General features: G+C 41.9%; 1 protein-coding gene, 1 non-coding gene and 1 pseudogene across 2 annotated transcripts; all 3 read right to left on the bottom strand.

Annotated features, from left to right (window-relative positions):
• LOC102169604 lies at positions 17,178–17,394 on the bottom strand (annotated as a pseudogene).
• Positions 25,240–64,981, bottom strand: DCT (dopachrome tautomerase). Its single transcript, XM_005687700.3, has 8 exons — positions 64,560–64,981; positions 55,058–55,357; positions 52,952–53,052; positions 52,657–52,823; positions 49,935–50,114; positions 48,206–48,341; positions 29,859–30,060; positions 25,240–25,741 (listed from the first exon to the last, which is right to left on the bottom strand). The coding sequence occupies exons 1-8, from the start codon at positions 64,852–64,854 to the stop codon at positions 25,569–25,571; spliced, it is 1,554 nt and encodes a 517-aa protein (XP_005687757.2). The 5' UTR covers positions 64,855–64,981; the 3' UTR covers positions 25,240–25,568.
• On the bottom strand, positions 118,703–118,775 carry TRNAF-GAA. Its single transcript has one exon. It is a non-coding gene; the product is annotated as a tRNA-Phe (tRNA).

The raw sequence follows: 118,786 nt of genomic DNA, 5'->3' as shown, positions 1-118,786 counted from the left end.
TGCCAACAAGCATATGAAAAGATGTTCAACATCATTAATCATCAAGGAAACGCAAGTCAAAATGACCATGAGCTAAAACCTCACAACAGGTAAGGTGAAGGTGAAAGTGAAATTGTTACTCGTTTAGTCGTGTCTGACTCTTTGCAAACCCATGGACGGTAGCCCACCAGGCTCCTTTGTCCGTAGGATTCTCCAGGCAAGACTACTAGAGTGGATTGTCATTTCCTCCTCCAGGGGATCTTCCAGACCCAGGGATCCAACCCAGGTCTCCTGCATTGCAGGCAGATTCCTTACCATCTGAGCCCCCAGGGACTCATTTCAAGAGGACCACTATCAAAAAAAAAAAAAAAAGAAAAGAAAAATAGAAATCATAAGTGTTAGCGAGGATGCAGAGAAATTGGAACCCTTGTGCACTGTTGGTGGGAATGTAAAATGGTGCAACTATTGTGGAAAAGAGTATAAAGATGCCTTTAAAACCTAAATACAGAATTACCGCATGATTCAGCATTAGCACACTTTCAGGTACATACCCAAGAAAATTAAAAATGGGACCTTGAAGAGAGATTAGCACTTGCACTTTCACTGCAGTATTAAGAGTCAGAAGCAACCTACACACTCATCAATGAATGAATGGATAAGAAAATGTGGTATACATTTACAATGGAATACTAGTCAGCCTTAAAAAAAAAAAAGAAGAAGAAGAAAACACTTTCATATGCTACCAAGTGGATGAAACTGGAGGAACGTATGCTGAGAGAAACAAAGCAGCCACAAAAAGACATATGGATGGTGATTTCCAGGGACTGTGGGGTCTAGTGGGAAGGGCAGTCGCTGTTCAAAGAGTTCAGCTTGGCAAGACGAAAAATCTCCAAAGACCTGTTGCACAAGAAGGCACATGTATTGTACTATATACACTTACAACTTGTTAAGATGGTAAATTTTATGTTATGTAGTCTTCACCACAGTATAAATAAGTAAGTAGAGAGATGGATGAAAATGCATGTGCCCTGTTTCCAGGAAGTGCAGGGTCTAATGTAAGTGTGGGAATACAGAGCAAACTCATAAACAGCTCAATGTATAACTGCTGTGATAAATGTGATCAAGGCTTTCACCATGCACCATGGAGTAGAGAGGCAATGGGGTTTGTGGAAAGAGAACTGGTTTAAAAAAAAGACAAGACAAGAAACCTCAGAGGGACTGTGTACATTGAATGATTGAATACTCTTCTCCACTCACAAGGTATAAATAAGAAGTCTCAAAATCCCAAATTGTTTGAGACAGTCCCAGTTATACCTGTTGTTCCAATGTAATTATTAATAGCACCCCTTTCACTCTCTGGAGAGTGTCCCTGGTCTGAATGATAAATTACATGGTCACCCTGGGTATGAATAATGGTTATTCACAAGACCAATTTGCACTCAAAGGTACATGACACCTTACAATTTTTCAAAATATCCACCCAACTAAAGATGTACTAGGTAATATTACTGACAACTAAGCTTCCCATTTAAATTCACCCTGCCTACTTCTATTGAAAAACATCTGGAATCAGAATCAAGAATCCAAAAATAACTCTGACATCATCAATTACACTATATAATCCCAGCTTTACCAATGCCCACCTCTAATCACCCCAGAATGGACCATATTTGGAACTTGATCCCAGGTGAATTACTGTTTTTCAGTTATTTTGCTGGATATGCCAGTGAACAAAACCACTGACAACTGGAGCGGCCCTAGAAGTTGCATTCTGAGTCCATTTGCTGCTCCTGGAAGGATATAGACGAAGGCATGTTTTCTCTGTTTGCAATCTTAGCAGTCCCAAAACAAGCACAATCATTTCCTTCTGTTTCTTCATTCACATGCATGGTCAATTTCTTGATGAATCACTCTCAACCCACAGCTCTCAATCTTTCTCCTGCCCTAGCACACAGGACACATGATGTTCTCTCAAGTGGTGTCGATAATTTCCTGTGCATCAGATTTACCCCTCACTTTTCTCTCCTGCTCAAAAGAGCATATAAGAATGCAAGGAAGCAATGGGCTTCCTAGGTGGCTCAGATGGTAAAAAAAAATCTGCCTGTAATGCGGGAGACCCAGGTTCAATCCCTGGATCAGGGAAGATCCCCTGGAGAAGGGAATGGCTACCCACGCCATAATTCTTGCCTGGAGAAGTCCATGGACAGAGGGGCCTGGTGGGCTACAGTCCATGGGATGGCAAAGAGTCAGACACGACTGAGTGACTAACACACACAATGACTATAAAGTTATCACAAAGATAATGAGGAATTCACTTCAAGTCATAGTCATTCACACATGTTATTCATTTAATTATTATTTCTAACAAACTACTTGCAACACTGTCTAGTAGACTGCTACCTTGGACTTATGAAACCGTGTGCTGTTTCCTTGACATCTGGGAGGATGTGTTCCAGAGAGAACAAAGTGTGATATAAAAAGTGCCGCCTGCTGATACCCAACATATAAAAAGATACCTCTTCTACTGAAGGCCTCTGTCGGAAAGGAACTTACTTTGATTAAATCAGTCAGCCCTTCAAAGTCTTCTTTAGGCTCTGTTTTGTAGGCCCAAGTGTTCCTAAAGATATTCTTCAAAAATCAGCTGGACATAAATGTGTAGGTTTGCATTGTCTATAAAATAAAGATGAAAGTTTCTACTAAAATTAAAAATATAATACAAAAAATGATGCAAAACTCGCAAGATAAAGCCAATGAGTTAAATTCAATTAATATGTTTATACTGTGATATATAGTTGGGAAGGCTTATAATGGATTAAGATATATTCCTCTCCTCAAGGAGAAAATAATAATACCTACTTAAAAAAGAATAATGAAAGCAATGTCAATAGTAACAATAGGAAATTACTCAAATCCTTTCCCATATATTAATTCATTCTATTCTAAAACTAAGATATCTTTAGGTACTATTATTTTCCTAATTAGACAAATGAGGAAACTTAGCACAGACTTCCAAGGTCACGTACATGTAGAATTGAGAAGATACAGAAATATGCTGAAGTCATTACTGTAATTAATGTTTGGAAACATCCTAAGTATTCAGCAATGGATGAATGGATAAAACATGGTATATGCATGTAACAGAATATTACTCATGAGAAGTAAGAGAAAGCTCACCATGAGAAAAAAGGCGAGCCTGCCATTCGCAATAACATGGATGGGTGTCCTCATGACCTTGAGGACATTATGCTAAGTGAAGTAAGTCAGACAGAAAAAGAAAAACACTGTATCATATCACATACATGGAATTTTAAAAAGCTGAACTCATAAAATCAAAAAATAGAATGGGGTTAGCAAAGGCTGAGGATGGGGCAAATGGGGAGATGTAGGTCAAAGATATTGATCAAACTTCTAGTTATAAAGATGAATAATTTCCGGACATCTAGTATATGGCATGGTGATTATAGTTCATAATACTGTATTTAAACTAGAAATTTGCAAAGACAGGTCTTAAATATTCTCGTTGTACAAAAAAAATGGTCATTATGTGACAACGGAGGTGTTAGCCAAGGCTATAGTAGTAATCCTGGTGGTAGCAAAGAATCTGCCTGCAATGCAGGAGACAGGGTTTCGATCCCTGGGTCAGGAAGATTCCCTGAAGAGGGAAATGGCAAACCACTTCAGTATTCTTGCCTGGGAAATCCAATGGACGGAGGAACCTGGTGGTGGGCTACAGTCTACAGGGTCAGAAGAGTCAGACGTGAGTTAGCGACTAAACCTCCACCACCAGCGTAGTAATCACTTTGCAAGGTGGGTCAGGTCAACACCTTGTACTCCTTAAACATACGCAGTGTTATATGTCAATTATACGTCAATGAAAGCAGGAAAGAAAAAAGAAAAAGGTTGAAATCTCAGAGCTGGAAACCCAGTGTGGTTACTTGAGGAGGCACACAGCTCTGATTGAACAGAGGCCAGGTTCTGCCTGCCATGCAGTGGTGTGAAGGGGGTGGGGGCCTACCTTTAGAAATAATGACCTAGCATGGACTTCACTGTGGGCACAGTCCATGAAAAATAGTCAGTGATCATCTCATTTCCATGTATGCTTTTACTCGGCCAAGATTTTTCAGATGATATTTCCTGTACATACCCTGGGTTATGGAGAGAATGCATAGCTCTGGGAGGTTATACATTAAGCCATATGTATACGCACATATATAATCAAATAAGGTGGCACAGCAGTAAAAAAAAAAATCCACAGCAGGAGATGCAAGAGAACGGGCTTCGATCCCTGAGTCAGGAAGATCCCCTGTAATAGGAAATGCAACACACCCCAGTATTCTTGCCTGGAGAACCCCTAGGACAGAGGAGCCTGGCAGGCTCCATAGGGTCGCAAACAGACACAACTGAGTGACTGAGCACAGCACACATACTCACATACATACAGGCTAGGATAATTGAGCAAAAGGAGATCTGAGGTTTTTTTTCTCCCCCCAACTCCATGTACTCTAAAGAAATGAATGAGGCAAGATATTGACTCCAAAGTTTGCGTTCAAGCTCCTGGGGGTCTTGATGACATCGAGATAAAGCACATTGGCTTTCCCCACTTAAAAGATCATCTAACCTCTTGACGGAATTACAGCTTATCATCAAATTTTTCCATTTATTACTGTGTGTGCAGCACCCCATCGTCTAGAGGCTATCAGAAAATCCCATCCCAGCTGCTGAATTAGCCTAATCACAGTACTTTTCTACCCCAGCCCTGCTCTGGCTGTGGGGATGGGGAGGGGCTGGGAGAGGGGCTGGGAGAGGAGAGTTCTGACGTTTGGCTACAACTAGAAGAAGGTGCTTGACATTTCCTCCACGCTCCCTGTCAGCATGACTGCCCTTCACTCTCCACTTCGCCCTAAGCCTTTATTAACCCAGTGTGGAATGTGGCAATTTCCTAAGTCGCGGCCATTACAGTAAATATCATTTCCCCCCATAAGGCCCCCCTTAGCTGCTGTGTGCCCCGCGCTTGTTTAGCTCATGATATTTCCTGCCAAGTATTTGAGAGACAGTGCTCAGAAATCGCCAGGCAGCTCGACTGAAATACCGAGTCCCCATCCATCGGGGAAAGAAGTAGGCTGCAGGGACGCTGTGTTTTGTATTTGCTCTCCATCCATTATGTGTTTCTCGCTGAGTCTGACTTTTCCACAAATATTGACGCTAGAGCTGACTAATAACTCTCTACGAACACCAAACTCATGGTGGTGATTACGCATCTTTAGAAAGTGCTTAATAAATACTATTAAAAGATTCTGTTTTACAGTGATCACGATTATGCCAGATGTGATATTGTGCTTCTAGACAAAGGCAATCTTGAAAAGCTTTCCCGGTAACATTTAAAAACTAATCCTGTAGTTGGTTGCCTAGCAAGATGCCTCATAAGCGTTTAAAACACATAAGAGGTTTGAGTTCAGATAAAGAATGTGTTACCAGATGGTGACAGTAATTACCCTGTCCCCAAACTCAAATTGTATTTACCTTGTCTTCTGCCTACCGAGTTGCCAATGTGATATCCAAGCTTTCCAACTGGAGCACACCTTTTCGTATTTCCTGCCAGTACACATCTATTAATGAACGTGTGCTTTTATTACAATGTAAGACAAGAATATTTCATCATGTTGTTACACCTCCTGCCCGAGATAGATCATAAAGGACAAGGATAAAATTTAATTTGCAATAAATCTTTGGAGCCAGAGTAATAGTTGCCCAGGAGTTCTTTGTCAGAGCATTCTTGGCTTTTTCATTAAGTAGTCAGCCACTAAATTCTTTTCAACTCTGGCAGAAGCAGCCAGGGAACACTTTGGAAGCTCTATAAAAGGCATTCTCCTAATCTTCAAATCGTTGGAAAGACTCTTTAGCATCTGTTAAAAATTTTTTTTCCTTCTAATCTGCCTGAAACGAATAAGGAGAAAATTCTGAGATGTTTCTTAATTAAGCAATAAGAAATGGTGGAGGGTGGTCTGTGCTGAGTTAATCACTGTTGTAAAGCACAAAAAAAGGAAAAGAGTTAAGTACCTCTAGATCCCTAGTTGCCTAATTTCCCACCGAATGTGCCTTATTCTTATTATTAAGAAGTCTTTTATTATTTCAAAATGGGAAGATCCAAATATGGAAAAGCTTGTGTGCAAGGGAAAGGGTCAAGGCTATGAGTGAGGCAGGAAAAAAAAAAAAGCAAATTTCTCCCTTAGCCCTGGAGAGGGATGAGAAGAGGGATGCAGAGAATTGTGAAGGGCAAGGGGGCTCTTGTTCCTGGACTGTTATCATTCAGCCCAGTGGTTTGGGGAGTGGCCTTTAGAACTGCCTCCTTAACTGGAAGGGAATACAGTTCTAAGAACTGCTAAATGTAAGGCAATGAATGGGGCGGTAGTGGCCCTAATTCCTCGTAGCTCAGTTGGTAAAGAATCTGCCTGCAACACAGGAGACCCAGGTATGATTCCTGGGTTGGGAAGCTCCCCTGGAGAAGGGAATGGCAACCCACTCCAGTATCATTGCCTGCAGAATTCCATGGACAGAGGAGCCTGGCAGGTCCATGGCATTGCAAGAGTTAGACACAACTTAGCGACTAAACCACCCCAAGAAGCACAAGCCCTCTTAACCTAAAGAAATTCCTAGTGTGATTCTGAGGTATGTATTCATTCAGTGGGGCTTCCCTGGTGGCTCAGACAGTAAAGAATCTGTCTGCAATGTGGGAGAACTGGGTTCGATCCCTGGGTCAGGAAGGTCCCTGGAGAAGGGAATGGCTACCCACTTCAGTATTCTTGCCTAGAGAATTCCATGGACAGAGGAGCCTGGCGGGCCACAGTCCATGGGGTCACAAAGAGTCAGACATGACTGAGAGACTAACACACCATTCATTCAGTATACAGCTGGTAAAGACAGATCTGGGAGCAGAAATCTTTCTCCTCCAAATCAGCTTGCAATCTCCCTCCTTATAATCTACCAAAATGATGATCACCTAAATCCTTAAACTTACTTTCTAGTCCCTATTTTTGAAACAAGAGAGAAATGGGTCAGGGCACACCATTTAAAGGAATGACATAGCCATAGGACATGACAAAAACCGGTCAGAACCAACTTAGGTCCAAGATGGTGGAAGAGTTGACTTCCAATAGACCTTGAACCTCATTATATGCTTATGGTAATGCATTATTATATGCTGACTGTAATACATTAGCATGCTAAATGATATACCCAGCAGACAGCTCTGAGCCTGAACATAAGGCCCAAAAAGTGGGTGTTGGCTCAATTTCTGGAAATCTCTACTCCTTTCCAAAAATAATTAAAATATTCTCCCACTCATCAGCCTATGAAATTACCTAGCCCATAAAAACGAACCAGTCATATTTCAAAGTTCTCTCTCTCTCTCCTGAGATGGTCCACACTTCGTGTGGAATATGTGTGCGTGTGTGTTCAATGGCTCAGTTGTGTTCGACTCTTTGTGACCCCTTGGACCTGCCAGGCCCCTCTGCAGTTTTCTCTCTAAACAAATCCACTTTTTACCCATCACCTCATCTCTGAATTCTTTGTCATGAAGCAAGAACCTCAAATTCACAAGCAACATTTTCAAACTAGGACTCAGCGCCCCTGATACTCTCCTTTCCAGAGAATCTAGCACTCTCCAGAAAAGCATTGCAACTCAGATTTACTATCTCTTCCAGCCAATGACCCAGGAGTTATTCCTGCTATGCTTATTCAACTAGGAGTTTAACACTAGGAATTCACTCTGAAACAGTCTTTGACACTGTTGCACACACTTCTCACCTCTGTGAAAAATTGACTTATACTTAGATGACCTAATTTTATGGAATGTCTTGTTAACGACAGCTACAATAGCAACACAAACAACAGATACCTCTGTGGGCTCTGCCAATATAACTGTGATTTTCATTCTCATATGAACTGGCTGCAACATGCCACGCACTCACTTTGTATTGTGTATCTTTTCACTTTCATTTGCTGTTTTATTCCCCAAATAGACCAAACTCTGATGTTTGCAAAACCTACGTTAAATACTAGAATTAAGTACCTAGCCAATGCTTTTGTACTTTCTCCTCAGCATGGTCAATCTTCATGATTTGCAGGTTCCAAATCTGCAGATTTGTATACTTGCTAAAAGTTGTTAGTCTCAAACCAATACTCAGGCACTTTTACAGTTGCCCACAGACACGCATACGCATGGAGCAGTGAAAAATGAGAGTCCCTTGAGCACACATCCCAGCTGAGGGTGAACAAGATGATGCCCTGCTCTCTCATTTCAGTTCCCCGATTATAAATGCGATCATATTTGCAGGGGTTCACTGGTGGCTCAGTGTAATCTGCCTGCAATGCAGAAGACGCGGGTTCAATCCCTGAGTCGGGAAGATCCCCTGGAGAAGGGAGTGGCAACCCACTCCAGTATTCTTGCCGGGGAAACCCCACAGACAAAGGAGTCTGGCGGGCTACAGTCCATGGGGTCATAAAAGAATTGGACACGACTTAGCAACTAAACAACAACAACAAGAGCAATCCTTTTTGCAGTCTATTTAGTGTCATGCTGTTCACATTTTTGTTGGTGATTTTGCTGTTTAATGGTCCCTAAGCATAGAGCTGAAACATTGTCTAGCATTCCTAAACTCAACGAGTCTATGACGTGTCTTACAAACAAAATGCATGTGCTAGATAAGCTTTCTATTGCACACTGACAGTTCTAAATGGAAATATAAATGTATTTGACTCTTGCGGAAGTCATTCACATTACACAATCTGTATCCATTCTTTTCTCTTTATTTTTAACACCAGTGTCGGTTTATTATCATTTTATTTTGAGGCCAATCTTATTTTCCTCAAAACAAAACAAATGAATGAAAATCTTTACTCCATCTTTGAGTTTTTCAGTTCACAATAAATTATCAAACTACAGATGAAGACACTGCCTGAGGTTATCAGTGTTTCCTCTGTAATGATGTAAGGACTGGCATCATCAATTTTATGATACAAACCAAATTCTACACGAGTTGCATGTTTTCTTACAGGTTCAATGGCTAATTGTAAATGCTGACGTATTATTCCTACGTTTTATTTAGCTATCAAGAAACTCCAAGCTAGATTTGATGTCCTGCTCTATAATTAAATTATGTTCAGAAAAAAAGATGTTATCAATTCCTCTCTCCTTTTGTTTCATTTTAACCTTTTGATGGTTTATCCTGTTTTACATTTTATTTGCCTTGGTCAGCCAAAGTTTCTGAAGGTAAGGAAGGCAAAAATCCCATGGAAATGAAACAGTCCTCCAGTCCATTTTGTAATCACAACCCTAAATTTCAGATTCACCAGCGAAGATTCAGTGAATGACTGCTGATCAGCTATATGCCAGCACCGCTTTTAGTGTTTCGCACAAGTTACCCAACTCAGTCCTTGCAGCCAACCTATGAATAATGCACTGTCATTGCTTTGTGAAAGAAACTCGAGTGTCAGAGAATATATTTATAGATAGTTTGGCCAACATCTAGAACCAGTAAATGTTAGAAAGAGAATTTAGACCCAACTTTCTGCCTCTTAGTTCAGTGTTCTTTCGATTATATCATGTAGCTTCTCCTCTTTAGTTTAGTGGAGTCTTGAAAATCATTTAACCCCCTCCTCCCATGCCAACCTGGCAGAATGAACCTCGAAGAGGTCAGGATGGTTACCCCAAATCACTCTGCCAGTGAACGGAAGACTTGGGGCTGGATTTCAGTCTCTTGTCTCCCCACCCACAACTGTGGCTCTCTCCCCATGCCCTCTCTCTCTTTTTTTCCAGGATCATGTTGATTCCTAAAAGAAGCACATGTACTTGCTAGAGTCATTTGCAACCAATGATTATTTGTGACAACACTGAACTGTTTTAAAAATGTGGTTCTTTCTTGACATACAACAGAATATCTAAACAGATTATGAAAGTGTTCACATAAATACACATAGTTAGAGCAACTGTTCAAAAACTTACACCCTTAAACTTAAAAAAGGCCTGCCCTCCATAGTATGGGGATTAATAACAACTATGTTTTGCCCACTGATGTGAAGTGCTTCTGATTTGCCTTGTTTCCCTCTTCTCACATACTAATCATTTAAGTTAGAGCAGGAGTGGCAAGGAGGCTCTGTGCTGAGTTTCTGATGAGCTGGGAAGAGGTCTCCCCATGTTCTTTCTTTACTGCCCTCCTGTCCTGACCTCTTGGGTCATGATGCAGAGTTCTAAGGTTTGCAAAGGAAAAGCTGCCAGGTTTGGAGGGGAGATAATCCTTTCCCTTTGCAAAGAAAGGGGACAGTGAGTTCAAAAACAAGACTAGCCGGATGCCAAACCCCATGTTCCTGGGGCAACTGGAACCCGGGAGATGCCTGTGTGTGGCACTGGAAGAACTGGGCCAACCTCAGCATCCTAAGGAGGTTCCGTCTTAAAGGGAAAGGGACAGCAGTGCACAGAGCCTTTAGCTCAGAAGTGACCAGGGCAATCTGTGACCTGTTTACAACCCATTTTCAAAATCCATCTGGGAGCCAGGGAGGGGGAGAGAAGGGGTGGAGGGCGGGGGAATGGGTGGTAGGGAGGTGTCATGAGAAGTAGCAGTAAAAATAACTGATGAATTACCTGTGCCTTTTTCCTCCCAGATAAAGTCAGACTGAAGACTACCTAAGTCCCAGCAGTGCTGAGTCATTCAAGAAGGGGAAGCCTTGATGGGAAGTCCACGTTTCTCACTAGTGGGTCATCAGTCATTTAACCCAAGATGAAAGAGACATGGTGGTAGCTGGACTCCGAGATTGTAATCTCAGCCATGCCTGTTACTTTTAGAAGTGGACTTTTTGATTCTGGGAGGGATTGGGGGCAGGAGGAGAAGGGGACGACAGAGGATGAGATGGCTGGATGGCATCACTGACTCAATGGACATGAGTTTGGGTAAACTCCGGGAGCTGGTGATGGACAGGGAGGCCTGGCGTGCTGTGCGATGCATGGGGTCACAAAGAGTCAACTGAGTGACTGAACTGAACAGAAGGATGCAAATTTCTGTCAGTTGAATTGGGAACAGTGATAAGTGATAAAAAGGCCTAATTATGTTTGCCTTTATTTCCTTAAAATTTGTTCAGTAAACATACAATCTCCAGGGTAGGGGTAGGGGTAGGGGATGTAGCAGTTGTCTTCCTTAGATTTAACAGTTTAGATCAGTTCAGTTCAGTCACTCAGTCGTGTCCAACTCTTTGTGACCCCAAGAACTGCAGCACACCAGGCCTCCCTGTCCATCACCAGTTCCCGGAGTTCACCCAAACCCATGTCCATTGAGTCAGCGATGCTATCCAACAGTCTCATCCTCTGTCATCCCCTTCTCCTTCTGCCTTCATCTTTCCCAGCATCAGGGTCTTTTCAAACGAGTCAGCTCTCTGCATCAGGTGGCCAAAGTATTGGAGTTTCAGCTTCAACACCAGTCCCTCCAATGAACACCAGGACTGATCTCCTTTAGGATGGACTGGTTGGATCTCCTTGCAGTCCAAGGGAGTCTCAAGAGTCTTCTCCAACACCACAGTTTAGATAAATAGATCTTATTTGGACCTGGTTAATGGCTTGATGAAAAAGAATAGTCTGTTTGGGGTTGCAATTAAAATTAGCCTCTTGCCATTACCTGACAGCAGCTGACTCTAATTCCAATGATAATCAATCTCCAAAGACGTTAAAGATCCAACAGCAGATACAGATTTCCAGACAGCGAAACACTCTCAAATTTTTAATGACACCTCACCATTCCCACACAATCTTTGATGATATAATTTCCAGAATTTTTATTATTTTTTCTGTTCTTTTCTTTCACAATTAACCCCAGAGATGAGCCACTTACATTCCATCGAGGCTAATCAACCCTCAACAAATTTCCATCTTTGTCCTCAATGTATTAAATTTGTGAAATTTATCATAGCACTAATCTGCAAGGCTTTTTGCCTTTTTTACTAATTAATTTATTTTTTAATTGAAGGATAATTGCTTTACAGAATTTTGTTGCTTTCTGCCAAACCTCAACATGAATCAGCCATAGGTAGACATATGTACCCTCCTTCTTGAACTGCCCTGCCATTTTTTGCTTCATTTTTTTTACTCATTTTTGTAAAATATTAAGGAGTAAGCATGAGATTAAATACTCAGAAAAGTGCACAAACTCTGCAGGGAGGAAAAACCTAACAACCCTTGAAATTGAACTGTGGCCTGGCAGGCAGTCCCCTGTGAGAGTGGCTCACAGTTTTCATTGGTTTGCTGAGATATGCAACCTCAAAGTGCAATTCCTAAGTCAGACTAAGATTATCAATGCATAATTTTTGGAAGAATATGTCCTACAATGCCCAAATATGGAAAAGACAAGCAAAATATGCAAAGATGAAAGAAATGACCTCTGGATGGTTAAAATGACAAGTAGAAACCTTCAAGTTTCCAGGCATGTGCGAAGCAGCTGGGGTGTGGCGCATGTGGCTGAGCAGGTGCAGAATCTCTTCTTTTCTCCTGTCTGTTCTGTGAGGCAGGGAACAGCTCAAGCTCCAGCCAAAGACGGGGAGTCAGCGCTTCCCCTCCTGACTCTCTGATTCTCTTCCACTTCAAAGCCAAACCAAAGACAGGACAGGATCCAAGGAATAACTGTGGTAAATCCAACCTGAGTCCATTCTTAAAGCTCTTCAGCTCTTAGAAAAACCTGGAAACCAGGAACATTTTCTCTGGCTTCACAGCAGAAAAAAAATGAAATTTGGTAATGAAGCAGAAACGCCATGTCAGTTGCTTAACGTTCACTCACATTTAACATTTCACACCCCATTTACAGTCCCGTTCTCTATCCACCAAGTGAAAAAGGCAGTGGTGTCCTCTGGGGCTGAGCAGGCAGGCCGGCTCTCCTTGAAGTGCTCCTCTCTCTGTGTGCGTCCCCTCTTCCACTTCTTCCTCTCCAGAGCAGAGAGGTCTTCATGCACAAGGAAACCATCTGTGGCTCAGTGACACTCCCACCCCCACCTGACCACCAAGAAATCACACGAGTCCTTCCATCATGAATGGAAGAGCAGCCATCCTCCTGCAGAGCACTGCTTAGTTTTCAGCTATCTGTGCATACTCTGCAGAGCCTACTTTTGAGCTGGGAGCTACAATTTCCTCTCTGATCAATGAAACTAAACCCTGCAGCACTGCTTTCACACTTCCGGGGTTCTGAACAGATTTGACAAATAACATCAACATTTATTCAGTGACTTCTTCGTTCCAGGCTGTTTGAGGTTGAATTATGTCCCTCAGATTCATATGGTGAAGTTTCAGCCCCCCAAAACCTCAGGGATTTCCCTGATGGCTCAGTGGGTAAAGAATCTGCCTGCAATTCAGGAGACACAGGTTAGATCCCTGGGTGAGGAAGATCCCCTGGAGTAGGTAACAGCAACCTACTCCAATATTCTTGCCTGGAAAATTCCAGATATAGATGAACCTGGCAGGCTACAGTCCATGGGATGGCAAAGAGTCAGACATGACTGACCAACTAAGCATGCATGCATGCACGCACCTCCGAATGTGACAGTATTTGGAGATAAGTTCTTTCAAGTGGTAAGTTAAAGTGAGGCTGGTTGGGTGGCCCCCAATCCAATCTGATTGGTGTTCTTATAAGAAGAGGAAATTTAGACACACAAAGAGACACTAGGAATGCATGTACACAGAGGAAAGACTGCATGTACACAGAGGAAAGACTGCATGTACACAGAGGAAAGACTGCATGTACACAGAGGTTAGACTGCATGTACACAGAGGAAAGACTGCATGTACACAGAGGAAAGACTGCATGTACACAGAGGAAAGACTGCATGTACACAGAGGAAAGACTGCATGTACACAGAGGAAAGACTGCATGTACACAGAGGAAAGGCTGCTTGAAGAGGCATCAAGAAAGTGGCCGTCTGCAAGCCAAGGAGAGAGACCTTTTCTCAGAGGAAACCAACTCTGCCACAACCTTGATCTTGGCATTCCAGCCTCCACAACTGAAAAAATAAACTTCTGTTGTTTGACCACCTAGTCTAAGTCACAGGCAGTATTCTGACTAAGTTACATAAAAGAACTCAATTCATTCTTACAGCAAGCTCTGTGTGTACAGAGCAGGAGGGGTATTATTGATGTCCTTTTGCAGAGGAGGAAACTAGAGCCCAGAGCAGTTGAAAAAACAAATGTTAAAAAAGATTAGGTGACAAGTGATTGAGCTGGAATTTAAATGCCATATATAATCTAAATGACTACATTCTACTGTCCCTTTATCCTCAGACGAGCCCTTCTTTATGCATTAATATGTTTCTCTTACAGTCTTAAAAGAACAAAGAAATTCTTTGTACCCAGTTGGAAGCATGGATTATGGTGTGTGAAAATAAATAAATGAACTTCTCTATTTCCTCACTTTATTTTTAAATTCCTTGAAGGTTAGTTTATCAGTTAAGATTTCTCATATTGTAAGAAAACCCAACTCAAAGTGGCCCAGATTAAGGGAAAAATTGGGGTACTCCCTGACTGCTTCAAATTCCCCCTCAAGGAGATAAAATGGCTGCTCAATTCCAGGCCTCACATCTTCACACTAAACCACTTAGGTATGAGACCATAACTTTTGGCTTTATTTCCTAAAATCCTCAGTAAAGATCCCTTTCTGATGTCTCCACTTTCAGTTTGCATTCGTGGCTGAAACACTGAAGCCAAAGGCATGGAACAGAGTAATTGGTTTAAGGTAATTAGGTTTCCAGCCAAATAACAGAGCTGAGGTTCTTAGGAGAGAGATAATGGAGACTTCCCAAAGTCTTGTTAAATTTTCTAGGGGATGGGAAAAGGAAGGTTTAGGGAGTTATTATTTTGTGGGTATGGGTTTCTGTTTGGGATGATGAAAAATTCTGGAAATAGAAGGGGTGATGTTTGTGCAACATTGTGAGTGTATTTATGCCACTGTATTCTGTGTTTGTCACTCTCAGTCAGGTCCAACTCTTTGTGACCCCATGGACTGTAGCCGGCCAAGCACCTCTGTCCATGGGATTCTCCAGGCAAGAATACTGGAGTGGGTTGCCATTTCCTTCTCCGGGGATCAAACCTACGTTTCCTACATCTCCTTACATTGGCAGATGGCTTCTTTACTGCTGAGCCACTCAGGAAGCCCATTGTACCCTTAAAAATGGTTAAATGGCAACTTTTATGTTATATATATATATATATATATATATATATTTCCACAAAAAGTAGTTTTAATAAAAATAAAATAACTTTCTTAATGCATTTCACTTCCATGCCAGCCAAGGCCAGTTTGCATTTCCTCCCCAAAGTGCCCTTTTGCCATTGAAAATAGCCCCTGAGAGCCCTCTCTAACCACAGAGCCAGTGTCAAGGCCAACAGGCATGAAAAGGTACCTGCCAAGGGTCAAGAGACAGAATTATGTTCAGATTGTACTGAATGCTGACTTGTGACCGGGCTCAGGAAACACGGTGCTGCTCATGGGAGCTAAGAACCCTTATCTTCAACTGCCAGAGATTTCATGCGGGGACATAATTAAGGTCAGATCACTTACTGGTGGTTTGAATGGGGGAAAAAATACTGTAGTGGGCTTTTTAAGTAGCATATTTTTGTGTGAAGGGAACAAGTTCTACTGGGGGGAAGATGACAGATAAAACAGGAAATGAGCTGTAGAGTCTGTCTTTTCTCCTTTGACTCTGTGTAGTTAGGTCCATACCCAGAAGTTCCAGACACACAGTGCTTACCCTCTGAGACCTCCAACACAAATGAGTACATGTGATACAAGCCACTAGGCAGCATCCTTTCTCCAGCAAGCAAAAGAGCAGGTGTGTGCGTGCTAAGTCGCTCCAGTCATGTCCGACTCTTTTTGGCCCTATAGATTGTAGCCCACCAGGCTCCTCTGTCCATGTGCTTCTCCAGACAAGAACACGGGAGTGAATTGCCATGCCCTCCTCCAGGAACTCTTAGGCATTGTCTCTTACGTCTGCCTGCATTGGCAGGCGGGTTCTTTACCACTAGCTCAACCTGGAAAGCCCTGAAAAGCAGGTAGTTTCCTGCCATCTAGGTGCAAGGCAGGTTAACAGTAATTTGATGTTCTGAGTAGCTGTTGTTTCAAAAACAATGAATTTCAATCCATTGCAGCCAGCGTCAACCTCAGAATGATTTTATCCCTGCCTGCCTTTGTGCAGCTAAGTTGAGAAATGTGGGCTGTGACAAACTGGAGCAGAGAAGGGACAAGTTTGCATGTCACTGGGTTGGAAGAGCTCTTTGATTGTCAGGGAGGCTCGACAATGCTGTCAGGAGCCAGCAGACAACAGCCCCGGGACGCACCAGATGTCTGCTCTGGGTGGCTGACAGCGAACAATTTCAAGTCAGCCCAGGATCAAAGAGTTGGGACTATCTCAAGAAAGAGTGTTAAAAACACAAAGGAGCCCATGTCTTGATAAGAAGAGATGGCTGAGGAGAGAAAAGCACAGAAAGGAAGGAAACCTTGAACTTATAAAATGTTAATGAGCCTCAGAATCGTAAAATTCCGCCTGAAAGGAAAAGAAGGTGTGAAGCTCAAATCAAAGTTTCAGAGCTGAGAAGGCTGAAAGTGATGTGTTGGCCACAACTGAAGAACAAAAAGTGGTACGAGAAAGAACTGCGTAGTCTGCTATTCAGATTACATTTCTGTTTCCAAGGCTGATCATTGGTTTGAATAAGCAGATCTGAGACAAAGCATCAACACCTGGGGTTTAACTGAGCATTTCTCCTTGGTGTAAACTGCAAGACTTTTTTTTTTTTTTTTTCCATTCGGTAAAGATTTACCATTTCCAAATCACAGTGAAAGGAACTTGAATAATTCACCAATTTTGTTTTCTACTATGTGCCTTAAAGATACCTCACTAGTAAAACTGGAATCTGGCACAACAGAATGACATATGCAGGATGTAATACTGTATTGACAGTAATGATTGCTACAGACTTATTTAAACTCTGAGTATTAAATGTTGCATCCTGATTATATAGAACATTGGTCCAATAACAAAAATAGAGAACAGCAGCCGAAAGTATAGCTCATTCAGTGTTCAGAAATAAAAGGGTTAACCCTTCTTTCCATTATTTTCTGCAGATAAGTCCTTTTTTGTCATATTTAAATGTGATGGCAACTGAATTCTGGCCTTTTTCCAAGCTACTGTATGAAAAGGATGCTGAAGGCCATCGCAATACGGCACAGTGCAACATAAGGACTCTTCCGTTCACCAGTTCTGGCACCCTTCCAAAATATACCCAACAACCCAGCTTTATTTCTGTCCAGGAGGCTGGATGCCAAGGATTGGACATAAACACAGGTACATATAAGCAGCAAGATTACAGTCAACAGACTGAAAATTGAAAATGGCAGACATTGTGAGGCCAGCGAAGCCCCAGCCACATCACCCTTCTGGGCCCAGCACTGAACTGCGAGATTTTTGAAAGACAAATATTTTAAGAAGGAATAAGCACAAGCTGGAATCAAGATTGCCAGGAGAAGTATCAATAACCTCAGACATGCAGATGATATCACCCCAATGGCAGCAAGTGAAGAAGAACTAAAGAGCCTCTTGATGAAAGTGAAAGAGGAGAGTGAAAAAGTTACCTTAAAGCTCAACATTCAGAAAACGAAGATCATAGCATCTGGTCCCATCAATTCATGGCAAATAGATGAGGAAACAGTGGAAACAGTGGCTGACTTTATTTTGGGGGGCTCCAAAGTCACTGCAGATGCTGACTGGAGCCATGAAATTAAAAGACGCTTGCTCCTTGAAAGAAAAGCTATGACCAACCTAGACAGCGTATTAAAAAGCAGAGACATTACTTTGCCAACAAAGGTCCATCTAGTCAAGGCTATGGTTTTTCTAGTAGTCGTATATGGATGTGAGAGTTGGACTATAAAGAAATCTGAGCACCAAAGAATTGATGCTTTTGAACTGTGGTGTTGGAGAAGACTCTTGAGAGTCCCTTCGACTGCAAGGAGATCAAACCAGTCCATCCTAAAGGAAATCAGTCCTGAACATTCATTGAAAGGACTGATGCTGAAGCTGAAACTCCAATACTTTTGCCACCTGATGCAAAGAACTGATTCATTAGAAAAGACCCTGATGCTGGGAAAGATTGAAGGCAGAAGGAAAAGGGGACCACAGAGGATGAAATGGTTGGATGGCATCACTGACTCAATGGACATGAGTTTGAGTAGGCTCTAGGAGTTGGTGATGGACAGGGAGGACTGGCGTGATACAGTCCATGGGGTTGCAAAGAGTTGGACACAACTGAGTGACTGAACTGAACTGAAGCTGATTAATGGCAACAGTCAAGACAAAGAAGCAAATAAAAATATTGGAAATGAGACTTTAAGTAGAAATGTTAATAATAAATTTGCTGCATTGGAAATTAAGTTTTAGGAAAAGTGTGCCACATAAAATATATTTAATAGTAGGGAATAAATGAATGATTTTCCTCTGGGGAAGACTGTGGCAATCTAAGTGTCTTGAATCTGATCCCATTTTTGCTTTGAGGTGTGTGGGTTTTTGTTTTGTTTTTTTTTCCTTTTCCCTACTGTCTCTAAAAACAGCCCCTGTCACTGGGTCTGAAACTCCATTCAGAGAGAACTAGCAAAGAAGGAGAATGCGTAATAGATAGAGCCAGCTGGAAAATTTGAATTTTTTCACTTAAAAAAACCTTCTCAGAATAAGGGGACTTCCATGGCAGTCCAGTGGCTAAGACTCCATGCTTCCTCTGCAAGGTGCACAGGTTCGATCCCTGGTCAGGGAACTAAGATCCTACATGCTGCATGCCATGGCCAAAAAATTAAAATAAAATAGACTTTCTCAGAATAAGTAAACAAATGCCCTGCCCATTTCCCCTACTCTAATCTTGCCCTGGGTACACACTCTAGAAGAAAAAGCTTCACACAAACTTGATAGAGACCATGTTTTCTCTTCTATTATGAGTCTCTTTTCAGTTACCTGATATAAGAGAGGACTTCCCAGGTGGTCCCAGTGGTAAAGAACTGCCTGCCAGTACAAGAAACCTAGGAGTTGCAGGTTTGATCCCTGAGTCGGGACAGTTCCCTGGAGGAGGGCATGGCAACCCACTCCAGTATTCATGCCTGGAAAATCCCACGGACAGAGGAGCCTGGCAGACTATAGTCCACGGGGTCACAAGGAGTCAGACATTACTGAAGCAACTTAGCATGCACACACGCAGTGTAAGAGAAGCCACTGCAGGCACCCAAGTAAACATTTCCTTTTGGCTCCATCATACCAATAATCCAGTCTTGGGCACTCCTCACACCCAAACCCAAATTCAGATATTTATATCTGGTTACAATTCACTGATCCAATATTTTGTCAAAAAAAAAAAAAAAGCTTTTCTGGAATTTATCAGCTTCTCAATAAATTATTTTTAAAAGTTGAAGTATAATTACAGTGTTGTGTTAGTTTCTGCTAATATATATATATATATGCCCTCTCTCTTGCACCTCCCTCCTATCCCCTCATCAATAAGTTTTTAATTGAAAAAGAAATCTCCCCAATCTCCAACTGCAGTTTGATGATATAAATCTGTTTAACTAAATTATATCCTCTGTGTATTTGACAAGCATATAAAAGAGTTTTGCCCAGTGGCCTGAAATATTCCCCTAGATTTTTATGACTTGCTGGGGAACATTTAACATTTCAAAGCATATTAGAAAGGAAAGTCTAAGACTTTTAATTATATGATCACTTTGCCTGCCCAGGAAGTCATTTTCTTCTAAATATCATACTTTAACTGTTCTGATTTCTGAATTCATGGCAAATCTTCCAGCATTTGTGTTTTCCTCTGACCCCAAGCAATTAACCACAGTAGAGGAAAACTTTACCAAAACTGTGCAGTTTTCTGTTAAAACACAAGAGGGCAGGTTTTGCTTTATTGTGAGCCTAATTCCACTCATTAATCAGGCTGGTTGCTGTGCTCATTACAAATTCAGGAACATTCAATAACATACAAACTGAATGAGCAATCAGAATGTCTACCATGGCAGTGAAATCTCTAGTATTTTAATAAAGAAGGACAAGCTTAATCCTCTGTGTGTGGCATTATTTAAAACACAGAGAACAGTTATATCTGGGAGACACTGTAATAATTTAAGCTTTGTTATGAATCACCAAAGGAGCAGAGAATGGCTTGAAGGAGAAATGATCAAATTTAGTCATATGACATCCAAGAACTATGGCTTGCATTAATGTGGCTAATAACGCAAGTAAGTTAATATGTGTGTGTGTGAGTGTGTGTGTGTGTGTGTGCGTGCCAACACATGCACGTGCTAACCCAGTCTTGTCTGACTCTTTGCAACCCCATGGGCTGTAACCCATTAGGCTCCTTGGAATTTTCCAAGCAAGAATATTGGAGTGTGGTGCCATTTCCTACTCCAGAGGATCTTCTTGACCTAGGGGTCAAACCCGTGTCTTCTGTGTCTCCTGCACCAACAGGTGGATTCTTTACCACTAGCACCACCTGGGAAGTTGCCAAATACTTAACAGTTTCTGCCTAATACAAATAGTGTTAGTGATAATATACCAAGTATTCAGTCCTTGAATGGGAAGCTTGTATTTTTGTTTGTTTTTTTTAGTTTTCAAAGATTTTATTCTACTGCTCACAATTCTCTTGTTTGTTTGTTTGTTTGTTTTCCAAGATTTCATTAAACTACCTGCCAAAGCATAATTAAATTCACAGGAGTTATTTTCATCTTGAACTGCCATTATAAGTAAAGTATCATGTCATCTTTGAGAGGTTCTTTAACTTCACCGATGGATCCACCTATGTAAGAAAGGCACTGATTTTGCCTGGCTAAGTATTTTACCTATTAACTCCTTCTGCAGAAACAAGGCTTTTAAGAAATCAGATGATGGAATAATGATATGGTGAGGTCTACACTTTCCACCCTTGTCTGTATAAATGGTAGAATTAAGGCCTACCAGTAGTGGGGAGGGCTTCCCTGGAGGCTCAGATGGTGAAGAATCTTCCTGCAATGCAGGAGACCCAAGTTTGATCCCTGGGTCAGGAAGATCCCTTGGGAACGAAATGGCTACCCACTCCAGTATTCTTGCCTAGAGAATTCCATGGACAGAGGAGCCTGGTGGGCTATAGTCCATGGGGTCGCAAAAGAATTGGACACAACTATGCGACTAAACAACAGCAACAAATGGTGGAGAAAAAGCACACCCAAGGAGAAAATGTAGCTGAGAAGTGTCCCCCTGTACTAGGTTGTACGGGGTGAAATTCTATCTGGCAGATGTACAATTCACAATCTGAAAGATAGGCTGCTATTCATTTCACAACAGGGATACATGACCCTATTATCTTATGTTTTATCCAGTACATGTTCAAACACAGGCCAGGGGCCCTAAATGAAAAGTTTTACTTTGAAACTAGTTTATTCATTCAAAGAATATTTACAGAGTACTCAGGGTGAGCATGGGCTTCCCTGGTGGCTCGGTAAAGAATTCGCCTGCAATTCAGGAGACCTGGGTTCAGTCCCTGGGTTGGGAAGATCCCCTTGGAGGAGGGCATGGCAACCCACTCCAGAATACTTTCCTGGCGAAGTCCATGGACAGAGGAGCCTAGCAGGTTGCAGTCAGTGGGGTAACAAAGAGTAGGACATGACTGAAGCGACGTAGCACAGATGCACACAAACATTTCCTAAGTACTTAAAGTGCTTTGATATAATAGCATTGGAGCTGTATGGAGAGCTGTACAAGCTGACCTCTAGAAGCTTCAGGTCTTCTAGTAGAAGTGAACACCATGTCACCGTGACCTCATTTCCTTCTTTGGGGCATCTCCAACAAGTTGACTGCAGAGAAGGCAATGGCACCCCACTCCAGTACTCTTGCCTGGAAAATCCCATGGATGGAGGAGTCTGGTGGGCTGCAGTCCATGAGGTCACGAAGAGTCGGACACAACTGAAGTGACTTAGCAGCAGCAGCAGCGGCAACAAGTTGACTGAGCTAATAGCCTCTCTAGAAGGAGCCTGCCTCCCTGGGCAATGACTGCAAGTGGCCTCCCTACTCACCTCCCTATCCAATATCATTCTTTAGACTATAGGGACATCAGAGGTAACTCTTTACCTGGGGAAAAGGGTAGTAGCTCATTTTCCTGCTTGTAAAATAGAGAGCTAGGAAGTAGGAGCTCAATAGAAACTCAATAGAAAGTAGAAACATCAGTTTATTTAAAGACTTCTTTTCTTTGTTTCTAAAAACTGAAGTATAATTGATGTATAATATCATATAAGTTACAAGTGTACAACATAGTGATTCAGAATTATACTGGATTATTATACTCATTTATAGATATTATAAAATACTGGCTATATTCCTTGTGCTGTACAATATAGCCTGGTAGCTTATTTTATGCCTGACAGTTTGTACCTCTTAATCCCCACCTCTATACTACCCCTCCCTCCTTCCCTCTCCCACTGGTAACTAGTTTGTTCTTGATTATCTGTGAGTCTGTTTCTTTTTTGTTACTTTCACTATAAATGAATATATATATCTCCACATGTAAGTGAAATCATACAGTATTTGTCTTTCTCTGCCTGATTTATTTCACTTAGCATAATACCCTCCAAGTTTAAGGACTTATTTTCCAAAGTGAAGTAGTTACTCATATATTTTATGTATATACATAAAATATTATGTATATATTGAGTGCCAAAAACATGTGAGTTGATGTTCACAAATTAAAAAACAATAGCCACCAACAAACAATAATCTGCAAAACATTTATTTTTATTTTCCTTTTTAATAGCTTTCTACTTCTTCCTAATGTGAGATTAGAATTTTTCACTAGGATTATTATAATTAATAATGTTAAATCCTAAGCAAATCACAAATTTATGTCAATGAATTTTAGAATTAGAAGAGAATTTAATTTACAAAGGAAAGATGTTATTGGATTTCACTTTTGAATGTTAGCTTCAAAAAAGCATTTCTTTTAAAATCATGCAGAGAGAAGCATATAAACCAATCTATTCATTTTCTTCAAGGTTGAATTTTTTCCCCCCATCATTGAGATGTATTGCCATAAAATGCTTAATGATATTTTCTAAGTTCATTTGCATAGTATTCACTACAAGTAAATAGCAACTTTTTACTCTACAGGTTTATTCTACCTTTAGATTTGCTGAAAGGCAGTTATCATTGATTTATTGTAATGTTAGAAAATGCTAGAAAATTTTACTCTTGTAATATGAACTACAAAATTAGGAAATTATTTCTCTTAGGAAAGCATCATAAAACATAATATTTATGAAAAGTTGCACACACTATACTTAAAAGGAGCTAAGTATAAGTGGTTAGTCTTTATTTCTACTGCAGATAGATCTTGCTTTTAAACAAATCTTATGAGAATACGATATATGAAAATTCTGATATACTGGAAAGATAAGCTAGAGGTGGTTATGTGCTTTATAGAATTATTCATAATAGTTCATCCATAAAAAGTAATTTCCCCTGGTGCTTTTAATGTATAATTGATTTATACACAACTTTTCAGGAACGTACCTACAATACACATTTATATCTTCATCTGAACATATTTCTTTTTTGGTTTACAAACTGGATGCAAAACTTAGTCCTCCAACAACTCTGAGGTCAGAGCATGAACTTTCCAGAGTGGACCATGTTGATAACTCATTGATGAGTTTTCTATGAACTCTGTTAAAGGGAGCCATTGAGATCTATGCATGCGGCACTGGTCAGAGGTCCAGGCAAGGTTTCACCCCGTTCAGAAGCCTGGGCTGTTTTAATTCTCACCTGCTGAGCTTACTCTCAGATATGCTTTATGAGACCCACTCAAATTCATTCAGTTCAGATTGAGCTTTGTCCTTTTCTCTCGCTTCTGAAGTCGTATTCCAGGGGATAACACAGGGTCTTAGTGAACCTTGCCCCTCTAGCGCTCCCATGTGGAGAAGGCTACAGAGACCTCTTAACCCCATTCACACACATCCATTCCAGTAGAGAGGAGCTGAAATGAGTGGACAAGGGCCACTCCTATGGCTTCACTCCTACTGCGTGGGTACCAGATATAAACAGATGAAATTGCCTTAAAAATCTCAAAAGCCATTAACATCTCAGAGGTGGGGATCATCTCGGTGAGTCTAAACATCTTCGTAAAGATTGCCTCATTCTTATCTCTCATAATCTGATGATTACTTAGTGGATCACAACCATTTAATTCTGAATTGTTACATTTTGTACGGATGGTTCGCTTTTAAATGCTAAGACTTAACCAATTAGCATTTGTAAGTAACCATTAGTACAGTGCAACATTAATAAATTTAAAGTCAACTCTTTAAAATAAGTCAAATGCTTGAACAATTTTTCATCTGAGGTTACCCAGCAAAGGAACTGGTTCGGGGTCATGGCTTAGCTGGTAAAGAATCTACCTGCAATGCGGGAGACCTGGGTTTGATCCCTGGGTTGGGAAGATCCCCTGGAGAAAGGAAAGGCTCCCCACTCCAGTATTCTGGCCTGGAGGATTCCATGGACTATATAGTCCATGCTGCTGCTGCTGCTAAGTCTCTTCAGTCGTGTCAGACTCTGTGCGATCCCATAGGGTCGCATAAAGTCAGACACGACTGAGGGACTTTCACTTTCAGCCAAATGAGACTTCAGGGCAATGGAATGTTAATCAAATTGTCTCCTGTTCAGGCTTAGAGGTTCACCAGCATTCTCCAGTCAGACTTTCCCAGAAAGAGTGATGCTGTACTCATTAATAAGTTCAAAACAGTATATTAATCAACTAGATTAATTTAAACTAATTTAATCCTCATCTGTTCACTTACCACTATAGGATCAATGTTTATTCAGCTACTGATTCTTGTGAGAGCTCTGCTGTTAAGAACTGCAGACCCTTTATAAACTCTGTAACATCTAATTTATAAAAGAGAAACAAACTGATCATTCATTCATTCATTCTTCTACCCATATGGAAAATAAGGCCTATTTTCATCTTCAAGGCCATTTTAAAGACTGGAAAGAAAAAGAAAAAAGGAGCCTCAGGAAGATGATCAGGAATCCACCTAAAAGCACAGATGTTTAAGCCTAAAGGAGACCTTGGAGACTCATGTAGCACCTGCCACCCTCCTGCCCTTCTTTACAGAGAAGACACACGAGATAAGAAAGATGCGACCATGATCGGGTCCAGTTCTCAAACTGCACTGACCTGCATATTTCAGTGAATCCACTCTATTGATTTTGAGCGGTCAGAACACAAGGAGGCTTAATCTATCAGTATGGGGAATTATTATCAGATACCACCAGTTGTCATCAGCTCTACCTTGCTTGATGGTAGAGATACCCTCAAGCACTTTAGCTTGTTTGTTAAGTAAACAAGCAAACCAGAAACTAGAGTGAAGCATCTTTCGTACTTGGGATCATCCGCATAACAGGAGGGGCTATGCCAAGGCTCTTCAACGAAAGGAAGAACAGTGAGGGTTCATCTGCAGATTGTAGGTCAGAACTATGGCTTGGCCAGCCTCTTCTCTAGAGCAAGGCGTGAGCATCTAGGCCTCTTCGGTGTATCTTTTGTTGCTTAGCTGTGTCTCCGTTAAGGGTGTATACCCTTTTCGAAGTCGTCTATATTGAAGGAAAAGCAGCAATGCAAAAAGGACAACCAAAACCGTGAGCATCCCCGTAACCACTGAGAGCACTGTGGTCCAATCTGGAGTTTCTCCAACTGAAATTAAAGCAGAAGAGTCTTACAATTGGGGTTTTCATTGGCTGAATACTCTTAGAAAAGGGAAGAATAAACCAATTTGTCTTTCATGTGTGCTTCTGTTGATAAAGCAAAACTACACTGACTGGAATAAAATTTCTTCTCCTTCCTTATGAACTATTTATCATATCCATAACTTTTTTTGTGGAAGTGGAAAATGACATTCCATTGTTTGAATATAGCTTATTGTATTTTTAAAATTCCTTACAATAAATACTTATAGAGAATAAACCCTCCAAGGAAGTATATAACTACTTTTGTGAGTTAGAAACTATTTGTAAAAGTGCATGTTAAAATGGTATCTGGAGAACAAAATATACAACAGCCAGGTCTAGAAATTCTGCTGTTGTCTACATTTTTTATAGAGTGATCAGTGAGTAAGACAGATGAGACTGGAGATTATAACAAGGGTCATTCAAGAGCAAGAGTAGAAGAAATTTGGACCCATTTAAATAGTTGTGAATAAAATCAGGATCATTACATGATAAATGCAATCCTCTATTTAAATATATTTTATAAGCGCGTTTCCAAAAAATTAATGGATTTCATTTCTTTTTTTCTTTTCTTCATTTCATTTGCATTTATGCCTATTTGTCGTTTCCTTAAAAATTATCCGTGGTCAGTTCTTAAAATCAGTTTTTCTGAAGTGGGTTCTTGTTCCGTACTCTACACTTCTCTAAATGTAAGACTGTCCTTCTAGTCCTTTCTCTCCAGTCCCACAGAGGACCCTGACTCGTCCTGATGGGGTTTCTCCAAAAGGATTTTAATTTGTCTTTTCCTGCAACAATTGCCATCCTCATCTTCTTAAAATACAGGTTTTTATTCTGTCATGTCTTTGTTCAGGAGCCAAAAGTGATTGCCTTTTGTTATTGTCCAAACTCTTCTGCCTAGCTTAAAGATTTTAAAATTTAAAAAATAAAAAAATAAATAAAATTTTAAAAAAATAAAAATAAAAAATAAAAATAAAAATTACTTAGTTTTTTTAATTGTGGGAAAACATATATGACATATATTTTATCACCTTAACCATTTTTAAGTTCTGTGACATTAAATACATTCACATTGTTGTACATTCATCACCACTATTCATCCATAGGACTTTTTTCCCTGCAAAATTGAAATAATAATTCTCTAGTCCTCCATCCATTCCCACTCTCTAGCAACAAGCAACCACTCTTTCCGTCTCTATGAATCTGACTACTATAGGTGCCCCGTATAGTGGAATCATATAGGTTTTATCCTTTTGTGACTGGTTTATTTAAGTTAGCATGTCTTCAAGATTCACCCATGTTACAGCATGTGTCAGGACTTCCTTCCTTTTTAAGGCTGAATAATATTCCATTGTATGTATGGACCATATTTTATCTGTTGTCATTTTGCTTATCTGTCAGTGGGTACTTGGGTTGCCCCCACCTTTTTAAAAAATAATTTATTTTTAATTGGAGGATAACTGCTTTGCAATCGTGTGTTGATTTCTGCCACACATCAATATGAGTAAGCCATAGGCGCACATATGTCCCCTCCCTCCTATATCTCCCTCCTATTGCTTCCACCTTTTGCCTGTTATGAATAACGCTGCTATGAATAGAGGTGTACAAATATCTGTAGGAGTACTTGCTTATAATTCTTTGGGGTCTATGCCCAGAAGCAGAACTGTTTGATTGCATGGTAATTCTGTGTTTAATTTTTTGAGGAGCTACCATATTGTTTTTCACAGAGCCTATGCTAACATTCCCACCAGCAATGCATGAGGATTCCATTTTCTCCACATTCCCATCAGCACTTGTTATTTTCTGCTTTCTTGGTAGCAGCCATCCTAATGGGTATAAAGTGGGATCTTATTGTGGTTTCTGCCCAACTTTTACAGTCCCTGATAACCAGGCCTTCTCTCAGATCCAACCTTAATTCACAGTTAATTACTCAAGCATTTCACTACACCAGGCTTTCTTCTCACGGTTCTCTAAATGGACTACATGTGCCCTTCACAGTCCTGTTCCCTGCCTGTCTTCAATCTAAAATGCCCCTTTCTTTCCCCCAACCTACCTAAAACCTACCATCTCTTTTTAAAAAAACTTTTTTTCTTTTTTTGACCACATGGCACAACATGTGGGATCTTAGCTCCCCATCCAGAGATTGAACCTGAGTCCCCTGCATTGGAAGTGTGCACTCAACCACTGGACACCCAGGGAAGTCCCTCCATCTCTTTAACCCAGTTCAGGACCCAGCTCCTTTCCCAAATCCCTCTCTCCCTTCTTTAATCATAGGTTATCGTTATGTCTCCTCAGAAAGGATGTAAATTTTTGTCAAACCAATAAAAGAATATGATTTGTATCTTCTAATGAGTTAATGGATTCTGGGCATATTTAGACTCTCGGGTTATATCTGTTAATTGACTGATGTCAGAGGCCGTGGAAGCATGGTCAGAAGCACATGCCAAACTTTCTGATTATTATTATGTTCAATCCCAGAGAAATGAGAAAAGTTTCAAAGAGACGTTCTCACCTCAGCTGCCCAAAGAAGAGAAACTTCAAATCAGTAAAGAGAATAAGCTGCAGTAGATGTCGAACTGGAAGGAAAAACAGGGGACAGAGTCCAGGGTCTGAAAGGTTTTGAAAGTTGAGAGAGAAGGGGGCGGGGAGGGAGTAAGACAAGGGGGGAGAGAGAGAGATGTGACCTCAGAAATGGTCTTGATTACTTTGCAGGCTGAGATTTAGAGAAGACAGAAATAGTCATTAATGGGAAAATGCCACCAGCACATAGGCTGCGTGTTTTTCAGCTTCTTAACAAATTAAGAGATTTTTTTAAAAAACTGTTTTACCTTTCCTTTATCAACCTGTCCGAAGGTTCTTTAAATGGCACATGGAGCTATCCTGGGGCCTGGGCAAATTAAAAAAAAAAAAGTATGCCCTTACATTTATCAAAATATCTTTCTCTATTTTGAACCAAGTGGAAAAGCTAATAAAAAATCTACAACTTAAAAACATGACTCCAGTACTTCCCTGGTGGTACAGTGATTAGGAATCCACCTGCTAATGCAGGGGACATGGGTTTGATACATGATCCGGGAAGATTCCACATGCCTGAGCACCACGATTACTGAGCCCGTACTCTGGACGCAACATGCCATGTCTCCTGAGCCAGAGTGCTACCAACTGCTGAAGCTCACGTACAGAGAGACTGTGCTCCACAACAAGAGAATCCTGCAGTGAGAAGCCTGAACACCATGTCCAAGAGTGGTCATCACTCACTGCAACTAGAGAAAGCTTTCACAAAGCAACAAAGACCCAGCACAGTCAAAAATAAATTAGTAAAAAAAAATGTTTTTAAGAATAAAAACATGATTTCAAAAAATTCATTTAAAAAAGTGCACCCATGAAGTCCCACACAGCCCAATCTACTGGCAGGTCATTGTCATCTTTACAAACCTACCAGGCAGGGGTGGTGTGGGTTAACGGGGAAAAAATAAATGGCCTACTTACAAACTAACACAGAGGTATAAAACAAACAACAGCCTGGCTTTAAAATTTTGATACTGTATTCAACATGGATTTGGGGGGGGCATTAATTTGGGTTTTGTATAATATTGCATTATATTATTACTTAGCTCAATTACTGAATTTTTGGCTTCCCTTTGAACTTTGTGCCTGAGGCAAGTGCTGCATTTGCTTCACCTTAAACCCAGCCTTGCCTTTAAGTAAAGATCTCTAAGAGGTCCTGCTAGTCCCCATCCATCTGTGGCTAGTGCATTTTGATTTTATTGGTTAGGCATTTCAAACCATGGCTGGTTTTCAATTGTCAGATCAGGTGCAGTTGTAGATACTTGCCCTGAAATAAGTTCTCTTAACAACTTTCAATTGTCTAAAACAAGAGTTATCCAACAGTCCCTTTTCTGATGTTTAATTGGTAGTTTAAAGGCTCATTTTGTAACTATACATACTCTAAAAAATTGCCAGTAAACTTAACTAGATCTGAGCACTTCAGTTTAAGGTCTTGATTTAGAAGAAAAAGAAAGGAAAAAAGAAAAGAAATCCTCTTTAGAAGATCAATGAATCACGCGTTTAAAAGTTGCATTAGTTACCTGGCAGATCAATGGCATAACTGTAGCCAAGTTGGTCTGCGGTTAAAAAGAGTTCCTCATTAGTCACTGGAGGGAAGAAAGGAACCATGTTATACATCCGATTGTGACCAATGGGTGCCAGCTCCTGAGGCCAGGCATCCACAGGGGGATTGAATCTTTTCATCCACTCATCAAAAATGGCATCGGTGAAGGAATGAAGGACCTGCAAGACAGTTGAACGCAGCGTTAATACTGATGGATGTGTGTTCAGTCACTAAGTCGCGTCTGACTCTCTGTTACCCCATGGACTGTAGCCCGCCAGGCTCCTCTGTCCGTGGGATTTCCCAGGCAAGAATACTGGAGTAGGTCGCCATTTCCTTCTCCAGGGGGTCTTCCTGACCCAGGAATAGAAACAGTGTCTCCTGCCATAGCAGGCCTATTTTTCACTACTGAGTCACTGGGGAAGCCCGGCCAACATTGATGGGTCTATTCTAATCAGACCAATCTAATTGGAACTTTCTTTAAAATGAAATGAAGTTGGTTTTTCTTGACATCAGGAACTTCTTGGTGACATACCCACTGGCAAGATTTCCTGGAGAAGGGAATGACAACCCACTCCAGTATTCTTGCCTGAAAATTCCATGAACAGAGGAGCCTGGCAGACTACAGTCCATGGGGGCAGAGTCGGACATGACTCAGGACTAACACTTTGCTTTTCACTTTCAAGGCTGTATGGCATATCACTCCATAAACCCCTTTGTTAAGTGAACAAAGTAAGGTTCATGTTGCAGATGTAGCACTGGTTTAAGAATATTTAAGGCCTTCAACAAATTCAATTATTATATTCAGGGAAAAAAGGCAAGTATGATGAGATATATGCTACAGCCAATATTCAGATGCTTTGCTTTTAACAAGGAAGAAAGGAGACATTGTGTTTACCAATAGTATACAATGGTATAATACAAATGGATAATTTTAAAAAAAAAAAAAAGAAAGAAAGAAAACATCCAAAACGGGTCTTCAAATTTCTCCCACCTTTCTATGTGCTCACTGTATAAGCCTCTCATTTGAATTCTTAGTGTTAGGTCAGCAAAAGAAAGTCTAAAAATGTTGTAATGTGCATAGTGCTGTTTTATTTTCTCAAGAAAGCTGTCAAAGTCCTTTTCAAAGATAGCAATTATTACGTGATTTAAAATATTAACAGCAAAATGTCACATTTATAGTGCTGATTTTGCAATAGGACACAAACATGACCAGGCCGTTAGAGGGCCTCTTTCATTCCTAGTAGTTCAGGGAGCCCAGGGACTCCGTCTGATTTTCCTTCCCTCTCTGTCTGCAGGGTCTGTCACCCCAGGGCTTGTCACATGGGGGAAAGGAGATACTTACTTCAATAAATACAGGTTAAATGAATTCATTTATCCATCCACCAATATAGCACTGGTAAAGTTATACTATCACTTATTTGTTTACCAATTTTCCATAATGAGACTCCTAACTCCTAAAAGTCAGAGAGAAGGTCTTTTCACCTTTGGAGTTTCAGGCTTAGTCTATAACTTGGACAGAGCCGATGTATAATAAGTTTCTGTTGGCTGACGACAGTGCCATGCAAAGTACTTTTATATTTTGAACAACTCATCCAAAGGCTTCCCTAGCGAGTCAGATGGCAACAAATCCATCTGCAACACAGGAGACCCGGGTTCAGTCCCTGGGTCAGGAAGATCCCCTGGAGCAGGGCATGGCAACCCACTCCAGTATTCTTGCCATAAAGAAGTCTGATCATTGGAGAACCAATGCTTTCAAACGGTGGTGCTGGAGAAGTCCTTTGAGAGTCTCTTGGACAACAAGAGATCAAACCAATCAATCTTAAGGAAACCAACCCTGAATATTCACTGAAACGACTGATGCTGAAGCTGAAGCTCCAATCCTTCAGCCACCTGGTGTGAAGAGCCGACTCACTGGAAAAGACCCTGAAGCTGGAAAAGATTGAGGGCAGGAAGAGAAGAGGGTGACAGAGGGGGAGATGGTTGGATGGCATCATCGACTCAATGGACACAAGTTTGAGCAAACCCCAGGAGAGAGTGAAGGAGAGGGAAGCCTGGCGTGCTGCAGTCCATGGGGTCACAAGGAGGAGGACATGACAGAGCAACTGAACAACAACAACTCATCCAAACAGGCCCCTTTCTAGCGGACGCTGTTTCCCTCTGTCTGAAATACCATTCTTTCTCTTTTCTGGCTTCAGAGTCTTGTTTCAAGATAAACTTAAAAGTCCCTGTACTAAGGCATCTTCCCTGATTGCCCTTAGTCTGAATTCTTAGTTTTTTGCACTTCCTACTTTAATTCCTAACCTCTAAAGCTCAGGGCTTCCCAGGTAGTCCAGATGGTAAAGAATCTACCTGCAATACTGGAGACCCAGGTTCAGTCCTTCAGTTTGGAAGATCCCCTGGAGAAGGGCATAGGCAACCCACTCCAGTATTTTTGCCTAGAGAGTGGACAGAGGAGCCTGGCAGGCTACAGTCCATGGGCTCGCACAGAGTCAGACACAACTGAGCAATTAACAATTTCACTTTCTGGTTTTTACTACTGCTGCTTATTTAGTAGATACTAGTTTCAGATTTTACCCGAGGTTCCTTGTAGCTAGTTAACCCATTCAGGCAACAGCGAGAGCTTTCTCCCTAAATTGTCTCACGTGTCTACATTCACGATACTGAAAAGAATCAAGTGATTTATTGAAAGGATTTTTTTCCTGGATGGATTTTTAAAGTTCATAGAAAGTATGAAATGAAATTCTCTCCTGCCATATTAATAAACAAGACATGTCACAACCATCAGCGATTTCTGGCCTCCAGATGGGCACGAGGGCTCCTGAAACTGCTGCCACACACCACCCCCGTGGTGATTGCTGAGGAGCTGGGAGAATGCAGAAAGCAATAGGAATAAGGAAACAAGATTGGCCCCGATAGCTGAGGTGCATATGAAAGGAATGAATTCAGTGAGCCCAGAGGCTTACACCTTCCCATACACAGAATGCTAAATTCCTTCACCTGATACCTGATCTTTTATGTTAAGACTGCCTGTTCCCTCTGTTGCAAACTTGTATATAGCAGGACTTCCCCTCCTGCCTTCTTGGAAAGGTTTTCTCAGAGCTACTGAGACACTGTCTCCCGGACTCGGAGTCCTAAACATTCCCACGAAATAAAAATAAACTCTCTACTTTTAGGTTGTGAGTGTATTTTTTGGTCAATACAAGATACATGTTAAAAACCAAAACATCAAATTGTAAGACCTGGGCTTTCACAGAGAGAAAATATTTTTTGAGTTCTGAAATCTTGGCTTTGAGTCACAGAATTTAAGCCCCGAGGGAATAAAAGGCATCAAATTTATCGAATGAGCAACAGCTTTGAAGGAACACATCATAATTCGAGTGATCATGTCTCTCCCAAGTAGAGTTCAGGAGAAGTTCCTCTTTGAGAAGGGGCATTAACCCTGGAAAAGGAGCTGAGCATTAGCTGTTGGTGTAGGTCCCTGAAAACAATATCACATGCTGTAAAATCCTGGGAGCTCCAGATAAGGTTAGAAGTTTCCCAGAGAGAGCTCTATGCTCCAGGTCTGACCTTGGGAAGCCTGCCAGCCTCAAACAGAAGCTCTGCCTCAAGTGTGGAGCCCAAGAAATAGATGCGCAATGTCCAAGAGTAGCAAGCACTGATCGATTGCTTACCCAATAGCCTTTCTCCTCTTCTTTCTCGGTAACTTCTTTGGTGTTTGTGGTGAATCAATGTGCCAAGTTATCCATGAGATTTAGCTGGAAATCACTGGATAGGACTTCTAGAAAATCTTGCTAAAGATGGTTTTCTCAGCTTAAAAGGGGCCCCTTTTCCCTCTCCATTCCTTCTCACTGCTTCCTGGAACATGGGTGTGGTGGCTGAAGCTGTGGCAGCTCTTTAGCAGCCCACAAGCAAAGCTAAGAAAAGAAGCCACTCACCAAGGATGGTTAAGCAGAAAGACAGAACGAGTTTATGATGACTCTGGAGATACCATAGCAAAGCTGAACCACCTGCCACTGGAGTTCTTTTATACAAAGAGAAAAATAAACCTCTTTATTTGTTGCTGCTGCTGCTAAGTCACTTCAGTTGTGTCCGACTCTGTGCAACCCCACAGATGGCAGCCCACCAGGCTCCGCCGTCCCTGGGATTCTCCAGGCAAGAACACTGGAGTGGGTTGCCATTTCCTTCTCCGATGCATGAAAGTGAAAAGTGAAAGTGAAGTAGCTCAGTCGTGTCCAACTTCTGTAATTTTGGTTTTCTATTTTAAGCAGTTGAACCAAGTGCTAACTGATACACAGAAAAAGGTGTGTATTAGAATGTACTTTCTAAGAAAGGCCACACAGTATCTCTTGAACTTTTAGAAACCACCTGAGTTGAAGTCAGAGATCAAACTGATTTTTTTAAAAAAGAGATAAGAGAATCTCAGGGCAGAGAAAGATGTAGAGTCAATGCTGTAAGAGGCAAATAACTGGGTGGAAGCACCAGAATTCACCAGGTGTGGAAGGGTAAACAATTAGGGAGGGGATGAGACTCTAAAGAAATTCATAATTTGGAGGGAAAGAACAGGGGAAGAGTAATAAGGAGAAGATTATAGGTCTCAGATGAGCCGTTAAACATTATCCAATAAAAGCTCTAATAGGAACTACATACAGATGAATCAATTTATAGACTGTAGTTTGAAAAAGGGGGGTCCGGCATATGCCAAGGAGATGCCAAATAGGCAAGAGACAAAATGCTGTGAGCAATAATGTATCCAGAGGCTAGAAAGAGAAGCAGGGCAACAGGGAGACTAGGTATTTTTGATAAAGTTGTGAACATTGTTCCTAAATGAAATAACCTGCATTGCTTTTGATAAACCAGTGGTATTTTTGTTGAAAAGTGTTAGTCACTCAGTCATCTCTGACTCTTGTGACCCAAAGAGCTACAGACCGCCAGGGTCCTCTGTCCATGGGATTTCCCAGCCATTCCCTTCTCTAGGGAATCTTTCCAAGCCAGGGATCGAACCCAGGTCTTCTACACTGCAGGTGGATTCTTTACCATCTGAACTGACAGAGAAGCCCCATCTTTGTTGAACACGGGTTGAAAATAAGCTACTATCTCTATAAATGTAATTCAAGGCCATAAATAAAAGCAAAAGCAAAGTAAAAGTAAACTGCTGTTGCCTTATATCTGCTATAGAGATTTATACTTATATTTTAGCATTAATAATTGAGTGCCTCAGAAATGAGGTTATGAATTTTGGTACACAAACTTAGCCTATCTTATCCCAACAAAGTAAAGATAGGTATAGGAAGGGGGAAAAAATGCTAAATTTCAATTTGCAAGGCAGTATTGAAGAAAATGTGATTGCATGGGCTTTCAAGGTAAAAATTAATGCAACCTTGCAGAAGAAAGCAATTGATCAACAAATATTGTGCTTAGAGGCATAAAGAAACTTAATAAAGTACAGGGAAAACATGCATATCTTTCTCAAGATCACTGGAGGATAAAGTTACTAACAACCTTCTCTTGTCATTGTTGTCATTTAGTTGCTAAGTTGTGTCCAACTGTTTTGCGACTCCATAGATTGTACCCTATCAGCCTCCTCTGTCTGTGGGATTCCTCAGGCAAGAATACTGGAGAGGGTTGCCATTTCCTCCTCCAGGAGATCTTGCCAACTCAGAGATCGAACTCGTGTCTCCTGTATTGGCAGGCAGATTCTTTACCACTGAGCCACCTAGGACGCCAACCTTCAACTTAGGGGACTGAAAATTCAGATTCCTGCCACGTGGAATCTCTGACACAAGAAGAGTATTTGTGCCTACAGAAAGATTGCCATGGAATATTTATTTATTCTTGCCTTCTTCTGTCAAGGATTTGAAGCAATGTATAGCCAAGATGTTGGTTTTATATACCTAAAGAAGCCATATGTAATAGGCTTGAAATAGTTACATGACACCCAACTTCTACTTAGCTGACTACTAAGCTCCCCCACTGGGAGGTGAGTACTCCATAGGCAGCACATTTAATGAGAGACAAGAAACCACCAGAGAAAATGGGTATTTGAATAACAATAGAGTCTCCTGGGCAGTGCTAAGCCCAGAGGGTATTTCTCATTTTACTATAATTTTCTTTTCCTCTCCTTTTCTACCCACTCTCTCATTGCATCCTGAGCAGACAGAATGGAACCATTCCATTCTTCCATTTTTTCAGGCATTTTGGAAGAGTCACCTAAGGAAAGCACCCTTTCTGCATAGCTTTGTATGATAGCATTGTATACAAAATACACATATGTATACATATAATTATACCATATACATTGTATACAAGATATAATAATATGCATATAAAAGAAATAGCAAGAGCATTAGGAACTCAGCTGCAATATCCCTGAGAAAGAAAGCTTGTAGTTTAAGCATTAAATTTTGAACAGATGCAAACAGAGGACTACAGGAGAGTTCTGCTGTTAATATGTCAGCTTTAAAAGATGTGACCAAACATGTTGGAACCATGAAAATAAAGATTTAAAATTAAAAAAAAAAAAAAAAAAAAAAAAAAAAAAAAAAAAAAATAAAAAAAAAAAAAATGAGTGTATAAAGAAAATGCTGCACATACTAATTAACGAATAAATGCGTTCATGTGATTAATATAAATCATATAATATATAAAAAAAAAAAAATAAAATAAAATAAAAGATGTGACCAGTTCAGCATACATCATAGGCCAACAATATGGATTGAAAAGAGAGGACCAGGGTGATGTTGGAAGAGATTCTAGATAGGAACTGAGATACTCCCAGGCCATTCGAGGCTAAGGAGCCTCCAAAGCTCTAAGAGAGAGGAACTCCAATCAATGCCAGAGCCATCTTAGATATGTACATATATTATGGTTTGCCATTATATTACTTAATTCATCAATGTGCTGAGTTGCTCAGTCATGTCCAACTCTTTGCAACCCCATGGACTATAGCCCACCAGCCTCTTCCATCCATGGGATTCTTCAGGCAAGAATACTGGAGTGGGTTGCCATATCTTTCTCCATAATTCATCAATAATGAAGTGTATACAGTTCACCTCTTAGGTTTAATTCTTCTCCATAGAGTATGTGTTTATCCTTATAAAATTTAGAATTGAAAAGAACCCTTTCAGCTCCATTTAACCGTTTAGCATGTGCAAGTTAAAGATCAAAACATCCCTACAAACTATTATTTATAAAATAAGCTATAAGGACACACAGGGACTATAGCTAATGTTTTTAAATAACCCTAAGTGGAGTATCCCAGGGACAGGGGAGCCTGGTGGGCTGCCGTCTATGGGGTTGCATAGAGTCAGACACGACTGAAGTGACTTAGTAGTAGTAGTAAGTGGAGTATAATCCTTACAAATTGTGAATCGGGGCTTCCCTGATGGTACAGTGGTTACAACTCTGAGCTTCCAATGCAGGGGGCACAGGTTTGATCCCTGGTCAGGGAACTAAGATCCTACATGCCACATGGTGCAGCCTCCAAAAAAAATAATAATTAAAATAAAGTAAAGTGATATAAAAGAAACCCACTTCTGTATAATTTTAAAAAATTAATTAGCCATCACTAAATTGTATACTTGTAACATACAATAGTGTACATCAAGTATATTTCAATAAAGAAAATAAATGAGTATTTCATGATAGAATATGTGATATACACTTCAGTCAAGAGTATTTCTTGTACTTAATTAAATATTATTATAGCTTTTCACTTGTTAAGAAAAGTAAAATAACCCCCTGCCCAGAACTGAGCCTATGGAAACCCTGACATCCTGGAATATCCTGCCCCAAGGAGGTGGCCAGCCACCCTTGCTGGTACCTCAGCTCTTGCAAAATTCACCAAGATGGTAGGAATTAGTAGCTGTCTATTTCAGGTATTTAAAAACACATAGATTCAATAAAATAAATGTGACATTTTAAAAACATGAATCCTTACTCGTGATAAAACCAATGCCCTATCTTTTCAAAAGTCAAGCAAAATCTAGACCTGCCTCTTCACCAATTAGTGTTAATTCCCATCAACGTGATCGAACAGGAAAAAATGTCCTCAGTGGTCATGAAAGCACTTGCGAAGGGATCAAATGAAGAACTGTCTAAAGGCAAAATTGAAGCTGGAATATTCAACGTGGGAAATTTTTGAGTAGAAAAGTTTTCTTATAATCTCTGTTCAGCCACTTACATAGGCTGTTGTACTCCCCTTAGCCTCTCTGAACTTTATCGTCCCCAAATTTACCACACACAGTTTTGTGAAGTCAAAAGATTATGTTTACATGGTATCTAGTGACACAGTAATAAGTGCTCAATAATCTCACATTCTCTTCACAAGAGATTACTGCACATCAACCAGGTACTAACCACTAACTAACCTACATACCTAACCACTGATGCAGAGGTGAGATGTGGTATTATTTATAATGTGAGCTTCCCTTAAGCTAGTGAACCCTAGAAAACACAGTAAAATTTAAGATTCTTTTTATGTGGACCATTTTTAAAATCTTCATTGAGTTTATTACAATATTCTGTTTTATGTTCTGGATTTTGGGGCCTGAGGCATGTGAGATCTTAGCTCCCTAACAGGGATGGAACCCACACCCCCTGCATTGGAAGGCTAAGTCTTAACCACTATAGACTGCCAGGGAAGTCCCCTAACAATACATTTTTATATGAACAGAGTATTAGATTCCAAGAAAAATAAAATATTTAAAGAGGATGTTTTATTTGCTGCTAACGTTGGGGGCTTCCTTCATAGGTCAGTTGGTAAAGAATCTGCCTGCAATGCAGGAGACCCTGGTTCGATTCCTGGGTCAGGAAGAGCCCCTGGAGAAGGGATAGGCTACCCACTCCAGTATTCTTTGGCTTCCCTTGTGGCTCAGCTGGTAAAGAAACCACCTGCAATGCAGGAGATCTGGGTTTGATCCCTGGGTTGGAAAGATCCCCTGGAGAAGGGAAAGGCTACCCACTCCAGGATTCTGGCCTGGAGAATTCCATGGACTGTATAGTCCATGGGTTCACAAAGAGTTAGACATGACTGAGCCACTTTCACTTCACTACATAGAGAACAAAGCATTTCGCTAATTCTCTTGAAAGTGAAAGTCGCTCAGTTGTGTGACTCTTTGCAACCCAATGGACTGCAGCCTGTCAGGCTCCTCTGTCCACGAAATTCTCCAAGCCATAATACTGGAGTGGGTAGCTGTTCCTTTCTCCAGGCGATCTTCCCAACTCAGGAACAGAACCTAGGTCCCCTGCATTACAGGTGGATTCTTTACCAGCTGAGCCACCAGGGAAGTCCTAATTCTCTTAAGAACTTTTCATTTTTTTTCTCTTCCCAGAACTCATTATCCTATGTGAACAGACAGACCACAGAAAAGAAAATGCAAAAGATTTCTTAAATATGTGAAAAGATGCTGAACTTCATTTAGAAGAAAAGAAATGAAAATTAAACTCACTGAAATATTTTCACCTATCAATTAGCAAAAAGGAAAAAGTGTGATAATATACCACGCTAATGAGAGAGAGTGGAGGAGCTGTCCCTTTGCTACATAGCTGGGTAGAGGAAAAAAATCATTCAACCTTCCACAGGGCAATTTGGCAATATCTACCAAATTTCAAACACATTTATTTAACTTTTCAGCCAGTGATTCTATCGTCTCACTTATCCTATACGTTCATTTATTGCTGTATTGTTCATAAACCAAAAGATGAGAAACCACCTAAACATCCATCAGTAGGAGACCAATTTGGCAGTGAATTCATGCCGCTGCTGCTAAGTCACTTCAGTCGTGCCTGACCCTGTGTGACCCCATAGATGGCAGCCCACCAGGCTCCCCCATCCCTGGGATTCTCCAGGCAAGAACACTGGAGTGGGTTGCCATTTCATTCTCCAATGCATGAAAGTGAAAAGTGAAAGTGAAGTCACTCAGTCGTGTCCGACCCTCGGCGACCCCATGGACTGCGGCCCACCGGGCTCCTCCGCTCATGGGATTTCCAAGCAAGAGTGCTGGAGTGGGGTGCCATTGCCTTCTCTGGAATTCATGCTAGAGAATACTATACGTGCGTGCTCAGTCATGCCCAAGTTATTTGTAAACCTATGGACTGTAGTTTGCCAGGCTCCACTGGCCATGGAATTTTCTTGGCAAGAATACTAGAATGGGTTGCCTTTTCCTCTTCCAGGGGATCTTCCCGACCTAGAGGATGGAACCCGTGTCTCCTGCATTACAGGCAAATTCTTTATCACTGAGCCACTTGGAAAGCCCACAGAATACCATGCAGCCTTTTAAAAGAAAAGCGTTTAAAATAAGTAAAACAAATAAAGAGTAAAAGTCACAGAAGTGTCTATAGTATGCTTTCATTTGGATAATGAAATATATAAAGAAATATATATTGTGCTTGTATATTTATAAATTATATCTGGAAGAATAAAGAAAAATGAGGATGGATAGCTGGGAGCTGGTATTGATAAAGGGACTTCATTTTATGCCTTTTTCATTTGAACCTCTTATGTGCATTATATGTTATAAATTTTTTAAATTAAAAAATTTAGGAAACTATATAGCATTCTGAAAATATGTGCACTATATTGGCTACTGTAAAACATATAAGAATATGAAAGGAAATAAGCCAGAATATTGAAATGTAATTATAGACACTTTAAAATATTTTTGCCAATATATCTGCAATTATAAATCATTAAAAATCATTAAACAGTTAAAAAATTTTAAATTGACATAAAACAACATTATTTTAGATACTCAAGGTATTTGTCTAATTACGACTTTTCTTTTTAATAAAGATAAATAAAGCAGACCCATTTTTAAGTGCTCCTGAGGGGAAAAAAGCAAGGCCCTATAAACTTTTTAAAAAAATTTCAACTAACTCATAATAATTCAGAAATATTTTATACTTGCTATTGTGACCTATTAATTTTATTGCAGTTTAGGAAAATAGAGTCAGATAAGGCCTTACAGGTTTAACCTGGTGTAGTCCATTAGAGCTTCGTTTTTAGAAACTCATTTTTGGGAATTCCCTGGTGGTCCAGTGGGTAGGTCTCTGAAATTCCACTGCAGGGGGCATGAGTTGGATCTCTGGCTAGGGAACTAAGATCCCGCAAGATGCATGGCGTGAAAAGATGCTCAACATCACTCATTATTAGAGAAATGCAAATCAAAACCACAATGAGGTACCACTTCACACCGGTCAGAATGGCTGCGATCCAAAAATCTGCAAGCAATAAATGCTGGAGAGGGTGTGGAGAAAAGGGAACCCTCCTACACTGTTGGTGGGAATGCAAACTAGTACAGCCACTATGGAGAACAGTGTGGAGATTCCTTAAAAAAATTGCAAATAGAACTACCTTATGACCCAGCAATCCCACTGCTGGGCATACACACTGAGGAAACCAGAATTGAAAGAGACACATGTACCCCAATGTTCATGGCAGCACTGTTTATAATAGCCAGGACATGGAAACAACCTAGATGTCCATCAGCAGATGAATGGATAAGAAAGCTGTGGTACATATACACAATGGAGTATTACTCAGCCATTAAAAAGAATTCATTTGAATCAGTTCTGATGAGATGGATGAAACTGGAGCCGATTATACAGAGTGAAGTAAGCCAGAAAGAAAAACACCAATACAGTATACTAACACATATATATGGAATTTAGAAAGATGGCAATGACGACCCTGTATGCAAGACAGCAAAAAAGACACAGATGTGTATAACAGACTTTTGGACTCAGAGGGAGAGGGAGAGGGTGGGATGATTTGGGAGAATGGCATTCTAACATGTATACTATCATGTGAGAATCGAATCGCCAGTCTATGTCTGATGCAGGATACAGCATGCTTGGGGCTGGTGCATGGGGATGACCCAGAGAGATGTTATGAGGAGGGAGGTGGGAGGGGGGTTCATGTTTGGGAACGCATGTAAGAATTAAAGATTTTAAAATTAAAAAAAAAAAATCTGTTAAAAAAAATTAAAAAATAAAATAAAAATAAAATTTAAAAATTTAAAAAATTTTAAAAAAGATGCATGGCGTGGCCGAAATACACCAAAAAAACTCATTTTCTCTTTTCTTGGTTTATATTCTTAAATTTCTTTCTTATCCAAATGATTGTCATTATTAAGAAATATAAATAAACAGTAAGGATTTACTGTATAGCATAGGGAACTATTTTCAACATCTTGTAATAATCTAATAACCTATAATGGAAAGAATCTTAAAAAGAATATATATATATATACTTATACACACATACTGTATTCGTTTCAGGTGTAAAGTGATTCAGTTACATATATAACAAACACAAAGTGAAAATGAAAGTCGCTCAGTCGTGTCTGACTCTTTGCGACCCTGAGGACTATACAGTTCATGGAATTTTCCAGGCAAGAATACTGAAGTGGGCAGCCTTTCCCTTCTCCAGGGGATCTTCCCAGCCCAGAGACTGAACCCAGGTCTCCCGCATTGCAGGCGGATTCTTTACCAGCTGAGCCACAAGGAAGCCCATAATGCACACAATAATATATGTAAATAAATCAACTATAGATCAATAAAAAATAAATAAATATAAATGGTAACAAGGCTGCCAGTATGTCTTAATTCCATTTAGAATTTTAATGTAAAAGGTGAAGAACAGACACATGAGCCATTCAGTAAATATTAACTGTGCAACCTATTAATCTCCCCACCAAGAATTAAACCTTGCCGAATGTACCTTTTCTAAGAGGACAACATCCAAATACATTGTTAAGAATATTTTCTTTAGGAATTGGCCACAAAGTCACTAATCCTCTAAAATAGTTTCTTTCACGGCAGTTAACTATTTAACTTTACAGTCTATTGGTTTCCCTCTTATTTTTCTTTTCTAGGTTAAACTCAAACAGAACTATTTAGCATTCCTGTGACCTAATCTTACTTTCCACGATAAATGTGTGCATTTCCTTCAATTACCTTAAAATTAGAATTTCAGAGACTGGTTCAGAGTATTTCCTGCATTTTAACAGCACATCTTCTTATATTCATTTCGATCAAATACAAATGTGTGTTTCTCTTGCTTGAAGAGATTTCACAAAAAATAAATTTAATAAATATCATATGCAATATGCTTGCATAAATTTGAAATTCCAGAAGCCATAACTCTGTAAACTTAAGTGCTTTCACCTGGCTCTCAATATTGTTAAAGCTGAATTGGCTTCAACATGAAACTCTTTGTCAATAGCCTAAAGTAATTGTGAGTTCTGGAACTGGTGCCAAAACATTACTCCTTCTGTGCCTTCAAAGAAAGGCTGTGGCTTTTTGTCTATTTATATATACATAACTTATACCAAGGAAAACAAAATTTTATATATTAAACGTATTAAAAGTAATGAAGACAAGGATGATAAAACATCTTGTGTCTTTGAACTAATGTAAGTCACAGAATCCCACGTCCACAAAATCATAATGTGGGCTTCCAGCTAGAGCAGGAAGACAAAGATGACTAAAGAGATATCTGTACTACACGAAGACACAGATCCCTTCCAGATGCGGTTGACAAACTAAAGCCTGCTGGGTAAACAGGGCTCACTATTCTTGTAAATAAGGTTTTATTAGAACACCACACTTGTAGGCAGATAGGAAATGGATGGTCTGAAAGGAAAGAACCAAATATAGCTTTTTGACATAAAAAAGACCATTTTAAGCCTATACCATTTTGTCATCTAGGCCTGGCCACAGTGTTTGCCCTTGAACAAGCCTCAGTAATGAGGATTTTAAATGAACAAAACAACAAATTGACTGTTACCAGACAAGAGAAGTAACAATAGCAAAGGTAACAAATCAGTTGTAAAGACTCTCCCTTCTCTTTTAATATTAACGATTAGCCGGAAGCACTTTCTTGAGCTGTTCTGAAGAATCTAAATCCTCTTCTGAAAGCCCTCAACCACTAGATGAGTGGAGCCTAGGAGATGATGATGTTAACCTTTTATCACTTGTAACTTAAGCTGGGACTAGATCTGACAGATAGAGTGCCTGATGAACTATGGAATGAGGTTCGTGACATTGTACAGGAGACAGGGATCAAGACCATCCCCATGGAAAACAAATGCAAAAAAGCAAAATGGCTGTCTGGGAAGGCCTTACAAATAGCTGGGAAAAGGAGAGAGGCGAAAAACAAAGGAGAAAAGGAAAGATATAAGCATCTGAATGCAGAATTCCAAAGAATAGCAAGAAGAGATAAGAAAGCCTTCTTCAGCGATCAATGCAAAGAAATAGAGGAATAGAACAGAATGGGAAAGACTAGAGATCTCTTCAAGAAAATTAGAGATCTCTTCAAGAAAATTAGAGATACCAAGGCAACATTTCATGCAAAGATGGGCTCGATAAAGGACAGAAATGGTATGGACCTAACAGAAGCAGAATACATTAAGAAGAGGTGGCAAGAATACACAGAAGAACTGTACAAAAAAGATCTTCATGACCCAGATAATCATGATGGTGTGATCACTCATCTAGAGCCAGACATCCTGGAATGTGAAGTCAAGTGGGCCTTAGAAAGCATCACTACGAACAAAGCTAAAGGAGGTGATGGCATTCCAGTTGAGCTATTTCAAATTCTGAAAGATGATGCTGTGAAAGTGCTGCACTCAATATGCCAGCACATTTGGAAAACTCAGCAGTGGCCATAGGACTGGAAAAGGTCAGTTTTCATTCCAATCCCAAAGAAAGGCAATGCAAAAGAATGCTCAAACTACCACACAATTGCACTCATCTCATATGCTAGTAAAGTAATGCTCAAAATTCTCCAAGCCAGGCTTCAGCAATACGTGAACCGTGAACTCCCTGATGTTCAAGCTGGTTTTAGAAAAGGCAGAGGAACCAGAGATCAAATTGCCAACATCCGCTGGATCATGGAAAAGGCAAGAAAGTTCCAGAAAAACATCTATTTCTGCTTTATTAACTATGCCAAAGCCTTGACTGTGTGGATCACAATAACTGTGGAAAATTCTGAAAGAGATGGAATACCAGACGACCTGACCTGCCTCTTGAGAAATCTGTATGCAGGTCAGGAAGCAACAGTTAGAACTGGACATGGAACAACAGACTGGTTCCAAATAGGAAAAGGAGTATGTCAAGGCTGTATATTGTCACCCTGCTTATTTAACTTATATGCAGAGTACATCATGAGAAACGCTGGACTGGAAGAAACACAAGCTGGAATCAAGATTGCCAGGAGAAATATCAATAACCTCACATATGCAGATGACACCACCCTTATGGCAGAAAGTAAAGAGGAGCTAAAAAGCTTGTTGATGAAAGTGAAAGAGGAGAGTGAAAAAGTTGGCTTAAAGCTCAACATTCAGAAAACGAAGATCATGGCATCTGGTCCCATCACTTCATGGCAAATAGACGGGGAAACAGTGGAAACAGTGACAGACTTTATTTTGGGGGCCTCCAAAATCACTGCAGATGGTGACTGCAGCCATGGAATTAAAAGATGCTTACTCCTTGGAAGAAAAGTTATGATCAACCTAGATAGCATATTCAAAAGCAGAGACATTGCTTTGCCGACTAAGGTCCGTCTAGTCAAGGCTATGGTTTTTCCTGTGGTCATGTATGGATGTGAGAGTTGGACTGTGAAGAAGGCTGAGCACCAAAGAATTGATGCTTTTGAACTGTGGTGTTGGAGAAGACTCTTGAGAGTCCCTTGGACTGCAAGGAGATCCAACCAGTCCATTCTGAAGGAGATCAGCCCTGATATTTCTTTGGAAGGAATGATGCTAAAGCTGAAGCTCCAGTACTTTGGCCACTTCATGCGAATGGTTGAGTCATTGGAAAAGACTCTGATGCTGGGAGGGATTGAGGGCAGGAGGAGAAGGGGACGACAGAGGATGAGATGGCTGGATGGCATCACTGACTCGATGGATGTGAGTCTGAGTGAACTCCGGCAGATGGTGATAGACAGGGAGGCCTGGCGTGCTGCGATTCATGGGGTCGCCAAGAGTCGAACACGACTGAGTGACTGAACTGAACTGAAAGCTAAGTCCAACTAAAGCTTGGACTCTGTCGACCTTTGCTCCAATTCTGTGCTGCATCCCTGGTGGTTCAACTGCTAAAGACTCTGCCTGCAATGCGGGAGACCTGGGTTTGATTCCTGGGTTGGTTGGGAAGATACCCTGGAGAAGGGAAAGGCTACCCACTCCAGTATTCTGGCCTGTATAGTCCATGGGGTCACAAAGAGTCAGACTTGACTGAGTGACTTTCACTCCACTTCACTTCATGCTGAATTCTCCTATGCTCAAGCCCCTTCATGAATATTCATTTACCCTTAGCTTAAAACTTCCCCCATTTTGCTATTCTTCCAGGAGATGCTGCTTTGGGAAAGACCCCAAGAGTTCTCCTTACTTGCTACAAGTTCCTTCCTTCTCCCAATTGATCTTTGGCTTGGCTGTGTTTTCTGGCTAAACACCCACCAAGAGATGACCCCAGTTTTGGGTAACACACTCACTGTTCATGTGTTGTCTACGGCTCCTTTCATGCTACAGCGGCAAGGCTGCACACCTACAACAGAGACCATCTTGTCTGCAAAACCTAAAACAAGTGCTATGTGGTCATTGGCAGAAAAATGTTGTCAAGCCCTGCAGATTTAGTAGGGTTTCCTCAAAATACTGCTGCTGAGTCATGTCCCACTCTCTGAGACCCCACTGAGGCGGGACTGTGGCCCACCAGGCTCCTCTGTCCATGGGATTCTCCAGGCAAGAATATTGGAATTGGTTGCCATTTCCTCCCCTAGGGGATCTTCCCGATCCAGGGATCAAACCCATGTCTCCTGCATTGCAGATGGATTTTTTAACTGACTGAGCCACCAGAGAAACCCACTTAGTGGGCTTCCTCGAAGTAAGGAGATAAGATTTGGCAATCCTTGAAACTTAGTACCGAAAATCAAATTACTAGCCATCCCCACTATTACCTTTGGTAGGAGTGAAAGGTTTGGGTTTAATCTTCAATTTGTCAGAGGACTGCTATTCTCATAACATTTTGGGGTACTGCGTAAAGAGTACTGTAACATTTTTCCTTATCAATAAGGGTTGCTTTGTACAAATTAAAAATGTATGTTTTACTAAAAATTTAGAGATATATAGTATTGATAAGTAGCTAGATAGCAAAGTAGGTAGACATGAAAATATTTGGCATAGCTGATGGCTGAAATGATAGGCTGAAAGTGATGTGAGATATCAAATTAGAACCAGTGAATAAGGCAGGCATCTTACAGAAGAGCAAAGATGACAATGGAGGATTTACAGATAACCCCTCAACTTATTAGAAGTGGGGACCAATAGTCCACATTTCTGATCCTCTGATGGCAAGAACAGCAGGTCATTTTTAGCCAGTCCTTCGCAAAGTGAAGGGGGCCAGGACCAAACACTAAACAGAATTCTGGGCCTCAGGTAGGTGGGCATCATGCAGGGTCATGGCATAGGCACAGTCCTTCTAGTCCATCTGCAAGGTGGAAGACCTGGGTTCAGTCGCTGAGACCAGGGTGGCTCAGATGGTAAAGCGTCTGTCTACAATGAGGGAGACCTGGGTTCGATCCCTGCGTTGGGAAGATTCCCTGGAGAAGGAAATGGCAACCCACTCCAGTACTCTTGCCTAGAAAATCCCATGGACAGAGGAGCCTGGTGCAAGCTACTGTCCATGGGGTCACTAAGAGTCGGACATAACTAAGCTACTTCGCTTTCACTTCCTAGTCCATCACTTACCTTCAACACTGCTCATTCTACCAATGAAAAATCCTTCCTCTTCATGCTCATGTTTAGTTATGATATAATTTATAACCTTATTAGGGTTTCTCAGGTGGCACTAGTGGTAAAGAACCAACCTGTCAATGCAGGAGATGCAAGAGATGCGGGTTTGATCTCTGGATTGGGAAAATCCCCTGGAGGAGGGCATGGCAAACCACTCCAGTATTCTTGCCTGGAGCATCCCATGGACAGAGGAGCCCAGCAGGCTACAGTCCACTGGGTTGCAAAGAGTTGGATACGACTAAAGCGACTTAGCACGCATGCACGAATAACCTTATTGTGCTAATTTATGAATCCACTTCTGGACTGTAAACTCCCATCCAGGGTCATCCCAAAGCTAACCAACCATCTTTAAAGCAAGGGACTTTAAGCACCATCTAACCATCCGTATGGTGTAGATTAAAATTAATTGACATATGCATACATCCCATTGTTCACACAGAGAATAAAACACACACCAAACCTTAATCTTGTTGAAAAGCAAATAAGTTCAACACATTATCTAGGACATTTTTCATCTGGTCTGAGTCTTTGAACATACCACAAAAACAGGATCATTGGCAGCAGAATGCGGCAAAGCGCTTGTCCCATTCAGGAAGGAATGAACCAGGTTATGAAGACTCATCACTTGAGAGTCCAGGGTCCCATCTGCTTTGCCAAACCCTTCCAGGGCATTCCTGAGAGAAATCAGTATTTCAGCAACTAGAGTCATGAACTGACAAAGAAAGCTCTCTTTTTGTTTCCAGCCTAGGTGATAGTCTTCTAATTTCAGATAGTGTAGGGAAATAGGACCAATGCAGGAGACATTGAGATATGGGTTCAATTTCTGGGTCAGGAAGATCCCCCGGAGAAGGAAATGGCAACCCACTCCAGCATTACTTGCCTGGAAAATTCCATAGACAGAGGAGCCTGGTGGGCTACAGTCCATGGAGTCACAAAGAGTTGGATACAACTGAGCAACACAAGGGGCTCAGAGTTGAACAGTTACTGTAAGGTTTAGTCATGAAAACCATGAATCTATCTGCCATTCCTTTCTGGATCTTCAAAGATGCTTGTTAAATCTTATTTATAGGGACTTTCCTGATGCTCCAGTGGCTAAGATGTCATGCTCCCAATGCAGGGGGGCCTGAGTTCAATTCCTGATCATGGAGCTAGATCCCACATGCCGAAACTAAGACCCAGTGCAACCAAATAAACAATAAACAAAATGTTTTTTAAATCTTACTTACAGCCACACATAGTGGTTTAGTCACTAAGTCGGGTCCTACTTTTGCGACCCCATAGACTGTAACCTGCCAGGCTTCTTTGTCCGTGGGATTCTCCAGGCAAGGATACTGGAGTGGAGTGCCATTTCTGTCTCCAGGGTATGTTCCCAACCCAGGGATCAAACCCTGGTCTCCTGCCTTGAAGGCAGATTCTTTACCAACTGAGCTATAAGGGAAGCCCATAGCCATTTCTCTTAATTCTTATATAATTATTTATTTGTTCTTACATAATTATTTCTCATAATTCTTACAATTCTTTTTAGAGGGAGAAAATTATTAGTTGACCTTTAAATTTCAAGTATCCTAATGTCGTTACTGCGCTGTAATCTGAGCAGCATTTAGTCTGTGTGCACATGCTCATTCATTCAGCCGTGTCCAACTCTTTGTGACCCCACGGACTATAGTCTACCAAGCTCCTCTGTCCATGGGGATTCCCCAGGCAAGAATACTGGAGTGGGTGGCCATTTCCTTCTCCAGGAAATCTCCCCAGCTCAGGGACCAAACCCAAATCTCTTGTCTCTTGGGTTGGCAGGTGGATTTTTCACTCCTCTAAGATCTCAGAACCAAACATTAAGGTCTATGGCTGATATTTCCTTAAGGCAGAAAAGAATAAGAAAGAACACAAGAAAATATTTTTAAAATACTCTATTTAACTGGTGAGGTACCGTGGTTCTGAAGACTGTACTTATATGTGTATAGAAATTAGAAATGCAAAAAGGTGGTTTTGAATAGCTGAGTTAGAAGATATAAAAACTAAGCTCTTAATGATAGTGAGGGACAGGGAAGCCTGGCATGCTGCAGTTCATGGGGTTGAAAAGAGTCAGACATGACTGAGCAACTAAATAACATAGGTAACACTATGCCTTGCTATCTATCCTCTTACAAAGCGCTTCCCTATTACTGAGCTTTGATGTCTCCCAACATCTAGCTTTCCTTCCCATTCATTACAACTACAAGCACAGAAATCTAAAAAGGACAGTAAAATATAGATATCAGAGCACCAACCTGAAGCTGAGGGTAGAGTTCTGGAAGAACGGAGGACTGTCAAACTTGTTGAGAGACAGGCAATTTTGTATGTCTTTTAAAGTTGGCAATTTCTCACTGTTTCTTCCCATTTGATTTCTTTTCAACAAACCTTCATAGGTTCCATTACACAAGGTGACTCGGCGGTTGTAGTCATTCAAGCTAAAATGTGTAAGGAGGTTAGAAATAATACTTGTTAGTTCACGGATAGTATCATAACTTTGAGCCCAACAAACCAATCAAGGTCATAGTTGTGGTAAAACTTTACTATAGTTGCTTTACAAGGGTCAAACATATGTGGTAAAAGAACTGCTTCCAAAAGCAGTTATGGATGAAGGAGTTTTGAAAACATAGATGCATGAAATATGAATCAACACATAAGTAACGAGGAAAATTACCATTCCATTGGAAAGGCAGTAAGACGGTTTACTAGGCAAGATGGTGACTCCTATCGTGCCGTACGTGCATTTAAATCTGGAGTAACTGAAGAGAGACCAGGGTAGACTGCATTAACACTGAGCTAAGCCAGTTTGACCTGATAAATTCAACCATCCAGCACACATGTGCTTCCTTGGTGGCTCAGCTGGTAAAGAATCTGCCTACAATGTGGGAGACGTGGGTTCGATCCCTGGGTTGGAAAGATCCGCTGGAGAAGGGAAAGGCTCCCCACTCCAGTTCTGGCCTGGAGAATTCCATGGTCTGTATAGTTCTTGGGGTCACAAAGAGTCAGACACGACTGAGAAACTTTGACTAAGCCAGTTTGGCAGAAGTGAAGCTTAGGAAAGCATTGCAGGCAAACTGAAGACAAATGGAGGTGGTCAGAGTCAAAACAGATGATACTATACGGAGGAGAGGAATTAGGAGAAATGCCGTGTTAGAAAATGGTCTAAGGTCGGGATGGTTACATGGTAAACATGGAGGCTGAGAAGGTGGGCCCCAACCTTTCTGGCACCAGGGACTGATTTCGAGGAAGACAATGTTTCCACAGACTGGGGTGGGGGGTGGGGGTGGGGGGATGGTTTCAGAATGATTCAAGCGCATTATATTTTTGTGCACTTTATTTCTATTATTATTACATCAACTCCACCTCAGATCATCAGGCATTAGATCCCAGAGGCTGGGGACCCCTACCCGTAATATATCCCGTATGCCTGTTGTGGCCTGGAATTCCACCATCAGAGCAGTATTTCATTCAGTAGAGATTAATTTTTAAAGACGATTCTGTGTGGATTTTAATGGATGAGGGGATCTTACTGAGTGTGTGAGAATAGAATCAGCACACACAGGAAGATGAAATAGGCTGGTGCCTAAAAACTAGGCAGAAACAGCCTCTAAAAGCTGCCTTTCCCAGAGCATTCCAGTGAGACGGCCTGTGAAATTAAGGGTGTCAGGGTCAGGCAAGTTTAAGCCCCACTTGAAAAATAAGAATATGGTTACTTAAAAGCTCTGAGACATTCTAAAACTTCTAAAGACATTTTAAGTTCAGAATTCTCTAAATTAATCTGATCAGAGAAATCTCTTTTCACATACCACCGACTAATAGCCCAGGACACTATGAGAAATGGAGCCTTCTGGAATGACTCAGAGTCACATACACAGCACTTACTACATCCCCAGGGACACTGTCTGGAAGGCTGTAGGAAAAGCTCAGGATGGAGAAGATGGGGTCCCTGTGAGCTGGATCCCCGAAAACCCGCGCATGCCCAGCCTGGGGTGTGGACGGCAATGCTCTGCGCCATGGAGCAGTCCAAAGACACAGGACAAGAGCGTGAGCACAGCAGGTTGTGGAGGAAACAAACACATACAGAGACAGAAGAGCTCCCTGGGGAATCTGTTCCTGAGATGTGTGTTCAGAAAGAGACATATTCACGGAATCACTGAGGACAGAATTCTTCATGAGCTGCTGGCTGCTTGTGTGTATTTGAGTATTGTACTTTTTTAATAACCAACATTTGTTGGTATAACTTATGGTAGAAAAAAAGTTCCTACAGCAGCTGCACACGACCCAATTTTAGTGCTTTAGAGATCTGTCTTCCTACCCCATTTTCTGTTCTCCTCAACTCCCCAGAACGCTGTGGTCCAGCCATACCAGACAGCTTCTAGAGGCTTTTCTAGCTTCATACATAATGTTCCCCCAACCGAGGACACACCACCCTCCCCCACCTGTGGTTGAGAGGTTTGTGCCTCCTTGAAGTCTCAGGATAATCATCTCCACCTCCTAAAGACTTTCCCTGATTTTCTTCTTGGCTTTGCACACACACCTATTAAAATAACTTCTCACGTTTTACTGTAATTTGTTTACCAGCCATCTACCTTTGTAAGTATAAAACGATATTCCAAAGGAAGGCTGTATTTTATTCATCCATGTACTCCCAGCACTATTAAACTGCTTAGAATATGATCGGAGCTCAAAACATGGCTGAATATAGGAACTACTTCTCATTTTAAAACAGTGGATCTCAAAGTGACGGGGCATACTCAGTTTTGTAAGTGTGATTTCCTACCTCTATTTTTTTTTTTTTTTTTTTTTACTAAAGGACTCAGGATTTTAAAAAATCCTACCTCCTGCAGGAAAATAACTTTCAGAAACATGCACACAGAATTCAACACACATTAGAAACAGAATTATAAAGTGACTGTCCATCTCTCAGACATGAGGAAATATGGTCTCTTGGATTTCCACAGCAGGTACCCATGTCATTACCTATCACAGACAATCTCCCAGCTGGAGAATCGGGAGTTCTGACTAATCAGAGTCGGATCGTCTTGCCTTGCTGCCCCAAGCAGCTGGTCTGTGCACACGTCACACTCGTTACTGCCGGTGGCAAAGTTCCAGTAGGGCAAAGCGAAGGACTCGTTGCCAGTAAGGCGCTAAAAGCAAAGGGCATGACCAGACATTCAATTCATGTCATCAGAAACAACAAGAAAATGAAGGAAGCAAAGACTTAGACGGGTCTTGCCCAAATACATAGCAAAACTAAAAGAAACTTTTGACCAACCTGGAGATCCCTTTCCAGCCATAACAAGTGGTACCGGTGCCAGGTCACAAAGGCAGGTCCTTGGTGTGAGAAATCTATAGCCTTGTATGGGCGCCCTGGTCCTAAAACAATTGGGAAACATGTTAGAGGTCACAGAATAGAATTTTTTAATGTGACCCTTACCTGGGATGCACTGGAGAGCCAGTAAGTCCATGATGTTTTAGTCGGAAAACAACTGGATTTTTTAATTAATTAATTTTCATTGAAGCAATAGCTGATTTATAATGTTTCAGGGAAAGCAAAGTGATTCAATTTGCTGAATGCGTGTGTGTGTGTGTGCGTGTGCACACGTTCAGTCATATTCAACTCTGTGGGACCCCACGGACTGCAGCCCGCCAGGCTCCTCTGTCCATGGGATTCTCCAGGCAAGCAGACTGGAGTGGGTTACCATTTCCTTCTCCAGGGGATCTTCCTGACTCAGGGAATGCACCTATGTCTCTTACACTGGCAGATTCTTTACCACTGCACCATCTGGGAAGCACATATATATTTTTTTCTTCTTTCTCACTGTGGTTTTTTATAAGATATTGAATATAGTTCCCTGGGCTATACAATAGGATCTTATTGTTTATCTATTCATATTTTATATACAGCAGTGTGTGTCTGTTAATTCCAAATTCCTAATTTATCTCCCCACCCACCTTTCTTCTTCAACCATAAGGGAAAACAGCTGTTTTTGTCATTTATTCCTCTGAAAACAGCAACCACAACAAAACAATCTCAGAGGCAAATAGTACTTTCAGGATAAATTCTCCTTCATCTCTTGAAAGTCTGATGGTCAGCAGAGATTCGGAGAAACTCAGGTTATCTTAAGAGCTCCTGTTATAAATTTAATTTAGAAGCAGTGCTTCAGGAAGATAAAATAAGAGTATCCCAAAGAACAGATCATTAAGATCTAAATGAAATATATTTGTTAAAGACTTTTTTTAACCTATTCCTTACAAATGCCTGCATTTATAGGGACGGATTAATGAATAACAAAGGAACTTCAACTACACTTAGTCTGAATTCAGCATTTGGAACCAAAAGGAACTTTCACGGGTTTTGCCTCAGCCATCAATCAGTTACAACTATTAGCTGACAAGCATGGTTGCCGAGACCAGAAGAGAGGAAAAATACATTCAAACCAATCTGGCTGGCCTCTGGAACTGCCAATTTTAGTGAAAAGCTTTGGGCGATTTAATGACCTCCTTACTGCCTTTCCAATCCTTCTTCTCCGTCTCATAACAGCTTTTGATGGTTATGTAGAAACTTGAGCTAACTTTAGTTCTTTTTCAAAGTCCCCATAATAACTTCAGAGAGATGAACAGACATGAATATAAATTTAATTCCTAGATGCGACCAGAAACTATAGTTTTCTTTTCCTCTTGAGAGACTACCCTCTCATAAAGCAAAAATTCTTCAGAGTGATGACAGGAAAACTATAAAGGTTTATAGCCAGAAGAGCCTCCGTATCTGTCGATACAGAAAGACAGATGCTTACCTGTGAGGCAAGTTTTAAAAAGACCCACACTGAGGGAAAAAACTGCTGTCACTGCTGTTGGCTAGGCAGCCCTTTGTCAATGTTTGAATGCAGAACAAAGTTTAAAGTTCTCAAAACAAAATGAGGAGGGGGAATGAGCAGTAAACACAAGGGCTGTGCTGTGCTCAGTAGCATCTGACTCTTTGTGACGCTATGGACTGTAACCCACGAGGCTCCCTTGTCCATGGAATTCTCCAGGCAAGCATACTGGAGTGGGTTGCCATCCTCTCCCCAGGGGATCTTTCCAACCTAGGGATGGAACCCAAGTCTCCTGCATTACAAGGGGATTCTTTACTGCTGAGCCATCAGGGAAGCCCAAACACAAGGACAGATTCCAAATGAGAATCCTACTATTCAAAGTGAGCTCTCTGTCTTCACTCACCCTAACCCCAACGAGGAGCCTCAAAAGTGAGGATAATTGCAAATAAAGCACTATTTCAGAACGCCTGAGTCTCCTGCGGCTCCTGCATTGGCAGGCAGATTCTTTACCACCGAGCTACCTAGGACACCCCTAGGATTCCTTAAGGTAAAGGGGGAAAGCTCACCTAATAATGTATCTCTGACGGAATAATAATGGAGCCACACAAAGAAATCGTAAATGCTGCAGTTGGCGATCTGTGGTTGGGTCCCATTGGGCCCCAGGAGGCCCAGCCAGTGTTGCGTGGTGATCACGTAGTCGGGGTGTGGAGTGTACTTTGCGAGGTCTAAGGCGCCCAAGAATTGCTCCCTCTCTTGAGGGGTCAAGGAATGGACATCTTGCCGGACAACCAATGGTTTCTTCTGATCGCATTTGGGGCCGGTCCAGCCAAACCTGCAGTCTCCACAGTTATAGCCGGCGAAGTTTCCTAGTGCATTTGAGAAATTAAGGGAAAGATGGAAGAAGAAGTAAGCTTATATAGCTTGGAAGAAATTTCTGGAATAGAAAGGAAGAGAAGGTCAGTTGTCTTTCCTTGCGCTCTGCTTGAAATGTTTGTCTCTCCAAGGGGACTGAACACCAGAGAGTTTCTAGAAATATTCCCAGCAAAGAAACAGGACATGAAGCGAATTCCATGGTGTTATGAGCTGAATTGAACCCCCACCAAATTCATATGCTGATGTCCTAACCCCTAGCTATTTTTGGAGATAGGGTCTTTTTAAAAAGTAAGTCAAAATGAAGACACTGTGGTGGGGCAGTGAGGGGGTTGTGGTTGATCCAACATGAGTGGTGTCCTCATAAGAAAAGGAAATTTGGACACAGAGAGGGGTGTCAGGACGCAACAAGCCAACAAGAGAGACCTCAAGACGCACACCCTTCTGACACCTGGGATGTCAGTCCTCCAGAACGGTGAGAGCATGAGCTTCTGTGTGCCACCCAGTCTACGGTCCTTTGTTATGGAAGCCCTGGGAGACTAAGACAAGTGCTGCCATCTGTTCCACTCATGGATCATGTCAGGTGTCCCTTCCTGGGGCGGAGCTGCAGCCTCAAATGTCATCACTGCTGGGCCCCTCTGCCCTGAAGCACATGCAGAAGGTTATTGATCTACAGAAGGAAGAGAATATACACCAAGCTAAAGGGGGAATGAAAATAAATAAACTGATTTCCAGGAATTTAGGTGAAATCCAACATTTAAAAAGCTGGTTTATGTTACAAAGGAGACAGAGTTAAGACAAAATCAATGGAGGCTGGCAGGTCATAAAGGTGAATTAGTGGCCCTAGTGTCAGAAAGTGCAAATCACTGCAAGGTTGCCCATCTCTGCACTAACTGCTCCTCCATTTCATCATCTCAGGGACCAAGTACTAGTCATACCAAGCTCCGGGCCTCTTTCTGTTTAGCGTCTAAAATTGAAATTGTTTTAGGGTGACTTTTCCCTGTTTAGCCTTGATTATTGCATTTGGGCTTCCCTGGTGGCTCAGACAGTAAAGAATCTGGCTGCAATGCTAGAGAGACCACAGTTCAACCCCTGGGTCGGAAAGATCCCCTGGAGTAGGGAATGGCTACCCACTCCAGTATTCTTGCCTGGAGAATCCCCATGGACAGAGGAGCCTGGTGGGCTACAGTCCATGGGGCCACAAAGAGTCAGACATGACTAAGTAACTACACTTTGACTTTCACTTTCATTGCATTTGGTCTGACTAGCACCTCATTCCTTAAGTAGTGATAAGTTAAAGAGTAAACGCTTAAATATTGTTTGTGTGTTGAAACAAAAGAGAGCAATAACTTATCTCCTAGGGGTTGCGGGAAACATTTAATGTATCAGCTCCCTGTCTTCTCCTCCTCCTCTTCCTCCCAGATCTTTTTACTTGCTCTTCCTTTTGTTTTGAACACTTTTCCCTCACAGTCTTCCTACCTTCCTCTTCACCTGGTTTAACTATTCCTCCTTTAAGCTGCACAATGGGCTCTCTACAAGGACATTCCTGATCCTGCACATCAGGGTCAGATGACCCCCAAGCTGTGCTCCCATGACACCTCCTATTTCTTTTTTCATTGAATTAATTGTGGTGATTGTAGACATCTACTGGGCTCTGCTACAGGCACCTAGAAGGCAATTATCCTGCTGCCTAGGCCTATGCTGGGCCTTGGACGAATGAATCTTCATTTAATGAATGAAAGGAGCAAAAAGCCAAATCATCTCAATGGATGCTTTAAACATCTTACAATTTTATTTGCCATTTATACGCCAATAAAGTTGAAATTTAAAATTTTTAAATTAAAAAAAGGATATAAAAAGCATGTAGCAGATGGATTCAATAATTCTCAATTTTCTTCTTCCTTTCTCTCCCTGTCCTTGTGAATCAGAAGGAAAAGCAGGCCCTGCAAGCAATTTTGATAAATTGCAAGACAAAAATAGATGTAAGTAAAACATACTATGACCATGGTAAAGAGAGGGTTAGGGCCCAGAACCCTCCTTGCTATGCAAGGGACACAGGTCCAATCCCTATTTGGGGAACTAGGATCCCACATGCCGAGGAGCAACTAAGCCCATGTAGCATAACTGCTGCTGCTAAGTCACTTCAGTCGTGTCCAACTCTGTGCGACCCCATAGACGGCAGCCCACAAGGCTCCCCCGTCCCTGGGATTCTCCAGGCAAGAACACTGGAGTGGGTTGCCATTTCCTTCTCCAATGCATGAAAGTGAAAAGTGAAAGTGAAGTTGCTCAGTCATGTCTGACTCTTGGTGACCCCATGGACTACAGCCTACCAGGCTCCTCCGTCCATGGGATTTTCCAGGCAAGAGTACTGGAGTGGGGTGTCATTGCCTTCTCCAGTAGCATAACTAGAGAGTCTGTGCTGCCACAAAGAAAGATCCCACATGACACAGTGAAGAGTCACAACTAAGACCCAATGCAGCCAAATAAATATATAAAAATATAGAAAAGAGGGTTATTTGGATCTCTAAAGGAAAAGAAAATTTTCCAACAGCATGAAAACAAAATGAGCGTGTGTCCTGTATAAAAAAAATACTGTCTGCTATTTTTCGATGGTTAAAAGAAATGTCCTTAAAAATATCATAAGTAGGAAGAATTTGAGGGAGGGGGTAGTCCGATGGTCTTTGTAATATACAAAATATTTTACCTACCCTTTTGTGTGTGCGTGCTAAGTCGCTTCAGTCGTGTCCTACTCTTTGAGACTCTATGGACTGTAGCCCACCAGGCTCCTCTGTCCATGGGATTCTTCAGGCAAGAATACTGGAGTGGGTCGCCATGCCCTCCTCCAGGGGATCTTCCCAAGCCAGGGATAGAACCCACAGTTCTTATGTCTGCTGCACTGGCAGGCGGGTCCTTTACCACTGGCGCCACCGAAGAAGCCCCTTACCTACCCTTACTTAGCTTTATTTGCATTTTCTTGTTTCAACACCAAATGAAAAAACAAGTTTAAAATAATAGTTCAAAGGAAAAATTCTACTAGTCCCAAGACTGAAAATCAAGTTTTTGAACAGTTTACATTAAACATAAAAATTTGTGTTGATCACTTAGGTGAAGCTATTAAATATAAATTATTTAATCAATACTTATTCAATGGCTACTACAGTATCAGATGTTATGCAAGGTACTTCAGTCTTCATGGAGCTTGGAGTCTATCTATTTTCCCCTGGGCTGCCTACTATAATTGAATAATATCCATTTTTAAAACATCTTAATTGAAATACATCCCTCCACTTTCGCAGTTTCTAATGGAACAGAGGGACTTCCCAGGTGGTGCCAGTGGTAAGAAACCTGCCTGCCAATGCAGGAGACGCAGGTTCCATACCTGGGTTGGGAAGATCCCCTGGAGGAGGGCATGACAACCCACTCCAGTATTCTTGCCTAGAGAATCCCCATGGGCAGAGGAGCATGAAAGACTACTGTCCATGGGGTTGCAAAGAGTTGGACATGACTGAAGTGACAGCAGCGGCATAGGAGCAAGTATTTTTTGAGAAGTGATTGAACAAAATGCATGTGAAGATTACTAAATACCCAAACTTCCAGTTGCTTCCCTAAGGCCAGATGATCAGAGGTGGAAATGCAGTTACAACTCTACAACAGGACAGCAACTGCTTCCTTCTAAATGCTAAGAAATAGCATGCACAAATTTTGAAATAGTAAATTCAATACATTTTTAGATTTAAAGGAATAAAATTTGTCTTCAAATTTTAGCATCTCATTATTAAAATTGAGTAATTCATGACCTAGGCCATGAGTTTTAAGATCTCTGCATTTTCTCTACCAATATTCATTTTGGTTGCTAGAAACTAAATTACCAATAACTGTCTCCCTCATTCATTTACTCAACAAATAATTTATTAGCATCTATTACCTAAAGAAAGGTCAAAATTAAACAGTCCCTTCTCTGTGCACCCACATATTTATGTACATTCATACAACTGGCACACTTGTGCTATGGACTTGACCTCTCAAAACCTGTCCTATTGGAATAAAGGGTTCTTACAGGAAGCAATCATGGTAACATAGAGCAGTACTGGTACATAGTAAGTGCTATATGAAGCATCACCATTACTAGTTTTACAAGTTACCACTGATCAAATCTCATAGTCTTTAAGTATTTGTTTTCATACCTGTCTTACTCAAGCAGCACATTTGGACTATCAAAAATCTCATTGGGGTTTTTCCCTTAGTATCTGAAGGACCTAACATAATTGGTGCTAAATAAACATTGGTTAGGTGGTTGATGAAGGAGTCATGAATAACTGAATAAAAGGCATTAAGTGCTAGAGGATATAAATATAAATCAGGCTCGGTGCCTTCATCTAGTGGAATGAGGAACATGAGTGCGATGAAATATCAACACCAGCCTAACGATGGGAAACATGAAAACAAGAATTAACTGAGCACCGTGGATGACAGAAGATGAAATGATTCATTCTGACTCAGAAGATCAGAGATGGTTCACAATTGTGTTGAACAAAGCCATCTCTTCTCACAAAGCCAAAGTTGCCCCCGAAAAGCAATGAGAAATGCTAATAAGAAAGCGTTTGTGTGGATTTGAGCTCACCTATTACCTAGAAACGTATTTGACTTTTTAAAAATCCCTTTCCCAGCATGTCTCAGAGAAAACACACCTCACAGCTCTGCAGTCAGCTCTCTTTCATATTTGTGCTTCTAACCCTGGTCTAAAGAATTTGTTAAAATATTGAAGACAACTGAAAAATGCAGTAACAAAAAACCTTACCACACAAAGTGTTTATTTCTTTAACTTAGATTTCCTAGCAGTCCCTTGCATTAATTTAATGAGTTGAGTTTCTCCATTAATCCACCAATAGCAACAGTTGGGAAAAAAAAAAAGGAGACCCTTTAGGAAGGATTGCATTATCTCACTGGGGAATAGAGAGAGAAAAAGTAAAAGATCCCTAGATATCAGTCTATCTGTTATTTAGTCTGTCCTTGAGCAAAAATGAAATTTAAAAAGACGAAGTCTTATACCTACCTAGGACCAGGATAAAAATGGAAAAAGAATGAGAACAACGAAACAGTGCACGTTCCCACATGAACCACATCAGTTCAACCTCCAAAGGCTATTAGACTAAATAAGTTTAAAGACCACTGATTAGTGAATTTACAAGGAGCCTAAATAGCCTATTCCTTTTAATTAGAGATTCTATTATATTAATAACAATACTTTGCACTCACATGAGGCCTTTCATCTACAGAGCTCAAAAGAATTTTACAAGTGTGGTTTCATCATTATCCCCATTTTAGAGATTGGAAGATGGAGGCACTTAGTTGTACGACAAGAAATTCTCAGACAATTGTTCAAAAACCATTTGGTGCACATGTTTTTCAAAAGTCCAAAGACACAGCTGCAACCAGTTTTTCTCAGGAATGCCAATTGGCAGGTGAGATTTGGAAGGTGAATCGCTGATGCCAAGATCTCCTGAAATTAAGCTCTTCTTGAAAATTAAGCTCAATAATTTTTCAGTTTGAAATTATCCCCACAGAGAATACAAAAGTTCTCTCTAGAGAATTTGAGTACATAATTTAGGGGTTTTTTCCCATCTGAGTTTGCATTTATTTATTTTTATTTAGCTAAAATCCTTTACCAACTTCAAGATCGTGGAGACTATGGGTGTTGTTTTTTTTTTTGTGTGTGTGTGTGTGTGTGTGCTAAGAATACTTTACGTGAGATCTACCCTCTTAACACATGTTTAATTGTTTAAAACATTACTGTTGACTCTACGTACAGTGTACAGAACTCTAGATCTTATTCATCTTGATTAACTGAAACTTTATGGCCTCTGATTACTAAATCTTTATTTCCCCTCCCTTCCCAGCTCCTGATAACTACCATTCTGTTCTTTGATTATATGAATTTGACTATTTCAGATGCCTCACGTACGTAGAATTATCCAGTATTTGTCTTTCTCTGGCTGACTTATCTTCTTAGCACAATGTCCTCAAGGTTCATTCATGTTGTTGCATACTGCCGAATTTCCTTCTTTTCTAGGGTTGAATAGCATTAAATTGCAAATACATACCATCTGACTAGGATGCAAAGAAATTGGAACCCTTGCACACTACTGATGGAAATGCAAAATGATGCAGCTGCTGTGGAATATGAAGGTTCTTCAAAAATTAAAAATAAAACTACCATACAATCCAGCAATCCAATTTCTGAGTATTTATCCAAAAGAACGTAAATCAGGATCTCACAAAGATATTGAGATTCCTATGTTGATTTCAGCATTATTCCCAATAACCAAGATGAAGAAACAATCTCAATGTCCATTAAAGATGAATGGTGTGTTTATCTTTCCATGGAATTAACAAAATTCCAAGGTCATCAACAGTCTTGTTGCTAATCTACATTTCATTAATAAATTTGAGGTGACACTAGAAGAATCTCTTGCCAAAGAATTTTGAGGTTATGGCGGTGGTGGGGCGGGTGTACTTTGGGCACTGAAGATCAGGTTTAACTTCTGAAGACTGCCTCCTAAATCATGAAGAAATTAGCCTAAGAAAGCAAGCAATTCACTCTTCAGGGAGAATAAACTGAAAAAACATGTGTCTTGCTTTGGGGCATATGACACATCACAGTGATTATTGGATATACGAAATACCTGTCCAGCCCAGTCACTAAGGACTTAGTCTGGTGTCCTGAAACTCAAAGAAAAAGACCATCTAGCCAACATAAGTGGAGTCAATCCAAAGCTGGGATGGAAAGAGCTATGGTCCTGAATGAGTCTAGACAGATCAAATCCTGGAGGAAGGAGACAAGGGGTTCTAAGAGACAGTCTTGGTCTTGACTATGGCCGGAGAAGGAGACCATACACCCTGCTTTCTTTGAATGGTCTACAGATATGGCATGTCCTTCTGGACATACAGGTCAGGCCCTGTTTCTGGCCCACTGCCTTCTTAGGTATGTTTGCCTAAGAAGCTCAGGTGGCAAAGTGGTAAAGAATCCGCCTGTCATTGCAGGAGACACGGGTTCAATCCCTGGGTCAAGAAGATCCCCTGAAGTAGGAAATGGCAACCTACTCCAGTATTCTTGCCTGGAAAATCCCATGGACAGAGAAGCCTGGTGGTTCCTACAGTCCATGGGGTAGCAAAGAGTTGGACACCAATGAGCGATTGAGCACACACATCCTCCTGAGAACATTTTGAAAGTAGGTCACTGTGACCCTAAGTTACTGCCACTTCTAGAGGGAATATTTGTAAGTACTCCCTTGGGACAAGGAGACTGCAATTATCTCTTCTATTCTGCCACCCCTGATTCCTTCCATCTCACTTTAAAAAATTAAAAAAACTTCCTAGTCAGGTCAGATAGTGACGTGTGTGCGTGTACTCAGTTGCTCAGTTCTGACCGACCCTTTGGGACACCATGGACCCTAGCCTACCAACCAGCCTACCTCTGTCTATGGTTTTCCCAGGCAAGAATACTGGAGTGGGTTGCCATTTCCTTCTCCACGGGATCTTCCTGACCCAGGGATTAAACCTGGGGCTCCTGCATTGGCAGGTGATCCTTCACCACTGCATCACCCGGGAAGCCCAGGCATGGGCAGCAATAAGGAGAGTTCACGGTTATACCTGAGTTCCTAATGTCTTCTGCTGCCAGGATTCCATAAAATGGAGATTCCCAAAGTTTCTAACTTGCGGCACTCCATCATTGACTGACCTGGAAATAAGCTTTCTAGAAGAATTTTTTAGTCACCAACAAAGAAGTCACTGTGTAGTGTGGTTTCCAATCCCACAAGTAATATGAAACCTGCTGCATCTCATTAGACTGAAAAACAATGAGAATCTATGAGATAATGTCTACAGAAGCAAGTGCTCAATTAGATTAGAAAAAAAGGAATAGTATACATTCAACATGCTATTACAAACATTTTGTCACAATTACTACCCCAAGACAAAACTAACAAATCCTGTGAATTACAGAATTAACAATACGACTATAAAATAATGATGATAAAGCCAGATTTTTTCCTTTTCCATTATGGTTTATTACACAATATTGAATATAGTTCCCTGTGCTATACAAAGGGCCTTGCTTATCCATTCTATATTTAAAAAGTAGCTTCAGAATTTTCAGTTAGAAATCTGATCTAATTCTTACATCAACATCACAGCTCTTTGTACATTTTCTTAGTGTACCTTTCTATGTCCTTACATAGCTCAGTTGTCTATATTCTCCCATGTTCTAGCATCATATAACATCAATAAAACATAATTTAAAAGGAAAACCTCTTAGGCAGCTGGACACTGTGGAACAGTTTCCAAGGGCTTTGCTAAAGTTGCTGCCTATGTTTTTGTGTGTGTGTGTTTCACATGCCCTGCCAGCCTTTGAGTGTTATCACTGCTGTGCATGTTTGCTGAACACTGGAGGGGAGCCCCACTAAAGAGGATTTCAGAAGGCTCAGAAGAGCGGGAGAAGTAAGAAGTGCACAGAGATTTCAAAAAAAAAAAAAAACAGGTAATAAGAGAGACCAAGGTCTGAAAGAGGGATACTGCATAAATTCTGAAATGCTCACATCACACCCAGACAGGAGTGAAAAAAGCCATTGTTATCTAAAAACTAGCCTCCCTTCTTCAGCTTTGTCCGTCCATCTCACCAAGGATGGCAAAGTTACAAGCCAGTCATAACCTTCACGAGCAAGATATATCCTGCTTGAGACCTGTTCAGATCGTCAGAAACGCTGAGACTCGAACTTCAGAACACCTACCCCCCAACGTCCGTCTTACCGATGCCAAGAATCACCCGCCCTCCCTCTTCAACAAGTGCAAACCCATCTCAGAAGAAGAGGGCACTGAATCCATCTTGAAAGGACTTGCTCTGAGTTTCAAAGCTGACTCTGGGGCTCTTTGGCTTCCCTTGCCAACAGACAAGTCCATGGTGTGCTGGCACGTGTTCATAGAACCAGCGTGTCCCACAGAATATTTATTTAATTCTCATAACTAGATCTACTAAAGGGTGTGCAGAATATACCCAGACATCAGCCTTACTCAATGCCAATGGACCAACTTGGGTTGCCTTTCAAAGCCTAGGCTGAGCATCTCTGCCTTGGAAGGGGTTCCTCCCTCAGCGGGCCAGCCCCACCCAACTGGGCGCATGCGCACATCCGCCTGCCTGCTCACCTGTGCACCTGCAGGTCTGGTCGAAGAACTTCCGGGGCCATCGCTCGCGGTCGTCCTGGTTGCGCAGGACGTAAGGACCGCTCCAGGGCCTGGTGTCGGTCTGCACCTCCGCGCACTGGCCCCGGCCCTCCCGGGAGCCGCAGACGTTGGCGGGGTCGGCGCCCAGCGGCGGGCAGCATTCCTTGGCCTGCAGGCTGCCCACCGTCATGCAGACCCGGGGAAACTGCGCCCGGGCCCCAGACGGGAGCGCACAGCCCAGACAGCCGAGCAGAAGCCCCCACCCAAGAGGGCTCATGGCTTTAGAACCGGGAGAACTCTCTGTCTCTCTCGCCTTCCACTCCTTGCTTCTCTCCAGCTTTCTCCTGGTCTTCCACCCGGGCCCTTGAGCATTCACCCGCTTTTTGATTTGGGGGAAATTTACGTTTTAGGGGGTATATTTTGGATCTGCCTTCTATTCCTCTCCTCTTGAAAAAAAGACCCACAAAAATTACAGAGCCCACATGTGTGCTCGTGTGTACATGCACACACACAGACGACTTTATGTGATGCAAACCGCTAAAACGAATTTCATTCCATCAGAAGCTCCTCTAACAGCTAGATTTAATGAGGGGAGCGCTTCTCGCCGCCTCCCCGGTTAAAACAGCCTTTGTCTAATTGAGTTAATTGACGGAGCGCTCCAGTCATACTACTTATTATACTGGTATTTCTGAACCCCCTCCTTCCCTCCTTAGTCCATGACTTTAATTGCCTTGAACTCAGTTCAAAAGCCAAATGCTGTGCTGCCTTTATTCTGTCTGGCTTGCCAAATCACGGGGCCTGGTGGGGTTTGTGTAAGGGCTGGGAGAAGCCTTCATTAGCAGGATTAGTATTAGACAAATCCCCATCGTTAGCACATGACCCAGAGCGCACAATGAAGTAGATAAAATTTCTGGCTTTGTTTCAAGAGGGCAAAATCATCTTCATTATCTGGGCTTACGTGCTCTGGCCAAGCTTGTGACCTCAGACTTCCTAGGGAGTCAATAGATGCAGTGAGCTTGTCGTCAAAAGCCCTTCAGAGATCAACCCCACTGCTAACAGCCGTTCACTCCTGACTGCTCCCTGACGTACTTCCAAAGACCACTACAGGCTATCACACAACTTCACAAATAAAGAGACACTTATTGAGGGCTGACGTACAAGGAATTGCTTTGTTTCACAGTTCACAATGAGGGATCCTCTTCTCTCCAAAGAATAAGTCCTATTCTATTCAGGGCTTCCCAGGTGGTGTTAGTGGTAAAGAACTGCCCAGCAATGCAGGAGACTTAAGAGAAGTGAGTTCGATCCCTGGGTTGGGAAGATCCCCTGGAGAAGGAATTGGCAACCCACTTCAGTACTCTTGCCTAGAGAACCCTGTGGACAGAAGAGACTGGTGGGCTACAGTCCACGGGGTCACAAAGGGTTGGACAGACTGAAATGACTTAGCACCCATTCTATTCAGCTCATCTCTGCAGCAGGTTTTTCTTCTTAAATACATAAAGTACTATGTCACGCATGCTTCTTGGAAGGAAAGCTATGACAAACCTAGACAGCGTACTAAAAAGCAGAGCCATTACTTTGCCAACAAAGGTCCATATTGTCAAAGCTATGGTTTTTCCAGCAGTAGTGTTCAGAGGATATGAGAGTTAGACTATATATAAGGAAGGCTGAGTGCCAAAGAATTGATGCTTTCCAGCTGAGATGCTGGAGAAGACTTTTGAGAGTCCCTTGGACTGCAAACAGAAATAAAACCAGTCAATCCTAAAGGAAATCAACCCTGAATATTCACTGGAAGTTCAGTTCAGTCTCTCAGTCATGTATGACTCTTGGATTGCAGCACACCAGGCTTCTCCATCCATTACCAACTCCCAGAGCCTGCTTAAACTCATGTTCATTGAGTCAGTGATGCCATCCAACCATTTCATCCTATTATCCCCTTCTCCTCCTGACCTCAATCTTTCTTAGCAACAGGGTCTTTTCTCATGAGTCAGTTCTTCATATCAAGTGGCCAAAGTATAGGAGCTTCAGCTTCAGCATCACTCCTTCCAATGAATATTCAATGTTGACTTTCTTTAGGATTGACTGGTTTGATATCCTTGCAGTCCAAGGGACTCTCAAGAGTCTTCTCCAACACCACAGTTCAAAAGCATCAGTTCTTTGATGCTCAGCTTTCTTTATGGTCCAACTCTCACATCCATACATGACTACTGGAAAAGCCATAGTTTTGACTAGACAGACCTTTGTCAGCAAAGTTATGTCTTTGCTTTTTAATATTCTGTCTGGTTTTGTCACAGCTTTTCTTCCAAGGAGCAAGTGTCTTTTAATTTCATGGCTGCAATCACCATCTGCAGTGATTTTGGAGCCACCAAAAATAAAGCCCGTCACTGTTTCCACTGTTTCTCCATCTATTTGCCACGAAGTGATGGGACCGGATGCCATGATCTTTTTCTCTCACCTCTTTCACTTTCATCAAGAGGCTCTTTAGTTGTTCTTCACTTTCTGCCATAAGGGTGGTATCATCTACCTATCTGAGGTTATTGATATTTCTCCCGGCAATCTTGATTTCAGCTTGTGCTTCATCCAGCCAGGCATTTTGCATGATGTACTCTGTATATAAGTTAAGTAAGCAGGGTGACAACATACAGCCTTTCCCAATTTGGAACTTTGATGTATTCTTTTCCCAATTCATTGGAAGGCCTGATGCCAAAGCTGAAGCTCCAGTACTTTGGCCACCTGATGCAAAGAGCCAGCACATTGGAAAAGACCCTGATGCTGGGAAAGATTGAGGGCAGAAGGAGAAATCAGATGGTTAGAGAGCACCACCAACTCAATGGACATGAACTTGAGCAAACTCCAGGAAACAGTGGAGGACAGAGGAGCCTGGCATGCTACAGTTCATGAGGTCACAAAGAGTTGGACACGACTTAGTGACTGAACAACAACAACAAACCATGCCACCAGGAATTCAAAGTTGTAATTATGTAATTGTCGAGAGGCGGTGGACAATTTGGAGTGAGGGCCCACACGTGACATCTTTTGATTTATGTTAAAGTTAAGCAGTGTCCAACTTCAATCTAGAGAGCAATGCCTCCCCAGTCCTTCTGGGAAATATCCAGATGAACAACAGTGGTTCACCTGTCAGAGCATCCATATTTTCTCAGGGTGGAAACAGGATTCTCTTAGTGTCATAAGGTCAGTACAGATAGCTGATGCAAAACTGCTTCAGGCAGTGTCTAAGAATGCTTTCTATTTCAGCATAAAGATATAGAATGTTATGCTCCAACGCAAATTCCTAACTTAAAAATTTCTTTATATTGCTGTTCCAGCCACATGTATTTCTGTGTCACCCTCACAACATTAAATTGCTGTGACTAATTAAATGGCAGCATTTAACTCTGACTGTACACCCTTGCCAGCCTACAGCCCAAGCCTATTGAAGTGGAATCTCTGTGGGTGTGACCCAGATTTCAGCCCTTTTTCTAAGCTTTCTAAGCCATTCTAATGGGCAGTCCAAAGTGAGAATCACTGGGTCAGGATAAAGCATGGATCCAAAGGAAATGTTGGCATCAAGTCAACTGAAATATTCCACGTGTATTTGTTTCTTTAGGCTTCCCAGGTACAGCTAGTGGTAAAGGACCCACCTGGCCAAGGCAGGAGACATAAGAGATGAGGGTTCAGTCCCTGGGTTGGGGAGATCCCCTGGAGGAGGGCATGGCAACCCACTCCAGTACTCTTACCTGAAGAATCCCATGGACAGAGGAGCCCAGTGGGCTACAGTCCTAAGGATCGTAAAGAGTCTGATGTGACTAAAGAGACTTAACACTTTCCTCAGGCTGCCTTAACAAATTTCTACTAACTGGGTGATTTGTATTCTCTCACTATTCTGAAGAGTAGAAGTCCAAGCTCAGTGTGTCATCGGTAAGGCCGGGCCCCCTCTGAAGGTTCTAGGTGAGCACCTTCTCGCCTCTTCTAGCTTCCAGTGGCTGCAGCCATTTCTCAGCTTCCTCTCTTTGAGCCCACATCATTCCAATCTCTGCCACAGTGTGTGGCCGTCTCCTTTCTGTGCTTTAACACTGCTACCCTAGGAGGAAGCCCTAAGCAGGTCAGAATAGAGTTAAGAAATCCCCATCCTGATATAGGAGGCTGGCTAAAGTAATAATTTGGGGTCCCTCCTCCCCTTACACTAACGGAATTATCTTTTAGTATCAAGCCATCGGCCTACATTAAGGCACGTCATGAAGAAATATCATGTGAAACTTGTTAGACATTTTTATATCATCTAATATACATCATAATGTCATTTTTATGAGGAATCAGGGGAGAGATATCTCTCAGAGTTCAATATCCATTAAAGCTGTGCTCCCCCGTAGCATCTAGATATTATGAATCTTAGGATACCGTTTCTTTCTTGGCCTTGGCCATTTATGACATTTGGAACCAAATTCATAGCCCCATGTCCAGTAACTGATTCACACATTGTTTTGTTCGATATTTGCCTTATAAATGTTCCTAGATGGGCTTCCCAGGTGGCGCGAGCAGTAAACAATTTGCCTTCCAACATAGTAGAAGCAGGAACCCAGGGTTCAGTCCCTGGTTCAGGAGATTCCCTGGAGGAGGAAACAGCAACCCACTCCAGTATTCTTCCTGGAGAATCCATGGACAGAGGACCCTGGCTGGTTACTGTCCATAAGGTCACAAAGAATCAGACATGACTGAGCATCTAAGCACATGTTCCTATATTTGGGAATTCTTAGTTTATCCTTTTGTGAATTTATGTATTTATATATCTCAAATTCTTTGAAAAAGGAGACAGAGAGATATACACATGCACACATATATTTCTGCATAAGTACAGCAGTAATAAACTTCTAGCCAAATTGTTTGTAAGCAAGCTGGGGCTTAGAGAAGAATTCAAAAAGAATTTCTGAGAAGCTGGTGTGTGTAAACAGAAATCTAAAGACATAAGCCTAGAGGATCTCAGATCATGACTATGGCTATAATTAAACACTGGCTTGTTTATGAAAGGGAAAGTCTTTGCTAAAAACCCAATAGCAGAATCCAGGAGGAAATACCATTTGTTGTCAGTGTGTGTGTGGGTGTGGGTGTTTGTGTGCGCATGCGTGCTCCATCATGTCTGACTCTTTGAGACCCCCTGTACTATATCCAACCAGGCTTCTCTGTTCATGGAATTTTCCAGGCAAGAATACTGGAGTGTGTTGCCATTTCCTCCTCCAATGGATCTTCTCAACCCAGGGGATCAAGCCTGTGTCTCTTGCTTCTCCTCCTTTGGCAGGCGTGTTCTTTACCACTGAGCCACCAGGGAAGCCCACCGTTGTCAATGGAAGTCATAAGGTCAAAGATTATTATTCTAAGGAATGTTCTGAAAGCCAGTAAAGGGAGGCACCTGTGTATCACAGAGCAGAATAATCTGGAGTAGAAAAGTGCCTTATCAGAAAGCAATATATCCTACCCTGTCCTTTTACCTTTGAGGAAAGATTCTGAATGAAAAGAGATGTTCTGTATAGTTTGATTTTGCATCTCAGCATCTTGTATCATCTTGCTTTCAAAAAGGATTCAGTGTGAAATTCTTTGGACAATCTGTGATGGGACCATGCCGGGTGGACATGGAAAATTTTGGAAGCAGGATGCCAGCCATTCCTACCCTACCTTCAAAGGAGGAGGTGATGGCTCAGAGCCTGGTAAGCAATCCAGTGGGGTGGTAAACATTTTAAAGCCCTTGCTAAAAGTAATACACAGAAATCAATCATCTGCATCTTGCTTCTGCTTTTCAGCAAATTCCTGCTCTTTTCTCTATGCCTCTGAATGTGAAAACTCTCCTGGTTTCTACCCCTGCTGGACTCCTCTGTCCAATGCTTTTTGATCTATTCTCTGCAGTCACATCATAGGAAAAAGAGATTATTCTTTTTCCTTGTGTCCAAATTGTTTCCTAAATGCTGGGCATGTGTCTTGATAAGGGTTTTGCTTTCTCCATCTAAGAGCTTTTCTCTTCTTGTTGCTGTGAATTGTTCTTCAGAGGAATCAAGGGTTAGGAACAGGTTGTGTGGTTTCTGGTATTTCAATTGGATCCATTTTTTTCCATCTTGCACGCATTTTTTGATAGTCTATTCTTAAGGCTGCGTTTATACATCAAACAGCCATTTTAATTTCAGATTTTTCATCACTGAGCTTTATATCCATCTTCATTCCTTGTTATGCACACCTGAGCCTTCTGATTCTTATTTTTATCATTTTGGTTTTTATCCTTCTTCCTGATCATGAGTATTCAATTTGAAATTTTTATACATACCCCTCTAATTTAATGACTGACTTGGATAAACAATATAGTTACTCCTACGTCAAAATACAGATCTGTGGAAGAGGGGAATTCACTCCCCTCTCCACCCACTTCTGATCAAGCCTAGCAAATATCACCCATACATTTACAAAGAGGTTGTATGGCCTGAAAATGTAATTTTTAGACTATTTTAGTCCACTGGAGCTTATAAATTGTGCAGTTAAGAACGTCTGGGGGCTTCCCTGGTGGCTCAGTGGTAGAGTCCACCTGCCAATGCAGGAGACACAGGTTCGATCCCTGATCCAGGAAGATCCCACAGGCGACAGAGAGACTAAGCACGTGTGCCACAATTCCTGAGCCCGTGCTCGAGAGCCTGCAGGCCACAACTACTGCAGCCCGTGTGCCTAGAGCCTGCGCTCCGCAACAAGACAAGCCACTGCGATAAGAAGCCGTGAACTGCAACTTGAGAGCAGCCTCTGCTTGCAGCAACTAGAGAAAAGCCCTCCCAGCAACGAAGACCCGGCACAGCCAAAAATAAAAAATAAATAAATATTTAAAAAAATAAATAAGTACCAAAGAAAATTTCACACCTAGAAAGATCACCAAAATACAATGTCAGGAGAAAGACAAGATACATAACTGAATTCACTATGCTCACACAGATCCACCAGAGTTTATAAATGTGCAACTTATAAACTTACAGAAGTTTGGAGTCTAGAAAGATCACCAAAATGTAATGTCAAGAGAAAAACATAAGGTACATGACAGTGAATTCCCTGTGCTAACACAGTGAAGGAGTGCATGCACACATGCACACACCTGCCTGTCTGGATGTGCAAACATTTAGACTATATACAGGAAACTGGTGGAGGGGCTGCTCTGGGAAGGGGGCCTAAAGATCTGGGGAACTAGAGAAAAAAGAAGATCTATTTTTATTCTATATTTTTGCACATCTTGAACAATGAGCCAAGAACATAGAGTACTTAATTTTATTCATAAATTTAAAAATTTAAGTTAAAAATTCAGAATGATGAGTACTTTATGAGACTGACATTATACAAAGGAACTTCCTGTAAGTACTAAAAAAAATATGATTTTGGCACAACTCAGATTTGTTTTATTGGTCTTGGTCCTGCTATATACCAGTTCAATAGCCTTGAACAATGTGGTATCCTTTTCACACACGCATACATGCTTCTAATCCAACAATCTAATTAGAAGTGGTTTTCTTTCTGGAAACCAAATCAGTACTTCTAACTTCAGTACATGGAAAATATTCTTAACCTTTATGTAACATTCAGTTCAATTCAGTTCATTTCAGTCACTCAGTCGTGTCCGACTCTTTGCGACCCCATGAATCGCAGCACGCCAGGCCTCCCTGTTCATTACCAACTCCTGGAGTTCACTCAAACTCATGTCCATCGAGTCCTTGATGCCATCCAGCCATCTCATCCTCTGTCGTCCCCTTCTCCTCCTGCCCCTAATCCCTCCCAGCATCAGGATCTTTTCCAATGAGTCAGCTCTTCACATGAGGTAACCAAAGTATTGGAGTTTCAGCTTTAGCATCACTCCTTCCAAAGAAGACCCAGGACTGATCTCCTTCAGAAAGGACTGGTTGGATCTCCTTGCAGTTCAACGGACTCTCAAGAGTCTTCTCCAATACCACAGTTCAAAAGCATCAATTCTTCAGCGTTCAGCTTTCTTCACAGTCCAACTCCCACATCCATACATGACCACTGGAAAAACCATAGCCTTGACTAAATGGACCTTTGTTGGCAAAGTAATGTCTTTTGAATATGCTATCTAGGTTGGTCATAACTTTCCTTCCAAGGAGTAAGCGTCTTTTAATTTCATGGCTGCAATCACCATCTGCAGTGATTTTGGAGCCCAAATTACTACCCAGAAATGGAGGTTAACCGTTCTTATCTGGATTCTGCTGAATTAATTAAATGATGATGTGGTATTTTCAGGTAGGCTATTCTTTCTTAGCCTGAGAACTTAGGAATCTCCATCCTTAATTATAACAGAAATGTGGACAAAAAGTTAAATAAGCCCCAGAGACTGTGGGTAAACCAGATTTGAGGCAACTCATTAATTTAAGAGCTGACAAAGATGAACTCTATTATTAAAAATAAGAAACATAAAATAAAAAGTAAATCTTCTTCAACAAAATACTTGACCTGAATCTGATGCTTTATACCAAGCTCATTATTTTATCACCGCTGTCAAAAAGTACCTAACCGTGGTGCTTGACACCGTCTTTGGAAATGATTCCTTCTTGTTTAATCTCATCTAAATTAATGCAGTTACTTTTAACAGGCCAAGTGTGTGCAGACACACACACAGCCCAAAAGAATAACTCTAAGCTTCCAATTCATTTTATAAGCTATAAAAAAGAAATATGTTCTTACAAATCATGGCAGACAGCTACCTACTAAATGTAAATTTTGCTGGTGTGAATTCTTCATTTCTAAAAAGTGTTCTAGCATAAGATGCACAGACTGAAAAGTATGCAAAACGAGATCATTTCTTGGAGATTTTGGTTTACTTCAATTATAAGAGGTGCTTATGATAGCATATTTTTATACTAACAAATCTAAACTGAAATTTATGAACACCAACTGTCTATTTATGCCACAGAAATGAATTTCATCCTGAGTAGGACGATTTGAAGCCCAAGTCAGAACTCAGCAGAAGATGCAGAAATAACAGAGGCATGAACGATTTTCTCGGTGGGAATGTGTTTGTCCTCACCGAAGACTGGAGGAAATACAAAGCTGTAAGCGAACACGCAAAGTCATAGCGACATGGGGCCTGGGAACTAGAGAGGGTAAAGCGTTAGGGAGTAAAACACACTTCAAAAAAATATCTACATTAAAAAAAATAATACACCACCCTCTATGTCTTCAATTTCCGCTGCGGAAATTTGAGCTCATAGAATTTGTCTGATTTGCTCAGCATCACACAAATGGTATATTAGCTTGCTATTGTTATCATAAGAAACTGCTAAAAGATAAACTAAAGCATAATACTTTTTTTTTTCCTTTTTTTGGCCACGCCATGTGTGAGATCTTATTCTCCAACCAGGGATCAAAACTGCATCTCCTGCATTCAAAGCGCGGAGTCTTAACCACTGGACAGGCAGGGAAGTCCCAGCATATTACACTTTTAAGAGTTTATTTAAGCAAAAATCAATTTGAATTGAGTAGCCCCAAACCAGAAGTGATTAGGAGTACTCCACGAACAGGAGCTGAGAGCAAGGTTTTTATAGAGAGGCTGTGGAAGCAAAGCAAGGAAATTACTTGATTGGTTAGAGTTTAAGTGGTTTTGTTTGTTGGGGGAAGCCTAGTTGGCTGTTTTGTGATTGGCTGCTCCTTAACCTTGAGGCTTTTACAGGAATTCACCCTGGCTTGGGTTTTGATTCGCTTACACAGATGACCAAAGCATTAGAGCCACTTCAGACCAATGGCCTCCTTCTTTGGTATTTTCATATGAAGTACCACAAACTGAGAGGCAGAAATGTATTGTCTCACAGTTCTTGAAGTGTCGGCAGGGCCATGCTCCCTCTGAAAGCAAGAGGGAAAGACGTTTTGCAGATTCTCTCCCAGCTTCAGCTAGTTCCTTAAATGGCTACCCACTCCAGCATTCTTGCTGGAGAATCCCAAGGACAGAGGAGACTGGTGGGTTACAGTCCGTGGGGTCACAAAGAGTCAGACGTGACTGAGCGACTTCACTTTCACTTGTGGCAACCCAACTCCAGTCCTCACAGGGCTCGAATTACTTACTTCCGTGTCTGTGTGCCTCTGTGTCCAAACGTCCCTTTCTATAAGGTCACAGGTATATTGAGCTAGGGGTCCACCCTGCTCCAGCATGACCTCATCTTTCCAGTGAAGTGTTAGTTGCTCAGTCATGTCCGATTCTTTGTGACCCCATGGACAATAGCCCACCAGTCTCCTCTGTCCATGGTATTCTCCAACAAGAATACTGGAGTGGGTAGCCATTTCCTTCTTCAGGAAATCTTCCTGACCCAGGGATTGAACCTAGGTCTCCTGCATTGCAGGACTCTTTTACCATCTGAGCTACCAGGGAAGTCCATGAGCTCATCTTACATTTGATTAAATTTGCAACAATCCTATTTCCAAATAGGCTTACATTCAGAAGTACTAGGATTAGCACTTCAACGCATATGTTTTGTTGGGAAACACAGAGGGAACACGCTTCAACTCAAAACAGATGGTAAATGGTGAAACTAGACATCAAAACTCATAAATTCAATCTCTTTTCACAAGCAGGTCACCCTCAACACATCCTCAAACTTGGTTTTAGGAGGACCATTGGTGTGGGTCATGTGGTTGGGGGAGAGACACTGAAGAGGTATTGAGGAGACGCTGCCATAGGATTTAGCTGCTTTCTACAGACATGAACAATTGTGTGTCCTCTCATGGGGAATTCCAAATTGGGTGAAGGCAGCCTACTTCTGCGAAGCTTCACATTTGTCAGGCAGTACCAGGAGCTCCTATTATTCTACAATTAGTCCTACACAGGCCTCTTTGAGCCACACTATCTCATAAATTATTCATCTGATGAGAAATTTGAAAATTATTTGGATCAGTCATTTGAGAAAACCATGCCTGCCCACGGGCTTCCCAGGTGGCGCTAGTGGTCAAAAAAAAATGCCTGCCAGTGTAGGCGATGCAAGAGACGTGGGTTTGATCCCTAGGTCAGGAAGATCCCCTGGAGAAGAAAATGGCAACCCATGCCAGTATTCTTGCCTGGAAAATTCCATGGGCAGAGGAGCCCTGTGGGCTACAGTTTGTGGGGTCCCAAAGAGTCAGACAAGACTGAGTCAGACACAGTGCTCACCCAGAGTCAAAAATAACTTGCCTAAGACCACAGAGCTAGTTACCAACAGAGTCTCAGTCTCGTGACTTATGGTTAAAGTGCATTTTTCTGACACTAGGCAACCAAGGTGAGTAAAACGTGAGATATCTCTTTCCTGATATGGATACTTTTTTCCCTCTCATCTTTGTCTCAAGTGTCTTATATTTAAAAGTCACTCTTTAGAAAAAAACAAAAAACCTGCTTGTTTGTTCATTTATTTATTTGGCTGCCCTGGGTCTGTCTTGAGGCAAGTGGGATCTAGTTCCCTGACCAGGGACCAAACCTGGGCCCCTGCACTGGAAGCATGAAGTCTTAGCCACTGGACCACCGGGGAAGTCCCTAAAAGTAACTCTTAATTCTCATCTTTCTGCCAACTTAACAGTTAGGGATGGACAGATAAAAAGTGCCTGATAATATTTATTAAATGAGTCTATGAATGAAAACAGGGAAGCACTGTGCCTTTAAGGATAAACTTTCCAGCTGGATAACCAGGTGGTCTTTTGACTTACCGACCTCTCCATCTCTAAGGAAAGATCCAGGAAGCTCCTTTTCTTCCTTCTGGGTTGGGAGGTGGGTTAGGCTCCTCCTGGGAAAACTCTCCATCTCTTCCCCTCTCAGATTTTTCCCTTGATTTTAAGTCTGTAAATAAAATATGGCTGTTTGTCTTGTTGTAGAAGAAACAGAAGCCTCTCTGTATATGGCTCCATGGCTGGAGGTTACATTCACTTTCAGATGCCCCTGTGAGGCTGCGCACTGCTCAGCAGTCTCCTTTGGAAATAATCCTTCCATCAGTCTCCTTCCCACCACTACAAACATCCTTAATGATCATAGGCTCAGTTTTTTGTTCACAGAGTTCCCAAAACCTGATGACTAGAATCTGGTCCTTCACATTTGTATACTAACTTCAGTCAAGAAAATAATCTGAATTTAAGATGATTGCCAAGTAATCCTTAACGGAATGAATACTTTTAAGATATAAGAAAAATCTACCTTAAGGGAGGCCTTTATCAAAACATGAGAGAAAAAGTCAATGTTGCAGAATCCCACCAAGAAAGGTAGGGATACCTGCTATCTGGCTTCGTTAGTGGCTCACTGGTAAAGAATCTGCCTACCAAGGCAGAAGATGCAGGTTCAATTCCTGGGTCCAGAAGAACTCCTGGAGAAGAAAATGGCAACCGCTCCAGTATTCTTGCCTGAGAAATCACGTGGACAGAGGAGCCTGGCAGGCTGCCATTCCATGAGGTCACAAGAAAGTCAGACACAACTTAGCAACTAAACAACAAAGCTGCTATATACAAAGTTGTGAGGCTATACTTCCCTCTTCTTCATTTTCCTAGGTATTAATATCTCTAGAATGTACGATATTGTACTATAGTTTTGCAAGATGTTACCATTGGGGGAAATTGTGTAAAGGGCACAAGGATTTCTCTGTGCTATTTCTTGCTGCTGCTGCTGCTGCTGCTGCTAAGTCACTTCACTCGTGTCTGACTCTGCGACCCCATAGACGGCAGCCCACCAGGCTCCCCCGTCCCTGGGATTCTCCAGGCAAGAACACTGGAGTGGGTTGCCACTTCCTTCTCCAGTGCATGGAAGTGAAAAGTGAAAGTGAAGTCGCTCAGTCATGTCCGACTCTACTGCATGTGAATCTAAAATCACTGCAAAAAAATAATAATAATCAAATCAAATCACTGCAAAGAAGGAGGGGATATATGTATAACTGTGGCTGATTCATGTTGCTGCATGGCAGAAATCAATACAATATTGTAAAGCAATTATCCTCCAATAAAATATAAATCTAAAAATTTCAAATGAATAAAATCATTGCAAAATAAGAAGTTAACTGTCAAAAATCTCTAGACTAATGGAATCAACAAACACATTGGTAGAATGTTCACAGTTGCTACTGCGTTCAAGTACATAATGACCCTTCCAGTTCACTGATGGAGTCACCAATACAATCATGCTGAAGACATTTGTCATTAGAATGGATTCCATACTCTTGGGTACCAAGAGCAGTACACTTCTCCTTTACTATCAAAACCGCTTCCTAGTTGAATTCTTAAATATCACCACCACCCAGCCCTGCCCCTCACCTTGACTGGCTTCTTCAAATCAGTAAACTAACCTGAATAACTGATGGACTGAAGTCGAATCTTTCCAAGGGAGGGGGACTGGTATTGTGTTCATCTTTATATCCAGCATCTAACACAGAGCCTAACAGGTAACAACTGAATAGTAAGTGTTGCTGAAGGACTAAGTGAATGAGTGAATAATGAATGATGAACAGTACTATTGTTGCCTTAATGTTCTAGTTAGTTGGGGGTAAGAAGTTATTCCTAATAACTTGGCAATTTCTTGCAAATCAAAAGCTCCAGTTGGGGGTTTAATATAAAATTTTTCACACTATTTCTGATAACAATATACACATTCACTGCAGAAAATTTGAAAAGTACAGAAAAGTACAGAGAAGAAAATCTAAATAACTCATAATTTCACCATCCAGAAATGATTCTGATTGTTCTTTTGCTGTTTATCATTCCAGATGAATGTAATTATTCATTCCTTCAACAGTCTTTTCTTAAACTGGAATTATAGAATACACATTTTTATAATCTACTTCTATCCTACATTTCATTATATGCTGAAAAACACTTTTCTGTAATTTGCCACTGTCAAAACAGAGAGCTGAAAGGAAAGCTGAAAAAAAAAGCTGAAAGCTTCACTCCATCAAAACCACATCAGTCATACTAAAAACACAGCAGTCACAGAGAGCGATGTTTAGGGAAGGGGCGGGGGAAGGGCATTGTGCTTGAAATGTTCATGCATCTGATTGTAAAAACAATTCATGTGTGGACCAAAGAGAGTGGAGACTCTTTTGCACTTCCAAAAAGCATAGCATGTGAAGTATCCAAGAAATAAATTCATCATGAAGGCCAAAACTTAAAGAAAAAATGTATTACACATTATCATCAGAATTTAAATCTTAGTGGGCTGGAAATTGCATGTCAGAATGCAAGATGCAAAAGTTTGAAAGTGAAAATAAGAATATCACATGAGATATTTTATGTCATGAAATATCTCATAACACTAATATCATAAGATTTCTGTTAAACGTTCATTGTTAACTATTGTAATTAAAAATAATTATATTAATCACACCACAGTTGTAAAGGAGAGAGAATATGAAAGTATCTCAGGGGAGAGGAAAACATGGTTTAACTGTATAAACCTTTCCAGAGTAATAAGAAGTTTTATTTGATTTAATCATGTTTGATTCCACATTTCAATTATGAGAAATTTCTTTTAAATCTGGTTATACATCATTTGGGCTTCTCAGGTGGTGCCAGTGGTAAAGAACCTGGCTGCCAATGCAGGGGACATAAGCTAAGAGAGGTGGATTCAATCCCTGGGTCGAGAAGATCCCCTGGAGGACAGCATGGCATCTCACTCAAGTATTCTTGACTGGAGAATCCTATGGACAGAGGAGCCTGGTGTGCTACAATCCATGGGAACGCAAAGAGTTGGACATGACTGAATCGACTTAGCATGCACACATAATTTACTATGGCACCTCCTCAAAATTCATGCAACGATTACTCTGCAAGGCAAAGAGAATCTATTGTAGAAAAGAAGTCAGACAACTAGCTCTTCTCAGACAGGAACAGTACACTGCACGCTTCGGAGCACTGCCAACTGACGCGTCTCCATGCCTCTCTCATCCCCTGTTCACTCCATCATCAGTATTCACTTTATCTTCAATGACATGTTGCTGTTTCCCACTTCTATCTTTTGATCTTCTTCTGAACTCCCTTAAGTGCAATCCAGATGAATCAACTTGGAGCTTAAGAGGTGTGTTCTATACAAGTTGTCTTTGGAACGGATTCTGGCATGTCCTCAACATTCCCACCCATCTCAGAGATCTTACAATGGCAGGTACAGACCTTGTCGATCTTCAAGTATGGACTGGTCGAAAGGTACAGGACCGGGATGCGCTAAGGCATAGAAGTGAAGGAGAAGATATTTATGTGTGTTGTGTTTTGGACTTGGTATGCTGAGCATCCCTTTTACCTGCCAGAGCACTAAGATTAAACACTGTGTGAAATCAAAACAGAACCAAAGACCTACTGCTCCCTATGATTGCTAAGAGATTTCTAAAGGTCATCAATTCAGTGGAACGATTGACTGTACACCAGTCAAACCATCTCAGGATGGTTTCCCAACAATCCCAGATCACCATGATACCAAGAGTCCTGGGACAGCCAGCCAAACTTCAAAACCCCCGTGCCAAATGCTGACATGCTGTTTGCCAAAACTCAGGTGGACCCTTCAGATTATAGTCAGGGCTGGATTCCCAAGTTTTACAAATGAAAATTCCCAAGCTGCCTGGGAAGAATTCCAACTTGCATAGGTGTTAGAAAATCTGATTAGGAAAGAAGAAAAAAGCCAAAGTTAGGCCAGCCCCCCGGAAAATCATCCTGCATGAGAAATCTCAAGAAAGGAACCACTGGGCTTTCACATTGCCTGCGTTTTTCTTTTGGTCACATGTTTCCTTCTGAATATCCTTCTAACAAAATGCTTCCTAAGTAACTTTCTCCTTTCTATACCCATCTTCTCCCTTAGTGATGTGTGAAGAGAAATGGCAGACCCAAACATAACTAAAGCTGAAGTTCATTACAGCCTGTCACAAGACATCAAAACAACCTCAATGCATAAGCCAGGGAAAGGCAAGGAATACCTATCTGCTTTCTTAAAGTCCAACAGAACTTCATCCTATATCTTGGTCACACTTTATTCTTAGCTCTTCACTCACTTATTCCGTCAGCTAACACATACAGAGAGTCTGGTACGTGCCAGGTACCATGATGGGGCTGATGAGAGAGAAAAGCACGTGACAGTACAAAGTGAGACAGCAAGATCCTAAAGTTGAAGGACCTGGGGAGGGCGATGGGAGCCCAGGGGAAGAGGGAACAACCCCCCATGTTTTGCTATTTTCCCCCAACCCCTGTCTCTACCTCCGATTAGTGGCATTAAGTTTCACTTGAAACAGTAGTCAGAAATATTGAATCAGGAAAATTCAGGGGAAATGCTTATTTACCCCCATGGCAAGCAGATATCTTAGGCTAACTTTAGAATTAAACCACCATTTACAAGGTTCTTCTCAGGCTCACTTTGTTTTAGTGCATTTCACAGGTACTGTGTTCTACAAATTGAAGGTTTGTGGAAACCCTGCTTGTCAGATGATGGTTAACATTTTTTTTAGCAATAAAGTGTTTTTATTAAAAACTATTAGCCTTTTAGGCTGCAGTCCATGGGGTTGCTAAGAGTCGGACGCGACTAAGCGCCTTCACTTTCACTTTTCACTTTCATGCATTGGAGAAGGAAATGGCAATCCACTCCAGTGTTCTTGCCTGGAGATCCCAGGGACGGGGGAGCCTGGTGGGCTGCTGTCTATGGGGTCGGACAGAGTCGGACATGACTGAAGCGACAGCAGCAGCAGCAGCAGCTATATTCATTAGCTGTATAGTATATCCCTGTAGCTTATTTACTATACACATAGTAGTTTGGTCCTCTTAATCCCCATTCCTGTCTTGCCCCTCATCTCTTCCCTCTTCCCATTGGTAACAACAGCTAGCTTGTCATTAAAAGTCTGCTTCTGATTGTTAATTCATTTGTTTTAATTTTTAGATTTCATATATAAGTGAAAACATACAGTGCTTTGTCTTTCTCTGCTTGACTCATTTCACTAAGCGTAATACCTTCTAGGTCCATCCATGTTGCTGCAAATGGCAAAATTTCATTTTTTTATAAGTGAGTAATATTCCATTGTATGTATGGATGTGTATATATAATACATATATATATATACACACATATCATATCTTCTTTATCCACTCATCTGTTGATAAATAAGTAGCTTGGTCCATATCTTGGTTAACAATGCTGCAATGAACATTGGGTGCACATATCATTTCAAATTAGTGTTTTTGTTTTCTTTAGATATATATAGATATATAGATATATATATATATATACACATATCTCCAGGAATTACTGGATCATATGGTAGCTCTATAGGCTTCCCAGGTGGCTCAGATGGTAAGAATCTATCTGCAATTCAGGAAATCCAGGTTTGATCCCTAGGTCTGGAAGATCCCCTGGAGAAGGGAATGGCTACTTATTCTAGTTCTTGCCTGGAAAATTCCAAGGACAGAGGAGCCTGGTGAGCTACAATCCATGGGGTCACAAAGAGCCAGATATGACTGAGCAACTAACACTTTAACTTTTCATAGTAGCTCCATTTTCTGCTTTCTGAAGAAGCTTCATACTGTTTTCCATAGTGGCTTTATCAATTTACATTCCCACCAATAGTGTACGAAGGTTTCCTTTTCTCCGAATCCTCAACATTTCTTATTTGTGGTCTTTTGACAATAGCCATTCTGACAGGTGTGAAGTGATACCTCGTTGTGGTTTTGATTTGCATTTTTTTTATGATTATCAACGTTGAGCATATTTTCAGGTGCCTGCTGGCCATCCATATATCCTCTTTGGCAAAATATCTATTCAGGTCTTCTGCCCATTTTTAAAAATTTTTTTTGTTTTCTTTTTCAATTTTTGTTGTTTTATTGATACTGAGTTGTTTGAACTGTTTGCAGATTTTGATTATGATTATAGATTATGACCCCTTACAGGTCATGTCATTTGCAACCATTTTCTCCCATTCTTTTCATTTTGTCAGTGGTTTCTTATGCTGTGCAAAGGCAATAAAGTGTTTTAATTAAGATGTTGCATGGTTTTTAGAGACATAATGCTATGTAGAAAAAATTTTCCATGTACCGGGAAACCAAAAAATTCATGTGACTGGCTTTACTGCAGTATTCGCTGCATTGCCATGGTCTGGAGCCACACTTGCAGTGGTGTCTCTGAGCTATGCCTGTAGTTTGCCTTCCCACGCCCAGTCGATGGAATCCATTGAGCTCTACCTTTATGAAGTACAATGTGTTCTTCTGCAAAAGACTATGGACTTAGCTTTCGATGCACATTGTGTGGCGTATTTCTAAGAAGATCAGATAACACACCAGTAGTTTCACAGATAATATCCCAGTCTTGCGATGCATCTAGCCCTCAATAAACAATGTATATCTCTTTCCTTGGATACATGTATCTCCCCCATACATTAGGCATTCAGTTATTACAGACACACTGTTTTCTCAGAGCAGGCTGAGGTGGCATTTTTAGTCTCTGATGTTATGATTCTGAGATTATCCATAGTGAAAGAGGGCCTTCCCTAAGTAGCTCAGCTGGTAAAGAACTCATCTGAAATGAGGGAGACCTGGATTTGATCCCTGGGTCAGAAAGATCCCCTGGAGGAGTCATGGCAACCCACTCCAGTATTCTCGCCTGGAGAATTCCCCACCGACAGAGGAGCCTGGGAGGCTGCAGTGCATGGGGTCGCAAAGACTTGGACACGGCTAAGCACACATGCACAAGCAATCTTTGGGCTATCCCGGGAAAATATTTAACCCCTAGGTCTGAGGACCAGCTTCTGAGTCTTCGCATCCTTCAGTTTTGTGAGACTGTGAGTTGGCTTCCCTGCAGAAACTTGAGGCAAACGCTGCTTCCTTCAGACAGTGAAACACAGAGAAACGCAAATAAAGAAATCAGAGCTGAACAGAAAAGCTTTAAGGGCTGTACCTTTATTCTTCACAATAAAATTTAGCATAAAGAACACTAAAAAGCATAAAGACATTTGTTCTTATTCCAGGAGCAAATAAGAGGATTGAGAAAGGATTTTTTTCCCTCTGAAGTACAAAACATTGGCTGTTGATGGCAATATAAGAGAAAGAATACTGTTGTCTTCAGGACATTCCAAAGCAAAATTGGCTGCATGAATTAGAGCGCCTAACAGGACATCTCCAATTCTTCTTGGATAAATAATCAAAACGTATCATCAATGGCTAAACACCATTCCAATTTTACACTGTAAACAAAAAATGAAGCTAGAAATCATTTGATTCTGGGATCTAACTCCCAGCTCCAAGACATGCAGAATATTAAACTAATCTCCTCTTATGACTCTGACCCATCCTGTGTTTCAGACCCTCACTCTTTCCATAGGGGATGATTAGACCCCTCTGTGCCCCAGTCCAAAACACAGCCAGTCTTCACTTTTTAAATATATTTTTGTTTTAAAAACCATTCAGATAAACAAGAAGAACGAAACCGAAGAGCACTATCCACCACTCAGAAATAACCCCAGTAACATGCGGTGGCTATCTTTCCCAACTTTTCTACTGTGGCCATCCTTGCACAAGATATTTTTAGCTTCTTTCTTTCCAAGTAATTGTTCCAGAAAGATTTTAAAGCAGTTGGGCACGTACATCTCTCTGAACCTCTATTTTCACCATCTATAGAAGGGAGATGCTGTTCATAAGATCTAGCTGATTGGGTTGTTGGAAAAACTAAATAAGCATGCCTATTTGACCTTCCTACCCTCCATCTGCCCTTCCTTGCTTCTTTCCTTCCTTATTGATTTATTCGTTGAGAAACTTGTTTGCTAGGCACCAGCTATGTGCCAGGCACTGCACTGGGCACTGGAGGCAGAGCATCACGTTAATGAGCAAGAAAAGAGTCACAGCGCCTACACTCACAGCACATGCGCACATTGAGACAGAGAAAAGGCAAGATTGGGGGGAATATAAACCAAACCAAACTGAAGGGTAAAGAGGGAGGAAGAGTGTGCCAACCATAGGGAAGTGAAAAGTGAAAGTGTTAGTCGCTCTGTCACTTAGTCGTGCCTGACTCTCAGACTCCATGGACTATAGCCCACCAGGCTCCTCTGTCCATGGGATTCTCCAGGCAAGAATACTGGATGGGGTGGCCATTCCCTTCTCCGGGGCATCTTCCCAACCCAAGGATTGAACCTGGGTCTCCTGCATTGCAGGTGGATTCTTTACCATCTAAGCCACCAGGGAAGCCCAAGCATTCCCAAGGGAATAGCATTATAAAAGCCCTGAGACAAACTGTCAGAAGGCAGCTGATGCACTTAGCTCCAGAAGGAAACAGTTTGTGAGGACAAAGCTGCAGCCACCAGAAGCTGAAAGAGACGAGGAGGGACTCGCCCCTGGAGCCTCTGGAAGGAGTGCAGTCTGCTACACTTCGATTTCAGACTGCTAGCCTCCACAACGGTAAGAAAATAGATTTCTGTTGTTACAAGCCACCCAGTTTGTGATCATTTGTTACGGCAGCCCTAAGAAACAAATACAGGTACATATCCATTTTTTCCCTTATTTTAAATTGTTTGTACAGTTGTAGATTAGAGACCCTGGTTTTCATAACCACAAGAGTTATTGATGAACTACGCATTTGTCTCTTATCTGTAAAATCAGTGGTGTTGATTATGCATGTGACATAAATATTTTCTTTCCATCTTGTTTGTATGGTCTTTATTGATGAGCTTATTTATCAGAGTGAAAGTGAAAAATAAAACATTAGGCTATCCTAATCCAAGCCCAATTTACAAGCTGCAGAATCAAAAGATGCTACTGTGAAATGGTGTGATCTTTGATACTTTCATAGACTATGACACTCATTATTGGCTAACGTAATTAACCGTCAGCCAAAATCATCTGTTCTAGTTTTACACTCTATTGTCAATGCTTCAGACTGTTTAGAAAGCACTATTTTATTTCTGTTCACTTCTCACAGTGAGCTTAGAAGCTTTACTGCAGGTAGGCACGCAAGTAGCATTCTTAGGAAAATAGTGGATTCCAGGGTCGGGGCAGAAAAAAACAAAAGCAGAGCCTGAACCATTCTGTGGTGCCAGAAAGTGCTCAAAAAATGATGTGGTATGTCAAAAGGACATAAGAAACACATAAAAGGAGCCCCCAGGGGTCAAAATCAGAACAAGTTAAGCAAGACAATAAATTATAACATAATGCATTATAACCCAAAGAGTAAATAAATATTCATGAGTCCAAACAAATAAATAGCATGAGAGAGACCATAGAGTTTGATTCATAAATGTAGAAAGAATGATGTAACTAGAAAGTAACTATTAGACAAATTCCATAGCATTTCAATGCAAACTTCCAAAGAATAGCAAGGAGAGATTAGAAAGCCTTCTTCAGCAGTCAATGCGAAGAAATAGAGGAAAACAACAGAATGGGAAAGACTAGAGATCTCTTCAAGAAAATCAGAGATACAAAGGAAACATTTCATGCAAAGATGGGCTTGATAAAGGACAGAAATGGTAGGGACCCAACAGAAGCAGAAGATATTAAGAACAGGTGGCAAGAATACATAGAACCATACAAAAAAGGTCTTCACGACCCAGATAATCACAATGGTATGATCACTCATCTAGAGCCAGACATCCTGGAATGTGAAGTCAAGTGGGCCTTAGGAAGCATCACTACAAACAAAGCTAGGGGAGGTGATGAAATTCCAGTTGAGCTGTTTCAAATCCTGGAAGATGATGCTGTGAAAGTGCTGCACTCAATATGCCAGCACATTTGGAAAACTCAGCAGTGGCCATAGGACTGGAAAAGGTCAGTTTCATTGCAATCCCAAAGAAAGGCAATGCCAAAGAATGCTCAAACTACCTCACAATTGCACTCATCTCACACACTAGTAAAGTAATGCCCCAAATTCTCCAAGCCAGGCTTCAGCAATATGTGAACCATGAACTTCCAAATGTTCAAGCTGGTTTTACAAAAGGCAGAGGAACCAGAGATCAAATTGCCAACATCCTCTGGATCATCAAAAAAGCAAAGAGAGTTCCAGAAAAACATCTATTTCTGCTTTATTGACTATGCCAAAGCCTTCGACTATGTGGATCACAATAAACTGTGGAAAATTCTGAAAGAAATGGGCATACTAGACCACCTGACCTGCCTCTTGAGAAACCTATATACAGGTCAGGAAGCAACAGTTAGAACTGGACATGGAACAACAGACTGGTTCCAAATAGGAAAAGGAGTACGTCAAGGCTATATATTGTCACCCTGCTTATTTAACTTCTATGCAGAGTACATCATGAGAAACGCTGGACTGGAAGAAGCACAAGCTGGAATCAAGATTGCTGAGAGAAGTATCAGTAACCTCAAATATGCAGATGACACCACCCTTATGGCAGAAAGTGAAGAAGAACTAAAGAGCTTCTTGATGAAAGTGAAAAAGGAGAGTGAAAAAGTTGGCTTAAAGCTCAACATTCAGAAAACGAAGATCATGGCATCTGGTCCCATCACTTCATGGCAAATAGATGGGGAAACAATGGCAGACTCTGTTTTTCTGGGCTCCAAAATCACTGCAGATGGTGACTGCAGCCATGAAATTAAAAGACACTTACTCCTTGGAAGAAAAGTTATGACCAACTTAGATAGCATATTCAAAAGCAGAGACATTACTTTGTCAACAAAGATCCATCTAGCCAAGGCTATGGTTTTTCCAGTAGTCACATGTGGATGTGAGAGTTGGACTACAAAGAAGGCTGAGAGCTGAAGAATTGATGCTTTTGAACTGTGGTGTTGGAGAAGACTCTTGAGAGTCCCTTCGTCTGCAAGGAGATCCAACCAGTCCATCCTAAAGGAGATCAGTCCTTCTTTCATTGGAAGGACTGATGTTGAAGCTGAAACTCCAATACTTTGGCCACCTGATGTGAAGAGCTGACTCATGGGGAAAGACCCTGATGCTGGGAAAGATTGAGGGCAGGAGGAGAATGGGATGACAGAGGATGAGATGGCTGGATGGGATCACTGACTCAATGGACATGGGTTTGGGTGGACTCAGGGAGTTGGTGATAGACAGGGAGGCCTGGTGTGCTGCAGTTCATAGGGTAGCAAAGAGTCGAACATAACTGAGTGAACTGAACTGATAGCAGTTTTTGCATGATGAAAGGTAGTATATTTTCATAAACTCAAAATAGCTTTCTAGAAGGTATTTATTTATTGTAAAGGAGAAAACAAACTTGAGACACACATAAGCTACTGAATTAAATGATCAGATTTATTAAATAGCTTCACCAGTGATAAGAATAAAACATACCAATGTCTTGTACCTCCTGATATCATGCACTGAGAAGGGTACAGGATTATTCAGATGGTACTCTTGCCAAAAATTCTTGCCTAACTTTAATCTCGTTATGAAAAGGAAAATAAGACAGATACACATTGAGAGTTTTTACTGTTACCTTACTGCATGGTACTCTCTGGGTCTTGAATTCTTTATCTGGAAAATAAGCATTCTTCAAAAATGTCAAAGTCGTGAAGGACAAAGACAGACTGAGGATTGTCACAGCTGAGACTAAAGAGACAAGACAACTAAATGTCCTGTGGGATCAGTCCGTAGAGGGAACACTGGTAAATTTCAGATAAGGTCTCTAGATTTGTTAATATTGTATCAATGTAAATTCCCTAGTTTTGATCATTCTCCTACGGCTATATAAGATAGTCACATAAGGATAAGCCGCTCCAGAAGTCTTTCTACTCTTTTTTGCAACTTTTATAAAAATCTAAAGTTATTTCTAAGGACTTCCTCGGTGGTCCAGTAGTTGATAATCCACCTGCCAATACAGGGGACATACGTTCAATCCCTGGCCCAGGAAGATCCCGCACATCAAGGAACAACTGGGCCCATGTGCCACAACTTACCGAAGCCCAAGGGCCTAGAGCCTGTGCTCCATAGAAGAGACACCACCAAAATGAGAAGCCCAAGAACCACAATGAAGAGTAGCCACCACTCACCACAACTAAAGAAAGCCCCAGTACAACAGTGAAGACCCATGAAACCAAAAATTTAAAAAGTTATTTCAAAATTAAAAGTTTAAAAATATAAAACCCTACTTGGCATTCTAAGATTGGACCTCATGGTCTTTCAACCTCCCACCAACAATTTAATACATGCAGGACTCTTGATCTAAGCTATAAAATAGTCTCTTCTCAGTTGTTATGTCTCCTCCCATACCAAGGATACCATGCTTTTGAACAGCAGGTGGAGTTTGCATATTTCTGCTATATTGACTATTTTTATTCAAGCCCTTAGAAGATATTAGCTCAGTTTTAATTAGCCTCTTCTAATTTTACAGTCAAGAGTCCACAGGTTTAGTCTCTGTCTTTGTCATCATTCATGGTTGAAGGAACTAACAAAAGAAAAAGTGTGCACATCAAGTTTCCTGTATTCTACTCTTCATTCACTGTAAAAGTTTTTCACATAACTTACATAGTCAAATCTCAGTGAGTGTCCAGAATGTACGCAGCATGCTAAATTTCATAAGGATACAAGGAAAAAATAATGACTACTAGTTGTTATGTATCATGCTGGTGGTGGAAGCTGTCTCTGTTGTTGTTTAGTTGCTAAGTCATGTCCAACTCTTCATGAGCCCATGGACCATAGCCCACCAGGCTCCTCTCTCCATGGAATTCTCCAGGCAAGAATACTGGAGTGGGTGGCCATTTCCTTCTCCAGGGATCTTCCTGACCCAGGGATCAAACCTGGGTCTCCTGTGGCTCCTGAGAAGCTAATATTATCCCAATTACTGGTAACAACTAACATTTTGTTCTTAAGACATATCAGGCACTGAGCCTACTACTTCATGTATTATTTCCTTTAATCCTTCAATAGCACAATGAGTTGACACAGACGAGGCAGCAATCGTACATTCACTCATAATATCTGGCCAACTAACCCTAACCCATCCACACGACGGAACAATAGCAGCCCCCACCTCATGCAGGTTGCTATCGGAATCACGTGTGCAGGCAAATGCCTGGGACGTTCTTAAGCAGTGCCAAGTTTCTAAATAAGTGCTCAAAAATATCTTCTATATGATCATTACACTGTACGCTCCACTGAGTCAGGAGCCACATGCCTGGCACATTGCAGGCACTCAATACAAACCTGTTGAAAAAGTAAATTAAAGTTGTTCTTGACAAGGATATCGGTGATGCAATCCAAGCTGGTGCTAATCCACTGAACAACATTACTCATGACAACTTCCTCCTTGAAGGACTTTGCTTTTTAAAATAACACTCTTCACTGATTCCCTCCTCTTTTCTGGCCTGTCAACAGTCTCATTTCCAGTTCACCTTTCCACTACTCCCTTACTCTCCATACCATCCTCCAGGGTTATGTCTTTGACCCTCTTCATATTGGAATTAATAGGTAGCTTGTAAAAATGTACTAATGCCTGGGTCCCACTTCAAATATCCTGATGTAATTGGATTGGGTGCATCTGGGCATCAGGATATTTAAAAGTCTGTCAAGTGATTATATTATGAAGCCAAAATGGAGTCATGCTCTCCACCTGCCCTGTCCAATACAGTGACCAGCGGCCACACATGACTGCTAAGCACTTAAAACATGATGAGTCCAAAATGGGATGTACTATAGGTATTAAGTGGATTCCCTGATGGTTCCGCGGGTTAAGAATCCACCTGCAATGCAGGAGATCCAGGAAACACAAGAGATGTGGGATGGACCCTTGAGTCTGGAAGATCCCCTGGAGAAGGAAATGGCAACCCACTCTGATAGTCTTGCCTGAAAAATCCCATGACAGAGGAGCTTGGCAGGCTATAGTCCAAAGGGTCACAAAAAATTGGACACGACTGAGCGACTAAGCACTCACACGCAGGTAGAAAGAAAAGCAAGTGAAGAAATTCATTAATAATTTTTCTATTGAGCACACATTGAAATGATATTTTGGATAATGAGTTAAATAAAACATTATTAAAATTAATGTGGCCCATTTATTTTTACTTTTCATTGCAGCTACTAGAAAAATCTTAATTACATATGTGACCTACACTATATTCTTACTAGATAAAGCTGCTCTGGGCACTAGATAGATGATTTTTATTTTTCTGATTTTATTTATTTACTTATTTTTACTTTTTAATTAAAAATTTTTTTTCTGATTCTGATTTCTACACTGATGATGCTCAAATATGTTTCTCCATATGTATCTGTTTCTTTTTCAAACTTGAGATTCACATGTCCAGCGCAAACACATCTTCTTCACAAAATCGGTTCTTGCTCTTCACAGGGCTGCCAGTGTCTCATCAACCTTTATTGGCAAAGCAGACCAGCAGCCTGTAGCTCCTCCTTTACTCCTCCCACCATGATATCCTCCCCAAACCCTATGGACCTATCCATATCCCTTCTACTTCTTCAATGTCTCTCGAAACTCCCACTGTGTTCCATTTCCATGCATTACCATCTTTGACATCTTTTAATAGGTTTCTAGATGACCATTATATCTACTACTGCAGGCAGGAATCCCTCAGAAGAAATGGAGTAGCCATCATGGTCAACAAAAGAGTCCGAAATGCAGTACTTGGATGCAATCTCAAAAACGACAGAATGATCTCTGTTCATTTCCAAGGCAAACCATTCAATATCACGGTAATCCAAGTCTATGCCCCAACCAGTAACGGTGAAGAAGCTGAAGTTGAACGGTTCTATGAAGACCTACTAGACCTTTTAGAACTAACACCTTAAAAAGATGTCCTTTTCATTATAGGTGACTGGAATGCAAAAGTAGGAAGTCAAGAAACACCTGGAGTAACAGGCAAATTTGGCCTTGGAATGTGGAATGGAGCAGGGCAAAAAAAAATAGAGTTTTGCCAAGAGAATGCACTGGTCATAGCAAACACCCTCTCCCAACAACACAAGAGAAGACTCTACACATGGACATCACCAGATGGTCAACACTGAAATCAGATTGATTATATTCTTTGCAGACAAAGATGGAGAAGCTCTATACAGTCAACAAAAACAAGACCAGGAGCTGACTGTGGCTCAAATCATGAACTCCTTACAACCAAATTCAGACTTAAATTGAAGAAAGCAAGGAAAACCGCTAGACCATTCAGGTATGAACTAAATCAAATCCCTTATGATTATACAGTGGAAGTGAGAAATAGATTTAAGGGCCTAGATCTGATAGATAGAGTGCCTGATGAACTATGGAGTGAGGTTTCGTGACATTGTACAGGAGACAGGGATCAAGACCATCCCCATGGAAAAGAAATGCGAAAAAGCAAAATGGTTGTCTGGGGAGGCCTTACAAATAGCTGGGAAAAGGAGAGAGGCGAAAAACAAAGGAGAAAAGGGAAGATATAAGCATCTGAATGCAGAATTCCAAAGAATAGCAAGAAGAGATAAGAAAGCCTTCTTCAATGATCAATGCAAAGAAATAGAGGAAAACAACAGAATGGGAAAGACTAGAGATCTCTTCAAGAAAATTAGAGATACCAAGGGAAAATTTCATGCAAAGATGGGCTCGATAAAGGACAGAAATGGTATGGACCTAACAGAAGCAGAAGATATTAAGAAGAGGTGGCAAGAATACACAGAAGAACTGTACAAAAAAGATCTTCATGACCCGGATAATCATGATGGTGTGATCACTCATCTAGAGCCAGACATCCTGGAATGTGAAGTTAAGTGGGCCTTAGAAAGCATCACTATGAACAAAGCTAGTGGAGGTGATGGAATTCCAGTTGAGCTATTTCAAATCTTGAAAGATGATGCTGTGAAAGTGCTGCACTCAATATGCCAGCACATTTGGAAAACTCAGTAGTGGCCACAGGACTGGAAAAGGTCAGTTTTCATTGCAATCCCAAAGAAAGGCAATGCCAAAGAATGCTCAAACTACCACACAATTGCACTCATCTCACATGCTAGCAAAGTCATGCTCAAAATTCTCCAAGCCAGGCTTCAGCAATACGTGAACCATGAACTTCCTGATGTTCAAGCTGGTTTTAGAAAAGGCAGAGGAACCAGAGATCAAATTGCCAACATCCTCTGGATCATAGGAAAAGCAAGAGAGTTCCAGAAAAACATCTATTTCAGCTTTATTGACTATGCCAAAGCCTTCGACTGTGTGGATCACAATAAACTGTGGAAAATTCTGAGAGAGATGGGAATACCAGACGACCTGACCTGCCTCTTGAGAAATCTGTATGCAGGTCAGGAAGCAACAGTTAGAACTGGACATGGAAAAACAGACTGGTTCCAAATAGGAAAAGGAGTACGTCAAGGCTGTTTATTGTCACCCTGCTTATTTAACTTCTATGCAGTGTACATCATGCGAAACGCTGGACTGGAAGAAACACAAGCTGGAATCAAGATTGCAGGAAGAAATATCAATAACCTCAGATACGCAGATGACACCACTCTTAGGGCAGAAAGTGAAGAGGAACTAAAAAGCCTCTTGATGAAAGTGAAAGAGGAGAGTGAAAAAGTTGGCTTAAAGCTCAACATTCAGAAAATGAAGATCATGGCATCTGGTCCCATCACTTCATGGCAAATAGATGGGGAAACAGTGGAAACAGTGTCAAACTTTATTTTTTGGGGCTCCAAAATCACTGCAGATGGTGACTGCAGCCATGAAATTAAAAGAAGCTTATTCCTTGGAAGGAAAGCTATGATCAACCTAGATAGCATATTCAAAAGCAGAGACATCACTTTGCCGACTAAGGTCCATCTAATCAAGGCTATGGTTTTTCCAGTAGTCATGTATGGATGTGAGAGTTGGACTGTGAAGAAGGCTGAATGCTGAAGAATTGATGCTTTTGAACTGTGGTGTTGGAGAAGACTCTTGAGAGTCCCTTGATCTGCAAGGAGATCCAACCAGTCCATTCTGAAGGAGATCAGCCCTGGCATTTCTTTGGAAGGACTGATGCTAAAGCTGAAACTCCAGTACTCTGGCCACCTCATGCGAAGAGTTGACTCATTGGAAAAGACTTTGATGCTGGGAGGGATTGGGGGCAGGAGGAGAAGGGGACGACAGGGGATGAGATGGCTGGATGGCATCACAGACTCGATGGACGTGAATCTGAGTGAACTCCAGGAGTTGGCGATGGACAGGGAGGCCTGGCGTGCTGCGATTCATGGGGTCACAAAGAGTCGGACATGACTGAGTGACTGAACTGAACTGAACAGTCTCCCCAGGTCCTCTCTAATCTCTAGTTGTTATTTAATCGCTAACTCGTGTCCAACTCTTTGCAGCCCCATGGACTGTAGCCCTCCAGGCTCCTCTGTTCAAGGGATTTCTGAGGCAAGAATACTAGAGGGAGTTGCCATTTCCTCTTTCAGGGGATCTTTCTGACCCAGGGATAGAATCGGAGTCTCTTGCATCTCCGGCATTGGCAAGAGGATTCTTTACCATTGAGCCACCAGGAAAGCCCTGAATACAAGGAACTAGAGGCTTATGAAATCTCAAGAATGGCTAGCAGTGATGCTAGGAAGCTCTAGAGCTGCTACCCAGAAGAGAAGCTACTTTGAATCTCAAGAACTTCAGGAATGCCTCGGCTCAGCCTGCAGGGGGTGCCTGAGAAGTGCCTGCAGCTACATAGAGAGCATGGTAACCCGTGCTCACCTGGGAAACTGGCTGGGGAAGGAAAGCTGAGTCAAGGTGTGCTGTGTGACCATCTGGTGGGATGTTTGGCCTATGCATCCACACCACAACACAGAGCTCTGAGCTAAAGGACAGATGTGAAAGTCATGGCCCTGAAAAAATGACCTTCCCATCCACAGTGGCTTGGAAATAAGGCAGTGATTTGCAGTGACCCAGGGCTTCCGTGGTAGCTCAGATGGCAAAGAATCTGCCTGCAATGCAGGAGACCCGGATTCGATCCCTGGGTTGTGAAGATCCCCTGGAGAAGGCAATGGCAACCCACTCCAGTATTCTTGCCTGGAGAATTCCGTAGACAGACCATGGGACTGCAAAAAGTCAGACACGACAAAGCAACTAACACACACACAGCCACCTAAGTTCCTGGATGCTGGCCACCCGCTGCAACCATGCGAACACCCTCATCTCTCAGACCAGGACTTGGAGACCAGATTCCACTGGTCCCAGCAGCTCCCAAGCCTCCTATTAACCAGGCCTATGTATGGAAAGGGATGTGCTGATTTAGTGTCCTTGGCAGGTACTGTGAGCCTGGATTAGCCCAAAGGAGGAAGAGATGGTGGTCGAGTGTGGGTGGGTGGAGAGGAAAACTGACAGAACTGGGCTTGAGGTACAAACTGAGTCGACTGTTTTCCACATTAAATTTGAACCCTCTTATGACTGCCCCCAGAAGAGAAATATGCCTGATGAAAAGCACATGATTCAAGTGAAGGGAACTAAGCAATGCTTCTTTGTGCTCAAAATTTCATGGCTGGTGTCATTTACAATGAGGAGAACAAAAAAACTTTTCAAAAGAATACTTCTTTAAAAGCAATCCATGTTGATACCAAGTGATTTATGAGATCATTCAAAGAAAGACAAAATAAACCAATATCAAAAGTGTGTGCTAAAAAACAAAGTTAAAAAAAATAATAAAATAAAAAACAAAGTTTATACAAAGATTAACTGTGGCAAATAAATGTCAAGGCATACTAATTATGTAGCTTCTAATGTTTCTGCCCAAAATGTGATCATTTGCAAAATCACAAGAGGATAAGTGCTGAAATAGGGGATTGAAGAGAATGATGTATGCCGGAAATAGCTTCCAGACAATTTCTCTTCTGCTCTTTGAGTTTTATTCTACACTCCAATTTCTCCTCTTGTTCTGTACTTTTCTGACTTGCAATTGCATTTCCTCATTCTCTGTGGACCTGGAAACTGACCACTGCTTTTCCAGCCATCGTCCAAAGTAACTTCAAGGTCTGTGTGAACATCCATCTGGTATCCAGGCTCCAGTTGCCTCAACCTCATCTCCAATAAACTCCTTTTCTTTAGCTTAGCCATCACCCTCATGGTCCTGTTCTTGCCTTACACATCACCTAAACCTGAATTGCTTCCCAAAATGACAACTCTGTAATTCTGGAGGTGAAGTCATGAAAACATGTAAATAACCAACTCTGTGACCACAGCTTCCCATTCTTCCTAATTCCTTGTGAAAGTACTCTGTAGTAGGCTGAATAATGCCCCCAAAGATAACAGGTTCTAAGCCCTGGAACCTGTAAACATCATCTTATTATGTTTGTTACCACTATTTGTCACCTGATGCTATGTTAGTCTTATGGGACCACCAGATCCTCAGCTCACTGGCTTTCCCTGTTCCCTCTCCACTTTCCTTTTTGTCTTCTCTTCCCTCCCTATCTACTCTAAATTCCATTTTCCATCTGTATAATATTGCAAATACCCAAAATCCCCTTGCTTTTCTCTCTGTCCAGAGCTAGCTGACTTACTCTTCATCTTAAATTATGGATGAAGCACAAGCTGGAATAAAGATTGCTAGGAGAGAAATATCAGTAATCTCAGATATGCAGATGACACCACCCTTATGGCAGAAAGTGAAGAGGAACTAAAGAGCCTCTTGATGAAAATGAAAGAGGAGAGTGAAAAATTGGCTTAAAACTCAACATTCAAAAAATGAAGATCTCAAAAAAAAAAAAAAAAGATCTTGGCATCCAATCCCATCATTTCATGGCAAGTAGATGGGAAAACAATGGAAACAGCTGACAGACTTTATTTTCTTGGGCTCCAAAATCACTGTACATGGTGACTGCAGCCATGAAATTAAAAGACACTTGCTCCTTGGAAGAAAAGCTATGATGAACCTAGACAGCACATTAAAAAGCAGAGACATTACTTTGCCAAGGTCTGTCTAGTCAAAGCTATGGTTTTTCCTATGGACTTCCCTAGTGGCTGCCTGCAATGCAGGAGACCAGAGTTTGATTCTTGAGTTGGGAAGATCCCCAGGAGAAGGGCATGGCAATCCAGTCCAGTATTCTTTCCTGGAGAATTCCATGGACAGAGGAGCTTGACACCCTACAGTCCATGAGTTTCCAAAGAGTTGGACAAGACTGAGTGGCTAACACTTTCACTTCCTTCATGTATGGATATGAAAGTTGGACCATAAAGAAAGCTGAGCACCAAAGAATTGATGCTTTTGAACTATGGTGCCAGAGAAGACTCTTGAGAGTCCCTTGGACTGCAAGATCAAACCAGTCAATCCTAAAGGAAATCAATCCTGAATATCCATTGGAAGGACAGATGCTGAAGCTGAAACTCCAATACTTTGGCCATCTGATTCAAAGAACTGACTCATTAGAAAAGATCCTGATGCTGGGAAAGATTGAGGGCAGGAGGAGAAGGAGACAACAGAGGATGAGATGGTTGGATGGCATCACCGACTCAATGGACATGAGTTTGAGCAAGCTCTGGGAAACAGTGAAGAAGAAGGAAGCCTGGCATGCTGCAGGCCATGGGGTTGCAAAGAGTCAGACATGACTGAGTGACTAAACAATAACTACATTAACCTAACCATTAACCATCTCTGCATCAGCACCTGAGAGACTAAGTGTTACTGCAGAAAACTCATTCAGCCAGGCAGACTGATACCACTAAAAACTGTTGGTGTGAGCCCCAACTGGGTCTTCCATGCTACTTCCCCTCAGTCACGTGCCAGAGCAGATGTATCTATTAATAACTGCCAACTCGACCTGGAAAACACATGGGCACTTTAAATCCAATGCATCCAAAACTGACTGCAGGATCTCACTCTCCAAACCCACTTCCCAGGGTTCTCCAGCTCAGGACATGGCACTCATACTCCCCAGGGTCTCATGCTGGAAACCCGGGAGTCATCCTCGGCACTTTTCTCCTCTCATGCCTTGGTCAGTCCATAACCAAGTCCTGTTGATTTCAACTTCTCAGCTTTCTCAAAATCGTTTGCTTTTCCCTACTTTCCACCGATGCCCAAGTTCCACTCACTATGATCTGTTGCCTGAACTGGAGACTCTGCATGGATCTCCTACAGCCACTCCTGCTCCCCTCCAGTGGTTCATCTTTCATGATCAGAGTTATTGCTTAGGAGACAAGTTCGACCATCTCCTGTCTATGCTTAAAACTGAATTATCAGAATTATCCAGTTCCTTGTAGGATAAAGTTCCAAATACTTGGCAGGGACTCAAAGGTTCCTGCCCCCCATCATGATTTGTCCTCTTCCCCTCCCTGCAGTTTCTTCTTTCCCCGTGATTCTCCTTAATCTCTAAGCTTCTCTCTTATTTCAATTCCTCAGTTCAGTTCAGTTGCTCAGTCGTGTCCACCTCTTTGTGACCCCATGGACTGCAGCACACCAGGCCTCCCTGTCCATCACCAACTCCTGGAGTTTACTCAAATTCATCTCCATTGAGTCAGTGATGCCATCCAACCATCTTATCCTCTGTCGTCCCCTTCTCCTCCTGCCTTCAATCTTTCCCAGCATCAGGGTCTTTTCTTCACATCAGGTAGCCAAAGTATTGGAATTTCAGCTTCAGCATCAGTTCTTCCAATGAATATTCAGGACTGATTTTCTTTAGGACGGACTGGTTGGCTCTCCTTGCAGTCCAAGGGACTCTCAGTTCCTAGAATGCACCGAATTCCTTTGAGCTTCAGGGTCTTTCCACATGCCTCCAATTGGATGGAAAGTCCTTTCTCCTTTGCCCCCTCATGATTCTATCTGGTGATTTCTTAGCCCTAGTAGCTGTGTGTTTAACTTGCATAAAAGGAAAAACTAGGAGATTCAAGATATGAAAACTGAACACAGCCTGCTTTTGCATCCAAGGAGTTCTTATCTGGACACTTTTTCAGTCTCATCTAATCTGATCCCATCATAGAAATTATTTTACATCAAGAAGCATATTGAGACATGTGGTTAAGGAATTTAAGGAAGAGTCATTTGAATCATGGCCACTGTAATCTGTTTCATGGTTCCTGCCCTGCTCAAAGAAACATACTCAGAAGGTGGCTAGGAACTAAAATCACCCACACTTGACATTCCAAGCTATATCGGTGGGAACAGTGTCTGTGGTGACTGCATCCACTGAAGCCTTTTCTAGTTTGCACAAAGTAGGGTAAGGACTGCATTTCCCAGGTGGCGCAGTGGTAAAGAATTTGCTAATGCAGGAAATGAAAGAGACCCAGGTTCCATTTCTGGGTTGGAAAGATCACCCGGAGTAGAAACTGACAACTCACTCCAGTATTCTTGCTGGAAAAATCCCATGGACAAAGGAGCCTGGTGGGCTATAGTCCATGGGATCGCAAAGAGTCGGACACAACTGAGCGACACATGTCACACAGGGTAGGGGCAAGCAGCTTCCTTGATTCACATCCCAGAAGATGCGGGTTTCAGTGATGTCAGTGGTGTTCAAACAAATGGAATAGCCTGAAAGCCAACCAGGTAGCAAAGGAACCGAGAAAAATCCTATGCTTGTGGCAGATCCATTAATCAGCCAAAGAGCAACTCAAACAGTTAACTATGAGGGAGAACAGAAGAGATCTAAATTCCTATTGAGTTCTGAGATGGCAATTACGGACATCTAATAGAATCTGTAAGTGGTTCCTATCTGACTTTAAGATGTCTCTCAAAAGTCAAGAAGGGTCACACGGAGCCTCCAAACACAAATCCTGCTGCTTAACATGCCCAACAATCTCAGTGTTCACCCCTCAACAGCTTTCAGATGCTGCACCACTCTCCGCAAAATTAAAATTAGAATCAATACAATGAATACTCAGTGTGTAAAACAATTCAGGGCTCTATTTCAGCCTGAAGTTTCATTTAAGCTGTTGGAATAAAAAGAAAAGACAACCCTTTGTTCTCTCCATTTCACAATCCTGCAAAAGGCCTCTTAGCCAAAATAGCTCCTCTAATCTTTAAGTTTTAATTAGCTGCCCACAATTCATAAAATATCAGGAATTAAAATGCTGATACCTCATTCTCCTGAGAAATGGCACACAATTAACCTCTTTTTTTTCTGGTCAAAGGCAGAAATTGAGAAAGGGTAATGACAAAATTAATCTATTCTGGTGGTAAGGCCTGCTACCATGCTGGAAACTGCCTTGACCCAGCGTCAAAGGGGGATATAATCTGGAGTGTCAGGAACGGTAGATGCCTTGAGGAATGCCTTCCGTATTCACAACAGGTTACATCACAAAAGCACATTGGGCCCCCAAATCTTACTAAAATGTTAAATGATTCCCCAGTTAATCGACCTAACAGACACCCTTTTTTCCCACTGAAAACAGATACACATGTAGGCTTTTAAAAATGTAATTGTATTTATTTATTTTTGGCTGTGCTGGGTCTTCATCGCTGCGCGGGCTCTTCTCAAGTTGTGGGGAGTGGGGTTCTCACTGCAGCGGCTTCTCTTGTTGCAGACCGTGGGCCCTATGGCACAGGCTTCAGTAGTTGCAGCACGTGGGCACAGTAGTTGCGGCTCCCAGGCTCTAGAGCACAGGCTCTCAAGAGCTGTGGCCTACGGACTTAGTTGCTCCTCGCCATGAGGGATCTTTCCTGACCAGGGATCAAACCCATGTCCCTAACATTGGCAGGCAAATTCTTTACCACTGAGCCATCAAGGAAACCCCCATATGCTTTTAATAATATCTGAAACTCTGGCTTTCTAGGAAGGGGAAGAAAAGACTGAGAAATGGGCACCTTCCTGGAATGATCTCAAGGTCAAATATAAGTCCAGCAGCAAAGTCAGATGGAGTTGCTGCTGCTGAGTTTATGCCTTCTTCAAATAACAGTTCCTGGAAAGAGTTAGACTCTGCTTTTTTTTTTCTCCATGATGGCATATTACATGGTATACATTTAAGTAGGACTAGCCATGGCCATCTAAATTTAGTGGAAAGCCCACAGAGGCAAAATAGAGTCCCAAACCTTGCAACATACGCTCTCAAGGAAGACGAGAGGAGGTGAAGGGTAGGATGGAGAATCCACCTTCCTTTAAACTCCAACATGGTGACTCACTAGCTCTGTAATGTAGGGCCAGTTGCTTAACCTCTCTGGGCTTTACTTGCCCCCATATCCCTAAACTGGGGACCAAAACTTGTAGTGAGGATGAAACAGACAGCCTGGCATTTCACGCAAGTGCCTATCAAGGTTAGCTGCTATATGGTCAACAGAGGAACCCAGATACCTTTTAATGAGTACAAAAAAAAGAAAGATACTGTTTCACATTCAGAACCCTTGGGTAATTCCAACTGCTGCTGTTTGTTTTTCAGGTAACAAATTTATTGAGATATAATTCCCATGCCATTCAGTGAACTCATTGAAAGTGTCCAACTTTCCATTTTTAGCACATTCACCGAGTTGTGCGACCAATGCCTCAACCAAATTTAGGATATTTTCTTTACTATACAAACCCCCATACCCACTAGCTATCACCCTCTTTTCTGCCCAGCCTTAAGCAAACACTATTTCTGTCTCTATAGAGTTGCCTGTTTTGGACGTGTCATATGAACTGAATCACATAATACGTAGTCTTTTGGTAAACGATCGCTTTCATTTAGTTTAATGTTTTTCAGGCTCATTCACACTATAGCATATATCAGGACTTATTTCTTTTTATGGCTGAATAATACTCTGTTGCATGGATCTATAACATTTTGCTTATCCACTGCTATTATTCCTTGATAAACCTATTGTAAATTCAGTGCTAAATAATAAAACAACCATAATAACACACAATGCCAGCCATCACCTATATAGAGGTGCTTCCTAGCTGGCAGGGTGTGTCAACACATGCAATTTCATTTGCACATGAGCGATTTTATCTGCAGCTCACAACAACCCTGGGTGGCAGGCGTTGTCTTACTTTTCATAGATGAGATCAAAGAAATTAGACTTCTTAGCAAAGATTGCATCATCATGCAGCCGCCAGCAGTGCTGGGACTCAACTCTGACCTTCTAAACAGAGTCCCTGTTTTTTCTGATTAAGGCCGAGCTTCCGTCAACTGGTCAACCTGCCCCATGGTGAGGGGTGTGTGAAGGTCCATTGTCCTAAGATACATGTTTTGTGCCTTGGAAGGAGCAGAGAGGAGATACAAGATCTTGTCCATGACCTCTATTTCTCCCCCATGTGCAGTCACCTGTGACCACGTAGCCAGGAGGGGAGGATCTTAGCTTTCCAACTTCAAAGTGAATGTATTAATATTACCACTGCTACAAGGGCTGGCTAATTCCTTGAGGAAGCAAAACAACAGTTCCTTTGTTAAAGGTTCTATCATCACATCCACCACCCCCGCACCCCACATACACACCGGTCAGGCCCCCATTTGAGGTTTTACAACTAGGCCATTTCCAAGCAGCCACCTTGTGAGCAGACACACATTCACCCCTGGCCTCAGAGAAGGGATCAGCTCCTTCTTCTGTATTGGCCCTCCCCAACAGTGGGACCCCCTTGGCTCTGCCACAAACACACACAGTAGCCCGTTCCCTCCTCTTCTGTAGATATTCCTGCTCCTTTAGCTGGGCTGAAATGACCTCACCTTATTTTACTTTTCCAGGAAAGTGTTCTAAAAACTTCAGTTTTAAAAAATCATTTTTCATTTCCCTCAAGCCCAAATCAGAGTGATTTGATAACACTAATGTCTCATGGATACAGCTTTAGTGTGTAGAAGATACAATACAAGATACAATAGCTGGAAATCACTTGGGAAGAAGGGGAGAAGGAAAAAGAAAAAGGAAGTGGGAATCCATCTGTGGATTTAAATTCAGTAAAATGGCATGCTGCAGTCCATGGGGTCGCAAAGAGTCGGATACAACTTAGCGACCAGACAACAACAACAACAGAATGAGCTGACCCCCTTCCCCTTTATATGAGGACAAGATGATCTCCTTCCAGACCGTACTATCCAGGAAAGACCTTCCAGAGCAAAACTCAAAACCAGCTGTGACCGGGGCTTAGGCAGTTGGAACCTGTAACCAAGAACTGCTGGTGGCTCACTTCACTTGGAAACAGTGGTGACCCCAGCAAAGCTCCTCAGAGGCCCTGGAAGTTCAGTGGGTGGCAGCACCTTCAGAGGGCTCAGCAAGGAAAAGCATCACTGCACAAAGCATGGCGGGATGCCAGTGAGCCGCTGTGGCATGGCTTCTGTCTGCTCCACACGAGAAGGGTGTGAGGCTGCAGGGAATCCAGGACCGGGGCCAGCCGTCAGCCTCCACCAGCTCTCAGCCATCCTGGGTCAGTCAGACCATAGCCAGGTCCATTTGCCAGTGGCCTTGGGACCCTCAGACACATGGGGAAGGAGTCCTGAGCGCCAAGGTGAGATAAGACAAGCTAAGCCAGCATCACTCCGCGGGCTGCATGGTCCTATCACCTTCCACGAAAAAAGGAAGATTCTGTTCCAATTTAAGCCCCTGGGTAGAGCTGGTTTCTTTCTCCCTACCAAAGAAATAATAGAATCTTCTCTTGGTTCATCCTCAGTAGCTGTTTCTAGAAAATGCCAGCAGGGTTTCGTTAAGGGTTGAGTTGTATTCCCCCAAAATAAAGTCCTAACCCCAGTATCTCAGAATGTGATCCTATTTGGAAATAGGGTTGTTGCAGATGTAATTTTTTGTTATCTGTTGTTTAGTCACTAAGTCGTGTCCAATTCTTTGTCACCTCATGAACTGTAGTCCTCCAGGCTCCTCTGTCCATGGGAATTTTCAGGCAAGAACACTGGAGTGAGTTGCCATTCCCTTCTCCAGGAGATCTTCCCAATCCAGGGATCGAACGCGTGTCTCCTGCATCACAGGAGGATTCTTTCCCACTGAGCCACCTGGGAAGATGTAACAGTTAAGTGAAAATGAGGTCATTCAAGTGGGCCCTCAGCCAGTATGACTGGTGTCCTTATAAAAGGGGGACATTTGGACAGAGAGACACACAGGGAGAACCCTGCGTGAAGATCACAGAGATCAAGGTACTGTTTCTACACACAGAGGCGCCTGCAAACCACCCAAACAAGGCAAGAGGCACTGACCACCTTCACCCTCAGGGCCCTTGGAAAGAGCCAACACTGCTGACACCATGATCTTGGACTTTTAGCCTTCAGAACCATCAGACAATAGTCACCAGGACTAGGGGACGTTGGTGTGACAGCCCCAGAGAACTAACACAGGTTCCTTTCCTCGGCTTTTGCTGTTATTTTCTTTTTTTCTTTTTCATCATGTTTATGTTTATTTTTTTATTTTTTTATTTTTTTTGGAATTTTTTTTTTAATTTTAAAATCTTTAATTCTTACATGCATTCCCAAACATGAACCCCCTCCCACCTCCCTCCCCATAACATCTCTCTGGGTCATCCTCATGCACCAGCCCCAAGCATGCTGTATCCTGTGTCAGACATAGACTGGCGATTTAATTCTTACATGATAGTATACATGTTAGAATGCCATTCTCCCAAATCATCCCACCCTCTCTCTCTCCCTCTGAGTCCAAAAGTCCATTATACACATCTGTGTCTTTTTTCCTGTCTTGCATACAGGGTCGTCATTGCCATCTTCCTAAATTCCATATATATGTGTTAGTATACTGTATTGGTGTTTTTCTTTCTGGCTTACTTCACTCTGTATAATCGGCTCCAGTTTCATCCATCTCATCAGAACTGATTCAAATGAATTCTTTTTAACGGCTGAGTAATACTCCATTGTGTATATGTACCACTACTTTCTTAGCCATTCATCTGCTGATGGACATCTAGGTTGTTTCCATGTCCTGGCTATTATAAACAGTGCTGCGATGAACAATGGGGTACATGTGTCTCTTTCAATTCTGGTTTCCTTCGGTGTGTATGCCCAGCAGTGGGATTGCTGGGTCATAAGGTAGTTCTATTTGCAATTTTTTAAGGAATCTCCACACTGTTCTCCATAGTGGCTGTACTAGTTTGCATTCCCACCAACAGTGTAGGAGGGTTCCCTTTTCTCCACACCCTCTCCAGCATTTATTGCTTGCAGATTTTTGGATCGCAGCCATTCTGACTGGTGTGAAGTGGTACCTCATCGTGGTTTTGATTTGCATTTCTCTGATAATGAGTGATGTTGAGCATCTTTTCATGTGTTTGTTAGCCATCCGTATGTCTTCTTTGGAGAAATGTCTATTTAGTTCTTTGGCCCATTTTTTGATTGGGTCGTTTATTTTTCTGGAATTGAGCTGCATAAGTTGCTTGTATATTTTTGAGATTAGTTGTTTGTCAGTTGCTTCATTTGCTATTATTTTCTCCCATTCAGAAGGCTGTCTTTTCACCTTGCTTATAGTTTCCTTTGTTGTGCAGAAGCTTTTAATTTTAATTAGATCCCATTTGTTTATGCTGTTATTTTCCATCTGACCCTAGATCCTCCCCTCACGTCACAGGGAGACCTACCTCTGTCACTCCAGCCTCATTGCCGGGGGAGGGAGCGTTCCCTCCACCTTTGCAGGACTTGGTGCCAAAGTGAAGTGTGTTAAGTTAAACACAGCTTCAGAGACTTCCAAATGACTGGGAACGTGAAAAATACATTTCCTTTTAATAAATTCATCCCATTTGTTTCTCTGTAATAAATTATCGAGACGATGAGAAAATATTACTCAGCCATAAAAAGGAACGCATTTGAGTCAGTTTTAATGAAGTGGACAAACCTAGAGCTTATTGTACAGGGTGAAGTAAGTCAGAAAGAGAAATATAAACATTGTATACTGATGCATGTATATGGAATCTAGAAAGATGGTACTGATGAAATTATTTGCAGGACAGCAGTGGAGAAACAGACGTAGAGAATAGACTTACGGACAAGGGGGGCAGGGGAAGGTGGACAGCGGGAAGAAGGAGAGGGTGAGAGGTATGGAGAGAGTAACATGGAGACTTAGGTTACTATATGTAAAATAGGCAGCCAATGGGAATTTGCTATATGACTCAAACAGGGGCTCTGTAACAATCTAGAGGGGTGGGATGGGGAGGGAGATGGGAGCGAGGGGACACAGGTACACAGGTGTATCTATGGCTGATCCTTGTTGATATTTGACAGAAAACAAGAAAATTCTGTAAAGCGATTATCCTTCAGTTAAAAAATCAATAAACTACAAAAAAGATGAGAATATTTATATGTGACAAATACTTGACAAAGTCATATAACAAATACCATTTTGGAGCTTAGCATGTACCAGCTTCTGTTTTGTTTTTTTATTTTTTATTTACATTTTTAATTGGAAATAATGTTATTTTTAATTGGGGGATAGTTGTGCCAGTTTGTGCCAGTTCAGTTCAGTTCAGTTCAGTCTTTCAGTCATGTCCGACTCTCTGTAACCCCATGGACTGCAGCACGCCAGGCCTCCCTGTCCATCGCCAACTCCCGGAGTTCAAGTTTCTGCCATATAACAATACAAATCAGTCATAAGTATACACGTATCCCCTGTCTCTTGAACCTCCTTCCCACCCCCACATCTCACCCCACTAAGTCATCACAGAGCATTAGGGTGAGCTCTCTGCGTCATACAACAACTTCCCACTAGCTATCTATTCTACACATGGTCATGTATGTATCAGTTACATATATTAGCAATTGAATGATCACAACACTCCTGTTAGGGAAATACTATTATCATCCCCATTTTACAGTAAGGAAACTGAGACTTAATGATTTCCACAGGGTCAGTGGCAAGGCCAGAGGTCAATGGCACCAGAATTTATGCTCTGAACCGCTGTGTCAGACCGCATCTCACAGTCAGGATTTAATAGCATCTGGGTGGACTTTTGAACAAGGCCCATCATTCTGAGTGTCAGTAATCCCTGCCATCAGGGGACCCAGCCCAGTCCTAAATGTGAGATGATGGTGCACTTCCATTCTACTCCCAGGGGGTTATTTTATATCAAAGCACTAGCAGATCTGAAATCCATCGGCAGGTCTCCCCCATAGAACATAGAAATGCTCAGCACCCTGACAACCCAAATGTATACATGTCCAGGCCCCATGGAACTATGGCAGAACCCATGAGGCCAAGCAGGAGATGAGAGAAGCCTCGTAGACCAGAGTTCCAATGGTGGCGTCCAGCAATCCAAGATTTTTTTTTCTGAAAATATATGAAACACCCCCAGGCAGCTAGGCAAGATTCTTTCTGATTGCTGAGGTTTTCGATAAATAGCTGGGGCAAAAGACTTTGAAGTGGGGTAAAAACTTTGAGTTATTCCCAATATTATGACCCTATCTGTACCTGGCAGGTTGGTTAGGCAGGATGAATTGTGTGTGTGTGTGTGTGTGTGTGTGTGTGTGTGTGTGTGTTAGTCACATAGTCATGTCCAACTCTTTGAGATCCCATGAACTCAAGCCTGTCAGGCTCCTCTGTCCATGGAATTCTCCAGGCAAGAATTCTGGAGTGGGTTGCCATGCTCTCCTCCAGGGGATCTTCCTAACCCAGGGATTGAACCCACATTTCCTGCATTGCAGGTGGATTCTTTACCATCTGAACCACCAGAGAAGCCTAGGTGAACTGTAAATAAGCACTAATAATAAATCAGTACTTTTCGATGGCACAGGCTAGCTTAGATTGCCCTCTTCGATGGAAAATACCTTCCATGGAGCACAGAGCCTCTATGGAAAACTGAAGTCAATTCAGCTCCTCAACAGGCGCCCAAAGAGGTGTTAGCTAGAAACAACATAACTCTCAACCCAGGAAAAGTTGGGCTATGCTTCCAAAATGGTATTAAGAACCAACTCAGAAGCTAGTAAGTAACACAAAATCCTTCTACAGCTACAGAAGTGAAGTGAAGTTGCTCAGTCACATCCTACTCTTTGTGATCCCATGGACTGTAGCCTACAAGGCTCCTCTGTCCATGGAATTTTCCAGGCAACAGTACTGGAGTGGGTTGCCATTTCCTTCTCCAAGTGAACCCTTTATTTAAGGCCCAGTAAGTCAAAGTATGTGCCCAGAAATATGGCAGCTACCAAGGACCAATGGCAGTTACAAGGCAGATACGATGACAGATATAATGTCTAGGATCCAAGGCTGATAGGTCTAATCCTGAAAATAGCCGAGTACCAAAAGGCCTGGACTGAATGATTTCACATTGACACTGGACAGAATCAAGTCCTGGGAGCTGCCAGGGCCTGTGATGCCCAAGAGCTGCTTTTCAAAGGGGACCTCCCAAGCACTACTGAAGGCCAACATCTGCGAAGCCTCATAACTGGCAAGAATGCATGAGCTACTCATTAGCAGATTAAGCAAAACGTCTTCATTATTAAGACATGTTTCTATGGTGCTGGATTGTTTGCTTTCTTTATATTTCTTGGGTCACAAAAGCTTTATTTAGTTCTTAATCTCCATTATATCTGGAAAGTTTTCTAAAACCTGTTTATCTAGCGGTTGTTCAGTCACTCAGTCGTGTCCTACTCTCTGTGACCCCATGGACTGCAGCATGCCAGGCTTCCCCGTCCTTCGCCACCTCCGGGGGCTTCTTCAGACTCATGTCCATTGAGTCAGTGATGCCATCCAACCATCTCATCCTCTGTTGATGAAGATTTACGTTGTTTTCTATTTATCTAGAAAGCTATGTAAATCTCCCACTTAAAAATAGCAGTCAGTATATCTTAAAGAACTTGAAAGATGGAAAGTTACTGTCGTTGTTAAGACATTTATTGAATGGCAACCATGTAATGTGTGACTGTGACCCTCCCTCATGGGTTTATGACCTGCATTAATGCAGGTTAGTGCCCTGGCAGATCCTGGTCCCAAAATGCCTCGACTTGTCTGTTAGGCCAAGACAACCCCACGCTCTTTCTGGACACTAACACAGAGGCCCAGTTTCCCACTCTTCCCATGTTGAAGAAGGTTTAGTGTTAGTTGCTCAGTCGTGTCCGACTCTTTGCGATCCCATGGACCATAGCCCTCCAGATCCTCCATCCATGGAATTCTGAAGAAGGTTTCTTTTTTCTTCCTTTCCTAAAATAATACAGGTGAAAAATATTTAATACATAAACCAAAAGAAAAACACTAAAAATCATCCATAATTTTAAATCAACCACAAATCTTTCTAGACTGTCTGAAAGAGTTACCTATTGTCAAATCAATAGATGTCAAGAAGCATTGCTTGTTTAGAAAGATGGTAAGGATAACCCTGTATGCGAGACAGCAAAAGAGACACAGATGTATAGAACGGACTTTTGGACTCTGAGGGAGAGGGAGAGGGTGGGATGATGTGGGAGAGTGGCACTGAAACATGTATACTATCATGTAAGAAACGAATCGCCAGTCTATGTTCGATACAGGATACAGGATGCTTGGGGCTGGTGCACGGGGATGATCCAGAGAGATAATATGGGGTGGGAGGCGGGAGGGGGGTTCAGGATTGGGAACTCATGTACACCCGTGGTGGATTCATGTCAATGTATGGCAAAACCAATGCAGTATTGTAAAGTAAAATAAAGTAAAATTAAAAATTTTAAAAAAAAAAAGAAGCATTGCTTGAGAACCCAGAACGTTTCTGGCACAAGGCTGGGTGATCTAAGGCACAGAAGAACAATAGGGGGACTTCCCAGGTGGTCTAGTGACTAAGACTCCATACTCTTAATGCAGGGAGCCTGAGTTCCATCCCTGGTCAAGGAACTAGGTCCTGCCGAAACTAAAGACCCCTTATACCCCAAGGAAGAGCAAGGACCCCACGAGCTGCAACTTATAAGACCCAGCACAGCCAAATAATTAATAAGCAAATAAACACTGAAAAAAAAAAAGGAATAGGAATCTCGGCCCAGACCTTCAAAAGAGTTTGATCTCTTGTTGCTGCTGCCGCTGCTGCTGCTAAGTCGCTTCAGTCGTGTCCGACTCTGTGGGACCCCATAGACGGCAGCCCACTAGGCTCCTCGGTCCCTGGGATTCCCCAGGCAAGAACACTGGAGGCGGGTTGCCATTTCCTTCTCCAATGCAGGAAGGTGAAAAGTGAAAGTGAAGTCTCTCAGTCATGCTCGACTCTTAGCGACCCCATGGACTGGAGCCTACCAGGCTCCTCCGTCCGTGGGATTTTCCAGGCAAGAGAACTGGAGTGGGGTGCCTTGCCTTCTCCGTGATCTCTTGTTAGAGAACATAATAAAAACAAGTACAGCCAGAAGCCATAATATGCTGATGAGCCACCATCACCGCTGCCAGGAGGATGAAAAAGGAAATGTACTCATTCATTGGATAAATCTGCATTGAGCACCGACTGCGCGCTCTCTGCATTGCACATGGATGGACATCTTAAGGAGATGATAGCAGCCAGTCAGGAAATATTATCTAGATGGATAAACATATAAGGTGCGGGAAGTACAAAGCGGGAAAACCCCGAAGATTTCCCGAGAAAACCCCGAAGATTTCCCGGGAAAACTGGGAGGAGCTGACGCTTGAACCCATCCCTGAAGGAAGAGAGCGGCCAGCAGGGGGCGCCAACTGAGCGTTAAGTATGCCCGGTGCCACAGGAGGAGCACTTCCTGGATCATTTCATTTAATTCGCTCACGAGCCCTATAAAATAAGTATTTATTTTTCCTTCTATTTTACAGGTGGCCAGCCGAAACTGAGAAGGACTCCAGAACCTATGAACATTTCACAGCCAATAGGTGAGGTCAGAGCTCAGGCCCAGGCAGCTCCCACCACATGTATCCACAGAGCTGCGGTACCACCTGTGGTTTCAGCCTTCTCTGCCTCTTGCTGGACCGCATTCCTCCACTTCATCCACTGCGGTCGAAAATGCACATGACTTTGATGAATCGTTGGTTTTTACAATGTGAGAGTTCAAAGCGATGAACCATAAATTGTTGCAGTGACTCGCAATTCAGATCCTTCAGCCAGGTTGGTTGAAGCACTCCAGTGTTACCATGAACGCAACTGAGAACTCAGATTTAAAAGGAATAAAGTTGCTTTCTGGCTCTCCTGAAGTTTCTCTTGAGGTCTGAGATAACCCTCTTCTAAGGATTCCCTGCTTTTAGGGGTGAGATCAACTGTCCCAACGTCTGTCTCCACCCCCACCTCTGCTAGGGAGAGGATTTGACATCCCCTACTGCAGAACTTCCATGGACAGAGGAGCCTACAGTCCATGGGGCCACATAAAGTTGGACTCGACTGAGTGACTACACCACCACTACCACCCCTCCAGCCTGCCAGATTTTTTTCTGTTGTCTTTGCCCTTTTCCTTTCTTTCTTCAATCCCAGCACTCCTCCAACCTCTCAGGGAATAAGCTCACATCCTTCCAGCCATTCCCGGTCAGATGACTTCTTTCGGAGACCACTCCTCCATAATCCTCACATTTGCCCACTAGAACACAGAGACTCTCAAGTATCTCTTCCTGATGTCCAAACCACCTTTTCTGAGGAGGTGGCATTTTGCCATAGGAAATGAGCATACATTTGAAACTGAAAATGACAGATGGGACAGAATCACATGCCCAGTGCAGAGTACAGAGTGCAGAGCGCACTGGGAGATTAAAATGGGAGCGATCCATTGCAGCTTAATCTATGGCGAATGGGCTTCATGAGAGGCAAAACGTGAGCGAGAACTTGAAAGATGGACACTAACTGAGGAGACGCTAACAGAATCAGATGTGGAATAAACAGGCACCCGACTACATTTTTCTAGGAGCAGTTTGCCATCCTGACATAAAACAATGCTCACAATGGAGTGGTTTCTATGCACCCTCTACCAGTATGCCATTCCTGCCTTCTCAACAGCTAAATAAATCAGGCCTTCATTTTGTTAAAAAAAGGAACAAAACCAAACTTTTCTGTCAATAATTATTCCTAGCATAAGAGATCAGATCGTTCAAATCTAGATATAGTTTATGGATTTAATATTAAAATCCCTTAGCAGTCAATCCAATTAGGGAATGTACGCATCATTGCTATTGGGTGAGATTATCTCCAGTACTTTATGGGATACTAAATATGGTTTAAAAGTTCAGCTCGGGGTTTCACAGGTGGCTCAGTGGTAAAGAATCTGCCTACCAATGCAGGAGACATGGGTCCAGGTAGATCCCACATGCTGAGGAGCAGCTAAACCCATTTCAATTTGCCTGAAACTCTATTGAATTTTTTTTTTTTTTTTTTTACTTTTCTAACACTGAGTCCATCTTTAAGGAGACATTTGCTCTAAGAAAAGCATTTCGAATTTTAAAAAACAAGTAATCTACTTGCTGAGAGGTTAGATAAGGCAATCCAAGTTTTAAAAAGACTGGCTTTGGGACCTCCCTGGTGGTCCAGTGGCTGAGACTGCACCCTCCCAATGCAGTATTAGGGTTAGGTTCCGTCTGGTCAGGGAACTCGATCCCACGTGCAGTAACTAAGGCATGGTGCAGCCAAATAATAAATATATAAACAATTTTTTTTAAAGACAGGCTTAAAAAGAAAACAAACAAGAAACTCTTAAATAAATCCAAAAAAAATCTAATAAGCCACATCTATACCTCAGATGAGCTGTGTTATCAAATTTATAGTTAGTTTGTTCATGGTGGGAAGAAGTGATTTTGTCACAGTATTTTTATCTTCAAAGGTTACTACCTGTCTTCAGATAACAACATTGAGATGGTTGTGAATGAAATTATCTTTAATACAGAGTTAATAACTTTCAGGAAAGGCTGATAGTTTCATTTATTATGGGGACTCTAACCAGTCAGAGAGATCCCCTGGGGGGTTGTCTTGGTCTATCTTAGGATGCAAAGTGCTTTTTAAAATTCTGAGGCTTTTTAAAATTCAGGTATACTGGTATACTGGTATTGCTTCTAGACATACTTAAGATTAAGAGACAACAGGATCCATGCCACTGAGACCACACTTTTTACGCTCTCTGCCAGCAATGTCTGCACCTCACTCTACTCCACCCTCTTCCTTCCTGAACTACCAGCAACAGCAAAAACAAAGAAGTCATATCTCAGTAGATATTTTTGAAGGGTAGCAGATTCTGCCTCAAGGGTAGCAGGATATGCCACTCCAAACATGCTGCCCCAAACATGCCACCCCAAACATGCCACCCCAAACATGCCACCCCAAACATGCCACCTCAAACATGCCACCCCAAACATGCCACCCCAAACATGTCACCCCAAACATGCCACCCCAAACATGCCACCCCAAACATGCCACTTTGGCAAATTATTATTTTGCGCTAAAGGCAATTGAGAAGAGAAGAAGCAGATACAAGCAAAGCTCTCTGACCTCCCTCATTTGCTTAAAAATAGGACATAAACTTGTAAGGATGTTCCCCGTTCCCTCTCTACCAGAGAGGACAGCAGTTAATCCCCGGAGACAAATGTACACCCTACTCAGCCCACAAATGGCACCTGAAAAACCTATGTAATCAACTTTACTAACTAGTCTTATCTACCACTTATTGCCATTTAGTTGCTAAGTGGTGTCCAACTCTTTTGTGACCCCATGGACTGTAGCCCGCCAGGCTTCTCTGTCCATGGGATTTTCCAGGCAAGAATCCTGAAATGGGTTGCTATTTCCTTCTCCAGGGGCTCTTCCCAACCCAGGATTCGAACTCCCATCTCAGAATGCCTGGCACATGGACAACACTCTGGAAATGGCAACTCTGGTCATTCTTTGCTTCTCTGAACTAGAAGGCCAGTGGAGTATGTAATGGCAGGGTTGCCCCAAATGCACTGTAGAATATATTTAGGTAGTAACAGTCAAATATTTGCACACCCCTGCTTTAAGACAACTCATTATATGAAATTTTCAATTTTTTTGAACTCACATGAGACCTGGGCATCTTTTATGAAGAGTCTTGCCCCTCATCAAACTGTGCTGCTTCATTCCCCAGGCTGTCTGCTGGCCCTCTCCCAAACACTACTCTGCAAACAACCCTCCAAGATTTTAAACAAAGTGAGCTATCCTTAAACAAAGCAGTCCTTTCTGACATCACCTGTTAAGGATGATTGTGCAGGATTCATGTATTCCCAGAACTGAAGGCCAATCCCAGCAGGAGTTGTATTTCTGACCAACGTCAGATTTCAACATGAGATAAGTCTGAGATGGACAAATACTATAACAGGAAACTAAACTATAAACCACTCTACATTTAAATGAGTAGAAATAGGACCCAAGACTAATAAAATGGGCATTAAGGCATGTACACATTGATTACATGAAAAGCCTCAATGAATTATTAAATGCTAATCCAGTTTTATATTGTGCGTAACAACTGTAACAGTTTCATTATATCCTAGTTCTGACCTAAAATGAATACAGCATCTGGGATAATTAAGAGATAGTCATTTAGCAATGCTTGCCTGTCCATTAGAAATTTATCAGATGACCCAGATGACCCAGGTTTTTTCCAAAAGCTCACCAAGGAAACAGGAGAAAAAGCCTTCCCCCTGGCCACCCAAGATAAAGGCCTTGAAGCTAGAGGAGATATTCACAACCTTTCTGCTGACAATAAAGACCTGGGCTGAGCATTAAGTCTTATAAATCTTTAATGTGATGGTGTTCTTTCCACTGAAAGCATTTCTTTTCTGGAATAAGGGCTGACTCCACACTTCACTTTCACCCTTTACACCCCTCTCCATTTATAAAGAGCTACACACTACCCCTGATCTGTTATCAAGAGCCAGGAGATACCTGGTATCAGAGGGTCCCTAGGAGACAACGTATGTTCAGTATTTCTCAGCCTTCACCACTGGAAACTGATGGTGTCTGACATCTATTAGAGCAGGTCACATGGCACTGAAAGGCAATAAAAATGATCAGATTACATCTGTAGACTTTACATATTAAGGTTAAAAATTACGTGGTATGAACATACGTGTACACGTGTGTGTGCTCAGTCACTCAGTCGTGTGTGACTCTTTGAGGCCACATGGACTGCAGCCCACCAGTCTTCTCTGCCCATGGAATTTTCCAGGCAAGAATGCTGGAATGGGTTGCCATTTCCTACTTCAGGGGATTGTCCCGATTCAGGGATTGAACCTGGGTCTCCTGCATTGGCAGGCAGATTTTTTTCCATTAGCTCCACCTGAGAAGCCCCAATATGTATACATGTGCAATATTTTTAAAAATAAAATATATGCATATGCAGTTATTTTTAATAAAATACATATTTAATTTTTTTAAAAGGTTGCCTACCTTCTTCCTAATCATTCTTGCCTCCCACAAAGTCAGCAAAACCTTTTAGGAAAACAGATCCAGTGGAGGCCTATGCAAAATATCTTCTTAACTGTTCCCTTGTTTTAAAAAAAACGAGCTATCATAGTTTCCATATGCAGTAGGCTGAAATATTTTGATGAACTGCTTAATGTTTTAATTTTATTTTTAAGTTGCATACTTTATTTTCTTGCAAAATAAAAATGTAATATAAAAGCAAAACAAAAATTAGCTTTCCAGCCCAAAATGTAGCCACTTATGCTAAGCCCAAGGTCCCCAAACCGAGACTTAATACCTAATTTGTCTATGGCTAAACCCCCCTGAACGCACCCCATCTTGTCTGATCTTGGAATCTAAGCAGGCTTGGACCTGGTTAGTACTGGGATGAAGAATTAATACCTAACCTAATGGCAGCTTCCTCCTCTCCCGGGAACATCATCTTCTAGTCAGTCTGGCATTACCTGGTCAGCACCAGTGAGGTGCCAGTGCCCAGGGTAGGTCACCCCCAAAATGTGCCTCAATGACATATTGATTATTTTGAATCAAAGCTACTTACGAAATAGACTGGGACTTTCCCAGGTGGTCCAGTGGTTAAGAATCTGCCTACCAAAGCAGGGGACATGGGTTCAATCCCTGGTCGAGGAAGATCCCACATGCCAAGGAGCAATTGAGCCCTTGCTGCAAGAGAAGCCACAATAAGAAGTCTACACATCGCAACTAGACAGTAGCCCCCAATCTCCACAACTAGAGAAAGCCCACGCATGGCAACAAAGATCCAGAGTAGTCAAAAATAATTTTTTTTTAATGGCCAATGCTAGAGGGACCCTGAACCCTCCTAAATCTCCCTGAAAGCAGGAAAACATCTCCCCTGTGAATGGCACTCTCCCTGCAACAGGAGGTAGAGGACACCCTTATCACCAGAGAGGGGGAATTCAGCTCAGAAGTCTATATGAACAAACCTGGTTACTATTTCAATTTACCACCCCAAGCCCAAATTCTGCTTAGATTCTTCACTAATTAAAGCACCCAAAGCCTTAGTTTCTTCACCCTGTCAATTCCTCACAGATTGTTTCCTCGTCTAAAGACTAAAAAAACTGCCTGCTTTGTCCATTTCTCAGGTCTCATTTCTCTGAGACTTCCATGAGCATGTATTAAAATGTGTCTCTTTTTCTCTTGTCAATCTGTCTTGGGTCAATTTTATTATTAGTCCAGCCATAAGAACTCAAGAGGGGTAGAAGGGAAATTCTCCATCTCCAACAGAGGTGAAGTGAAGTGAAAGTCACTCAGTCATGTCTCCAGGCCCGAATACTGGAGTATTCTCCAGGGGATCTTCCCAACCCAGGGATCGAACCCAGGTCTCCCGCAATGCAGGCAGATTCATCAGCTGAGCCAACAAGGGAAGCCCTCAATTCGTCTGATAGACCCCTGTTGGCCCTCCCAAAGGAAGGTGGCCTTGTCTGAAACAATCAGATCTCTGCTAGAATAACTTCTTGTCCTGCCTCCTTCTGCCTTCTGAACAGCTTCTCAGACCCCTTTTTATTTCCTAGCAGGGACGCTCCCTGGTTCCTGAATTACTGAAGAAAGCCAATGTGATCTTTAAAAGTTACTCAGTTAAAATGTGTTTTCCAACACCTCTTCAGACTTCCAACCCAGTGTGAGCCTCAAGCCCACCTCCCATACAAAAGTCTGTGTTCCTGCAGCAGATACACAGTCTTATTGTGTCTGCCCACAAGGTAATCGGGCCTTAGGCTGCCTGAAATGAACACTCACTGTCACTGCCTGGCACCCACACCATTCTCCTCCCATCTGAACAGGTGGATGTCTGGGTGCACTCCAGTTTGGGGTTTCCCTAACCAAGAAATCTTCCTCTGAGAGCCCAATCAAGACCTACTTGCCCAGAGAGCCATTCCTGATTAACCAGCAAAGGTTTTAGTTTACTCCTGCAACTGTTCTTCCCTGGATGTCCCTGGTAGCTCAGAGGATAAAGAATCTGCCTGAAGTGCAGAAGACCTGGGTTTGATCCCTGGGGTAGGAAGAAACCCTGGAGCAGGGAATGGCTACCCACTCCAGTATTCTGGCCTGGAAAATGTCATGGACTGTATAGTCTATATGGTTACAAAGAGTCAGACGTGACGGAGAGGCTTTCACTGAAACTATTCTTACTTTTATGCACCCAAACATCCCAACATCTGTTCACTCTTAATAACATTTAGGATGTAGACACCTGACATATGTTTAATCCTTGCACTCCTAAAACTGTTATATGTAAAATGAAGATAATAATAAGCAACTTCACAGGGCAGTTTTAAGGATCACATAGAGGGAGGTATATAATTGGTGTTCAATCAATGAGTGAAATAACAACCTGAATGCACACAAGATTTCATAATGTGAGTTGCCTTCCCTTTCAACCCAAGAGAAGCAGAATATATGCAAGATTTCATGCATAGGTCCCACAAATGACTGTCTTTGATCTGTTGACCAGCAACTCATCTCCTCGCTAAAATGCATCTTCCCTTTTATAGCGACTCCAATAGACTAAGGGCTTCTCTTGTGGCTCAGCTGGTAAAGAATCTGCTTGCAATGCAGGAGACCTGGGTTCAATCCCTGGGTTGGGATCCCCTAGAGAAGGGAAAGGCTACCCACTCCAGTATTCTGGCCTGGAGAATTTGTACTATACAGTCCATGGGGTCTCAAAGAGTCGGACACGACTGAGCGACTTTCACTTCACTTCACAATAGGCTGAAATTTCTTCTTCCTTCAGTTAAAATCTGCATCCTTACAACTTCTACCTTCGGATCCTGGCTCAGCTCCCAGGAGCCTGCACAATATATATCAGGCCCCCCAGTTCCCTTTTCTTTACTCAGAAGCAACTACATTAGCCTTGGAGTGGGTCCCATGGGTCCATGCCCCCAACAGATCCCACCACCAACACACACATTCACCATGAAAGCAAAAATTCTCAGAAAAATTAATTCTGAGCTTTATTTCAAACTTGCAGGGGGAAAGCAAAAGGGAAAAGTCTGTCCACAAAAACAGTCTTAGGAAAGGGCTGTTTTAAAAACTGAAAGGAATGTCTAGATAATCGGCCCTCAAACTTTAGCTGCTTCAGAATCCCCTGTGCTGGGTTGCTTCAGTCGTTTCGGACTCTTTGGGACCCCAGGCAAGAATACTGGAGTGGGTTGCTATGCCCTCCTCCAGGGGATCTTCCTGGCCCACGGACAGAACCCGCGATTTTTATATCCCCTGAATACTTGTTAAAAGAACTAGCGATGGGCCCACCCCAGTTTCCCATTCAGTAGGTGTCAAGCGCGGCTGAGAACTTGTGAAGTTGTGGCTGCTAGCCCTGGGATCACTTTGCGAACTTCTGATCGAGACTGTAAATAAAGTTGTTGCGACGTAGAACTGATTAATTTCACGGAGATGTAAAGCTGCCACGCTTTTACCTATTGGACAAATAGCCCTGACCGTGGCATCCCAGAGCCGCGTTTGGTGTATTTTCACCAGAAATACCCAGCCGTCCGGTTCCCTCCCTGGGCAGGATCAGCGGAATGCCATTTGATTCAACAGTAGGGATTTTGATTTTCAAATTGGGAAGCTTTGCGGATGAAATTCGAAGAAGGGCACAGCAACCCCCTCCAGTATTCTTGCCTGGAGAATCCCACTGACAGAAGAGCCTGACGGGCTACAGTCCCCAGAGTCGCACAGACTCGGATACGACTGAAGCAGCTTAGCACGCACGCACGCACGCACGCGGATGAAATTTAGGACCAGCTTTTCCTTTTGGCCGCGCCCCCGCCCCGGCAGAAAGATCTACGGTTTTCTCACGGCGACCAGCGCACATCCGCCTCTCACCACCCGGGGGCGCTGCGGTCACCGGATCGCTGCACATCCGGCTCTCCGCTGGAGCCTGCAGCCCCCACGCGCCGCATTGCGCACGCGCAGCAGCGCCTCCGACGCCAGACCAGGAGACGCTCCGGAAGTGGCCCGGAGAAGCCACCTAGGGTTGCCCAAGAACGGCTGTTTCCACTTCTCGCTCGCCCTTCAAGTCTCATGCTTTACCTGGGCCGGAATTAATGAGCCAGACTACCCTACCGAAGGGAATTTACGAAATTCGAATGTCTGGATTGAAAAAGGAAAGCTCTGCCGAAACCCGGGATCGAACCAGGGACCTTTAGATCTTCAGTCTAACGCTCTCCCAACTGAGCTATTTCGGCGCCCCTTTTGT

This window comes from Capra hircus, chromosome 12 (assembly GCF_001704415.2).
Source record: "Capra hircus breed San Clemente chromosome 12, ASM170441v1, whole genome shotgun sequence".
NCBI classification, from domain to species: Eukaryota; Metazoa; Chordata; class Mammalia; order Artiodactyla; family Bovidae; genus Capra; species Capra hircus.
The sequence above is the reverse complement of the archived record's forward strand: the minus strand, read 5'-3'. Positions and strand labels throughout refer to the sequence as shown.

Coding starts and splice junctions, on each gene's coding strand:
- DCT (XM_005687700.3), bottom strand. CDS start 64,854: ATGAGCCCTCTTGGGTGGGGGCTTCTGCTCGGCTGTCTGGGCTGTGCG. Junction 50,115..52,656: donor TGGGAGATTGTCTGTGATAG/GTAATGACATGG, acceptor TACACATTTTAG/CTTGAATGACTACAACCGCC. Junction 30,061..48,205: donor CCAATGATCCTGTTTTTGTG/GTATGTTCAAAG, acceptor ACTGTCTTGCAG/GTCCTTCATTCCTTCACCGA.